This window comes from Pollachius pollachius, assembly GCF_949987615.1.
Source record: "Pollachius pollachius genome assembly, chromosome: 2".
Lineage (NCBI taxonomy): Eukaryota > Metazoa > Chordata > Actinopteri > Gadiformes > Gadidae > Pollachius > Pollachius pollachius.
Genome location: NC_136935.1, coordinates 26,520,241 through 26,664,419, shown reverse-complemented (window position 1 = coordinate 26,664,419; position 144,179 = coordinate 26,520,241). Strand labels below are relative to the sequence as shown.

Genomic DNA, 144,179 nt, shown 5'->3' with positions numbered 1-144,179 from the left:
GTTAATCGTGCGATAAAAAAATTAACGCTGTTAAAATTGGTTTGCGTCAACGCCGTTAATAACGCGTTAAACTGACAGCACTAATTAAATTACAACAATTAGAAAAATAAATAAAAATAGCAGAGTCTCCCAATGTGGCGGGGTGGATGGCGGGTAAAACAAAAGAAGAAAAAAGAGTGCCACCTATTGGCCACCACCCGACAACATTTACAGCACCTGGTATTCCCAGGCAGTATCTCATCCAAGTACTAACCAGGCTTTAACATGCTAAGCTTCCGAGATCAGACGAGATCGGGCGTGTCCATGGTGGTAAGACCGTATAATAGAGATCAATGGAGTCTCCCTTCCACTCACAGCCTGGAGACTCACCTCCTCTCACATGGAGACTCAACTCCTCTCACATGGAGACTCACCTCCTCTCACAGCCTGGAGACTCACCTCCTGTCACATGGAGACTCACCTCCTCTCACAAGGTCTCAGGACAGCCCTTAGGCCTTGTGAGAAAAAGGCAAGATTAACTGATCAGCCTATCAGGCATGCTCCCTCTGTCCCTCCTCCAATGCCTTACATTTCACCACATCCCACCACATCTGACCACATCTCACCCAAGAGAACCGGGCTCCTCTCCATATCCACCTGATACCGAGAGCTCCTCTGTGATGTCCTGAAGATAGGCCCTCTCATTTGCCTTTCCTCTCCCCTATCAACGTCTTTTATTTGTTACTATTTTTACTTATGTATTGATTTAATAATGTTGCCTATTGATTCTGATTTCCTTTTCTCTAGGAAACAATACTTAATTCATGTTTGCTTTGGAAAACAACTTAGACAACTAGAACGACTACACAAGAAAACCTGTCTCACAGTACACGCCCTCACCTACAAAGAGCACATGCACCTCTACAAATCAGCACTCAACAAAGCCCGTTCTGTCTTCTACTCTGGCATCATTCATTCTGGATCCTCCAACCAACACACTTTTTTTCCACCATAAATAAACTCCTCAAACCCCAGGATAACATCTCATCCTCATTCACCCCGGAGAAATGCAATAACTTCCTATCATTTTTCCACTCCAAGATAGAAGTCATTCACAACCAGCCTGCCACCTCCTCTGCCACAAGCCTTGACTCAGTACCTCCACTTCCTTCAACCCCTTACCACCGGCTTTCCATCTTCTCACCCATAACCACAGCAGACCTCTCCAAAATACTCTCCATCATGAAATATTCCACCTCCCCCCTGGATCCCATGCCTTCTGAACTCGTCAAAGTCTGTTTCACCTCTCTCGCCCCACTCATCACAGACACCATCAACTCTTTCCTAAACTCTGGCACCGTTCCCCCACCTCTTAAGCTTGCTGCCATCACCCCCCTACTTAAAAAACCCGGCCTTGACTCCGACAACCCAAATGACTTCAGACCCATCTCCAACCTCACATTCCTCTCAAAACTACTGGAAAGAGCCGTCGCAACACAACTCAAGCAATACCTCCTCTCCAATAACCTGTACAAAACATTCCAATCCGGCTTCCGAACCCACCACAGTACTGAAACAGCCCTACTTAAAGACACCAACGACCTCCTACTCTCTTCTGACTCTGGCTCCCTCACCATTCGGCTACCTCACCATTCTCCTCCTCCTCGACTTGGAACATTTGCGCTGTGGCACGCATACGGTTTGCATGTGTTACTTCAAAGACAAACAAAATCTAAAATACAAGAAACAGAAAAACCTACATTCAACCAGTGGGGTACCCTCACATGGCCCCTGACTCTCCTGCCTTCAACACCGTCAATCATTCCATCATCCTCAGCCGTCTGCAACCCATTGGCATCACTGACTCCGCCCTCACCTCCTACCTGTCTGAAAGATTCCATCAACAACCACAAATCCCACACCATCCCCGCCTCAGACGGAGTGCCCCAAGGCTCAGTGCTTGGCCCTATCCTCTTCATCCTCTACATGCTCCCACTAAGTCGCATCATCCACCGCCATGGTCTTCAATTTCACTGTTACGCCGACGATACCCAACTGCACCTCACCACCACAGCCATTACTCCTGCCATCCTATCCACTCTCACCAACTGTCTCACTGACATCAAAACCTGGATGGACCACAACTTCCTCAACGGCAATAAAACTGAAATTATCATCTTCGGCCCAAAAACCATCATCCCCACCTCCCAGAACTTCTCACTTTGCATCGATGGTCCCTCTGTCACTCCCTCCCCCCTGGTCAGAAACCTCGGCATCATCATGGACCCCACGCTCTCCTTCAAGTCACACATAAACACCATCAGAAAAACATCCTTCTTCCACCTCCGCAACATTGCACGCCTTTGACCCACTCTTTCATCCTCAGCTGCCGAAAGACTAATCCACGCCTTCATCACTTGAAGACTCGACTATTGCAACAGCATTCTGTATGGCCTCCCCTCCATTATTCTTCAAAAATTGCAATATTACAAAACTCTGCTGCCCGACTGCTTACTAACTCCCCCTCCAGAGAACACATTACTCCCATCCTCCGTCAACTTCATTGGCTTCCAATAAAACAACGCATCAATTTCAAGATCCTCCTCACCACCTACAAAGCGCTAAACAACTTTGCACCCTCGTACATAACAGATCTCCTCCATCGCAACTCCCCCACTCGCCGCCTACGCTCCGCTGATGCCAACCTTTTCACCTCCATCACCAAGACCAAGTATCACACCCCGGGGGACAGAGCCTTCGCCATTGCCGCCCCTACCCTCTGGAACTCCCTCCCTCTGGCCATCCGAAACTCTGATACACTCGTTCATTCAAAAGTCTACTTAAAACCTATCTCTTCAGGACCTACTACAACATTTGACAAATCATCCTCCGCCATCTTCCACTCTCTCCTGCTCCCTTAATGTGTTGCCTATTGTTGTGGTGTTGTTTATTTTTTCCCTTTTTGTGTGTCTGTACTGTCTGTATGTATTCCTTTCTTATTTGTAAAGCGTCTTTGAGCATTAAGAAAAGCGCTATATAAAACTGATCAATTATTAATTATTATTATTATTATTAAATATAAAGGGACTTGTCTTTAATGACAATGAATTCCATGAATATTTGGGAGACAGAGAGAGAGAAAGAGAGAGTGAGAGAAAGAGGGAGAGAGACAGGGAGAGAGAGAGAGCGAGAGAGAGAGAGAGAGAAAGAGAGAGTCAGAGAGAGCGAGCGAGCGAGAGTGACAGAGAGAGAGAAAGAGAAAGCGCATGATGGAAATGTTTAATGTTGGAATGGTAACCAAAGGCTCCTTATCATAGATCCATGTGAAGGCAGCAGCCTACCCACCGTCCCTCCCACTGTCCATGTGAGGGAGGGAGAGCTGGAAGCAGAGAGAGGGAGTTGGAACACGCTACAGCACGGCCATTAACCATTAATAGTTCAAAGGCGCTGCAATGACCGCAGCATAATCCCGCTTTTGAATGCTGATAATTAAAGCTTAAAGTATGTCAATATTCAGACATGCAAGGCGAGGTTGTGTTTTTTTATCTGTAAGTGGTTTGTGTAATCATTTTGACTTTATTTCCAGTTTTTCTCTCCAACTCTTAAACACACTAATTATTTCCCACATTATCATAAAGACAGTGAAGCTTTTCACCGAACACACATTTGCTTGGTTGCAAATATTGCAGTAATTCTCCATTTAAGATCAAACAGCAGAGCATGCACATTGTGACTTGAGGGGTATTCCATCAAAGTCGCTAACAAAAGCGGCGCTTAGTTGATTTAGCCCGGTTAGAATTAGCACCAATTTCCACTTGAGGCTAAAGCCCTTCCATCAATGCAGTTCGGCCGCGCCTTGCTCATTGTAGTTCAAACCAGGTTCAAGTCTGGATTACGCGCTCACGAGATATGTAAGCATCCCAGAACCGTGAATGTCGAATCATGGATCAAATGTCCAAAAAGGACCAAGCGGAATCTTTTTCAGCGGCGAACAGAAGCTGCTTGTGGAGGTCTATGAGGAGCACAAGCATATAATAACTCAAAAAGGGAACACGGTAACCATTAATAAATACAGGGAGGCTATCTGGAAAAAAAGATTGTCGATCTGTTGAATGCATAAGTACTATTAAGCTTAACATGTAATCTCGAGGTAACGTGTCAGACTTGCAACCGGTCGTCCGGTGTTCAATCCTCATGCAATTAGTAATTTAGGAAGGATTATTGGAGAAATCAAAGAACTTTCCATGCCATTTATTTTCCATTTCTTTGAACATTCAAAATTGACTGACCATAATATTTTTCTCAACAAAAGTGGTCTTGGCTGTCTGCCGAGAAACTCATCTGAATGGAATTTATGTGGCTGACAATCTGCCATGCAGAAGTGTCTTTGTCATTGTGACAAAGGCTTCACTATCAGTAACATTAATATTATCATAAACTTTACCATGGCTTTTCGCAAGTTATATTTGGGTTCTAGGGATATTGTAAGACATTTATTATATAAAAAGTCAATTGTTAGGCCTAATTTCTCTGATATAAAAGGTAATTACAAAAATAAGCCAAAGCCAAGAATTCAATGACGCACTCGGGTCACCCGTACTACAGGGCTAATGCTAGACCACTCACCCAACTGCTGGTTCCCCATTTTGATAGAAAACATATATTTGTCTAAAAATGTGTTGAGAAAATATCCTGGATAACTACAAAAGGCAATTCATTTAATTATTTTATTTGTATCATTTAATCTTAGACCCTTAGTGAAAATATAGGCTGTTTGTACTTCGTGAGGACTAGGCTTGGCGGAACCTTCTGGTGGTACACTTATATCCGACAGATGAAAAGCCAATCAAGTAAGCCTGACAGTCAGCCTGGTACTGACCAGGTTAGTTTGGTCAGATAAATTGCCATGGTTACTTAGCGGAGATTCCTTAAGTCACGTTAATGGAACGTGACTCTAGCTGAAAGAAGCGAGGCTAAGCGAAATAAGCCCGGCTTTGCCTTTAGCTTGGTTGATGGAATACACCTTTGAGAGCTCATTACCACTGACTGCGAGGTGACTGCGTGAGGCCGCGAGGTGACTGAGACTGCAAGGGGACTGACTGAGACCGTGAGGTGACTGAGACTGTGAGGGGACTGACTCAGACCGTGAGGGGACTTGGACCGTGAGGGGACTGAGACCGTGAGGGGACTGACTGAGACCGTGAGGGGACTTGGACCATGAGGGGAATGACACCTTTAGGGGACTGAGAGAGACCGTGAGGGGACTGAGATTGTGAGGGGAATGGGACCTTAAGGGGACTGAGACAACGAAACTTCTTAAAAGAGGAGCATCAATTTTCATAGACAATGGGAGCTCAGTAGGGGGTCCTGCTGTCAGGCCCTGCTTTCTTCTGACAGCCAACCACTGGCACATTGTTTACCTCACCTAGAACATGTCTTCATCTTCCAATTTGATTGTAAATGAGATCCTCAAACACGTGTTTATGCTCCAGATTATTATGAATTGTGATGTTAAATTACGAGTCGTTGTTAGTGATTAGCATAAGTATTGAGAAGAGGCAGAATACTTCACCACTGCTATCATTAAACATGTATTGACACACTCTCCAGTACCGCAAGAATAAACAACTAATTTATGTTATCTAACCCTAACATCAGTTAATTGGGAAAAACCTTTTTCTCATACACACAAACACTTCAGATACAGTTAATGCAGTGTGATGCAATGACTGGCCCTGTAACCGGTAAGCTCTCTCTCTCTCCTTCTGTCTCTCTCTCTCTCTCTCTCTATCTCTCTCTCTCTCTTTCTCTCTCTCTCTCTCTTGTCTGTTTATCTCTCTCTCCTCTCTCGCTCTTCTCTCTGTCTCTCTCCTCACTCTCTCTCCCCTCTCTCTCTATCTCTCCCTCTCTGTGTGTCTCTCTGTCTGTCTCTCTCTCCTTACTCTCTCTGTCTCCCTCTCTCTCCCGCTCCTCTCTCTCTCTCTCTCTCTCTCCTCTCTCTCTCTCTCTCTCTCTCTCTCTCTCTCTCTCAACTTCCTCATTAAGTGAGATAAAGCGTGGAGGAGGGAGGACGACCTTGAAGAGGAGGAAGCACGTTTCTGTTGTGTAGACCGCATGGTGTTTTCATCAACTGTTGCTGTCATGTCCAAACTCCAAACTGAAACTGAAATAAATTATTCTGTCTGTTTACACTGGGTAAAGAAGCGCCTTGTCTCCTACTTCCAATGTGCTTGATAACGTATTGATCTCCAAAGTATGGCTACGTCTAGCGCTGTGAGGGGGTGAATAGTGTTTATGTGGTGTATGAATGTGTCTTTATGAAGCCTTTAACATAAATGCAAACCAAACAATTCTTCCCGATTGATGGACCTGGATAGCAGGCTTCTGAGTACTTCTGAGCTGCTTGAATGCAGCATTGTCAACATGTTGGGCTGTGTTTACAGACTGCTCTGTCTGTCTGTTCTTCACGGCTGAGACAGGCTGGTTGGTCAGGGAGACCAACCCGCGCAAAGCTGGAGGAAAAGGAGAAGCTACGTCCATCCAGTAGCAAGGGGTGTGTCCTGTTATAGCAAGGGGTGTGGCCTGTAATAGCAAGGGGTGTGTCCTGTAATAGCTAGGGGTGTGTCCTGTAATAGCTAGGGGTGCCGTCTGTCATAGCTAGGAGTGTGTCCTGAAATGATAGGGGTGTGTCCCGTAATAGCTTGGTGTGTGGCCTGTAATAGATAGGGGTGTGGCCTGTAATAGATGGGGTTCTGGCCAGGATTAGCTATGGGTGTGGTCTGTAATATATAGGGGTGTGGTCTGTAATAGATAGGGGTGCAGCCTGTAATATATAGGGGTGTGGGCTGTAATAGATAGCGGTGTGGTCTGTCATAGCTAGGGGTGTGGCCTGCCATATCTAGGGGTGTGGCCTGTGATAGATAGGGGTGTGGCCTGTTACATCTAGGGGTGTGGCCTATAATAGCTAGGGATGTGGCTTGTAATACTTAGGGGTGTGGTCTGTGAGAGCTAGGGGTTTTAGCTATGTCTGTATCTCCCTCTCTCTTCTTTTCCCTCTTCCTACCTATCCCTCCCTCTCTCTCTCCCTTTTCCTCTTGCTCCCTATCCCTCTCTCTCTGTATACCAGGCATTAGTAGAAGATGTGTAGTAGCTCTTCTTCTTGATGACCCACTGAGGACCCAAAACCTTCTCACCTTGTTGATAACCATCATCAGAATATTCAGTGCTTGAAGCCCCAATGCAGGACGGTAGACTAGGTCCTGGGGGGTTCTACTGTAGCTTCGCCACCCCCCAGGTAACCACAGGGTTCTGGGCGGAGGGGAGGAGGGCGTGGGGCTGGTAAGGCGGTTGCACTGGTGAGTGAGACACTTTCAAAGCTACTCCCAGCCTCCACACCACTGGTGGTGCTTCATAGCTCATAGTTCATAGTTCATAGCTCATTGTTCATTTTTCAGCCTTCTGGGGCAGACCGCCTGTAGAAACCATAATTTGTATTTCTCCATTTGGTCTGAGACATTATTAGTTAAGTTATAATTCTTTGTTTTAAATGTATGGATTATTTATGAGAAATTATTTAAGTTATTACACACATGAGTCCATGTACTTAATACTATATTTTGTTATTTACCTATAGTTAGGGAAAGTTAGGTATTTTCTTTAGCCATTTCCTGAAATAATTTATTACCAATAGCTTTTTTTTACCATGTGTTCCTATAGGTGTCTAGTAACACCTCCCAATTTATCCATGGCCAAATCCTCTGGGAATCGCCTTGAGATCAAAGTTGGGGTGCCCAGAGGGCCTGGGTAAATAGTGAAAAAAAAAATCTTCCAAAGTGCCTTTTGAGATGGCTAACTAGGGTTTTTTAGGGGTGCTGAATCCATCCCAGTCATTAGTTTTGAGTAATAATGACTCCAAATCCATAACAAATCCGTAAAAAGTGGTTTTATTGAACAATTACAAATCAAAACTTGCGTCATCAGTTGACATTTTAACAAACCTCATCCAACTCCCGTGCATCTCCCTCACAACTATTATCATCTGGCTGGTTGATGTTCTGGTAAGAGTTACCATGAGCAGAAATACATTTGACTCTTTGCTTTTTACAGCAGCATCTGAGAGTGCCATAGTCACCTGCACAGTTGCAGCTGACTTACTTCAGAAGGTAGTCCGGTACAATGGGATCTGTTGTAGGGACTGGTGCATAACCTTGTTTTCCTTGTTTCCATCCATACTCAAGGACATCCAGTGATGGACTTTATAGCAGTAGCCAATCTCTGGTCTTGAGATATGCCCGCAGAGAGTGCTGTGCTGCAGCTCCTGTAGTTGGAGGCAGTTTCTCAGGCTTGACACGCCCAGCTGCGGCCCGCTTGCTGAAGATATCAAATCTTAAGTCTTCCAAATCTTCAGATGGATTTCCGCGGAATATGATCTTGAACAGTTCACAGCCAGCTTTGATGATGTCACTTTTCTTGGCTCTGATGTCACTGAACACATCCATGGCCCACTCTGATTTGTCAATCTTGAAGAGCTTGCTGAGCATAGTTGGTTTGCTAAACCCAGAAATTGCTGATATAGTATCACAGCCAGAAAAGCTATGTAGGAATATAAGGTATTTACGGTACCTCTCCAGGAGTGCATCTTGAATCTTTCCGACATCATAAGATGTATCTTTAGCTGTCAGGAGGAAGACTGGGTGGTTCGCCCTATGATGGACCAGCATAACCAGGACGTCTGTGTCCTCAGCCCTCACCTCCAGAGAGGACTCTATTGCCTCATTTAGTGCTGCAGACACAATGGAGGTGTCAGCATCATTAGAGCATAGTTGAACACTGATCCTACCTCTTTGGAAGGTCTCAGCAAGGAGCAGAATGAGCTGGGCCAAGAGTCTGGATGAATCTGAATTTCGCGATTGTTCATTCGCGTAAACGAGCAATCGCGCACAAAATACATTTCAAAGTGGACCGGCCCATCGGAAGACCTTCCGATCTTCCCGTTCCCCAGCCCAGAGCGAATTCAAATCGCTGGCAGAACGGGCTGGGGGTCGAACACCGTAATATATATAAACTATAACTGCATTTCAAATAAATCGCAAATATCCCGCTGCTTCGGGTTTTCCTTTGTAGGCGCGTTGAGAGGAGGAGCTGGCGAATCCGCTGTCAGTGCGTGTGCATGTATCAGTGATACGCGGGTTCATCCAATAATTGGTAGTGTACCCGTGCACCATTGGCATGTATGAGCGCTTGTCTCTGTATGCGTGTGCGTGTGTGAACGAGAATGACAGGGAGAAAGAGTGCTATGCAGAGAAATTAAATCGCGTAAAAATTAAAAGCAGAATAATGTTTTTGGCGCTCGGAGTTGATTCTGTGGCGCTGCACCACAAATTGGTCTATGTATGGGAAACACTGCTGTAGTAGGCTATGCCATGCGTTAAAATAATAATAACAATAATAATCTCGAGCAAAGTAGGCCTTCCAAAACAAAATCTCGGTTTACCGTAGGCCTAAATTATAACGTTGGTTAAATTATTTGGGAAAGAACAGCTGATACAGCAGTAATAGGTTGTATTTAAATCAATGCATCTGCATACACAGTACAGCAAACACATATTTTCTTGACACAGACATCGTGTACAAGCCCATAACTTTTAGGATTGATGAGTATTTGATAGAGAGAAATCATTTTAACGCGAGTGAAGTGTTAAAAAGAATGAATGAAATTATGTGTTCATCCATCTGTTTAAACACATTCAAACTAAACACATAACACAGAATTCAGTCCATGGCAATGTATATTAACGGGGGGACACATGCGTATTAGGAACACAAGTCGATAACGATAATGTATACAATACTGGTAAGAATCAATGTTTGTTAATATCATTTAATATCATTAAATAGACCCACAGTTGCGGCCACAGGACCACATATCATCTGTTTCTTAGGTTTTCTTTGCTGAAGTTTACATGACGACTTAGTATTTCTGAAGTTGTAGAAGGAAACGCTATTCTATGTGTGAATTAGGCCATGTTATTTGGCACCTAACTGAGCCACTTGAAGTATGAAATTCATGTGGTCATGCATCTGTCTCATCGAGATTGCAAACGTGCTGTCAAAATATCAATTTGTCAGGTTCAAATGCGCTTATGGCTCTTAAAGGGGATGGGAGATGGCACTCTCATTGGTTTATTGAATGTTACGCCCAAACCTCACCTACGGGTAATTAGTTTACCTCAAGGCAACCCTTTTTCGATTCACGTCGGGCGCAAGAGTCATTTATCCGCCGGTATGAAGACAGCATTGCCATAGAACCGCCCACAAAGCTACTTGCGTTTGGCGCTTCTCACTTGCGTTTCAGACCGTTAAAATAGGGCCCTATGTTTAACTATGAACAATTATCTCAATAAAGCCCAGCATAAAATTACACAATTTACAACACAATTAATGTTGATCAACAACACAGCGACTATTTACAATGGTTAATTTAGCTAAGGTAGGCTACTAGATTTGACATTAGCCTAATATCAGCTAACTTATGCTGGAGGCAAGCTAGCAACATTCATTTCAGGCTGTAACTAAGAGATAAAATGAATAAATAAATGAATGTATAGTCAACTAAACTTGTACTAAGTAACTTTGTTGTGGGCGTGTTGGAGCAGTGGCTAGTGTCTTCGACTGACATCCGGGAGACCAGGGTTCAAACTGCACTCTCTGAATAAAAGCGGCTGCAAAATACCAGTCACCTTTATATTTTCTCGTAACGAGCCTGCTTCTTCTCCACATGCAGAGAGGTAATTACTGTACGGTCTTTTAAAATAAGTTTTTCAGAGAGGGTTTATCTCGAATTGAATGTGCAGATTCAATTTTTCACCCAAAATCCATAGGTTAAATTTGACAGATCAATATTTCAGGGTTAAGGAGTCACTTTCACTCAAAACTAATGACTGGGATAGATTCAACACTCCAAAAAAACCCTAGTTAGCCATCTCAAAGGCACTTTTGATAGATTTTATTTTTTACTATTTTTACCCAGGCCCTCTGGGCACCCCAACTTTGATTGGCTCTCAAGGCGATTCCCAGAGGATTTGGCCTTGGATAAATTGTGAGGTGTTACTAGACACCTATAGGAACACATGGTAAGAAAGGACATTGGTAATAAATTATTTCAGCAAAAAAATACCTAACTTTCCCTAATTACTAGTACTCACCTGCATGTGTTTAACGTAATGACATAGCCACTCCCTCGCAACGTGCCTCTGTGGCGTGAATTTGTAGAGCTTAATTGGCCCATTGACGGAGACTGTAGCAGGTTAGATGGTGGAGAAGGAACAGTTTTCTGACCGCATACGCATATGCATACTCCAATACTTTCATATTGTTTGGTGAACCGTATCTGTAATCCTTTATTTTGAACCTCTGAAAAGTCAACCGGACTGTTAATAATAATTGCTCAACCAGAATTCTACTCTCCGTGCGTGTTTCTTCAGAATGTGTGTTGGGAGAACTCTGCATCTACCACATGGCCAAAAACCTTTGTAATAATGGCCACTTCACCGCCTCCGGTCACATGACAGTGGTCACATGGTTGTGGAAGGCCACTCCACTAACGCTGACCAAAGTCTGTAGTATCATCACCATCTCTCTCCATTGGAGCAGATGAACTCCAGAAGGAACCAGTAATAAACGGATCACACACCAGCTAATGAGAATTAACCATTTATTGAGTAAAGCAACACACAATAAATACAGCAGAGCTCTGCCCTGGGGCCTGAGGGTGCGGACGCTGATGCAAAAACGACCTCCCTGACAGTTCAGAGAAAGGCTTTGTGGGACTTTATTCACCGTGTTGAACAGGAACATTTCAATAATTGTAATAAATAAAAATACAAAACTATAGACACTCTTATAACAAAACAACATGGTGAAAACTGAACAAATTGAACGTGCATTCATTGCCTTCCTTGGGAGTTAGTATGAGTGTCAGTGTGTGAATGTGATTGATAGTGTGAGTCTGAGTGTGAGTGTGAATGTCAATGTGTCTGTGCATGATACATTATATATATGGATGTGTTATTTCTGCAAATTCATACATTTGGTGTTTTGAAGTAATGGAGAGAGTAAACCCACTGGCCTCTCAGTCTGCTCATCAGTTCTCCGACGTGCAGGGGAGACAGAGAGGCATCGTCATGCAGAACATATTATGGCTCTCATCAGACGGTCAGTTCATCAAGACCGGAGAAGCAATGCCAGGGCAGGAGGGGGGCGTGAGTTAACACACCCACACACACACACACACACACATACACACACACACACACACACACACATATACACTCAAACACACACATACACACTTAAACACACACACACACACACACACACACACACACACACACATACCTGTATATAAAAATTAAACAGATCTAAATCTTCCTAATCTAATACAGTCTCTGACTTGCCCATTATGTTATGCCTACTGTGTGCACAGGCACATGCAGATGCACACACACACACACAGTCTTGTATATATTATCTTGTTAGGACTCTCTGTAGGGCCATCCCTTTTGAGGACTATGCCTTCCAGAAAACAGAGAAATATAAATTATACCATTGCGTTCAGGAAAAAAATCAGTATAAATGTGTGCACTTGAAATTAAGTATACACTCAAGAAAAAATACAAAATGCTTTTTTGCCAGCTTCTTAGGACCACAGTGCCAACCCCAATACCCGCCCACAAGGCGGGACCAGTGTGTGTGTGAGCGTATGTAACACCTATGTTAATACCTGTAAGACCTAGTTAGTACCTACTTCTGTCAACCTGTTACTGTCCAGTTTGAAAGCTTAATTACTGATCAAGAATACCAGCAATGACTTAGGATGCCAGCTTGGCCTAGTGGAGATAGTTGGAGAGGATGGTGTCAAGACTGTCATCCATGCTGAATGAGCTGCACCCAATGGAAGACAATCGAAGCAGCTGCTTAAGAGACCAACTGCTTTACTGAATGTGTGGGAAGGAGCGGCAGGCCCTACCGTCCTGTTGCTGTTGACTGTATGATCAACACTAATCACACAATAGCTAGAACCACTTTAATGTCTGTACTGTACTGCAGGTTAGGTTACATGTATAATACCTGTGGGTACTGGGAAGCAGTGAATACCCAGTAATTATTGCATTTGCATGACCATATACATTACCAGTGTGCAGCAGTGGCAACCCTGCTGATGTGTGATGTGATGATGCTCATCATGTAAACAAGGGCCCTATTCATATTAATCTTGATGTCACTTCTGCTCCTGCAACAATGCAAACTTCTCAACTGTAAGAATGAAAGGATTACTGTTCACCAACTCAGCACCAATTAAATCTGTAATATTATTCCACATTTACCTCTGTCTTACTCTACTGATGTATTGTTAATTAGCACAACTCTTAAAAGCTTTATCTTTTGAAACAACTTTATTGGCATTTATTAGCAACAGCCAAACAACATACACAAACCCTATGAAATGTATGTATATTATGTATATACGCTCTCATAGACCTTTGATGAATAAGTCCCGCCTCCGAGGCTCCGGTTCCCTTGGTCAAATGTCCATGGGAAATAACATGGCGTTTTTGAATGATCGTAAATAACAAACTCTGTAGGTGGCGAAGAAGTAAAAGTCGCTCACGTTTTGAACTACACACTTTTTCCATCTAGTTTCGACTGGGTTTTTGGATTGTCGGTGCCGTTAAAGTAGTAAATGATTATTAATGCTACATTAACGCCACCCGGGCACGGACAATCCAAAATGAAACAAATACTTAATGCATAGCCTGAGCAGTGGTAAAACCTCAAGTCAGAAACAGAGCCAACAGTTTAAAAAAGGTTGCAGGTGGCCACTTTATATGGTGTACAGTCGGCTCAGATTTATTTACTTAATCTGGGCACATAACACAATAAAATGCTGACAGATTAAAGGGATGTAGCTGATCACAGAGCTCTTCTGGTTTACATTCCATGACTTCTACAACAAAGACATAAATAAATGTTCAGAAAAAATATTTTAGGATATGCTAAAGTCAAGCTTTGTCAGCAAACATTGGCAAAATAACCACCAACTATCAACATTATCTAATTAAATCCTAGAACTGAGCTGCATACCAACGGGTTAAGGGGTAATTCCGGTGTAAAATGGATTTGGGATATGTTTTGTATGATAACGAGTTGAAACGTTCGTTTTGGAGCACAAAAACCGCATATAGACGCTTTCTTCAGTTGGCTGTTTTTAGTCGATTCTATCAAAACGCTATAACCTTGGAACGATGGGGGCACTGGTTATGGTAAAAACTAAATCGCTATTTTAAACTACTTAAAAGGCTAAAAGTAGCCCGACACTTCTTTGGTAGTATAATAAGGGTCTTAACATATAAAACGAGGCATTGAGAACTTTGTAAGTGTACAGATTGTTTATCAAAAAGGACATTTTATACACACAATACCATCAGTAGATCACCCGTCGACGCCATTTTGTTTTTAAGACTCGATAAGTAGAATGGCGAACACAGAGTTTGCGTGTTGCTGACGGATGTCACAATCTCTTTTTTTTTTCAATCTCACAATCTTGGATGTCACAATCGCGTTTTACTTTCAGAATCTTTGCTCTGTGAATGTGAAGGATGTTTGGTTTGAAGAACAATATTTCAGGTCTCGACAGAAACATAATAACATGGTTGCTATGGACGCTGAAACCAGAAGCTTGCATGCTGTTTAAATTATGGCTATAAAACCATTGTCTTTGCTGATTATGCTATTTTATGTAACCGTGTAATGATGTTATTTTATTTAACAACTTTAAAAAAAAACTTTAAGCGGATCATTATCGGGAAAGTAGTAAGCCCCGACTGGGCGAACAGGGCAGGTCCATGCTTTGCCCTGAAGGAAAAAATAATGCACCAACGGTGCAGGAAGGCCTATGCAAGTGAACAGAGAGTTCCACAGCATTGAGAAGAGCCATGTAATACATACATATTTATGCTCATTTATTATATACAGAGACTACCAGACTTCATCGAAGCAACGAGAATGGTCTATTAAATTCAAGATGGGTGTGCGAGAATAGGGATATAGTGCCATACCGTCAATATGAATTTCATTCATAGAATTTCCGAGAGGATGGGCAATGGTCAGATACAGATTTGCCCAGACAGAGTTCCACACGCCCACACAAACCGCGCCGCCGCTCACGAAAAGAAAGCCACGTGCTTTGGGAAGAGTTGCAAAAACATAGGATTTTACGTTTTTTCTCTAAATTGGGAACTTATTTCAGTAACAGTGATAAAATGGTGTTGATTTTGACCGTGATGTCGGGCGTGTTACTAACGTTAAAATCGGGAAATCGTTACATTCACGTCAAAATCTTTTTTCCGGGTTTTGACCCTCATGTCTGGCATTTTAATTCTACTAATACTGACAAAAATAAAAGGAAATTGCTTAGCTGGGCTGTAGCATATGCATTTTCACACATTTGGTGGTGAGATCGTAATTTCTTCATTCTTCTTGTAAAGCGCTCCATGCGCCTAGCTGAAGAAGTTGAAGTTGAAGTTGCAGGTAGACGTAATACACATACTTCATTGAAATTAACTTTTCACCTCGCTCACGCGGAACTCTGATTTGCTTATTGGCGAAAGAGCCATTTATTTGGTGGCAGGCTGTTAGTAATACAATGATTGCTGAACGTTTTTTAACCCTTTAGAATCCCCCTATCAACCACTTATTTTCTCTATTTCAGAATATGACTTGTGTGAAAATCTCTCTCTCTCTCTCTCTCTGTCTTATTATATAAATATATATAATACAATTAAATATATAAATACAATTCATGTATTTGTAACACTGGACTGGGCCTGTGAGTCAGAGTTCAGCAGTGGAAAATACTGTGGTGCATCTCTGCCTTCAGCTCAGCCTTAAGTGATGGCCCATCAAGGGGAGGGCCCCTCCCCCCTGCACCTCGACTGCTGCTGCCTGACACAACAGCGGTACCTTAAAATAGCTGAATCAATTCTTAAGTCAATCAGAAGTATGTAAATATCTTCCTGGTGGCGTAAGAGGGCCAACATCTACGCTCAAGGCGATTGCAACGGTGCCACACATGAGCATATTCGAACATGTTTAATGGTAGTAATTAGCTGTCGAAATTGGAGGCCTTAATCAATAATGACCAGCTGTTGATTTGCTTCCCGATAGAAATTTGTGACAAATGACATGTTATTTAGCATTTACACGTTTAGTTGAGTCCAATGACACCAAGCATGACACTCTAGCAAAACGGCAACATGTATTTTACATGGTACACCTGTGGTCTAGGACATGATCTCGGTGTGGCATAAGGTCGAACTTGATCTCATTGGACTCAACTCAACGTGTAGATGCTAATTAACATGTAATTTGTCAAAAATCTCCATTGGGAAGCAAATCTATAGCTGGTCATTATTGATAAAGGCCTCCAAAATCGACAGCTAATTACTACCCCGAAACATATTCAAATATGGTCATTTGTGACACCGTTGCAATTGCCTCGAAACGTAGATGTCAAAGGACACCTTGTTTCCCCCTTTACGCCACCGGGAAGATATTTTCATAATTCTAAATGATTGATTCATATTTTAACGTTCTCGGAGTGAGACTGTGTTGTTTTAAGCCTTCATTAATTAAGCGGCTGCAGCAGAAGTGTCGAGACAAAAGATGATATCAAGACATTTCTAGAATATTCCCATTCACATTATCATTCTGAGCAATATTCTAAATCTTCTGCTTTTGATATAAAAGAGACCTCAGGTCTATAGCCTACTTGTCCTCGACTCAGTCACCTATTGCATCACTTCCTTTAGGGCTTCGGCCTCCTAATTGATCATTGTAGTATATTTGAATGCCCTCTTTCATATATGGGGGGGGGGGAGACCTGCGGGGAGACCTGCGGATGTAGAAATATTCTCGTTGTCTAGCATTGTTAGCATTGTAGCATCATAAGCAAGAGGTCTGTCTCCACATCCCTCGGCGACTTTAAGTGATAAAAAGTCAACACAGGAAAAAAAACAAAAAAAAACATCAACGGCATTCATGTTGAGTAAAAGATATAAAACCTCGGACACAAGAAGTTAACTGAGCTCTCTCGGATGCCGGGCCGAAACAACATTTGTTTAGTACATGGTATAAAGATAATTATGAGCCTTTGATTGATATCCAGACATTTTTTGCGGAGACACATTCCTGTTCCCCACTTGTATTGGAGTGAATGGAGATATCTACTTCTGGGCCCCTCGAGGGACCCATCCAAAGCCCGCTTAAACAGCTGCAATACCAGGCTTGGCCGCTGAGCACTGGTGGATTGCGGAAGTATGCACTGTTCCTGGGGGCTTGTTTGGAGCCATGTAAGGAGCAGAGGGGGCTGGCAACCACCATAGCAACCATGAAAGTGGTTGTGACGTGGACGCAGGCCCATTGAAAAGAAAAGTTCAAAAAACGTAGGCATGTAACATGTTTAAAGCCGTTATCGTATTTAATTAATTAAATATTAAAATATATATTAAATGTATAAATACACATTTATTTAGTTATAATATTATGAGTAGACCATAGCTTTTATTAATTATCGTTATAACAAGATCTGTATCTGACCATTGACCATCAACTCGGAAATTCTATGAATAAAATTCATATTGACGTATGGCACTATATCCCTATACTCCCATCTTGACATTAATAGACTTTTCTCGTTGCTTTGAGGAAGTCTGGTGGTATCCGTATATAATAAATAAATAAATGTATTTATTACACGGCTCTTCTCAATGCCGTGGAACGCTCCGTTCACTTGCATGGGCCTTCCCGACTTCCGGCGGTGAATTATCGGTGGTATATTTTCTTCGTCATAACTATCAAACCAAATACCCTTCACATTCACCGAGCGAAGATTATGAAAGTAAAATGCACATTTCTCGCTAAAATGTTAACATAAACACTTTTAATGGTGTAACTACACTAAAATATAGTTTCCACCCAGAATAAAAAGTATGTCCGCCATTTTCACAGAAAAATATCCTAAAAACTATCCATTAGGAAAGATGCTCAAAGCGTCTATTAGAGACTTAGTCGGGTTAATACAGGAGTGAATGGGCTGCTGGAGCACCCGCTCTGAACGTCAAACATTGCCGGAGATGGCATTACATTGTAGTGAATTGAACCCCCTCTCCGTCTGCAGACGACGCCGAAGGGTACCTTTCCCGTCAGCGACCGACGCTAAAGTGCCATTGCCAACAGTCGGAATTTGAAGTTCTCAGAGTGAGACTGTGTTGGTCATGTCTGGCCCAATGGTCTTCCTAGTGTGCAACTTTGTAAAACCCTTGGCCACAGCACTTAGATCAATTACTATTCTATCCTGTCAGGGCCGGATTATCCATAAGGGCACTTGGGCCCGTGCCCAGGGACACCAACCATTGACAACCAGTGGGGGAGCACCACATGAAACAAGCTTTAAAAAATTGTCATTTTTAATATTATTCATTTGAAATTGATGAAAGACCATACATTCCTCATTTATGAATATTAATTTCACAAAAATAATAATAATAATAGTAATAAATAAATAAAGTTGACCACTATCACTCCCCAATCTGTCAGAATTGAGTGCACACAAATGCGCAAACGCTCAACTTTATAAATAGGTGACCGCGATTATGACAAATGTTTAAGATAGCATCAAGGTTTGAACTCGGGATGTGCCTGACTTGACCTACCTGTCTAGGCTTTATCAGGGCAATGGGTCATTTTCACATAGCGTGGTATATTTCTAAACAGCATGACCAGGATGCTTTTTTGGCCAACAAAAATAATTCTTAATTGCCATTTTCAAAATGACATAGCCTACTGTACATACTACATACTAGCCGAGTGTTAGTATGTACTGTGCATCATACATTGCGTCAAGGGATGTAGCCAACTAGTGTGATATCTGAGAATCTGTTGACTTCAGAAACGGCATGCAACTATGACCATACCACCATTGACAGGCATCATACACCAATACCATGAAAACCCAACATAAACATTTGATGTTTATGAAATGGAATAGCCTACTGGACTGATTACTGACCGTAATCTATAGCCCTGCCTAATAGTATGACGTTGTAGCATCCAAATGACTTATCAACAAAACATATCCTAGAAGTAAAATGTAAAATGTAATTTTTGATCTTAAAAAGTCCAGATGTTTATTGGACTAATTTCATTGATAAAATAGGACAAGATGGAAAAAAAATCCTGAATTCTATAAATAGCTTAAATTTTTAAACTAAATTATATTATATATTTATATCAATAATCAATTATAATAATTATGTATTTCATCAAATAAAATATGTTTGGTGGCAAAATAGCATAAGTGATAGCTTTTCAGCCCCAAAAACAGCAATCTGCTTCTATTTATGTTATGAGCAACTGTAGTGGGAGTGGCATGGGATATTGGCGGGGAATGGGTGTGGTTTCACTATTCTGATACACACTGCAGTAACACCAAATGACCAGAGCGCTCCTCACTTCGAAATATGGTCCCCCCCTCACACACACATTTTTGCAAAAAAAACACATTTTGGGGACTTTTAACATTTCAATGCCATTTCACTCTAGGCTTATAAGCAGGTAATTACCAGGCTGTTACACTGCTTATCCTTCTTAGGACTATGGTTTAGGTCCTAACTTTGTCACTTGGTCCTAACACGTTGGCTAGTTTTACAAGCACAAGTCCTCACAAGGTGATAAAAACAAACACACACACACACACACACACACACACACACACACACACACACACACACACACACACAGACACTTATGAACATGACTGACAGATGGGTGGCATAACGGTTGTCCTCTGACAGGAGACTGAAACACAGGGATAACAAAGTGTTTCACATCGACATTCACGCTCACATTGCAGCAGAGGAGGAACAGAATTCCGCTGGGCCAAGGCAGAGACACACACACACACACACACACACACACACACACACACACACACACAAACACACACACACGTTTAAAGTCTACTTACATGGAATGTTGTATGTTTGTTGTGTGGGTAGGTGCAAAATAACACACACACACACACCAAGATAATGACACATAACACACACACACACACGTACACACACACACACACACACACACACACACACAGATAGACATAGACACGCACACTGTTAGATCCGTCGACTATACCGCCTCACGGGAGGTGGATTTAGTGAAACCTGCTGTCCAGTAACGTTTGTTAACAGGTTGGTGAGGAGACTCGCTCAGCGCTAACTATCATATTAACCAGAAACCTACCCCGCTTGCTTCGGCGCCCCACCCTTGAGCACAGGGCTGTGGCTGCCGATAACATCTGTGTGATAGTTCTCCCCTGGGATCCGTGCACTTGGAAGTTTTCTAGGATTGTTTAAGAGTTTAAGAATAACTAACTCTAGGGATATGTTTCTCAGAACCTGACTAAGTAACCTCTAAGATCCACGATGCTTATGCTGATTCTGTTAAATGATCACGAAGCGCTATTGTTATCTTCTTCAAAAAGATATTCACTAATTGATAGAAAAAGGATGGGTTGATTATAGTTTTATTTGCAGAATTAATATTTGGAACATTGCAATAAGCGGATAAAAACACTAAAAATTAGTACTTTGGTATTGGATTCTACCTCTATCAGATGGAATGGTGGTTCTAATCAACGGGGGAAAGAGAGAGAAAACTCAATCTTTTTTCACGGCCGAAAGCGGCTACTCATTTGGTCCCACAGCTGGTGGCCTTCATAGCTCAGGGCTATGGTAGGAATCCTATTTGGAGAGAAGTTCTTTTCTTCAGACTTTCTGGGTCCTCTTCTTGTCCTCATTCCACTATTTTCTGGGTCTATGTCTTGGTCTTGGTCTTGGTTCTGGTCCTGGTCCATGGGTCTTTGTGGTCCGTTTCTGGGTCTTTATCCATGAAGTCCGGCATCCGGATCTTTATCAATGAAGTCCGGCATCTGGGTCTTTATCCATGAAGTCCGGCGTCTGGGTCTTTATCCATGAGGTCCGGCAGACGTCCGCGATGGAGTCCCCACGCCGGGGGATTCTTCGTTTCTTCATTCGCCATGCCTTTTCATAGGGAATAATTTGACCTTAGCCAACTTCTATACAACCACTTATGACATCACATGAACCCAGCTGGTGTGTCCTCACATGAACCGTAAGTTGTCCTCAAGTTAACTCTAGCACTCTACATTTTATACATTGGTTCTTATACAAGTGCTTTATCAAGTAAATATAAAACCTCCTTTGTATACATGTCTTAAGGACACCGATGAATCAACCCTACTTGAAAACACACACACACGCCAACACACAGATAAACACACACACACATAAAGAAACACACACACTCACACAGACACACACACACAGATAGACACACACACACACACCAACACACGCAGATAAAGACACACACACACACCCACACATACACACACACACACACATACACACACACAGATGAACACAAGCACACACACACAGACACACACAAACACAGACACACACAGATAAAGACACACACACAGACACACATACTGTATGCACACACACACACACACACACACAGATAAAGACACACACACAGACACAAACGTACCGATGAAGACACAAACACACACAGATAAAGACACACGTGTGACGGTAGTCATTCGGTGAAGAACTGATGGACAACAAAATGCTTTTTATCTTCTTTATTTTTAAAGAAGGCCTGGAAACAGAAGACAACAGACAACAGAAATGTCTTCATAAAGCGTGGTGGTGTTGATCTTTACAGGCTCTCTGTCTCACGGCAACACCGCTCTACCTTATTGTATCAACATAATTATTTTTTACCTAAAGAACACAATTATTTCTGAAACATTACAAAACAAATACATACAGTAATCATATAAAATAATAAACAACAGCATTAATATAAACTGAAATACAAGATTGCTATTTATATATTACACTTTGGAGCATACCTGGAAACAGACAAAATGTATTCATAAAGCGTGGTGGTGTTGATATTTACAGGCTCTGCATGTATGAAAACAAAATTAAATGCATTTACCTTCCAATGCAGTAACATTACTGTGATAGCATAACAAACTTTTAAGCTAGTTAGCATGCAAATGGTCTGATGAAAATAATAATAATAGTAATAATAATAATAATAATAATAATAATAATAATAATAATAATAATAATAATAATAAACGTTTCATTAGTTAATACAATTATTCCAAAATCATCACAATGCATGCTAAAACAAATAATACACACACTGCATTAAAATATACCACCTAAATGATCTCTTTCTCCTTAAACAAAATACAATACAGGGAGAACTGTTACTATACACATTCCTCTGTCTCACGGCAACACCGCTCTAAAGAGGTATGGCAACACGCAACAGACAAAACACACCAGACCTGTAGCACACCACAACTCCACAAGAGGCTCTATTAGAAATAATACAATCTAAGGCTGCTTAACTCTGGCAAAACTCACACATAAACAAAACTATTTCTAACTCCGTTACAGACACACAAACACATCATAAACACACACACACAGATAAAAACACACACAGACACACATACTGTATACACACAGACACACACCGAGATAAAGACACACACAGACACAAACACACCGATAAAGACACACACACACACACGCACACACACACACACAGAGGCACACACATAGACAGATAAACACACATACACACACAAACACACACAGACACACAGACAGATAAACACACATACACACATATACATACACACAGACACACAGATGAAGACACACACAGTCTGGCCAACCTGCTCCTGATGCAACCTTGCTGCAAGAGCAGAGCGGCTGGCCGGTGGCCATTAGCATGTTGTGGATGAGCAGAAAGATGCTCGCGCTCAGACGAGATGAGCTCAGCAGGACGGCCGTGAAGCCCACACCGAGCAGAAAGATTGCGCTCAAGACAGTCAGACCAGGCGGACCGTGGGGCCACACTAGCAGCCAAGCGGTAAGAGGAGCGTGAAGCGGCTCAAACAGCTCCCCCACTCTGTACCATGTGAAGACCCCTTCATGCCCGGCTGGCCCCCCGGTACTCACCCCGGTAAACGGGGCTGGTTTGAGTCAAATTTATATCAACACGCAATATAATTTTAGGTGTAAATATTGTGTTCTTGTAGAATAAATAAGTGCCAAATGAATGCTGATGTAAAAGGCTCAATTGGCACCACGTTGATTGGAGTTTTAATTAAAATTTGCCTTTTAAAGCGCAAAACATAAAGCTAATGTTTTGCTTTCTCAACTAGATAAATGGATATCAGACATTGATTTCCTGTCTAACTTTAAGACTGTGCTGCAGAAACACATTAAACCAAACTAGTCACACAGGCAGACCAAAATAATAGATGAACCATTACAATGATAAGACCCTTAACCCGACGTTATGTCTTGTATGTCTCTGTCACTAGAAAGCTGTCATAAAAGGGCGATTGTTGAGATAATTGTTGTCTCATCTACTTTTATCTGCATTAACCCCGTGTGCATTCTGGTTTCATAGCATTCCTCCACAAGTCAGGGCAGTGTCTGTGACCCTGCATGTTAAAGCAGGGTCACAGGATTCAACCCACTTTGCTCCACTTAGGAAGACTTAGCGTTTACTGCAGATTGTCCCTATGCCTCGCTAATAACTTAAATATAATAAATAATGTATATTCTTTCTTTCTCCATTACATTTGCAGTGTGGTTGACCCATGCATTTCCCTAGAATGAAAAATACATTTAAGAAGAAATGGAGTCAGGCAGATTTTGCATATTGTTTGTTATTTATAATTAGGTCATAAAAGGAAGCAACACACGTTTAGGGGGCCCTCGTCCTACTCTATGCAGGTTCCACAAACTACTTTATGTACGCAGAACATAACCCCATGTTGGGAAACCGTTGTGGCTGTAGACTGGGACGACGCTATGCTTTAATAATTTTTTTCAACCAAGAACATTCTAGGAACGGTGGTGCAGAAGATAGAAATATTAAGACAGATAATGTGTCAACATGCCAGAAGAGATCAGGTCATTAGAGGAAAGATAAGTGGACATAATGAAAAGGTTACATCCGCAGATGGAGTGAGAAGCAGAGATATTTAACTATCTAGCGTGTTCCCTCATGTTCTTCTTCTCACGCTTTAATACTCTTTCCATTTTCTCTTATACATTTGTTTCCTGTTATATGACCATATATGGCTGTAATGATAGTAAATGAATGGTAATGAGCTCATAGGGCTCAGGCCTATGTCGAACAGCCTGTATTCAGGGGGAAATGGCATTCCAGTGTTTGTAGGACAAGCCTAAGCAGGCTTGCAGAATCCCAAATGTCATGCGTAGGATAGGATTTATTACTTTTCTACAAACTGCAGCGTTCGGCTGATGGCTGGCTGAATCAGCCTCACCTGGCCGTGTCTGATTGGTCTCTGGGACCGGGTGAGGCTGCACACCTGTTGCACATTGAGTTGTCAGTGTACAACAGGTTGAACCGGCCATCTCCACACACACTCGGGGAGATCTCCTGCATGGCAACATGGAGCACCAGGTCATGTATCATTATCTGCAGGCATGAAAACGGGTCAGGGGTGAAAAAGGTGAGAAGGATATTATCCCTCTAGGGGGGTCCTGGGTATCCTCCCCCGGAAGAAAATTTTGAATATTCCATATTTTTTATTGGCAAAAACACACAACACAAACATTAAACACTTTTCAATACTCTCAGAACCAGATCTCAATTTTTCTTCTTTGCCTGGACCACCAGTGTCTCCATGGCCCACTTTCGCTGTTTTGCCACATGTCTCAGCCTCGCCCTTTTCTCTTCTTCAGCAGTCTGTTTCTTGGCCTGCTGAGCACTGCCAGATGCTTGGGAGCCATACTTGCTCTATTGGTGCTGCTTTTCTTCCGAATTCATCTTCTGCTGGCGTTTGTATGTGGCTACTGCAGAGTTGATGTTCTTGCATAGTGTTCTGTCTACCTCCCCGAACTTCACATCCTCCATTCTGTAGAGCTGCATGGCTGTCTTCTTCCTGGACTGCAGGGTGTACTTGACCGTCTGGATTGCTTAAATGTTGGTACATTCATGTTGCCACTCCTTTGGTCAATAACATCATTCATCCAACGAAAAGAAGACTCAACCCTTGGTCTGTGAAAGATAAAGAGGCAACATTTAACCATCACACTCAGGGAGGGGTACTTATCTGGCTTGTCAAAGACATGACCCCACCACTCAACAATGCTCTCTCCCTCCTTGAAACTGGGGATGGTCGGGTCAACATTGAACCGAACAAGTTCTCTCTGGATGTCCTGGTCTGCTGGCAAGAGGTGCCGCAGAATACCACTCAGCCTGCCAAGAAATGGATGAGAATTTGAAATCAGTTTAAGGACATGAGGAAACAAAAATCCCAAAGTACCTGGTAATATGGCAAAATAAACTTTAAATGTTATTCTTACCTCTTCAACTGGATGGTTGCCTGTGAGTGGCCTCTCAGAAGAGGGTCCAGAGCAGACAGGGCTGTAAGAGTCGGACTGGCCAAGGGGAGCTTCTTCTGGAGGTACACTGCAGTGGTGATGTAGGCTTTCCTGATGTCTGCTAGGAATGGCACCAACAGCTGACACAAACCACCAAAAACTGACCATTATTTTAAGTCTCAAAAACAATTGAGAAAAAAGGTCATGCAGGTGGTGCAGGGTACTTAAAGCATGATTGAGATTCTGGCTCCTGAAAATGTCAGCCTCCTGTCCCACATAGACCTCCTTGGAGGGCAGCAGCATATGATCCTCCAGGACCATCTCCCTCAGAGCCCTGGGAGACAGCTATGTAAGGGAAGTAATTAATTGGAGTAATACCTTAAGTGCCTTTCACAAGACCCCAGATTGCTAAACAAAAAAGGAACACTCAACTGATAGCACAGACAACAGTAAAAATAGGGATAAAATCAATAATATATACTAAAGTAGGCAGAGTGGGTGTGAGGAGGAGCTAATTACCTGAGTAATGTGTTCGGCCTTCACGAAGCAAGCCATGAAGGCCAGGAACAGCTCAAGCTGCCGATCATGAAGTTTGTGAACCAATGTCTGGCTACTCTGTGTATGTAAAACAAATTCTTATGAAATTGAATGATTGCCAACATTGGATGTGCATGCACGTGCAGTCAAGTTGCAGTAATTCCAAGCACAACTAACACCCACCTGGACAACCATGAAATACTCCTTGAGAATAGCCAGCAAACCCATGTAGATGCTGAGCCGTAAGACTGTTGTCATTTCCTCATGCCACAGCTTCTGACATACCCTCTTTTTTCTCTCAAGGCCTTGTGGAGTCATGCCTGTGAAACACAATACATATTCGTCCTCATTAGTAACTTCAAAACAAGTATAAGTGCTAATTATTATAAGGGATTGGAACATCAAGTCTCTTTTACCACAGTACAGTACAGTAGAGCTAGCAGCCGTGGTCTAGACAAGAGCTGCATTTTGTTTACCTGGTCTGGACTCCACTGATGGTCAACCTGGAGATCACTGAACATCTTCTCCAAGTAGCCGTCAAAGGGCTCTGAGAACTTCTTTGCCGCATTGTGTATATGATGACAGGAGTCCCCATCAACATCGAGCAGGTTGGGACAGTATTGGTACATCCTGATCTCGAGGCCGGTCTTGCTGCCCCTCATCAAAGCACACGAGCCCATCAGCATACTCACAAGGTTATTCCACGGGATGTGTTTTTTCTCAAATAACTCACAGAGCAACTTCTCTAAAGAAGCAGCTTTCACCTTCACAAACTCCAAGGACCCCAAATGCTCCACTATCACCTTCCTCAAGTCTGCATGGTAATAGCAAACGAGCATGGAGAGGATCTTCAACAGAAAAAGGTTTATTAGCCATGCAACATTTTACAGGGCATACACTGAAGCAAAAACAGAAGGACTTTGATGGCAATAGCTTAATATGAGACCAACCTTTTAGTTGTTGTTAAAGGTACTCTCGTCTAAATTTAACGAAAAGGGAAATATCTTCAGGTTGGAAAAGGTCCTCTCAGAGTAGGTCCGCCCTACACAAAGTCGGAGAGATTTTGTCACATCACATGCATAATCTAATTGGTACAATATAAATCATACAACAGGTAATTCTGGCAACATAGCAGTATATATAGCAACATGGTAGTTTAAGGAGCATGTTTTATGTGTGCAGTTCACTAAAATGTAAATTAAAACACTGAAATAGTAGACAGCGACAGCTTCATTCCCTGCAAAGCTGGTTTATCCAAGGAAAGGGTCTGGGCAAGCTCAACAATTACAGGAGCCTTAGAAAACGAGATGGAATGCTCCACCAAGGTTCCAAGGACCATTGCCTAGAACACAAATTATGTAATTAATGTAAAGCTAGTGTATTCCATGTTTAGGTGATGATGCTGCCAGTGACGGGAGCTGATTGTGATACAATAAAAATAACAATCTCAAAGTGCTAGTGTACTCTGTATATGCTGCCTGTGCTGACTAACAGGTCTACACCACCTACCTCTGCATTTGCTATGCGGTTTATGACTGGTACGGGGATCTTTCCCTGGCACTGCTGCCTGATTGTTTCTGACCCCTGGTTGGTTTGACTCTGGCTTGCTGGATTCACCCTAGCTGATGCTGGAAGGAAGCTGCTGGCAACACTATGAGTGGAAGCTATCATCTCCACCTTCTGCTTGTGAACGTTCTTCTGGCAGTGAGCCTACAGAGCATGGCTGCCTTTGTTAGCATAATTGATCTCTTTGTGGCAGAGAATGCATCTGGGGAATCCCTGCCTGTTGATTTTGATGAATACATCTCCTAGATGAAAGGAGACCTCTTGCTCTTTTACTGAGACCTTGCCTTCCAGTTAAAGCCACGACCAGTTCCAGCTGCATTTCATTCCAGCTGTTTAATAATGGCAGAATCCTTCTCTCCTAACACACTCATTCTGCAAAAAATAATGTTTGTATCAGTGTTAGCACTAACTTCTAGTTTAGCCTTATAGAAAGAACGGTGGACCACTTGACCCTTCAGCCTTGTCAGTCCCCTCACCTAAAATCATCCACACGTCCTGGAAAAACGAGTTGTAGAGATTTTAGAAAGTAGTAAGTTTTCTGTTTTGTGATTTACCCTAAGCTATACAAGCTTACTTTAGTAACGATATCTAGCTAATGTTAGACTAACGGTAGCGTTAGCTAAACATTTTCCACCGGCGCTGCTCAATGAGTACTAAAGTGTGACGTCACGTTTCCATAGCAACTGCTTTTCGGTTCTACACACCAAATTAACAAGGCCACACAAACATTTTATAGAAAAGGAACGATTTCTTTGCGAATTGATTTGCTTTACCAATGATGTAAGAAATATTGAGAATAGATTGTCTTTGTTGTGTAAAGAATATAGCGGAGCTATATGTATGTTGTTGCACGGACCCGTTTAGGGGGGACACAGATAACTTGCGGTTCAAGAGTAAACACGTTGTTTGCAGCTCCGTCTCTGTCTACTTCATTAACCCTTGCCTAACGTAACATGGTGTCAGAAGTGGGATAGTAGAACGACAATAACACGGAATGCGATAAGAAAAGGAAAGGAAATACGGGGAAGAAAACAAAAAGAAACAAGATGCACGACCGACAGCAACAGTTAGCACCACAGCTAATCCCGTCCAATAAATTTGACTTCTCCAATACAAATGACTGGCCGAGATGGATGAAGCGGTTCGAACGCTACAGAATTGCATCAGGGCTGGACAAACAGTCAGAGGAATTCCAGGTGAACGCTTTTATGTATGCAGCTGGTGACGATGCAGAAGACATCCTCAGTGTTTTACCTCTGTCTGATACCGACAAGAAGTAGTACGAGTCAGTGATTGATGCGTTTGAAAAGCACTGCGTCAGCAAGAGGAACGTGATCTATGAAAGGGCATGCTTTAATCGCCGAAGTCAACAGCCGGGTGAGAGCGTGGAATCTTTTATCACAGCAGTGCACACGCTTGCAGAACATTGTCAGTTCGGGGCTCTGAGGGAAGAGCTGATAAGGGATCGAATAGTGGTCGGCATACTAGATGCTAAGCTATCGGAGAGTCTACAGCTAGACGCAGAACTGACATTAGCTAAGGCAATGACAAAAGTCAGACAAAGTGCAGCAGTAAAAAAGCAACAGCCTGTGCTGAGAGGGGCAGAGTCTTCAGCAGGGCATGTTGATGCGATACACAAAAAACACATCAAATGGCATAAAGGATTTCATGACACAGCGGATAGCCAGCCCACAGAATGTGGCAACAGTGGCTATGCCAAGAGACACCTCTGGAACGACTGCCCTGCCCGTAATGAGGAATGTAGGAAGTGCCATAAAAAAGGACATTTCGCTAAAAAATGCAGGTCAGCCAAGAGTGGGCATGACATTACACAGGGGCACACTAGTTCGGAAGACGAGGAGTTTGCGTTTTTGGGAGAAGTGCGCTCGGGTGAAGAGGAAGAATGGTTGGGAGTGCTGCAGCTGAACGGTGAGGAGACTGCATTCAAACTAGATACAGGAGCTGCAGTTACTGCAATTCCGAGCAGCACTTATTCCAGTAAAATACACGGAACACTCAGGCAGCCTAGTAAGGTGTTGAATGGACCAGGGCATCACCGACTGGACGTTAAAGGATGTTTTGAAGGGAACCTGACCAGTAAAGAGAAGGCAACTAAACAACAAGTGTATGTTGTTGATGAACTGACAAAGCCTCTTTTAGGTCTCCCAGCGATTATGGCTCTCAAGCTAGTGAAGCGTGTCCATACAGTGGAAGGGCAACAGGAGGATTTCAAAGCTCAGTTCCCCACTGTATTCTCGGGTCTGGGAAAATTAAAGGAGCCCTACACGATTGCATTGGAGCCGGATGCTGTCCCATACGCCATGTCTTCTCCACGGCGTGTGCCTCTCCCACTGCGTGATAAGGTGAGAACAGAGCTTGACCGTATGCAAAGCATGGGGGTGGTTTCCAAAGTGACACAACCTACACCATGGTGTGCTGGCCTTGTCGTCGTACCTAAGCCCAATGGAAAAATACAGCTGTGCGTGGACTTAACACACTTAAATAAGTGGGTTCTGAGAGAGAGACACATTCTCCCAGCCGTAGATCATACTCTGGGAATGCTCGCTGGGGCGAAAATCTTCTCAAAGCTGAATGCCACGTCGGACTTCTGGCAGATCCCATTGTCAGATGAAAGCAAGCTGCTGACGACTTTCATTACCCCGTTCGGGCGGTATGCGTTCAATAGGCTACCGTTTGGAATCAGCTCGGCGCCCGAACACTTTCAGCGTCGCATGTTTCAGATGCTGGAAGGATGCGCAGGTGCAGTGTGTCACGCAGATGACATACTTGTGTATGGCGAGAACGAGACCCAGCACAATGAGAGACTGTGTCAGGTCCTACGAAAACTCAAGGAAGAGGGACTGACACTAAATGGGGAAAAATGTCCGTTTGCAAAAGACAGCATGATGTTTCTGGGCCATTGTGTCACTGTGGACGGGGTGACACCTGACCCAGGGAACATTAAAGCAATACAAGAGATGCCTGCACCAACAGATATCGAAGGGGTGAAGAGAGTGTTGGGAATGGCCAATTACCTCAGTAAGTTTTTGCCCCATCTTGCATCCTACACACGCCCGATCAAAGACCTGCTATGTGGAAAGAACGAGTGGTGTTGGGAAGAGCCACAGAAGGAGGCCTTTCAAAGGCTCAAAGCAGAACTGAGTTCCACACAGGTGTTGGCTGCATACTCACCGACAGCTGAAACGTGCGTGTCGGCGGACGCCTCATCGTTTGGACTAGGGGGGGTCCTAACTCAACAGCAGCCAGATGGAACATGGAGACCTATTGTGTTCATCTCGAGAGGTATGTCTGATACCGAAAAACACTATGCACAAATAAAGAAAGAAGCTCTGGCAGCTACGTGGGCATGTAAGCGTCTGTCCTCCTATCTCATCGGACTGAAATTCAGATTAGAGACAGACCACAAGCCACTAGTGCCATTGCTAAGCACCAAGGCTCTCGACGAACTTCCCCCGAGAGTGCTGAGATTTAGACTGAGGCTGCTGAGGTTTACTTATGACATTGTACATGTGCCGGGTAAAAGCTTGATAACTGCTGACACATTGTCAAGGGCCCCTATAGAGCATACTTTCACACAGGAGGAAAGCGAGAACGAGGCTGCGGTAACCGTGTTCGTGGATGTGGTCACTCAAAGTCTTCCTGCCACAGAGCCCAGATTGAAAGAAAATATAGAGAGACAGAAAACTGACCCGGTCTGTGCGAAGCTGATCAGGTACTGTGAGATGGGGTGGCCAGAAAGACATATGGTCCCCCCAGAGCTGGCCCCCTTCTGGCCTGAAAAGGGTAACATCACACTGACTGGACAGCTACTTCTCAGAGGCCAAAGGATTGTGATCCCACGTGACATGAGACGGGAGATTCTTCATAATCTCCACTGTGGGCACCAAGGGATCGTAAAATGCAGAGCGAGGGCCCGCCAGTCAGTCTGGTGGCCAGGACTATCTGTCCAAATCAGTCAGATGGTGGAAAACTGCAGCACGTGCTCACAGCATAGGGCAGAACAGCGAGAACCGTTGCTGACCACACCTGTGCAAGATAGACCCTGGAAAAGAGTCGGCTCAGACTTGTTTTTCTGGGAAAATGAGACATATCTTCTTGTAGTGGACTATTTTTCACGGTACATAGAGGTAGCCCGTCTCAAGGTAGCTTCAGCTGTGACTGTTGTAGCTGCCCTCAAGGATGTTTTTGGTCGCCATGGAACACCAGAGACTGTCGTTTCTGACAATGGGCCGCAATACAGTTGTTCACTGTTCGAGTCCTTTGCCATGGAGTATGGGTTTACTCCTGTCACAAGTAGCCCCAGATACCCCCAGGCAAACGGAGAGGCAGAGCGGGCGGTGGCCACAGTTAAAGGATTGTGGAAAGGAGGAGGTGACAAAGCAAAAGCGCTACAGACATATCGGGCTACACCGTTGGAGAGTGGCTACTCCCCAGCACAACTTCTTATGGGAAGACAAATTCGCTCTGACATACCACAACATCCAGCAACACTCCGTCCTCGGTGGCCGAACATCAAGGGCTTCAGAAGGTCTGAAAAGCAGGCGAAGGAGGACCAACAACGCCGTTACAACTTGCGTCACAGAGTTCGCTCCCTGCCACAGCTGCAGCCAGGTCAGGACGTGTGGCTGACAAGAGAGAGGAAGCAGGGCACTGTCATTCAGAAGGCGGTAACACCTAGGTCCTACCTCATTCACACTGATGAAGGACAGCTCAGGCGTAATCGCACCCACTTGCGCCCAGTACAAAATACACAGCCCCAGACAACACCAGACACAGACAAAACACCTGATACAGGCCAAAATCCAGGTAACACAGACACACCCACTGACACTACTAGGGAATCAAAGAGCCACACACATACAGAGGCAAATAACACATATGTGACCTCTTCAGGTCGTGTCTCACGCCCGCCGGGGCGTCTGGATCTCTAAGGACTGTTGGTCTGTGGTATGAGCTGGTGAAGAGAAAAAACAGCGGAAAGTTGTGCACTTGTTAGATTTAAGTTCTCTGTTTATGTTTACAGCTCTATGCTTTATGTGATACCTGTAGGAGGGTTTAAGTTCTCTGTTTACGTTTACAGCTTTGTGCTTTATGTGATACCTTACAAGAGTGTTACTAAGGAATCTACAATATTAAGCTTTCGGTAATATATAGTTATATAGGTTGAGATAACTGTTCGAGTGTTAACAGTGAACCCTGTTTGTTATTGGAGGGACTTATTACTTAAGGGGGAGATGTTGTGTAAAGAATATAGCGGAGCTATGTATGGTGTTGCACGGACCCGTTTAGGGGGGACACAGATAACTTGCGGTTCAAGAGTATACACGTTGTTTGCAGCTCCGTCTCTGTCTACTTCATTAACCCTTGCCTAACGTAACAGTCTTCATATGAAAAGAAAACAAAACTAACGTTTACGAACTTTTCCTTTTAATACCCCAGGGGAATACATGAACGCCTCGACATGTTTCGATTGGTAGTGATTTTCACCTCTAGAAATTGATTTATTTTACTTTTGAAAGAAACAACACATGGAAGCAATGGAAAACGCCATCTCTCGTTAGGTTGTTTAGAACTGAAAATCCGGTTGCCAGGACAACTGACAAGCTGTAGCTAACGTTAGCTAAGCCTTTGTCAACAGAGCTCCTGGGTAACTTAGATATACCAGAAAATATTAAAATGATTGAAACGATCACTCACCAAATTCAGTCAGGTAAATCGCCGAGGCCAGGCGTGCTTTCAGCTTCTGATGGCGGTCTGGATAACGCTATGGTCAGCACGAGCGAAGCGAACTGCTTGTAAACCAACCCTTTTGGTACGCGCACCTGTTCTCAGTTCGCTGAATCTCTGGGGCTGGTTCAGAGGCCATAATCGGGCTGAAATCGGAACACTACACGATTTCAGCCCGATTTTGTCCCAAATTGTTCGTCGCAGACAGATTTGCGAGTCGTACACGATTTTGAAAAGTCGGCGACGAGACGAGGTCTTGTAATGTGACATGCTTGCGATCTGCAATGTTTTCGTCTGCGATGTTCGAAAAGCCCACGACGAATAGTTTGGCATGTCAGAATTTTTTGGGGAATCCATGACGTATCCATTGTTGACCTGAGGGAACCCCGCGAACAGCTGGAGCTCAGGCGCAGTGTTTACCAACGGACTTCACTGCACTACGCTTAGTAGGAGTAACTACTACAGAAATTAATGCGATCAAACCCAAGAACAATCTTTTCTTTTTCTTCCTTTTCGTCTCTGTGCAGAGGACCGCCAGCATAATGCCTAGTGCTAGGTACTCGGGATCCATTGTTGACGCTTTGTTGCCAGGCTACGTGTACTTTGTATCTTCATTTCACCTACTGTGAGGAGTTGCTGCATTGAGCACATATAAAAACTACTGGAACCTTTATGACAAAAATGTGAAAAGCATTTATGTCAGTTCTAAACCTTCGATTTTCTAAATATCTTGCAAACGTGAATCTTGTAGTGTGACCAGTCTTATGACAGTGTGACATTTTAAATCGTGGTGGAATATCTGAGAATCGTGTAGTCTGAAAGGTACGCACCGTTGGGTGACGAGTGGAAGACAGACTACGGAGACCCCTCGAGCATTCAAAGTACTCCGTCGGGATGTCGGATACGCAATGCAATTCGCCGCCCGATCGATCTTATATGTTGACAACAAATCATGTAAATAGTTTTGTAAATAAACTTCCAAAGCTTTACAAATCCTATTTGGTGTTTTATTGGCCCTTAATGTGCAAAGTAAACAACGTACAAAGTAAACAAGGTCCAAAGTCAACCGAGTAGCGTTTCCGGAAATGATTTTTTTAGAGGACCTATCACAGCCCTTACCGTCTCTGTTGCGTCGACTGATAGTTAAAAAATATTGGATGCGCACGTAAGCTACGGAGAGGTTCTCCGACAGGCTCTCCGTGTCTAAGTACAGCACTTTATGGAGGACTTTAAACTGGCCGGCCTCTGAACCTACCCCCCCCCCCCCCCCCCCCCCAAAATATTGTTTATCAAATCTACACGATTCACATAGGTCACCTATTTCGGTTTCAAAACGGCGAATTTCGCCGAAAGGTGAGTGATTTTCATGCCTGTTATCTATAAACCTTTACAATAAACTGGCTTCAACACCACCACCATGCGTCCTTGTCTGTAGGAGCCCTGAAAAGCCACCTAGGTGGCGTGTAGCACTAGCTTTGTTACATATTCATAAGAATATTTTTGTTAATCCCATGAAAATACAATGGTAGAATTGATAAAAAAAATATCAGTTTGACTGTTCCCTCGAATGAGGCCTTCATAGCTCCATAGGGAGGGTCTTCCTCCATTGAGACAATGTTGCACATCTAGAGAGGACGCAGTTTATCATTGGGTCATCATCACTCTCTTATAAGCTTTGACCTATAGGTTTCCACCCTAAAGACAACATCAATCACCTTTGGACACTTGGCTTCTCCCCGCTGTCGTAGACCATGACATCATCTGGGAAGTACCTAGAGACACCTTGAGGCCGGTTCTAAGGAGGTTCTGAAGGGTCACTGGGTTCCTAGCGGCACCTTGAGGTTGGTTCTAATCTCTTTCCTTAAATTAGGGCTGAGCTCTTTCCTTAAACAAGCGGTTGGATCATACCATTAAACTAGGGGTTGGGTCTTTCCTTAAACAAGAGGTAGGCTCTTTTCATTAAACATTGGTCCTTAGTTGATGCATGTCCATGAAGGTGTTTGAGCTTTCTCCAGACCGTTCTCTCATGGCTTCATCTAAACGTCACATTTAGCAGCTACAGCGATACCCATGGAAGGGGATCCCGCTGAGCCCACTGCAGCCCGCTCGGCTGCGCTCGGCTGAAACATCAGTCCCATCAGGAAACATGATCCGCTGGATTACATGTACTCAGGCCCACCCATCTATACTGAGTTTGAGAGTGGATCCATTACATGAAGGAGGAGGGGAGAGGAGAAGAACCGGTGAGGAGTCACAGCGTCCTGAGATCCCACTGCATTAACGCCAGGTTTCTGCACCTTTCAGCCTTACTTAAAATAGGATCTGTTTTTTTAAAAATGAAGCATTTCAAATGGTTCTTAAACCAACCACAGCCCTTGCTATTACAGGGCCCCATCCCTATCTATTACAGACCAAACCCCTATCTATTATAGACCATACCCAAAGCTATAACAGATTACACCCCTATCTTTTACAGACCACAGCCGTATCTATTACCGAACACACCCCTAGCTATAACTGATTACACCCCTATCAATTACAGGCCAAACCCTCAGCTATTACAGACCACACCCCTAGCTATTACAGGCTACACCCCTAGCTATTACAGATCACACCCCTAGCTATTACAGACCACACCCCTAGCTATTACAGGCTACACCCCTAGCTATTACAGATCACACCCCTAGCTATTACAGACCACACCCCTAGCTATTACAGGACACACCCCTAGCAATTACAGATCACACCCCTAGCTATTACAGACCACACCCCTTGCTATAACAGGACACACCCCTTGCTATTGGATGGCGTAGCTTCTCCTTTTCCTCCAGCCTTGCGCGGGTTGGTCTCCCTGACCAACCAGCCTGTCTCAGCAGTGAAGAACAGCAGACACAGCAGTCTGTAAACACAACCAAACATGGTATCTCTGCTGCATTCAAGCTGCTCAGTTGTACTCAGAAGCCCGCTATCCAGGTCCTTCAACCAGGAAGAATCGTTTGGTTTGCATTTATGTTAAGGGAATCATAAATAAACACTATTCACCCCCTTAGAGCGCTAGACGTAGCCGTACTTTGGAGATCAATACGTTATCAAGCACATTGGAAGTAGGAGACAAGGCGCTTCTTTACCCAGTGTAAACAGACAGAATAATTTATTTCAGTTTCAGTTTGGAGATTGGACATGACAGCAACAGTTGATGAAAACACCATGCAGTCTACACAACAGAAACGTGCTTCCTCCTCTTCAAGGTCCTCCTCCCCTCCACGCTTTCTTCTCTCACTTGATGAGGAAGCTGAGAGAAAGAGAGAGAGAGAGAGAGAGAGAGAGAGAGAGAGAGAGAGAGAGAGAGAGGAGCAGGAGAGAGAGGGAGACAGAGACAGAGAGAGTGAGGGTGAGAGAGACAGACAGACAGAGAGAGAGAGAGACAGAGACAGAGAGAAGGGAGAGAGAAAGGTGGGAGAGAGAAAGAGGAGGGAGAGAGAGAGATTATGGAGGGAGAGAAGCAGGATTTCCATGAGCAGATGCATTAATACAAGACTTAGTGAATACCAAATACAATTTTTTGTTTGTTTGTAAACGTGTGAGAACTCTTCTATGCTCCTGACCCCACCAATCAACCATGTCTGTGTGTGTATGTGTGTGTGTGTGTGTGTGTGTGTGTGTGTGTGTGTGTGTGTGTGTGTGTGTGTGTGTGTGTTGAGCTTCGTCTGAGCAGCAGTGTTTGCTTTGTCCCAGAGGTAAGCTTCTCGGACCCTCACCATAACGCTACGGTGTGATGCGTTCATACCCAACATCAATCATTATAAGGCTCATCACGGTGTTAGCTTGAAAACTTTCCCAGCGCTGCCACGAGCCATAACCATGGGGATACCAGGTCCCTCTCCTCCCTGGAACTCTGGGCCCAAAACTCCTTTTCTAAATCTCAGTGTTCAAAGTGGAGCTGAAACAGCGGGTGAAACGACTGTAACAGTTAAACTAAAACACATCGTCGTGTGGACGATTTCACTGCAGCACTTGTGTTTAACCGGTGAGCAGAGTCAATCAGTAATATGGAATCTAGCCAAAACCATAGCAGTTTACGCTGTGGGCCAAGACTATAACAGATCATTTATATTATTTAGTGTGCACTGATGGATGGTTTTTGGGGCGTATTGATTTGATATCGTGAACAGCGTGAACCATGTACAGCCTGTGCGAGCCCTGCGGTACAGTGGTGTTGCCATGGTTACCTGTAAGGGTATCCATGGTATTTGGACCTGAAGATGGAGAGGAGGAAGCTGAAGAAGAACACCACCAGGCCCAGCCCCACCAGGCAGATGACTGTAGGAACACACACGCACACACACGCACACACAGAAGCACACACCCACACCAACACACACAACCGCGCACACACACAAACATACACATACGCACGCACGCACAAAAACATAAGTTAGGAGTGGTGTCAAATGTTTATATATGCTATATACACTATACGCTACAACAGGCCTACTCAGATGCTGGCATGAAACATCTTATTTGAAATGAAATGAATGTTAGGAGAATAGATGACAGACAAATGGACAAATGGACAGACATCTATCCATCCGTCTGTCTGTCCATCCATCCATCCGTCTGTCTGTCCATCTAGTACATCCACCCATCCATCCGTCTGTCTGTCCCTCTAGTACATCCATCCATCCATCCATCCATCTATCTGTCCATCTAGTACATCCATTCTTCTTGCTATCACTGCATCCTTCCCTCACCAGCCCATCTGGTATATATGATCTATTGGTGGCATAATGTCAATTATGGAACTCATTGCACTCCTGACCATCCCTGGTAGAAGGGATCCCCTACTATGCGTTTCTTCTCAAGATTTCTTCCTTGCTGATTTAAGGGAGTTTTTTCTTGCCCTTGTGGGGGCTTGGGTAAAGGGGGGTGTCATAAATATTTGGCCTGTTAAGCCCTTTTAGACTGTAATGGTGATTAAGGGCTATACAAATAAAATTGAATTGAATTGTATATACAATATGATTCACACATGGATCTGGTCTGGATCTATTAATAATGCATGCTGTGTGTGCAGACGCCTGAACACACCTCTATACCTGTAATGGGCTTGTAATGTGTGCATTCCTGTGTGCGTACGTGCGTGTGTGTGTGGATTCCCCAGGAGTACAGTGTTCAATTAAAGTGTCGCAGAGGAATGATATTACTAATCAGGATTATGAAGAGAACTGTTCCACAGACAAAACAGGTGATGTCTTCAACTCCCCTGTGTGTGTCTGTATGCGTGTGTGTGTGTGTGATAGATAAACGTAGAAAGTCAAGGAACTTAAAGAAAATTGTACACAATTTTGTAGGGGTGACAAATGTATAATGAAATTATGTGCGCAACGAATGTGTGTGTGTGTGTGTGTATTTGTTGAGGAGGGGCAGTGTTTATGTATGTGTGTATGTGTGTTTGTGAGTGTGTGTGTGTGTGTGTGTTCAGGAGCAGTGTGTGTTCAGGAGCATTCTGTCTGTGTTGAATAGAACTGTTTGTGTATGTGTGCGGAGAAGAGGAAAGCCGACCTAACCGTCTCTAGGAGAGAGACGTCACATATCTCAACACTTTGCCCCTCTCTCCTGCTGCAGTCAGAGTACATCTGCATGATTGGCCTCTCCTAATGGGACGACAGACACAGCTGCACAGAGAGGACAAAGCAGAACGGAGAGGACAGAACAGAACGGAGAGGACAGGACAGGACGGAGAGGACAGGACAGAGAGGAAGGAGAGGAGAGAGAGGAGAGGAGAGAGGGGACAGAGCGGACAGAGAGGAGAGGACAGAGAGGAGGGAGAGGACGGAGAGGAGGAAGAGGAGGGAGAGGACAGAGATGAGAGAGAGGACAGAGAGGATAGGACAGAGAGGAGAGAGAGGACAGAGGGAGGACAGAGAGGATAGGACATAGAGGAGAGAGAGGAGAGAGATGAGAGAGAGGACAGAGAGGAGAGAGAGGACAGAGAGGATAGGACAGAGAGGAGAGAGAGGAGAGAGTGGAGAGAGAGGACAGAGAGGATAGGACAGAGAGGAGAGAGAGGAGAGAGGACAGAGAGGAGAGACCACATGACACAGTGGGGTACTGAGAGGGAGGTGAAGAGAGACGACAGGGTTTAGGTGCTGATGTTGAAGGTGGAGGTTGTGTGGTGGAGGTGTAGTGGAGATAATTATGGAGGTGGTGGTGTTATTGCTGGAGGTGTAGTGATAGTGGTGGAGGTGGTGTTAGTGGTGGAGGTGTAGTGATGGTGGTGGTGGTGGTGTTAGTGTTGGAGTTGGTGTAAGTAGTGCAGGTGCAGTGATGGTGGTGGAGCTGGTGAAGTGGTGGAGGTGGTGTTAACGATGGAAGTTGTTGAGATTCAGTAACGGAGGAGTAGTGGTGGTACTGGAGGTGTTGTGGTGGAGACCTTAGTAGTGGAGGTGTAGTGGTGGTGGTAGAGGTGTTATTGCCAGAGGTGGTGGTGTAGTGGTGGAGGTGGTGGTGGTGCTAGTGCTGGAGGCGTAGTGGTGGTGGTAGAGGTGGAGTGGTGGTGGTGGAGGTGTAGTGGTTTTGGTGGAGGCGTGGTGTTGGAGGTGTAGTGGTGGAGGTGGTGATGTAGTGGTTGTGGTGGAGGTGGTGGTGTTAGGGCTAGAGGTGTAGTGGTGGTGGTGGAGGTGTAGTGGTTGTGGTGGAGGTGTAGTGGTTGTGGTGGAGGTGTAGTGGTGGAGTTGTAGTCGTGGAGGTGGTGATGTAGTCGTGGAGGTGGAGTGTAGTGGTGGAGGTGGAGGTGTAGTCGTGGAGGTGGAGGTGTAGTGGTGGAGGTGGAGGTGTAGTCGTGGAGGTGGAGGTGTTAGAGCTAGAGGTGTAGTGGTTGTGGTGGAGGTGGAGGTGTTAGTGCTACAGGTGTAGTGGAAGTGGTGGAGGTGTAGTGGTGGAGTTGAAGGTGTAGTGGTTGTGGTGGTGGTGGTGTACTGATGACAGTGGTGATGGGGGGATAATTACATGCCTGAGTTTTTACTGATAATTACAGGTGTGTGCGTGTGTCAGGTAGTGTGTGTATGGAGTGGTGTGTGTGTGTGTATGTGTGTTTGTGTGGAGTGGTGTCTGTGTGTGTGTGTGAAGTGGTGTGTGTGTGTCTGTTTGTTTACGTGTGCGAAGGGCCTGTGTGCGTGTCATTATCTTTTAATTACGGCTTTGAGTTCTCAACATCTCTAAGAGACTGCGTGGGTGAAACAGAATACTTCCTTCTCGTCAGCGTGTGCCTTCACGTGTGCGTCCATTTCGCGGTAAGGATGTGTACGGGTGTGTGTGTGTGTGGAACCCTGCACGTGGGCCGTGTGTGTTCATCTATACACTGCCTTCAAGTGTTTGCCCTGCCTGAACTGTGCGCGTGTTGCAGAGTTTAAATGAAGACGCAGGGAGGAGCTGCTTCAGTTCACCACACACGTGAAGCAGGCTGGATTAAAACAGGCTCCTTGAGTTTAATCAACAGTTACGGACCTGATGAACAAGCCCTTATAGCCACGCTAAAGGGAGAGAGCGCTCTGCCTCGTAACGTCCTCCCGTCAACAGGAAATGGCCAGGGCTGATGACATGGTAATGATTAATGTGTCTCTCCATGCACACAACACACCCGACAGCCTCAGCAGGGTGCCGCTGAACACCTTGACTTGCGTTTCGTAGAACACAGCCTTCTTCAGTGAATGGTGCGAGCAGCGCTACCTGGAGAGGCCAGCGAGATGGTCGGCTGAACCTCCTGAAGCGTGACCAGTGAGTGTAGAATGGTAGTGTGTTTCTGTTTGCACAAGCCATAATAAAATGTGCCCCCTCCCCCCCAGCGTCTCAGGTATCTCCAGGAATCTTCTGTCAGAGCAGGAAGAGATCCACTGGCCTCACACAGCACTGCTCTCCTTCATGGTGGGAGCTATCCATGCGAGGGGCGAGGGGGGGAGGGTGATCAATTCATGGCATTTCCCACTGAATATGGGCCTTTGGCTGATTCTAGAACAGAATTTATTCTAATTCCACGGTGGGCTCTGTCTCTTGCCCCTGCACTGTTTGCGTCAGCTGTTTTGCGTTTATTTGAAAACTGAAGCCTAAGTCACCTTAGCAAGGAGTGATTGGTTAAATGCCTGCAGTGAACCATTTAAATGGTAATGTACGGTAACAGAGAGAGGGAGAGAGCGAGAGAGAGCGCTATATAGCTGGGGAAGGAGAGACATTTTTGTAGCTTTAATACATTTCCCATGCAGTCTGTGGCTAGTGTCAGCTCTATATCAGGTACACATTAAAGCAGAGAGAGAGAGAGAGAGCGAGAGAGAGAGAGAGAGACTTACTCCTTCTCTTGCCCACATCTCCTTTGGAGGTAGCCGCCTCGTTCAACAGCACCATCCCCATGGTGATGGCTGCATCTGGGATACAGTTGTCAAGGGAACAACACATGCTGGACTTGCAGGTTGTCTCGTGGAGTCCAGCTGCTACTCCAGGCGCGCGCGCACACACACACACACACACACACACACACACACACACACACACACACACACACACACACACACACACACACACACACATATGCACGCGCACACACACTGACACGCACACACTTACAAAAGGAAGAGGTAGCTAGTTCTATGGCCTAATGTAAAGCTCAATCAGGCCTTTATGACCGGAGCCAATGAGTGGGCGAGGAATGGATGTGATTCTACGCTGACTTGACCACGTGATCCGGTGGAGTTCCACTAGAACTGACCCCTGATAAGCAGCTTCACATGCTCCTGACCCCTCCTTCCCCTGACAGGTGGCTGGAAGGTTTGTGAATAACTAGTTGACCAGTAAAAGAAAAGAGGCCAAACATTCTCTTAAAGCGCGACAGGTTTGTAACGGTGGCTGGTCTCTTCACCGTTGATATTGGTCTACGCTTCGTTTATCGTGATACATTCATAATTTTTATTGTATACCTATACCTAAAACAAGATATCTAGAAGAAGTAATTAAAAAATAAAATCACAAAGACTTGACCTTAGTAAAGTTGTTCGCTGTTAGGGATTGAGGAACAATTAAATGAACGATTTGAATGTTAAAACTACACATCAATTAACGCTACTTTATGATCATTAAAACAAGGTACAAATATAAAAGGCCTCTCTGGCAGTGCCCAGCCACGACAGCGACGTACAGTGGTGTTTGCACATTGATGATTTTGCGTTTGTGTGTTTGTGTTCACCTGCATCAGTCAGTGTGTGTGTGTATCTTTGCTACAGGCCTCAATTTCACGTGTGTCAGTCTGTGTTGATGTTTGCGCATACAAATATACATAAGCAGGTGCTGTGTGTGTTTGTGTATGTGTGTGTGTGTGTGTGTGTGTGTGTGTGTGTGTGTGTGTGTGTGTGTGTGTGTTTATACACGTATGAGGAACATTTTACAATTCCAATGCTTTTGAAGCGAAGCAGAATGGGCCTGCTGGGATATTGTTATTGTATTAAATGTAAATCAAATCATACCCAGCACTTCAGACAGACATTTGCAAATGGTTTGAATTGAACAGGAAATTAGTTCTCAGTGAAAACTATCTGTTGGACAATAAACAATGGTTAAGTGATGTGGGTCAATTGACACATATTACATGCACAATCACACACACACTGACACACGCACACGCACACACAGAAGGATACTCAGCAACAGAATGATGTGGGACTCAGCCACAAACTGGGCCTGACTGCTGCCGTGGATGTAACTCTGGAAGAGAGAGAGAGAGAGATTTATTAAGAAAATGTTGGTCCACATTCAATCCAAACACGAAGGCTGACCGCAGCATTAGCATAGGACTGTTAATTGAAACTTTTCCAAAAAACAGGAAGGAACTCATCCTTACATTACGGCAGGAAGCATCAGGTAAACAGAGTGGCTCCTCAAAATACTATCTCCGTTCTGCAGAAGACACATACCAATTCGGTCTGTGTGCTTCCCTCAATGGGCTCCTGTGTGTGTTTGTGTGCCTGTCTGTGCATGTGTGTGTGTTGTGAGTCAGAGATAAGGCACATGTGTGGGCAGGCACGGTGGTTCGTGTTTCATTGAGTGGGCAGCAGGTCATCCTAACCGCAGAGCATAAGCCCTCACACACACACAAACTCAACACAACCAAGCAAGCGTGTTCAAATTCAACATACACTATCGCGTGAATATTCTGTCTCTATTTTATCTGTTTTTGTGAACTAGCATTGGAATCAAAATATTTGCAAATTGTTTTAATTGTATTCAATGGCAAGTTGAAGTATATTGCAAATCTATTGAATCATTGGAGGATCACGTGGAGGATGAAGGCCGGAGAGTGGAAGATAAAGTCCGGAGAGCGGACGATAAAGGCCGGAGAGTGGAGGATAAAGACAGGAGAGAGCTGAGGATAAAGGCCGGAGAGAGCTGAGGATAAAGGCTGGAGAGAGCTGAGGATGAAGACCGGAGAGCGGAAGATAAAGACCGGAGAGCGGGAGGATAAAGTCCGGAGAGAGCTGAGGATGAAGGCCGGAGAACAGAGGATAAAGGCCGGAGATGGTAGGTTAAAGGCCGGAGAGTGGAGGATAAAGGACGGAGAGCGGGAGGATAAAGACCAGAGAGGGAGTATAAAGGCCGGAGAATGCAGGATAAAGACCGGAGAGGGTGAATAAAGGCCGGAGAGCGGAGGATAGAGGCCGGAGAGGGAGGATAAAGGCCGGAGAGAGTGGAGGATAAAGGCTGGACAGCGGAGGATAAAGGCCGGAGAGCGGATGAAAAAGTCCAGAGAGCAGAGGATAAAGGCCGGAGAGCAGAGGATAAAGGCCGGAGAGCGGGAGGAGAAAGGCCCGAGATAGCTGAGGAGAAAGGCCGGAGAGAGCTGAGGATAAAGGCCGGAGAGAGCTGAGGATAAAGCCCGGAGAGCGGAGGATGAAGGCTCGAGAGTGGATTATAAAGGCTGGAGAGCAGAGGATAAAGGCCGGAGAGCAGGGGATAAAGGCCGGAGAGCGGCAGTATAAGGCCGGAGAGCGGGAGGAGAAAGGCCGGAGAGAGCTGAGGATAAAGGACGGAGAGAGCTGAGGATAAAGACGGAGAGAGCTGAGGATAAAGGCGGAGAGCGGAGGATAAAGGCTCAAGAGTGGATGATAAAGACCGGAGAGCAGAGGATAAAAGCCAAAGAGTGGGAGGAGAAAGGCCGGAGAGAGCTGAGGATAAAGGCCGGAGAGGGGGAGAATAAACGCCCAAGAGGGGAGGATAAAGGCCGGAGAGAGCTGAGGATGAAGGCCGGAGAGCAGAGGATAAAGGCCGGAGATGGTAGGTTAAAGGCCGGAGAGTTGAGGATAAAGGACGGAGAGCGGGAGGATAAAGCCCGGAGAGGGGGAATAAAGGCCGGAGAGCAGAAGATAAAGACCGGAGAGGGTAAATAAAGGCCGGAGAGCGGAGCATAAAGACCGTAGAGAGTCGAGGATGAAGGCTGGATAGCGGAGGATAAAGGATGGACAGCGGATGAAAAAGGCCGGAGAGCAGAGGATAAAGGCCGGAGAGCAGAGGATAAAGACCGGAGATCGGGCGTATAAAGGCCGGAGAGCGGGAGGAGAAATGCCGGAGAGAGCTGAGGATAAAGACAAGAGAGAGCTGAGGATAAAGGCCGGAGAGAGCTGAGGATAAAGGCCCGGAGAGCAGAGGATAAAGTCCGGAGAGCGGGAGCATTAAGGCCGGAGGGAGGATAAAGGTCGGAGAGCGGGAGGGTAAAGGCCGGAAAGCGGGAGGATAAAGCCCGAAGAAGGCTGAGGATAAAGGCCAGAGATGGTAGGTTACAGGCCGGAGAGTGGAGGATAAAGGCCGGAGAGCGGGATGATAAAGACTGGAGAGGGGGAATAAAGGCCAGAGAGCGGAGGATAAAGACCGGAGAGTGGATGATAAAGGCCGGAGAGAGCTGAGGATAAAGAACGGAGAGAGCTGAGGATAAAGGCTGGAGAGAGCTGAGGATAAAGACGGAGAGAGCTGAGGATAAAGACGGAGAGCGGAGGATAAAGGCTCGAGAGTGGATGATAAAGACCGGAGAGCAGAGGATAAAAGCCAAAGAGTGGGAGGAGAAAGGCCGGAGAGAGCTGAGGATAAAGGCCGGAGAGGGGGAGAATAAACGCCCAAGAGCGGGAGGATAAAGGCCGGAGAGAGCTGAGGATGAAGGCCGGAGAGCAGAGGATAAAGGCCGGAGATGGTAGGTTAAAGGCCGGAGAGTTGAGGATAAAGGACGGAGAGCGGGAGGATAAAGCCCGGAGAGGGGGAATAAAGGCCGGAGAGCAGAAGATAAAGACCGGAGAGGGTAAATAAAGGCCGGAGAGCGGAGCATAAAGACCGGAGAGAGTCGAGGATGAAGGCTGGATAGCGGAGGATAAAGGATGGACAGCGGATGAAAAAGGCCGGAGAGCAGAGGATAAAGGCCGGAGAGCAGAGGATAAAGACCGGAGATCGGGCGTATAAAGGCCGGAGAGCGGGAGGAGAAATGCTGGAGAGAGCTGAGGATAAAGACAAGAGAGAGCTGAGGATAAAGGCCGGAGAGAGCTGAGGATAAAGGCCCGGAGAGCGGAGGATAAAGTCCGGAGAGCGGGAGCATTAAGGCCGGAGGGAGGATAAAGGTTGGAGAGCGGGAGGGTAAAGGCCGGAAAGCGGGAGGATAAAGCCCGAAGAAGGCTGAGGATAAGGACCAGAGATGGTAGGTTACAGGCCGGAGAGTGGAGGATAAAGGCCGGAGAGCGGGATGATAAAGACTGGAGAGGGGGAATAAAGGCCAGAGAGCGGAGGATAAAGACCGGAGAGTGGATGATAAAGGCCGGAGAGAGCTGAGGATAAAGAACGGAGAGAGCTGAGGATAAAGGCTGGAGAGAGCTGAGGGTAAAGGCTGGAGAGAGCTGAGAATAAAGGCCGGAGAGAGCTGAGGATAAAGGCCGGAGAGCGGAGGATAAAGACCGGAGAGCGGGAGCATAAAGGCCGGAGAGCAGGAGCATAAAGGCTGGAGAGCGGGAGCATAAATGCCGGAGAGCTGGAGGATAAAGCCGGGGAGAGCTGAGGATAAAGCCCGGACAGCAGAGGATAAAGAACGGAGAGCGGGAGGGTAAAGGCCGGAGAGCGGGAGGGTAGAGGCCGAAGAAGGCTGAGGATAAAGGCCGGAGATGGTAGGTTAAAGGCCGGAGAATGGAGGATAAAGTCCGGAGAGTGGGAGGATAAAGACCAGAGAGGGGGAATAAAGGCCGGAGAGCAGAGGATATAGGCCAGAGAGGGTGAATAAAGGCCGGAGAGTTGAGGATAAAGGACGGAGAGCGGGAGGATAAAGACCGGAGAGGGGGAATAAAGGCCGGAGAGCAGAAGATAAAGACCGGAGAGGGTAAATAAAGGCCGGAGAGCGGAGCATAAAGACCGGAGAGAGTCGAGGATGAAGGCTGGATAGCGGAGGATAAAGGATGGACAGCGGATGAAAAAGGCCGGAGAGCAGAGGATAAAGGCCGGAGAGCAGAGGATAAAGGCCGGAGATCGGGCGTATAAAGGCCGGAGAGCGGGAGGAGAAATGCCGGAGAGAGCTGAGGATAAAGACAAGAGAGAGCTGAGGATAAAGGCCGGAGAGAGCTGAGGATAAAGGCCCGGAGAGCAGAGGATAAAGTCCGGAGAGCGGGAGCATTAAGGCCGGAGGAAGGATAAAGGTCGGACAGCGGGAGGGTAAAGGCCGGAAAGCGGGAGGATAAAGCCCGAAGAAGGCTGAGGATAAAGGCCAGAGATGGTAGGTTACAGGCCGGAGAGTGGAGGATAAAGGCCGGAGAGCGGGATGATAAAGACTGGAGAGGGGGAATAAAGGCCAGAGAGCGGAGGATAAAGACCGGAGAGTGGATGATAAAGGCCGGAGAGAGCTGAGGATAAAGAACGGAGAGAGCTGAGGATAAAGGCTGGAGAGAGCTGAGGATAAAGGCTGGAGAGAGCTGAGAATAAAGGCCGGAGAGCAGAGGATGTAGGCCGGAGAGGGTGAATAAAGGCCGGAGAGCGGGAGGAGAAAGGCCGGAGAGAGCTGAGGATAAAGGCCGGAGAGCGGAGGATAAAGACCGGAGAGCGGGAGCATAAAGGCCAGAGAGCAGGAGCATAAAGGCTGGAGAGCGGGAGCATAAAGGCCGGAGAGCTGGAGGATAAAGCCGGGGAGAGCTGAGGATAAAGCCCGGACAGCAGAGGATAAAGAACGGAGAGCGGGAGGGTAAAGGCCGGAGAGCGGGAGGGTAGAGGCCGAAGAAGGCTGAGGATAAAGGCCGGAGATGGTAGGTTAAAGGCCGGAGAATGGAGGATAAAGTCCGGAGAGCGGGAGGATAAAGACCGGAGAGGGGGAATAAAGGCCGGAGAGCAGAGGATATAGGCCAGAGAGGGTGAATAAAGGCCGGAGAGCGGAGAATAAAGACCGGAGTGAGAGGATAAAGACCGGAGAGAGCTGAGGATAAAGACCGGAGAGCAGAGGATAAAGGCCGGAGAGCGGGAGGGTAAAGGCCGGAGAGCGGGAGGATAAAGACCGAAGAAGGCTGAGGATAAAGGCCGGAGAGCAGAGGATAAAGGCCGGAGAGCGGGAGGGTAAAGGCCGGAGAGCGGGAAGATAAAGGCCGAAGAAGGCTGAGGATAAAGCGCGGAGATGGTAGGTTAAAGGCCGGAGAGAGTGGAGGATGAAGGCCGGAGAGCGGAGGATAAATATATCATATTTAAAGCAACCCGGTCTCCTTCCTAAGTTATTATGTTGCTCTTGAGCATGTGTTGTTGTCGTAGTGATGCAGACCCTCAGTCCTCAGACTACATGGAAACCCCTGGCATCTCTCCTGCTGGCTGTCTTTGCTATTCAGAGGTGGGCTAACGGCGATGTGAGGCGCCTGGCAGGAGGCTGTCTGGGCCTCTGACAGACACACACTGGCGGAGAGTCAATATTTAATTGCGATGCTGAAACTATGGATATGAATGCTGTCAGGCGGCGCTGTGTTCTTCCGCCTTTATAGGCAGGCAGCTTGTGCTTGAGGGTTCCGACGCGCATATTGATTTAGCCGTCTGCTGCAGGCTCCAACACGTCAGGACTGATGTGCACCAACATGTATTAATGCAGACAGAGGCGTGCATGCACAGGCACACGCACATGCACACGTAGACACACACCTTTAACATACAACAGTCCACTAGCATGAAGAATCCCTGGTTCCAGGGCTGACCACTTGAAATGAATCTGATTGACTTGAGAGGGACTCCGTTCATCAGTGCACTATGATGCACACATCTGGCATTCACCCATTAAGTGACTGAGTGTTCTGCTCCTCATGTGATTGTTGGTTTGGCACCCCGTCTGTTTTGTTTTGTTTTTTTGAATTATGTGATGGCGTTTTCCAGCCAGGAAGGAGAGTTCAGTAGTGCTAAAGTTTGTAAGTACACGTTATTTCAACATCCTAGTATATTGTGTTGCGATGATGTAGTTTAGGTACTGTGTGCTGTGGAGCAGCCCAGCCCGAGAAGCATGCAGTTTAGTTTTCTGTATTTACTCTAGGAATAGGAATATTTGAGTGTAATTATTACTATGTAGCTTGGTAATATTTCTATATCCTTAATCCATTTCTAATAGTTCTAAGTTTCTTATAGTTGTACAAAGTGTGCATTGAAGGATGAGCTGAAGGAGGACAGTAGAAAGAGAGAGAAAGAAGGGACCAACATTTGATGTTTTATGAATAATTATCTTTGCATTTCCACATCACTGTGTGTGGGTGATTGACAGGCGAAAAGAGATGCATTGATGGGTCACAAATGAGAGGAGCATCTGAAATCACATGGCCTGGTTCCTAGACCAGCGCCTGCTCAGGCAGAACTGACCTTCTACCAGTGCCCACCTGCGGAGAGACGACAGGGGCCACAGAAGGCCCCCACATGAGCTCTTGATACTACCTTAACAAGCACTTCATCCTTACAAAAATGCTCATGGAAACACATTGAAAGGCCTTTCTGTGTAGCAAACAACTCTAATTATATTAAGTTTTGCAACATTAATAACCAAAGGATTCTTCTTCGCATGTAAAGAGATGTAATTTGACTGGTTACATATGTTAAAACACCACAGATGTTTAATACTCAGTTCACAGTGCTGGATCCTCACTGGATGTCCAAAGTGTATGTGAATTTGTCGATAATTGCATGTGTGTGTGTTTGTGTGTGTGTATGTGTGGCTTGTGTGTGTGTGTAGCTTGTGTGTGTGTGACGCTTGTGTGTGTCTGTGTGTGGCTTGTGAGTGTGTGTGTGTGTATGTGTGTGTTTGTAGCTGGGTTTTGAGTAAGAGCATCTTACTTGTGTTAATAGAACACTGAAAATGGTTGTGTCTGTATGTATTTGTGTGCAGGTATCCGATGTGAACTGTGCTTCTCTATATACACAGTGTTCATTGTGTTTTCTAACGGCCCTTTGAAAGCAGCGTTCCTCTTTGACTGACACATTGACAACTTAGCTATGGCAGAGAGTCAGAGCCAAATGCGTTCACCGGAATTAGTTAAACTTCAATATAAAGCATTAAAGATGAATAGCATGAGATGCGTGTGATTCTACGGAAGCCCACCGCCCTGTTGGTCCCGCTGCCCACTCTGGATGCAGAAAGCAGCAAGTAGGTTGCCTAATATTCCAGTAGTATTTATTATTTTAAAGTCAGTTTTACTGTATTTTCAACTAAGCTGTTAGTGTGTGTGTGTGATGCGTGTGTTCGTTTTTGAATACATTGACATTAAAAGGTCTTGTTTACATTAGTTGAAATCCTATTGCTTCAAGCAGCCAATTTGTCAGACTTTCAAACGAATCAAGGCAGCTCCGAACATGTGCATATATTGGCCTGCCCGGCACATAAAGACTTGAGTACACACACGCACACGCGTACACACACACACACAAACACACACACACACCCACGTCTCTCCCTCCGCTGCTTGATGCAGTCTCTCGGAGGCCATCAGCGGCGGTGGGCCGTGCTAATAGCTAGCAGCCAGATAACCTTTACAAATAGCTCCACAGTGCTGCCGGCCCGGTCGCAGGGCGCGTGTCTGCCTCCTGTAAACACCGGCTCACATGGTTTGTGTGTTTGTTAAATTGTGCAGCAGCTTGTGTGTACATATGTGTATATGCGTGTATATTGCGTGTGTGCATGTTTGCGTTTGGGTATGCATGTGTGTGCATGTTTGCACGTGTGTGTGTGTGTGTGTGTGTTTATGATCATTTGTTTTGATTTTGTTTCAGTAAAAGGTCACAAGCCAATGAGACAGAAAGAGAGAGAACTTGAGAAAGTGAAAAAAAGGGAAAGAGACAGAAGGAGAGAAAGATAAGGGTACCCACTTCACAGGAAAAGGCAGTGTGTGTTTATGTGTGTCACCAGATGAATATTATTAATATTATGAATGACTGCATGAATCTATGCATGTTGATTATGGACTGTTTTGCATCCTCTAGAAGACTAAGAAGATAATGAGATGTTGAAGTAGGCAGTGCAAGGATGGATCCAGGTGGAGCTCTGGCCTTAGCCCTCTCAGAGTGGTTCAGGGATGACAATCACACACTCACACCCCATCTCTGAATGGATTCATCTTGGACGTTTTATCCAGCCGTTTGTATTCATGTTCCTGGTTTAATCATAACTCTGTAAGCATGCATCCAGTCATGTGAGCACGTCCCTCCAGGTCCTCTCTGACCTCTTCACCTTTACACATTCCTCCACCTCCACCCTACACAGAGAGCTGGTGGGGGCAGGGTGTGAGAGCAAATGACAGTGTGTGTGAACAAGCGTGATGGTGTGTGTTTGTTGGTGTGCGTGGAGCTGTACAGATGAATTATGGAATAAACACTGGCTTGTATGCAAACAAAATTGCAGTCATACATATTTCCACGTACATCCACATAGGGCGACAAATGGGGCAAAGACATTGATGTGTGTGTTTGCGTGGTGGCACTGGACATCGTTCACAATGGGCCTCAAAGGACCCTCATCAAGGTGTTTTTTATCACTTACTTGAACACAATGCAATTATTAAGCTGCATGTGTTACAGATTCATAAGGAGATTGACTGTCCAAATCCAAATTGGACCCATTTCTTCCATCCCTTATTGGTCCTGGCAATGTTGCAATTTTTTAAAGGATATTACTGCAATCCATTTTTGAGGGTGCAGTTTTTTAAATGGGTGTTCTTTAATGGAAATATACAGTTGAGGAATTAACAATTACTTTTTGACTCCGTCTCTAGTTTTTGCGTGTGAGGGAGCAGAATATTCGCTACAGTTTGTGTCTGCTTGGCCGCACCATGAGGCAGCTGACAAATCCTCAGATAGAGTGAACCTGGCCTCATGGCTCGCTATGAATTTGGAGGAATTACACTGCCAGGGCTTTGTGTGTGTGAGAGAGAGAGAGAGAGAGAGATAGAGAGAGAGAGAGAGAGAGAGAGAGAGAGAGAGAGAGAAAGAAAAAATACATAATCTGCATGGTCTCTGAATGATTAATGTACACAATGTCGCCGGGACTTGGGCTCTCAGGGTCCTGGTCTGTAAGCTGGGCTACAGGGGCTGGGGGGGGTCTTGTCTCTCCACTCTGTGTTGGGTGGAGGAAGAATAGAGAATGGGAGAAACACGGAAAGCGAGAGAACTTTCTAAGTAAAGAACATCATCGTGTGTTTTCTTCTAGAAAAACAAATTGTGTCTTTTGTATCGTTTGCCAATCTTTCTGTCATATATATAGCCGTGGAAGCAGACACACAATTCAAAAATAAATAGATTCATTTGAATATCAGCATCCTTGCTTCTGCAACACTTGTATTGTCAGGACCACTAACTTAATCTTAGTGGAATCAAATCGAAAATAGTCCATCAGTTTCTGAAGCCAGGCGGACACATGAGGAGCTGGCGAGGTGTGTATACTAGGGCTGGCCTGAATGCCATTTTTCAGGCTTCAAATACTCGTTGGTTTTTCCGAGCGAGTATTCGAATACTCGTTCCAGAGAAACACACCATCAAAAACAACATTAATAATCCCTATATACTCCCTGGAACCGATTTTGACAGTATCTGCATATTTTGTTGAAGATTTAATAGCTTTTGAACGTTAATTAGTAGGCCTAAGTAAGTTGGAGTTCCTCACTTTTTCCCTGTGGAAGCGAACAACTGTTGTTCCGTTCCAAATCAGCTGTACTCTCTGTCATCCTAGCCCTTACGGGAGCTTTTCAATTCATCCTGGAACGTGCATCTTTTCAGGGAATTTGTACAATAAATCCATAACAAATACCGAATATTGATTGTCTTATGTGTCCATATTATATCGATTATATTGACTGGGTATTCCCAAAACGCTCACGTTCTGCAACAAGCCAGTCACAGTTGATGGGCGCAGCGCTGTACAGCGAACGTAAACAAACAGCTAAGCTAAGGTTAGCATTTCGCTAAGCATTACTTTTCCTCCCGAGATCCCGCTAATGTTGTGTTATAAAGTAAAGGGAAACAAGATATCTATTCTTCCTCCACCTCTCTCGCTTCTCTGCTTGGTGTCGCTTATAGTTTGCCTCCCTCGCTCTGTTAACGTCACGTAGCATACAGCTGGTGTCTCACCGGTTGCGGTTTGAAAGGTCAGCGGCCAACTAGGTCAAAGTTCAGAGACCGCCAGAAGGTGGTTCTGCCATTCACAAACTGAAGATTTTTGGGGCATTTTGAACCAGCTCGTTCAATGTCTATGTTGAAGTAAGTGCGCTCACTGCGCTGCGCTCGGAGGTGAGGTGATGGATGCGCTGTGACACTTAGTGACGTAATATCCTCCTAAATGAGCAATATACTACTACTACTACAATATTACTAACTTGTATATCCCAAATATTATATTATTTGCTGACATTGTATTGCAGTTCTAGCTTCTTGCAAAAAAAATTTGTTGAGGAAATAAAATACGAAAAAGAAAAAAACGAAGCTCAGAATACTGATTTAAGCTTCGAATACTAATTTTCCGAACGACCATTCAAATATTCGAATAATTCGTTCCAGCCCTAGTGTATACATACCTTTGGTACTCATTCCTCTCATTGTTTCGCTTGTTGTGTGTTTGCATTCTCAACACACAAGAACTAACGGATTCAAAAGCTCACGGAATGCTGGGAGCCAATGCCACATGCTGTTGTGGTGGCAGGTGAATCTTCGGTTGTTCTGTGTATTGCCAAAGTTGAATGTTCTGTTTGTATGTTATTTTAAGAATGCTTTATGTGCACTTGAACATATTGTTTGTTTGCATGTAGAAAGAAAGTGGGTGAGATATAAAGTGCAGACATAGATTAGTATTTGTGTGTGTATGCGTGTGTGTGGAAGGAGATAGTGTGTGTGTGTCCATAGGGGATGGCTGGACTGCACGAAGCAGCCAGTGTTGCTGACCTTTTCCCCATGGCCATGATAAGAGAGGGCGTTAAAGCAGAGGAAGAAAAACACAAGCATTATTCATCACTGTTTATGTGTGTGTGTGTGTGTGTGTGTGTGTGTGTGTGTGTGTGTGTGTGTGTGTGTGTGTGTGTGTGTGTGTGTGTGTGCTATTTCCTGAAAGTAGATTATATATAGACCTGGCCACTCCTGCAGCACTCAAAGAGTGATTTCAGCCTCTTTTAAATTCAACGCTGTTCTACATGAGGACGCTGGTCATAAAAGTATCTCCTCACCCCACCTCCAGTCACAACGCCACCACTGACACACACACTACTGACACACACACCACTGACACACACACCACTGACACACACAAAACTGACACACAAACTACTGACAGACACACACACACACCTTACTGAAAAAACACTACTGACACACACACTACTGACATACACAATAATTACACACACACTACTAACATACAGACACTACTGATACACACACTACTGACATGCACACACACACACACACACACACAAACCCACTACTGACATACACACTACTGACGTACCCAGTACTGACATACACAATACTGACACACACACACTACTGACATAGACACTACCAATATACAAACTACTGACACACACTACTGACATGCCCAGTATTGACACACACACATTACAGACATGCAGTGGTAATCTCCCTAGCCTCTGGCTAAGGCGTTTGTGTTAGAAGGACAGGTTTAGAGAATTGTGTTAACATACAGACAAAGGCTGACCAGCTGACTGTATTCTCTATCTCTTTCTCTCTCTCCCTCCCTTGTTATTTCTGGATGGCGTCCCAGCCGCCTAGACAAATATACTCTCCCTACCACACGCACTCTTATACTCCAGCTGTCACTCTGACACACACACACACACACACACACACACACACACACACACACACACACACACACACACAGCCCTGCCAGGGACCACGTGACAGCTGGCCCGCAGTGTATCAGCAGAGGTCTGTAGACCAAGTCCATATCCCCTATCAGACTCACACATGCACTAACATGCACACGCACACAGATGTACAGCCTCCTGCTCCCCTTTCAGAGCCCTAGGAGCAGCCAAGGGGAGAGAAGGAGCAGATGTACCACTTGTCCGTTCTGGGGGTTCTTGTGGGCGTAGGGAGGTCCTCTGATATGGTTCCACATCTGTCCTGACGTCATGGCGAACACCACACACTGTGAAGGACACAGGGTCTTAGTTCTCTCTGCTATTCCATGGGCCAGCAGTGTGTGTGTGAAGCAAAACACATGCCTTGTTGTGCAGTGACCTTGTTCCAGTCAGGTTGTGTGTGTGTGCTGTTGCGTGTGCCTGTGGTTGTGTGTGTGTGTCTGAGATTATGCTGGTGTGTGTGCTTGTCTGTGCGTGGTTGATAGAGTGTGTGTGTGTGCATGTGTGCATGTCTGTCTCTGTGCCTGTGAGCATGTGTGTGTGTCTATGTGTGTGTGTGTGTGTACATGTGTCTGTGCATGCCTCTGTGTGCATGTGTGTATGTGTCTGTGTGCGTGTGCGTGCAACCCACCAGGGCAGCCATGGCCCAGCCGGTCTTGTTGTAGATGAACTCCAGGTTGTTGCGGCGTAGGTACAGCAGCCCCCCCACCAGGGACACCAGCAGAGCCAGAGCTATGGTGCCGGAGTAGTTAGGAGGACGGAACACACGGATCTGAAGGAGAGAGGGAGGAAGAGGGGGACGGGAAAAGAGCGGGAGAGAGGGAGGTAGTGAGAGAGAGAATGAGAAAGAGAAAGATAGGGAGAGAAGGAGAGAGGGAGAGAGAGAGAAAGAGAAAGAGCGGGAGAGAGGGAGGTAGTGAGAGAGAGAATGAGAAAGAGAAAGATAGGGAGAGAAGGAGAGAGGGAGAGAGAGAGAAAGGGAAAGAGCGGGAGAGAGGGAGGGAGTGAGAGAGAGAGAGAGAGAGAGCGAGCGAGCGAGCGAGCGAGAGAGAGAGAGAGAGAGAGAGAGAGAGAGAGAGAGAGAGAAGGAGAGAGAGAGAGGGGGGGGGGGAGTGGGAGAGAGATAGTGAGACAGAGAGTTAGCCGGAAACAAACTAATTCCTCACACAGGTTTGTAGAAAACACAATTGTAATCTGTTCAACAGAGAATAGAGGACGGGCCAGGAGGTTGAGTGTAGAGGTCGAGTGAGACACTAGGAAAGTACAGAGAGAGAGAAAAAGGACAGAGAGAGTCTTTTACAAGAAGGAGGGGCATATTTGACACAAAAGACAAGTCTATCTGAAAGGGTCTCCCTGAATAAAACAAACCCTAAAGACTTTAATCCATTACTGTTCCGAGGAAGGCTACCAGCTTAGTGTTTTTTGTGTAAGTTCTTTTCAGGAAGAATAAGTAGCCCATCCAGGCTCCTTTGTGTCCGGCCCACAGAGCAGGGGCCGCAGACACAACTCCAGCACACTGCTGTGAGGAGGCTTTCAGCCCAAGCTGCATGAAAAAAAACACTTTCAGTTTGGCCCACGGAAAGTACAGAGGAACTTTCCGACACTTTTCTAATGAAACAACGAGGCCATTTGAATTCCTTCTGCATATGAATCAATGTTGAGCATTTTGCTCTCTAGAGGTTTAACAACCTTTGTTTACATTATTATGCTATGTACAGAGAGTGTCAACTCAACACTTGTTTTAGTTCAACATACATAATGGGAGTAAAAAGCCAGCTTGGATACCATGACAACCCAGTGACGCTCTGACTCTGCATTGCTGGAGAGCAGCGTGTGCCCGAGGGACCCCCATCCTGCAGGAGGGGGTCTGCTGACACGGTGTTCAGCCACCTGGCCGAGCGGCAGGAGGGGGCCTGCTGACACGATGTTTAGCCCCCTGGCCGAGTTTCTGAGTGCTTACAGGGCTCCTCAGTGTCACTGATCCACCCTCAAGACACAAATAAGGGCTAAAAAGCAAATAGATGGTTTGAAGATAACCAACACAAATGGAGATCGGCCATGCATCAGCTGGGAGGGAGGGGCGAGAGAGAGAGAGAGAAAGAGAGAGAGAGAGAGAGAGAGAGAGAGAGAGAGAGAGAGAGAGAGAGAGAGAGAGAGAGAGAGAGAGAGACATCTAGTACAATTTGGCCCAAATTAATGCGATCCATCCCATGTAGCCTAATGCTGCATAAAAGGCCCAACAAAGTGATGGATGTGGCGGAGATTAGCGGCCGTTAGTCCTACTCCTGCTCCATCATCCATCCTCATTGCCATTTCTGGAATGCCCAAGCCCAGTGCTACGTAGCACCACATGAAGACGAATCCCCCCAAGCTGAGCCATTCCAGCCACTTTAGGCACTCTCCTCAGTCTTAAGGTTCCCCCATTACATCCATTAAATTATCTTCCCCAATCTACTCCTTTCTTTAATCGTTTATCTGTCTTCTATTCCCTGTGCTCTCCTCTGTTTTGATCTGATGTAAGCGACACGCGGCCGAGGTGGCCGGTAGCTGGTACTTAGCCTAAGTGCAGTCTGGATCTCCCTACAGTAGGGCCCCTGCATGTAAAGCAGGCTGCACGAGGAAGGCCTCTGGTTTGCCGACGTATCAATAAAAGATCCTAGGGTGCTGCTGTCTACTGTGAGGGAGTGAGACCTGCTTGTGTTATCCTTGATGAATTGCCTTGCGTCTCTAATAAGTAGACAAAAAGAAGCCAGAGTGCAAACTCTGGAGCAGGGCTGTCGAGCCAGCGGCCCATGGAGACGCTGTCTGTCAACAGCGTTCAGCGACTTTAAATCATCAATGCACAATGAAGGGATTAAAACCATAGTTAGAATTCATTCATTGTGCGTTTTGTGTATAAAGTTATACCATAAATTCATGGATAATCATAGGTATTTAGAAAAACCTTCAATAATGTTTTGTATGCAGACGCTGTGAGATCTGCTGTGTTAATTGACTGATCAAATAACAAGCTTTTGGTATCGGTTTTTCAGGAACAGCTAATGAGCATGGGACATTTGGGTTGCTTTCCCCTGTGTAAATAAATGGTTAAAGAGCAACATTGATGAATGAACCTGTGAAGGCAGACATGAATAAAGACTTTCACAGTGTTGTTTGGTGGCACTGAAGGTGAGACCGGCCTGGTCTTAGTTCAGGTGCTGTTCTCTCTGTAGACCGGCCTGGTCTTAGTTCAGGTCCTGTTCTCTCTGTAGACCGGCCTGGTCTTAGTTCAGGTGCTGTTCTCTCTGTAGACTGGCCTGGTCTTAGTTCAGGTCCTGTTCTCTCTGTAGACCGGCCTGGTCTTAGTTCAGGTCCTGTTCTCTCTGTAGACCGGCCTGGTCTTAGTTCAGGTCCTGTTCTCTCTGTAGATCAGCCTGGTCCTGTTCTCTCTGTAGACCGGCCTGGTCTTAGTTCAGGTCCTGTTCTCTCTGTAGACCAGCCTAGTCTTAGTTCAGGTCCTGTTCTCTCTGTAGACCGGCCTGGTCTTAGTTCAGGTCCTGTTCTCTCTGTAGACCGGCCTGGTCTTAGTTCAGGTACTTTTCTCTCTGTAGATCGGCCTGGTCTTAGTTCAGGCCCTGTTCTCTCTGTAGACCGGCCTGGATTAAGTTCAGGTCCTGTTCTCTCTGTAGACTGGCCTTGTTGTAATTCAGGTCCTGTTCTCTCTGCAGACCTGCCTCCTCCCTTTAAAAAGAAAGTAACTGAAAGGACCAATCAGAGCCAGGGGGCGGGAGATTCCTTTCATAACGGACAAGAATGCAGCAGTCCGCAGGATCTCAACACAAAGGCAGCGCTCAAGGAGAGTGTAGCCATCAACAGGCCAATCAACCCGGTTTGATCAAAGATTGAATGACTAAGGATGTTGGAAGTTGAACAAAAACTGCATTTCTATCAGAGGAGGATATCTTTTTGCTTTATTTCCAACCAGATTCAGGGTGAGCAAAGTCAATTGCTGCTCTGCAAGGCCAGACTGATGTTTGTTGGCGAAACCCAAAGCTGAACATGGTGGTCTCATGGGGCCACCAAAGTGGTAGAGCGGTACAGCGGTTCGGGCGAGAAGTCCAGGTGGATATCGGGAAGGGCTGCTATAACAATCTGGAACACCATATTGATCCCTTAACCTCTGCAACATTAGCAGTTATTATCTGTGAATGCCTGTGCACACCAACACAATATACACAGGATACAGAAACACATCTCTGCTCTGCACTCAAAGGTCATGTGTCTGTACTTTGTGGGTATGAACAACGATGTGTGTTGGCAGTACACGCGTTGGTGTGATGGTTGCGGTGGCACTAGGGCAGCAGGCCAGCAGGGCAGCAGGGCTGAGTCACGAGCGCTACAGTGGGAGGCATTGGGTTCTGTGTGCAGTAGGGTTCCGTGTGCAGTGGGGGGCTGTGTGTAGCGGGGTTGTGTGTGCAGTGGGGTTCTGTGTGCAGTGGGGTTCTTTGTGCAGTGGGGTTCCGTGTGCAGTGGGGTTCCGTGTGCAGTGGGGTTCCGTGTGCAGTGGGGGTCCGTGTGCAGTGGGGGTCTGTGTGCAGTGGGGGTCTGTCTGCAGTGGGGACTGTGTGCATCAGCTACCTGCACGTCTGTGCGGTCGGCGATCCACTTGGCCAGCTGCTCCGAAGCAAAACCGATCCTCTGGAGATCGAAGGTGTCTGCGCGCTTGGGCTTCCCTTTGGCCGGGAAGTGCATGAAGGTGGGAGCGCTGTTCATGTTGAGCTTGTGGGGGGGAGAGAGGGAGAGGGGGAGAGAGAGTTATTAATTATTAAAAATGATTATTTAAAATGCATTCAGAGATCCTGAAGCCATTGAAGGCATAGAATACCAAACAAAAGCAAAGTGATGTACTTCATGTCATGGTATAGCTCTATATAACCAACTGAAATCCCTCGGTGGCCACATCATGGCCAGCTGCTAATGCAGTTTGAAGATGGAGAGATGGAGAGAAGAGGATGCAGAGCGGGGAATAGAGACACACTGGGATCAGAGATCAGGAGAAGGGAGAAGTAGGAATAGATGGAGAGAATGAGGAAGAAACAGTGTTCGTTTCACAGTAGTTAACATGAGGCCGCCTTCATATCAGTGTGGATAATCCATTCTGCTCTCTCTCCTTGGTGGTACATAAAGGTGGAAGCAGCATTGGTTTCTACTGGGCAAGGGGGGCTCAGTCCTGCGGGCCGGACGCTATGTGGATGGGGTGAGCAGGGGGGGATGTTGGTCCGTCGTTAAGACAGATCTAAAGCTTTTTCCTGGCCTCCACACACGGTCAGTAATGCTGTACATGGGCCTGCATAGTGTGTAATGATGTGGGTGTGGTTTCAGTGTGTAATTGTGTGTTAGTATTTCATTTAAGTGGGAATGAGGGGAGGAGTTGAGAGGCAAGGATACGAGCAAGGAGAGGAGAGAGGAGGAGACAAGATATGAGCGGAAAGAGGAGAGGGAATGGAGAGGAGATCCGTTTGGTCCGCGCTGGATGTATGCTTTAACAGTTATAGCTGAGGAGAAGCCTGCGGTTATGCTAATTATCTTAATTACAAGAAAGCAGCCACTGGCTCTACTGTGAGGTCAAAGGAGGAGAAGAGACCTCTGTTCTTACTCAGAGATGGGAGAGATAGAGAGATAGGGGGAGAGAGAGACACACAGAGCAACACAATAAAGAGATGGAACCAGAACGGGGCTAAGCCTTAGTTAGAGATGGAAGTTATTACACGCATAAAGCACATCCAGTGAATATCAAGGAGATGATAATGGAAGAATGGGAAAATACCTTATGAAACCAAAGAGGGGGGGTATGGAGGATAAGGAACCCAATAAATCGAGGAAACAGGATGAGCAGATGAGAGAGTGACAGCAGCAAGCGGAGGGAGAGGGAGAGAGAGAGAGAGAGAGAGAGAGAGAGAGAGAGAGAGAGAAGAAGGGAGGGAGAGAGAGACGAGGGGATGGAGAGAGAAAGAGGAAGAGAAAAAGAAAGAGAAAGAGAGAGAGACAGTGAGAGAGAGAGAGAGAGAGAGAGAGAGAGAGAGAGAGACAAGGGGAGGGAGAGAGAGAGACGAGGGGAGGGAGAGAGAGGGAGAGAGAGTGAAAGAGAGAGAGAGAGAGAGAGAGAGAAGGGGATGGAGAGAGAGAAGGACTAGAGGAAAAGGAGCGAGAGAGGGAGGAGGGGATGGTTCGGTTGCACGCCCGCTGTCTCCCAACACCAAAGCCTCATTAGGTTGTGATTCCACGCTCTGTCACCGCAAGACAATTCTGTTGTGATTGTCTGCCCCTAGGGGCTTGCGTTGCCATGGTGACCGCTGATTATGTATACCATGGTGTAGGAGTTTCACAAGTATTTGTATGTGTCAGACTGCGTGCATATGCCCCTGTTTTTATTCGTATGCACAGGCAGATTATACCTTGTGTATTTGTATGGTGGGTGTGTACGTGTGTCGGCTTGTAAATAGGAAAAAAACAACAAATGAAATCAATGTAAAAATACAAAAAAAACAATAAAATGAACAAAGAGGATGCAGGAATAATCTCAACAACATCTTACCACAGAAAAAACCCTCCACTTTTCAAACCATTTCCACCCTTAAAGTTCTTTGGGCATGTGGGAGCTATGGACGCTCTAACAATACGAGTGGAAATGAGCCCACTGTTTTGCTGGAATTCAAACGCTATGAGTTTTTTTTTGGCAGAGAGTTCTAGGAAGGGGGGGGTGGGGGGGTGTTATCCCCAAGGTTACAACCCACGCTGACTTTATGGTACTTTTCTAGTTCCGTCGTTGTGTAGGAGCGTTATAATTAGCGAGGCTGTATATGAAATGTGTCACACACCGTGGTGGTATACTAAGTGTCCGAGAAGCTTAACCCTCTCTTAGACATGGGATCCAAAATACAGTACCATTTCAGTACCATAATTACAGCAGTATGCACGCAGGCACATTTCAGTACTGTAAATACACAGTATGCGTGCAGGCACATTTCAGTACCGTATACGGAGGCTTTGATGAATGCATTTAGCGACATGTTTCAGTCATGGGGATCTAAAGAGAAAAAAATAAAGAGTCTATTGGTGCTTGCCAGTTACACCTATCCAGATTATAGATAAAAGATATGGAAGATTCCCATTCCCTTTCCATTCTATGATTGGCGGTGATCGGCAATCAGCAGATCATGGTTTAGGTCATGGTTTCTCAACGGGGGCGGTACCGCCCCCTGGGGGGCGTTCGCACAAACCAGGAGGGCGCTGGGAACGTGAGAGTTTTTTTTTTTTTTTTCTTCATCGTTTTCAAATATTTTTGGTGCAAAAATAGGTTACCTGAAATAAATATAGATCTTTTTTTTTTTCTTGTCTTGCTTCGCCCTGAAGGGGCTTATTTTCGTGCACAAGCCCAGACTCACGTTCCCTCCGCTATCACCATGATCTCTATGGTAATGCTGATAAACATTATCCAAGTTCGCTGGTTAACAGATCCAACCAACACCAACACAACACAATCAAACATGGCGGATAGCAAGAAAAAGTGCCGACAGTACAATGGTAATTACATAAATTATGGATTTATAACTTCACCCACAAACAGTAGTTTACCCATGTGCCTGCTCTGCGATCACGTTTTCTCAAATGAGGCCATGAAACCCTTGCAGTTACAGGAACATTTATTTAAAAAACATCCTGACAAGGCATCCAAAGATCCGGCGTATTTCAAGTCTCTGAGGGATCAGCATTCAAGGCATCCCACAGTCAACACCCTGTTCGCCCGGAACGTCAATCAAAGTGGAAGGGGGTTGTTGGCGTCTTATAATATAGCTTTATTAATTGCTAAGTCTGGCCTACTGTTCACTGTAGGTGAGTCTCTGGTAATTCCGGCAATAAAAGAGGCTATCTCCACAGTCATGGAGCGGGACGCTGCGCCAGTCATCAAGGCCATCCCGCTTAGCAATGATACTGCAGCCCGACGCATACGGGAGATGTCGCTCGACACTGAGCAGCAGCTGTGTGCCACCTTACGTGGGTGTCCCTTCAGCATCCAGCTTGATGAGACAACAACTGTCGACAACAATGCCCTCCTAATGGGCTACGTTAGGTATTTGTCTGGGGGGGATCTCAAGGAGGACTTCTTGTTTGGGAAGTATCTCACCACCGACACACGAGGGCAGACCATCTTCACCGCCCTGACTGAGTTCCTGCAGGAGAAGGCCATCCCAGTGACGAAAATCATCGCCTGTGCCACGGACGGAGCGCCGGCTATGGTCGGCAGATACCGTGGATTTGCGCAATCCTGAAGAAAGAGTGTGTACTGCACCGTCACAACTTGGTGGCAAAAAACATCTCTGACTCACTCCATCGGTGCCTTGATGTAGGAGTCAAATCCATAAATAAAATAAAAGCCCATGCTCTTAATGACCGGCTTTTCAGTCAGCTTCAGCACCTGCTTTTTCATACGGAGGTGCGCTGGCTCTCCAAGGGGAACTGCTTGGCCAGGCTGTGTGAGCTGTTCGACTCGGTCCTCGAATTCCTGAAGAAGGCCAATGCGACTTTGAAAGACCAACTATGGTCCTGCCACCACGATTCTATCTTTCGGACTTCTTTGGGAAGATGAACGAGGTGTTGCTGAAGCTCCAGGGGGATGGTGTGACTCTCATTCATTCGAGGGCCACCATACAAAGTCTTCTCGCAAAGCTGGAGCTGTTTGGAAGAAATTTGAGCAGGCGTCAGTTTAGCAACTTTCCACAGTTGACCAAGGTAGGCTAATAATTAATTATTAGACTACCATTGTCATCATTCTTTTCACAAAATAACCTAGGCTACACACCAATAAAATAAGTTACTGTACTTACATTCAGGTGTTGGATTAACTGACTGATGGCCATCTGCTGGTTTACACAGACCACTTGAAGGCAGTCAAGGCAGATATGGAGGTCCGTTTCAGAGATCTGGACCAGTTAGCCGTCCCCGTTTGCGTGATGGAGCCGCTCCAGCACGATGCCGCCAGCAGTTAGGAGGCTATCCAAGAGACATCCTATCTTGTGGAGCAGGGCTTCAGCCAAGCTCTTCACATGCAGTCAAAGTACCGCAACCGCCTAGACCTGGTTAGCTCTGGCGTTCTCCGGTTGAAATTGGCCTCACAATGTCCAAAAGTCAAGACGCTGGCAGCGGGCCACCAAGCACAGGGCTCACTAATTTTGTTTTAATAGCCCGTTTTCGTCATTCCTCTTGCTGTTGTTCAGTTCCAGCTGCTCCGTACTCTCCACAAAAAGACCATTGCATTAAGAATACCTAATTAGGACTCACGCGCGCGATCTGTTTCATGATTGGTTCGTGATAGTTAACTGTTCCCTTGATTATTCAGGTGACGTGCATATGCTGTTCACGTGATGTGCACATGATTTTTGTTGACACGTCTTGTAGCCTACATTTAATGTTCCTTTTGGTTGTAATGTAATTTTGAAAAATTACATTACAACCAATGCTGATGTGGTCGTGTTTTTTTTCTTATCCAACCAGCCTCCTATCTGCTTAATAAAACAGCCTCGTAGGGAATATATATTTTTTTTATGGGGGGGGGGGGCGCCAGAGGATCAGGGTAAGGTCAGGGGGGCGTTTGCTCAAAAAATGTTGAGAACCACTATTTTAGGTGATCGGTAATCGGTGATCGGGCCCAAAAATGGGGGATCCTTCACCCAGAGGAACGCCTTCCAGCCATCAGTGGACAGCAGAGGTAGAGCTCCATACTCTCTGAGACCCTCAATGATCAGACAACAGGCTCAAAGTGGAAAAATACAAAATGTATTCCCTTAACCCTCTCTCAGACACTGGCCAGGCGTTAACCTCGCAGTCATGAACTTCACAATCCGTTGTCCAAGAGATCCACATTCCTGGTCCAACATGTGACTATGAAGGGTTGAGGTGGTCCTATGTACGTGTGTCAGGTGCGTGGGCTTGAGGCTGTATCTCTAACCAGACGGACAGAGGGGATACCTGCTGGAACACGTCGGCTCCTTCGTCGTAGTCCACCACAGTGAAGAAGAGCTTGTTGGAGAACGCAGAGGAGTAACGCCAGGAGTTAGCCAGCACCTGGTACTCCTCATTGGCCTGCCTAGAGAGAGAGAGAGAGAGAGAGAGAGAGAGAGAGAGAGAGAGAGAGAGAGAGAGAGAGAGAGAGAGAGAGAGAGATTGAGAGAGAGAGACATAGGACCCTATCTTGCACCCAGCGCAATTGACTTTCTACACCAACGCATGTATCGTTGCTAGTTTGCACCCGGCGTAAAGCTGAATTTTCCCCACAGCAAACTCGTGCCACCACACTAAAGCAGAGTGATGTTCCGGCGCAAATGATACATGATGCTATTTTACTGATCAGAAAAGCAATTGTGCCACTGACCGGCAAATACCTGGTTGAAGTGCACTAGCAGATTGGTGTTGCTATTTTGACGTCCCATGGCAGGTCGGAACTGCAACATAAGCTTACACACCAGTAGGCTATACACAGCACAAACATGCAAACGAAAATTTAAATATTCTGATGATGATGTGGATTGTGGAAAAAGATTTTTTCCATAGGGGCTGCGTGAATGAACACTGTAGAAGGCTATGCCATGCGTTAAAATAATAATAATAACAATAATAAACTCGAGCACAGTAGGCTATATCCCAGCCTTCCAAATCAAAATCTCGTTTTAGGGTAAAATATAACGTTGGTTAAATTATTTGGGAATGAACAGCTGATACAGCGGTAAGAAGTTGTACTTTTAAATCAATGCATCTGCAAACACCATACAGCAAACACATATTTTTTCGACATAGACATCATGTACAAGCCCATAACTTTTAGGATTGACGAGTATTTGATCGTGAGAAAACATAGTTTTACCGTGTTTAAAAGAATGAATGAATGCATATTGATTCCTCGCACAGGTTTATCCTTCTCTCTTCACTAGAGATGAATATATAGCTAGATTTATATGTAGAGATAGAGACTCATTGTGCTGAAAGGCATGCTCGGACGTTCCAGGAAACAGCCTACACTGTGCATGTAGGTGGGATTTTCAGTTTTTTTGTAAATGTTCTTAGCAGCCAACAAACCCATGTTTTCCTTTGATCCTAAATCAAATGGCATGTCAAGATTCATGAGAAATGTTTCTCATCTCTGCACATACTTCAAAACATGGTGTCACAAACGCAGACACCTGTGACATCTGGTTATTGTGTTATCATTGTGCATTGTCAGTCAGGCATCAAAGAGCAGCGAGACGGAATGCAAATCAGAAATAACAATCCAGATAAATAAATATTCCCTCTCCGTGTTTCACAGCATGCTGCTGGCAGCAGGGAGCATCTCACACCACACTGACAAGGGTGTGTCCTGCAGACGGGGGGAGGGAGACAGAGAAAACCACCACAGACCACCACCACCAACACCACCACAGACCACCACCACAGACGACCACCACCGACCACCACAACAGATCACCACCACAGACCACACCAAAGACCACCACCACCACCACCACCACCACAGACAACCACCACCACCACCACTATAGACCACCACCAACACCACAGACCACCACCACCACCACAGACCACCACAGACACCACCACCACAGACAACCACCACCACTATAGACCACCACCACCAACACCACAGACCACCACCACCACAGAACACCACCACAGACCACCACCACCACCACCTCATACCTCATTTGAGCGTAGTTTGTGACAGCCATCCATCAGCTTTAGTGAATAAATGCTCTGTGAGAATATCTGTTTCTACCCCTGTACAGTTTACAGTTTAGATCTTTAATATCTGACCCACAAGGTCAACTCCGCCCTGGATTAGTTCAGAGAATCCATCTTGCCTGTCAATCACAGGTTCATGGAATTCAACACTTCTCAAAGCTGAGAAACGTAGCGAGGGGAGTTGAAATTATTCTCTGCTCTCTGGAATCCAACCGGTTTAATATCTCATTATAACAATTATAACAATATTTATATATAATATTATAAGATCAAGTAATAAATTATACATTATTACCTTACACCACTTAGATATTTAAAGATCCCATTATAAATGATGCCTTACTTTGGAGACAGGCCACATAATGAGGATAGGGGAGAGAGACAGTGGGATGAGATATAGAGACCGGTAGAGAGACGTATAACAGAAGATTAGAGTGTATTTCTGAACGATGATGACGACGGGAAACAGTGAAATTAACATTATTGCTCTCCTCTCCTTGTTTTACGGGCATGTGTGTTTCTCCTCTTAACTGCCCTTTAACTCACCCAGCCTGCCTGCCCTTCATCTCAACCATGAAAGAAGGAAGCAATCATCACAGCCTGCCGCCTGATAGATAATACTATGTCTGGAACAGTCCCCATCTCTCCCTCCCTCCCCATCTCATACTCTGTCCCTCCGTCTCCCTCAGTCTCTCCCTCTCCCTTCCTCCCTCCCAGACTCTGTTCCTCCTAAATCCCTCTGTCTCCTTTTCTCTCCCAGTCTCAACCTCTCTCATTTCAACGTTTTCAATTTGAATGTGATCAATGCTCCTTGGCTCACAGGCTCTCTGTCTGAACCTCCCTTCAGTCGCTCTCTCTCTCTCTGTATCTCACACTGCGTCCTTCAGGAAGTGTCTGGGGTCGGCCCCCCTCTAGTGTTTGCTCTACTTGTGGAGGTGAGACCCTGCGGTGGTACACCTTGTTTCCGCGGCGCTGGCCCCTTGGAGGGGTCTCAGTGGGGTGTCTGTCAGGGGTGTGGGGGCCTTGGGTGAGTTTTTTTACGCCGGGGCCAGGGGGCTCTGCAGAGAGATTAACACCCCATTAATGGCTCTCCAACCATTGGAGAAGCTCGGGGTTCAAGCCGTCCACTCTGAAGGGCTATTCTGATGCTTTGAAGAGGGAATTTCGGCCACCTTAGAATTATTATCCATCTACGATTTGTACACTTTTCATCTGTTACACAAAGTAGCAAATTCTTCTTATCCTTGAACTGCATTCTGCTTTGGCATTTTCTATTCATCTACAGTAGACTCAGACCAGTGTTGTTCCTTTACAGGTGTGAGAATGAAGATGCTCTGGACTAGCTCTTTAGCCACTTTATGCCTTTCAAAGATTGTGCATAATATTGAGTATGTTCCCAGTAGCTGCCTCATCCAATATATTTCTCATGGCAGTTTCGAAAATCACATCATTTTAATCTTTATCTGCACATGTGTTGTATCTTAGTTTTTACCAACAGATTTGAGTGGAATTCAGATTGACAACAACAACAAACAACAAATGATGGTCTGTATGACTAATTGCATATCGATTGTAAGTGGGCAGGTGCGTGTGTGTGTGTGTGTGTGTGTGTGTGTGATGTGTGTATTATTCTGTCCTACATGCATTGTTTTATCAGATTTATTGATGGAAATGCCTTTCCCAAAGATTAGTAAGGTATTGTCAATCAGTCTAAAGTAATGGAGTTACCAAGACAACCATCCTACATAGACCTTTTAACCATCTCAGTGTCTCTGGCCACGCACAGTTACAGCAAACTAGAACCTTTTCTAATTATTAACAGAACACCTGTGAAACCATGAGAACTGCAGGGGAGACAACTTGTTTACTAAAGCCTTCCATGTCCCTCTTTTGGGAGCAGGATCGTAAGGATGCGAGCGGTGTACGCCCACATACAGAGGTGGTTGTACACTAACCCTCAACCAATATAAAGCATGCGCGTGTCATATGCTAACAACTCTGAAGCCCCCAATATTCTTAGCTATCCAGGATTCCTAGCCCTTGAAATCCTCCTGTTAACCAGGAGGATTCCTATCCCTTGAAATCCTCCTGTTAAACAGGATTCCCAGCCTTATCCAGAGCAATGTAAGCTGGTCCGGTGCGCTGGCTGCATTTCCCTCCTTCTTGGAGATGTTCAAACCATTGATGTGGTGCACGGCCATATGTGTGGGTGCATAATAACCAGAGATATCTTGTAAACACCCCCATCTGAACAGGCGGAAAGAAATGGTGTCAAATCCAGATACACAAGATGTGTGAACAGAGCCAAGCGTCTGTTAAATATGGTTTATAGGATTCACATTATAGACACACATTATAGTCTTTACAAAAAACAATGTGTTGTTTTAAACTGTAAAAATATCTGAAATGATGCCTGCGTGTGTGTGTTTGTGTGTGTGTTTATTATTATTATATGCTGTTCTCTACTCATCCTCTGCCAGTGGTGGAGTGTAATGGCTGTAAAAGCAGATGGTCACCGTTAACGTGTTAACTTGAGTTATTCTGCACCACGGGGTGTTAAAACAGCCCATCAAAATGCATCCATAAACTCCTGTGCAACTGAGGGAGTGTGTGTGTTTCACGTATGCGTGTGTGTGTCCGGGTGTATTTATCTTTTTGTGTTTCCGTGTTTGTGTGTATTTAACTGTGTCCTTGTGTGTATAAATGTTTGTCGGCCTTCCAGTGTGCTTGGGTGTGTGCGTGTGTCTGTGCCTGTATGTAGTTAAAGAATGCGTGGTAAGATAAAAGGGATCTCTATTCAACCTCACACAGAGGCACTATTGACACAGTACGCTTTAAAGTTCCCAAGAAGCAGTATAAAACTATATACCGAATTTAAAGAGGAAGACATTTTTATGGAGCTACGGATGTGCCAACTGAAATCACGTTCCGAACACCAGACATAAACATGTAGGGCCCTATCTTGCATCCGGCGCAATTGACTTAATCACTGGCGGATGTGTCGTTGCTAGTTTGCAAATGGCGCAGAGCGTTCTTTTCCCTCCTGCGCCATGCGTCGGTAAATTAGGAAATGATCTTGCGTCCCAAGGGGCGGTTCGGCGAAAGGAGGAGGCGTGTTCTGGTGCAAACGTTCCCTGGTGCTATTTTGCAGTTTCAGAAACCACTTGCGCCACAAACCAGGAAATACCTGGTTTAAAGTCAGTGGCGCTTTGTTCAGATGCTATTTTAAGGGTGCATGCATTATGTTGCTTGTGCACCATTATGCAAAAGAACAGCTGATAGAACTTATATACAGGTAATAAGTTGTACTTTTAAATCAATGCATCTGCAAAAAATGTACAGCAAACACATATTTTCTTGACACAGACACCGTGTACATGCCCATAACTTTTAGGATTGATGAGTATCTGATCGTGAGAAAACATTGTTTTGCCGCGAGTGAGTGTTAAAAAGAATGAATGAATGCGGGCGCGTGTGTGTGCGTCCATCTTTTTAAACATACGCAAACTAAACACGTAACGCATAATACAGTCCATGGCAATGTATATTAACGGAGGGACACATGCATATTAGGAACACAAGTCGATAACGATAATGCATACAATACTGATAAGAAACAATGTTTGTTAATGTATTGCGTATATCATTAAATAGAACCACAGTTATCGCATATCATATGTGTGTTAAGTTTTCTTTGCCGAAATGTTTTTGAGGACTCAGTATTTCTGAAGTTGTGGAAGAAAAAACTATTCCATTTGTGAATCAGGCCATATTATTTGGCCATAAACTGAGCTAGTTGAAGTTTGAAATTCATGTGTTCATGCATCTGTTTCATTGGAGACTGCAAACGCGCTGTCAAAATATCAACTCGTCAGATTCAAATGCGCTCATGGCTCTTAAAGGGGATGGGAGATGGCACTCTCAATGGTGTATTGAACGTTACGCCCAAACCACACCTACGGGTTGGTAATTAGGCTACTTCAGACCAACCCTTTTTAGATTTGCGCCCGGCACAAGAGTCATTTATGTGCCGGTAAAATAACAACATCGCCATAGAACCGCCCACAAAGCTACTTGCGCTTGGCGCTTCTCACTTGCGTTTCAGACCGTTGAAATAGGACCCAGAGAGAGAGAGAGAGGTAGGGACGAGAGAGAGAGAGGTAGGGACGAAAGAGAGTCAGGGAGCGAGAGAGTGATAGAGTGTGGAGAGAGAGATAGGGACGGAGAGAGTCAGTGAAAGAGAGGGAGTGATAGGGCGAGAGAGAGTCAGGGAATGAGAGAGGTTGAGACAGAGCGAGAGAGATAGAGAGAGAAAGATTAAGTGACGGAGCGGGTAGGAGCGAGGTGATTAGTTGCCTAGCTCATTGCATGATCTCTTAAAGGGGTCCTATTATGCTTTTCTGTTTTTTCCTTCTCCTATTGCGCTTTACATATGTTTTGGGGTATATAAATGGTTGGCAAAGTTACAATATCATAAAATTCCCACAAGGGAGAGTAAATGACTACCGCAAATCACTGTTACCGAGCTACCTAGAAACGGCTCGTTGGGATTCTCTCCGCGGCTTCCTTTTACTTCCGGTACATGGTGACGTAAGCATGTACTTTTGCTGGGAGTCAAGGGGAGAGTGTCATCAATCACCTTTTGCTGCGTTCCTGGACACGCTGGGGTCGGGGGTAATGGATCGCAAAACAGAGTTTGAGTCGAGAAGTAGATGGACAGAGAGACATAATACTATTTATATATTATATATATATATATATATATAATAATGGCTAGAAGGTGTTTTCTTGGTTGTGAAGGGACCTCTCCCTTGTATGGTTTACCAAAGGCAGAGCCTTCACGTAGCCGTTGGCTAGATTTAATTTTTAACCCTATTCCCTCGACTTTACCGAGCCTTTTTCTGTGTCGCCTCCACTTCACGGATGGCTGCTTCAGCAAACTGCGTTTTTAGCACTGGATTTGCAAAGCTGCTAGCTCTGAGGGAAGATGCTGTTCCAACACTGTGTGGCCCAATGCGTGAAGATGTCTCTCAACATGTAAGTAAACCTATAGTGATAATAACAAAAGTGGCTGTGTTGTGTGTAATGTTAGATGGGTTAATTAACCCTACCATTTCCTACCATAAACTAATTCATTCTGTAGCTAGCTGCACAAACTTTTTGCAGAATCTCAAACTACAATTCTCAACTGTCTGTAAAATGAGATTTAGCCTTAGCCTTATGTGAGGTGTTACTATTAGGTGGGTTAAATGGTCACAGTTCCTGTTTCAGATGTTGTAAGTTTGTACTGTGTAAAATCATTTTCGTCGTTATTTATGTGTGATAATTTTAGCAGGACTGCAGTGCCCATTATCGCCCCTTCCAACACGTCGGATGCTACACTGACACACCTCAGATTATATTGACGGAAACCCAAACAAACTCGCCGGTGGGAATGCATTCTGTGGGAATACAAAGTGCATGGTTGAAGTCCACATCAGTCTGCACACAGTTGTCCATGGGATCGCTAAAGGCACACGTAAGAAGCAAAGGTATGTAGCCACTAAGAGTTTTTAGTGTCTTAGTATGCAATCCATACGAAACTTTGTGAGCATCTTTTTCCTGTGTATTGGGATGTCGTATTTTTTTTTCTTGGTTTACCTAGAATCTGCAGTCCAGTAATCTATTTGATTCTCCCTTGCTGATGTTGCTAGAATATGGGCAATACATACATTCATTTATCACATAATTACTTTCTACTAACAATTCGATAAAAGCATCTGCTAAATAACTTCATAACCAAATAGGATATGGTTTATATTTGCAAATGGCTTCTTGTAGGTGTGATGGGTAACCAAGGTTTACTCTGCAGTGTTACTCCAGTACCAAGGAAAAAACAACAGCTAAATTATTATTTCTAGTTTCTAATACGATTTGTTTCTGTTATTTGTAGCCATGCAGACACAGGTGTCTCCTGTCAGTGCATACTTCGGAACAACCTCTCATTTGCCACACTCACTGCTGACTTCAACACCAACAAAGGGCCCAGGCTGGCGACCTAGCAAGAGACCACGGCTTGAGTTGGAGGAAGAGGAGGAGCGTGACTCCTCAAGTCATTCCACGGTCTGATACTGTGTTTTGCTCCAAAGAATGTGTTTTTTCCCTTCATGGGAATGTTGTGCAGGTAATCATTTACACTATCTCGTAATTGTGAAAGCCATTGATTGGAATGATTGTCAGGCACACTCTGTGTTGTTTAATGGCTGTGCTTTTTTTTTTTCTATAGGTTGTATCTAGCATCAATGCACCACAATGAAAATGCATCGGGGGAGCAAGGGGGCTTCTGCAGGGCAGGCTGTTTATAAAGTTGTCTATACGAAGGCGAAGAGGGGGGAAGGTGTTGTGAAGCCCGTGAAAACAGATCCAACATTCAGTAAGTTTGTAAAAGATAATCTTTAAACACACAGGCACATCAGTTTACAGATTGTTATGGCTACATTCATTAGTATGTTAATGCTGTATCTTCCAGACTATGTACATGACCTCATAAGGCTGCTCATGGAGGTATTTGTGGACCCAACATCATTTGAAGAGGAAATGAAGACTATCCCCATCCCTCCAGACCTTTCAGCAGAGTACACACACACTCCAAAGGCTGAGCTGGTTGCCCGTCACGTCTCCTGCTTCAATCAAGAGGTGATCTGAAGCCTACGTAGTCACCAGATGGGAACTGCTGCCATATCCGCTGCACCACACATGACGGGATGACGACCCGACAACTATGTCCTAAATATCCCCAACACCAGCTTACAAAGCTGCGATAGGCAAGATGCCTGAAAAGCCTAAGGGACAAGGAGCAGAACTTTCTGTTAAACTGTTTTCAACAATAACTTCTTATAGGCTGGGCCTATACTGGGCCTTACTGTGCACCCCCCACCTCCCAACAAAACCAACTATTTTTCAACAGTCTGACCATGCTGAACATAAAAAAATAGTTTGCCTCGTTGGGATGTGGGGGTATACGGTAAGGCCCTGTAGCGCACAGCCTAATAGTTTTATTCTGTTTTTCTTTTAATGGTAAATTGATTAAAATCACATAATAATATTAATAATATAATATTGCTTTGGTTTTGTTTAGTAGGAGCTTACAGCCAAAATTACTTACTCTTCATCTGTTGTGTGCCTCAAAGGTCCATAATCATACTTGTAAATATTGTCGATATTTTGTAGACTGTATGTGTTTAGACACACGGGCTCTAGGCCTGCATGTTGTGTCATGCAGGTTATTAATTCTGGCCCTTGGCTCATTCGTCTTAGTACCTAATAAATGCAATAAGACAAAATAACTAATGTGTAAAGTGACCTTGACATCACTACAACATGACTGCATAGGAGAACACAGATTCAGGAAGCAACATCTGTTTTCCAGTCATACTTTTATTGAGCATTTTTTTAAATCACTGATTAGTTCTACATAACAATGATTGTTATACAGTAAATACATGGCTGAGACAACAGTGAACAGGTGAGATTTCTCGTAACTGGTATTGCTGAAGCAACATCTATTCGAGTAGGATTGTTATTTACAAAAAATGGTATCACTAATGACTTCACATAACAAACATGGTACAGTTGGCTGGTACTACAGCAAACAGGTGAGAATGGTGAGATTACTCGTTTTCCATTAAAAGTGGACTGGTATTACTGTTGCTATATGGTAGAGATGATATAAACATGCAATATAGTTTACTAGAAGTTAATTATAAGGTTTTGTGGTGATAGTGGTAGGCTACTCATCTTCTGAGGATGTTATATATATATATACATATCCTCCGAAGATGATAGATATATGACATGACATCGTTCTCAACAAACGGTGTAGCTTAGCCTAAAGCTTATCAGTTTTACCTTTGGGATTTCTCTACAGCAGACGTTCTCCACTTTGTTGGGCATAGTGGCACAATTCCCACAGGTGCACCTAGGTAGTAGAGGTTTTATAAGTTATAACGGTGTATTTTGATGTACAAAAGTAGTCAACAATATGCCATGTCGGAACATAAAAAGCTTGTTACGGACGCTTGAATAGTACTACTCGTACTATTCAAGCGTCCGTAACAAGTCTACTAGCCGCAAGCTAAGTCAGAAAAGCTTTGCTAAATACATGATAAATCGCGTGTGTGTATAATAGCATAAACAAAAACTTACCACTGTGAAATGTCCTGGTCCATTCTACAACTAAAATCGTGCTCATCATTAGCGTCTTAAGCTCCATTATCGCTTTCGGGGTCCGACTCAGGCTCAAATTGGTAAGGTAGCACTGAAGCCATAGTAGACAGAGTGACAGAGACTCTTCAGAGTGCCTGAAGAGACGTCAGCACCCTGTCAACACCAAGATTCTAAATGCCTCAAAATTCTAAGCAACAGGGTGTTTCACATAGGGGTTGTAATACTAATAATAGTAGGAGAAAAAATAATGTGCTAGACAACCCTTTATTGTTGTAAATCAATTCTATGAGGTCAAACAAATTAAATAATAAACAGTAAAAAAGGGCATAATAGGGCCCCTTTAACACCAGCTCCCAACTCAGCATTTAACACCCCCCCATCGTTTGGGGTCCTCCTCGCTCTCTCAATCTTCCCAACCGGGTCGGGTCTGTCTCCCACTCCCGATCAGTTTGTCTACCTGTCTCTCTGCCACCCTCTCCATCTCTCCCCCTCTCTCCTCCGCTACAAGTGTTGACATTATAAAGTAATGTGCAAGCTGCATCTGATTCAAACAAGCAGTCCATTTCGGGGGGGGGGGGGGGTCTGGAAAGGCTCTTAAGATAGATAGATAGGTAGTGAGATGAATTTGTCAAAGGAGGTAGGAGTGTTTGTGTGTGTTTTTTTAAATGGCGAGAAGGAGCCATTTATTATAACACGGCTCTTCTCAATGCCGTGGAATGCTACGCTCACTTGCATGGGCCCTTCGGTTGCTAAGCGACGTCAACGTCTTTGGCTAACTATTTCTCTACTGATCAACACTACGAATGGTAACAAATAAATTGTAAAAAGACACCTTGTGAAGTTATTTTTTTGTTTGGCAAGTAGCCGCTCATTATCGAAAATAAGCCCCTTCAGGTCGAAGCAAGACACCTCCGTTTCGCGTTGGTGTCCGGTTCACCCTGTCTGCGCTTATTTTCCCGATAATGACCGGCGTTCTATTATCCCTCAATTAACATCAATATTACTCAGTATGCGGAAGGGAAAATAGCTTTATTTGTAATTACAATATTATGCTGCTGTATTTTCAGAGACCCCCACAGATATTTGAGTTTGCTGCTTTCATGGTAGCCAGACCTCTCTCTATGGGAGCTCAGCTCCCACTGGCTCCACCTAACTCAAACCCTGAGTCCATGGTTCTAATGTATGAAGGTATTATTGTAGCAAAAGTCTTTTGCATGTGTACTCTAAAGTGACAAATGTGTAACAGTAAATTTGAAATCATAAATATTTTTTCTACCATTGTAAACACAAAATAGGAACTACAAGTTCACAAGTCCTTTGTTACAGGTGCACAGATCCTATCCTGTGCTAACAAATTCAAAGAGTCATGCACTTGACACTTTTGCTACAATCATTGCAGCGCAGTTGGTGCAAAACACATTTGCACACCCGTGTTTCATAATCTGAGAACATGCACAAACTCTGTGCATTCATAAACCCAAATGTGAACAAATGCATCAGAAGTTGCACATCTGTGTTTCCTCACAAATAAAATTATATAGATCGCTATGTTCATTGAGCATTTTAATGAGCGAGTACAAGTCCATTGATGCAACTGCTCGAATCTGCTGCTACGAGTCTTAGCTGTTGTTTTTCTTGCAGATACTTTTGCAACACGTCTAGGTGGTACAAGTGTAGCCAAGTGATTTGTATCCGTAGACACAGAGCTTCAGTGGGCGGGACAAAATTGCAGCATAAACCAATGAAAGTCGCCGGCAGGGGGTGCATTTTTCAAACTACACTGGGACCCATCCAAGCATATACTCTTCCTTTTTGGAGTCTTGACAGAAGAGAAGAGGGCATCCTACATGACAGAGGTGGGTATCTTACTATGCCATTCATTTAACATATACCATTCATTTAACATATGTTACGTTAAATTAAATTACTTAGTTCAACTGAATTCCCCCCAAATTATTAAAAAAATGTTTGGATCCCATATTAAACATTCGTTCATTCGTTAATTCGTTCAACTCGTTGATGACCTAAATTTAGAAAAACAAGTTCAGCCTTGGATGAACGTGGTGAAATCGAAGCGTGCATGCACTGGATGCATGCATTGGATGCGTTCGCGCTTCCAAACTATTTTCGAATAATTTGGGGGGAATCCAGTTTAACTAAGTAATTTTATTGACATAATGTAAGATACCCACCTCTGTTGTGTAGTATGCCCTCTTCTGTTCTGTCAAGACTACAGAAAAGAAGAGTATATGCTTGGATGGTTCCCAGTGTAGTTTGAAAAATGCACCCCCTGCCGGCGACTTTCATTAGTTTATGCTGCAATTTTGTCACGCCCACGGACGTGTTGCAAAAGTATCTGCAAGAAAAACAACATGGTGCATGACTCTTCAAAGTTGTGGTGTATAAATCCTATACTGTGCATCACAATTTCAAAGAGTCATGCACTTGACACTTAAACAAAGTGCTGTAACAAAGGACTTGTGAACTCGTAGCCCCTATTTTGTGTTTACAATGGTAGAAAAAATATTTACAACTTCAAATTGACTGTTACACATTTGTGACTTTAGTGTACACATGCAAAATAAATATTTACAACTTCAAATTTACTGTTACACCTTTGTGACTTTAGTCAGGGTTTATACAGAAATTCTTAAGTTGAATTTACTCCCTTTTAATACAATTTTTAATACCTTCACCATATTTTTTAATACCAGCACGACTTCAAGAGAGAGACCATAGGAGTTGGATTAATCAAGATGTCCCAACGGGACTTGGTCCATAGTTTTTAATCAATATGTCACAAAGTTGACATAGAAAGAGAGTTTCAGAGAGAGAGAGTTTTTGTGTCCAGTGTTGAAGTTATAATAACCTTGTTAATATTGTTATTACAGTGTTGGTTTTACATGAAATAGTACCGCGTAGTAACGCGTTACAGACAACACTAGCCGCGTTTACATGGACACTTCTGCTCCGATCAGATTTGTAATCAGAATAGATCTATTCCTATCATGCAATCCGAATGTACTGTATATAGCCCTATGGCATTTACAAAAGTGGTAAGCTTACGTTCGTATGTCTCTCACGCACAGCCGTTATGTTGGTCTGGACTTATATGATATATGTAAGGGATAATGTTATAGTACAGAATGCCGGTCATCTTCGGGTAAATAAGCCCAGACAGGGCGGACCGGGCCGCGATGCGAAGCGGAGGTGTCTTACTTCGCCCTGAAGGGTATTATTTTCGATAATGACCGGCGACGTTCTATACATTATTACACGTCTCCTTGCCAAAACAGCAGAGAAATAGTCCGCCAAAGACGTTGACGTCGCTTAGAAACCGGACGCGCTGGGGTTGATAAGTTACCGGACTACTTACGGAGTGAGAAGAAAGACGTGAATCAGGCAAAAAATCCACTTTGACAGTGGTCAAGTTCGGTATGCATAAAAGTACCGACTGACCAATTGTGAAATACAGCAGCTGCTGATGCCATCTATCCAAGTTAAAAAGTAGCCGCACCGACCCCAAACCAATCGGAATAAGTGTATACAAGTCGATTATAGCGGACTACACCACCTCTTCTATTCCGCATGGAATTATATTCCGATCAGAGAATTGTATTCCGATTGAGCCGTATATATGATCATTTTTTATTCAGATTTAGCTGTTCTTCCACTTCTAATCGGATCAGAAGTGTCCATGTAAACGCGGCTGTCTACTGGTCACACGGTAACGTCAAAATCCATACCGTAGCGCAAATTCACATCAGTGTACTTTCTATAGAGGGATTATCAGTCTACGTCACTCCCCGCTCTACGAGCATGTCATATGCAGAAAGAGACGAGAGCGACAAGAGCCGCAATCATGTCTTGTTGTGCGGTTGGTTACACAAACCGTTTTAATAAGTCTGATTATCCCATTTATTCTACTTCTTGCTTGCCAACATAATAAAACAATTCAAATACTTTATTAATCATGCTTTTCCTTATTCGTATTGCATGCTTATTAAATGTATACTCTGTTTGAGTTAATCTCCCTCAAAAAGTAGTCCCCTTTAATTACTATCGATCAAACATGTTTTTGACACCTCGAAGGGCATTATCCCAGTTATACCATAGTCACTTGCCAAAGAAAAGGAATTAAGATCATTTATATTTTCATTCGTTTTACAATCCAAATGTAAAGTTTTTCACATTAATAGGACGGACCTTAGCTACAACTTGGCAATGGGAGGTATTTTAGTCAGCTGAGCTATGAGACAGAGAGCTAACGTTATCGATTGTACATATTTATAATTCGAAATTCGTCCCAGCCTTTATACCACAGATACTATAGGGTCTATAGCATATAACCACGTTTTCTGATTACAGTTTAATGTTACAGTAAGCTGACAACATCGCTAATTAACACCGCAACTGCAAATTAACCACATGGAGATAACCATGGCAACCGGTCAAACAAATGTTCTTTTTACGATCATTCTTTAAAGATCGATTCCTCCAGCCAGAGGTCCGAAAATATGCATTTCCCAATTATTGTCTTTCAAATGACTTTGATCTAACAGAAGCAAACTCGCGAAGTGGGTATAACTAAGCCAGCCGGGTACATCCAGTTTGTTTCAGTGCACGCACCACGTGACATCATTGTTATCACTCAGGTCCTACTCGCAACATAAAAATAAATCCACACAAGTTTTAGTAATTTTAGGAGATAGGCCTGCACGTAAATTACACCAATTGAAAAACTCATAGGCCTTGTTGGAAATGTAATAACTCGTCAGATGACGTTTATTACTTTTTAATACTTTTTAATGGCCTTAATTTGGGCTAATTTCATTTACTAGCTTTTAATACCTTTAACAACCCCGCGGAAACCCAGTGTACGCATGCTAAGGAGTTTTGCTACAATAATACCTTCATATTAATGCTGCTCTAAAACAGTTACTACTAGAGACCTGTCCATGGTTCTAATGCTGCTCTAAAACAGTTACTGCTAGAGACCTGTCCATGGTTCTAAAGCTGCTTTCACACCGCCGCGTGGCAACTCGCCACCTCCATTCATTTCAATGAGGGAAGGGCGGCAGAGGGGAGGCGGTTACAAAAGCGGCTGTAAACCAGGAAGCGGTTGCCACCCACGTGAACGCGCACAGATTTTGCCCTACCGCTCAGCTTTCCCTGTGTTGAATCTTCCGGCGGCAGCCGCCCGGTGGCAGCACCAGCAGCAGCAACAGCAGCAGCAGCAGCAGCAGCCGCTTTTGAAAACGGCTGGCCCTTCACACCGCCGCGTTGAACCCTCTGGCAGCAAGGTGGTTATAAGGGCGGTTGCCGCGAGGCGGTGTGCAAGCACCTTAATGCTGCTAGCTCTAAAACAGATACTACTAGAGACCTGTCCATGGTTCTAATGCTGCTCTAAAACAGTTAATACTAGGGACCTGTCCATGGTTCTGGTATGCTGCTCTAAAACAGTTATTACTAGAGACCTGTCCATGGTTCTAGAATGCTATAAAACAGTTACTACTAGAGACCTGTCCATAGTTCTAATGCTGTTCTAAAACAGTTACTACTAGAGACCTGTCCATGGTTCTGGAATGCTCTCAAACAGTTACTACTAGAGACCTGTCCATGGTTCTGGAATGCTCTCAAACAGTTACTACTAGAGACCTGTCCATGGATGTGGAATGCTTTCAAACAGTTGCTACTAGAGACCTGTCCATGGTTCTAATGCTGATTTAAAACAGTTACTACTAGAGACCTGTCCATGGTTCTAATGCTGCTAGCTCTAAAACAGTTACTACCCAGGGGTTGACACTAAGGTTTCAAAAGCACTTGCCCATAAGGCAAGTACAGGTCATGTTCGACTTGCCCGAATGTCATGATCACTTGCCCAAATTAAAATCAGAATCGTGAACGGGCCTCTTTTTGCCAGGCCCCTGAGAGCAGAGTATATCTCCAGAACTACAAGGGCTATAATATGTAATCTTGGTGTCAATAGAAAGATTGTTGTGCAAGTGAAATATTCAATGTGGATACTACTTGGTTAGAGTAAAAAAAAGCTAGAACACATCATAAGTGGAAGATTACATTTCCACCTGAAATAATTATCAGTTGGTCATTATCAGTTGGTAGCACTGTCGTACTATGTGGCACAAATAGGTAGATATCTTACAATTTTGAAACTTGACACCTCTATTTAAAGTTCAGGGCAAATATAATCGAATGACACCAAGCCAAGCACTCGCAAATACACATATGGCCACTAGATTGCGCTGAAGAAGATGTGTTCTGATTGAATTCAATTCAATCAGAACACATTCAATTTACCTTTTTCCTCAGAAACCTTCTCCTAGTCATTGATTGTAAACACCATGTTTAGTTGCAGTTTAGTACGCTATTGCTGTTCATGTGCACAGTTATGAAACCCGAAACCGTGTTCATGCATATGACTTTACATGAATCTTTTGACTTTCCTTGGTAATTTGCCTCAATCCAAAGTACTTCTAAACTGCACTCCTCCGTCACTACTCTGTTTTCCTTTTCTACCTAAACCGGTCACGGAGGTGTTGCACTTGAGATGCAAGCTGTGTTGGTTAACCTTAAGCTTACACATCAAATAGGTCATTGAGACTAGTGCCGAATCACTGCCAGAGACCGCACTGCGAGCAAGTGACTATGGCGGGGCTATGTTGGCACTGTAGCGATGTGTGTCTTTTAACTCGCTGTCCGAGAGAAGAAAAGGTAGCACGCTGACGAATATATCTATTTTGTGTGATTTGGCAGAAAATATGTTGTTCTGCAGGTTTTAGAAACACTTGAATAAATAGCCTTATGTTAATAAAATTATTTTTAGTTGCCCCGGGCAAGCGGGCAACCGTTAGTGTCAACCCCTACTAGAGACCTGTCCATGGTTCTGGAATGGTCTAAAACAGTTACTACTAGAGGCCTGTCTATGGTTGTAATAGTGCTCTAAAACAGTTATTACTAGAGGCCTTTCCATGGTTCTGGAATGGTCTAAAACAGTTACTACTAGAGACCTGTCCATGGTTCTAATGCTGCTCTAAAACAGTTACTATTGAAGACCTTTCCATGGTTCTGGAATGGTCTAAAACTGTTACTACTAGAGACATGTCCATGGTTCTGAAAGGGTCTAAAACAATTACTACTAGAGACCTTTCCATGGTTCTGGAATGGTCAAAAACAGTTACTACTAGAGACCTGTCCATGGTTCTGGAATAGTCTAAAACAGTTACTACTAGAGACCTGTCCATGGATCTGGAATGCTGCCATGCCACGCTACAAAATCGCTCTCTAAGGAACTGTCTGTGGGGCTTAGACACAGCAAGATCTACAAAACTTGTTGGGGAAATGTCCATGGTTCAGAAACGGTGGGACATCTTAGTCCCAAAGCAATTTCTCTCAGTTGTTTCAGTGCAGTGGTTGAACACAGCATTGTTCTTATTGTTGTTGTCGCTGCTGTTACAAGTATTTCCATAATTTCTGGGAGGGTTCACAAGATGATGAATTTATGCAGATTAATTTGCATGTTTTTGCACGTCTTGGAGGCTTTTATCAACTGCGCACCCTGGGAGATTTGGACCCAACGCTTGGCTGGCAAACGGATTGGATGTGAAGGAAAACAAACAGATTTGACAGCTGATGGAGCCGAATTAATGTTTGCCTTCCTACTTACTGGAATGTAATGAGATAAAATAATTACTATAACGTCGATCACCAGAATAATGATACCAAGAAAAACGATCCTTATGCACAAAAACATCTCCAACGGTGAGATGCCCTCCGTCTGAAGCCAGGGAAGGAACGCTGGGGCAAGGTGTGGACCAGCGAGAGGTAGCGGCAGGGAACGCTGGGAACCAGGAGTCAGAACGCAAACCTGGACCGGCGAGGGGCAGAGGGAGGGAACGCTGGGACCAGGTGTCGGAATGCCTGAACCAGTTAGGGGCAGAGGAAGGGAACGCTGGGACCAGGTGTCGGAATGCCTGGACCAGCGAGGGCCAGAGGGAGGGAACGCTGGGACCAAGTGTCGGAACGCCTGGACCAGTGAGGGGCAGAGGGAGGGAATGCTGGGACCAGGTGTCGAAACGCCTGGACCAGTGAGGGGCAGAGGGAGGGAATGCTGGGACCAGGTGTCGGAACGCCGTGACCAGCGAGGGGCAGAGAGAGGGAACACTGGGACCAGGTGTCAGAACGCCTGGACCAGCGAGGGGCAGAGAGAGGGGACGCTGGAACAAGGTGTCGAAGCACCGTGACCAGCGAGAGGCAGCCAGAGGCAGAGGATACCAGGCATTAAAACACCAGCCTCATGTTTTCAATAACAGCAGGCAAGTGGCTTTGGAGTGCGGCTCCGACTAATTAACCAATACTCATAACCGACCGGGGCTGCAAAATGTTACCCTGACCCGGTGCCTGCTGCTAGGTGTCTCTGCAGCTCACTTCAGCTACTAAGTTGATATAATTTGATGGTTGGTGTGTCTTGCCCTTGTAAATACACGTGATAATAATGCATCATCATGTCTCATATCATGATCCCTATGTCCTGTGATCATTGTTCAGGCTCCTCTCAGCCTCTATTTATAATACAATGAGAATAACTTTACAATACGATCACTAATAGGATCACTCAGTCTGAAGCTGCAAACGTACACTAGCATGAGTTCAGAGATATATCAGCATGACTCCTACCGGCATTGGGATAATTTCAATATTTATATATATATTCAAAAAATTCACAACACATCTGGCAGGGTTCCTCTCTGTTTCTATGACACTTGGCGGTTTGGGAACCAGAAAGTCGTTATTTGTGGTGCTTCATGTCATGAAAAACGGCAGTATGTAGATGTTGCTATCCCAGCGTTTGCGGGTTATGAGTGAAACAGCTGTTGAAGCGTTGAATGGCTGTTGTTGGTTGCTTACTCAGCCACAGAGCGCTCCACACTTCTAATAGAGTAAACGCTCCATAATCCAATTGGAAGTCATTGCTGAGTGTCGTTTTTTTATTTTCAGCCCAAAGCACACATTCAGACCCACCCATTTAAAACAGTTACACCAAATTTCACCCTGCCTAGTGCCCTACCATAACAAGGATTATATACAGTCAGCACAAAACAACTATGGAGAGGGATTTCAGAAACCACATATACGCCTTTGAATGATTTCCTTAATGAATCAAAATACGATTGTTTCACAAGGAACATAAACCAGGTATGGTTACACCATTCCATTTCCTTCTTGTGTGTATGTGTGTGTATGTGTATGTGTGTGTCTGGGTGTGTTTGGGTATGCATGTGTGTTTGCATATGTGTGTGTCCGTGTGTGTGTTAATTTGTGTGTCTGTGTGTGTGTACGCGTGGGTTCGTGTGTGGATATGTGCGTGTGAGTGTTGATTTGTGAGTGTGTGTGTGTGCCAGTTAATTGTGAGTGTGTTAATTTGTGAGTGAATGAGTGAGTGAGTGGGTGAATAAGTGAGTTAATTTGTGTGTGTGTGTATGTGTGTGTTGATTTGTACGTGTGTCTATTCATCTGTGAGTGTGTGTGTTCATTTTTACGTGTGTGTGTAATAAGTATATGTGTATGTGAGTGTGTGTGTGGATTTTTGTGTGTGTCTGTTGATTTGGGTGCGTTGTGTTTTGTGTGTACCTGCAGACGGAGCACTGCCTTTGCGGCTGTAGGGCGGTGAACATCACGATGACCGAGTAGTTTCTGGGTGGTGCCTTGACGAAGCGCCGGAACTTGTCTCCGTTCATGCGGACCACAGAGCGCCTGGAGGACCACTCCATCAGCTGCTCCACCTTCTCCGACAGCAGGTTCTGAGGGAACACAGCAGAGGATGAGATCAGTTATCAGAAGGTATTTACATCGCTGTGGTCGGTTTGGTATCTGAGAGAAACACATGAGAAGAAGACAAGAAAACATTGTGATAAGTCATCTGTCAACATCAGTCAGTAGTAGCTTTGAGAAATTAAAAGTAAACTGATGCTGCTAGTGTGTTCATGCTTTACATGAACACACTAGTCAAGGTCAAGGGATGCAGGAGCACACAGCTATGCAGGGGCGTGTCGTTGATGATTACATCCACTCAGGCTTCAGGTCAGAAAAACACAGCGTATAAGGTAAAGAACACCTACACACAAAGCCTGGTGATCTCAAAATATAGGTTACGTAGGAAGGTGTGTGTGTGTTTGTAGGTGTGTCTGTGTGTGTGCATTTATGAGGAAACATTCTTTACTCGCATGATTGTGGTGTGGGACACATGCATGCATTTGCGTGTCCATCAAATAAATACAATTTTCTTCTTATTTCTACTACCTCCTAATGTATTCTCCATTTCACTCCTCTATAGTTAATATATTATCTTCTCTTCGCTTTTCCTCTTCCTTCGTCCCTTCTTCAACACACACACACACACACACACACACACACACACACACACACACACACACACACACACACACACACACACACACACACACACACACACACACACACACACACACATACATACATTGCTCTACCGGATCCCTGTAGGGGGTTGTATTATTCTTTTCATAAAGATATTGATATCAACACAGGGGAATGCCCCAGTGTGACCTCTGACGCAGAATCTGTCTCTGCGTCTCCCAGACATTCCCTCCCCCCTGTTTTCCCTTGGAAAGCCATATAACGGACAAAATAATCCACCCACCCCCCGCCCGACGGATGGGCTTCTTCAGCCATCAGGACACATTCACTTTACAGATCTTTAAAGCACTTCGGAAACATTGATTGCCCCTGTTGCTCTGCCCCACTGCGGTTTGCAACTTAAAAGATAAAATGTTTACTACTGCCTGGAACCGCCTGCTGTTAACAAACACAGACCGTTTTAAGACCAGACTAAGACCAGACTGAGACCAGTGTAATATGGGAATAAATCTGTCTCATCTGATTTTGAATATAAAAAGCCATTGAATTTTAAGCACTGAATATTTATGCATTTAAATAACGGATCTGAATTTTTTGCCGCCGAATTTAACTCTTTCAATTTTCAACAAATAATTTTCACCGTTATTTTTCAATGTTCACAAATTCCAAATTTAAAATTCAACTTTAAAAAATTCAATATGCAAAATTCAGATGCTAAATTTAATGTATGAAACTAAAGATAAAAATGTTTTCCAAGTCCCAAATTTCAACATGCCAAATTCAGCTGCAAAATTCAATATGTGAAATTCAGTGTTAACATCCGGGGACCCAAGGAAGAGATTTCGATCCTAGATGCTAGATTGCGGTCAAGCAAGGAGAGCGAGACGGAATAAGAGCATCACTCATTGGATACCCGTCCGACTCTGATGCGGGAATTTTAGCCATGTCCAGCGGCAACGGCTATTACACTGAATTCCACTGTTGCACAATTAATTCAACATGCACGAGTTTGAAATGTAGACAGGCATGAAGTCGTTCACGTGCGGAAAAATGCACGGAACAAATGTGACATCTGTACCATCATCGATCACTCGGAAGGGGTGCATTCGTTTTGTGACACCGGGCAATAGCATGTTGAGTGGCTGAGGCAAATGCCTGATATTCCATGATATGGCATAACGAGAGCGCAACGAGCGTGCAGAGCCGACAGTATTGCACACTGAGTGGCATTATACATGATACGAGAGCGGCTCTGTGCTCTCGTTGCACAGTGGACAGCGGGCTTCAGATCGCCCCAGAATCACACCAAACCTAGGAAAGGGACCTCGGGCTGAGCGATTTGGCCTACAAAACCCTGATTATTGATTTTAATCATTTTTTTTTCTATGAATGATTAATATATAAATATTTTTTAAGTTTGGATTTTATTTGAACAATAAAAATGATTAATAAAAGCAAAATACATAAAAAACATCTCCCACTCTGCTGCGTGTCTCAGTTTAAGATGCTGGGATTAATATATTTTGCTGCTGCTTTTGGTTGCAACAGACTTTGGCAACCAATATTTTTGTCCTAAACCATGAATTCAAATTACGATTAAAAATTAAATTAATCGCCCAGCTTGCCGCAAATTTGTGGCCCAATAAATGGGGCACTTAATCCACTACAATTACCCTTAAGCTGCATGCAAATCCACCCAAGTCTATCACACAAACTTCACATACAGGTTCATCGTTTATTTGATAACTGATGTAAAAAACAACAACTGTGCATTATAATAAAAAAACATAAATAAAACATAATATCCCTCCCCCCCTCACCTTGTTATTAAATGTGCTTAATAAATAAATTTGATTTGATTTGATTAGCATTTTACAGACCCATACAATGGATAGGGCGTTTAGTACGGTCTAACACCGTTGCTTCTTTCCCCATAAGATACAGTCAGTGTTTAATTACGTTGATTTACCTTTGAGCATTACCTATTAATGGCTACAGTGTAAAATGCTGTTTAGAATTAACGTTTGTATCAAGAAAGAAAGACCCATCATCACAGCTGTTGCTGTTTGACATGGCTAAAACCTGTGTTGCACAAGCCATCCCGGATCAGAGTCGGGTATCCAACGAGTGACGCTCTAATTGCTGCTCACTCTCCTTGCTTGACCGTGATCTAGCATCTAGGATTGATTGTTCTTACATGGTTCGGTGGATGTTAACACTGAATTTCATACAATGAATTTTGCAGTTGAATTTGGGGATGCGGAAAATATATAAGTTGAATTTTATACATTTAATTTTGCATCTGGATTTTGCATGTTGAATTTTTTAACATTGAATATTAGGTTTTGAATTTGAAAAAAATTGAAAAATAAAGGTGAAAACTATTTGTTGAAAATTTAAAGAGTTAAATTTAGAGGCAAACAATTCAGACACGTTATTTCAAAGCATAAATATTCAATGCTTAAAATTCAATTGCTTTTTATTTGCCAAATCCGATGAGACAGATATACTTCCATAGACTAACACCAGACTAAACAAGACTAGAACCAGACTAACACCAGAATGACACCAGACTAAGACCAGGCTGAGACCAGACTAACATCATACTGAGTCCAGACTGAGACCAGACTAAGACAAAGCGGTGCTGTGCAAGACCCCTGGAGAGGCTGAAACGTTTCTCCAGGAATTGCAATGAATACCTGAATGACAGACTGCTTCTGTCTTGCTTAAGGTAGTCTACTATTTAAAAAAACATAACCAACAAATATTTTTGATGATGTTCATTAGCCTGTAGTAGCGCAATTGAAATTTATTTTGCTGATTATGAAGGGTCAGATAATTTGGGAATGTTATATGATTTCTTCTCAGACCAGAATATTGAGACACTTTTTTTTATCATATTCTTTTAAGCCTATAGCCTAGGGCTGGCCTAAAATTAATCCTGTAGCTGATAAATATAAGCCTACTTGTCTCTTTAATTTGTCTAGGCCTGTCACCCATGAATGAAATGTACTGAGAGTAGACTATTTATCAACTTTGATAAACACTGATAAACATTACTCTGTTCTTTATTTTGTTTATGCAGCTTCATATTGAGGACTAACCTACTGTTACCAATGAGTGTAATGTATTTAGCCTAGGCTTATCAACTTTTCTTTTCTCATTTTGCTATAGCCTATATACTGTCTCATAATGAGGTCTATACACAGGAATATTATTTTTTTATCATAATTATTTTTTTTTTTTTAAAATAATAATTTTTATTTATTTATTTTTTAATAATGTTTGTTTTTTTTTGGCCACCTGCCCGCGAGCTACCAGTAGCTCGCGATCGATGTGTTGGAGACCCCTGGTCTAAACTTTACTCAACTCATTACTGATCCTACTCCTAAGTCCAAGTCTCTTTTGGACAGGATCTTGGTTACCCACCCAAATAGAATCTCTAAATCTGGTGTATTACCTGATTGTTTTAGTGATTACTCAATTGTTTTTTGTGTTTGGAAAAAAAGACTATCCCGTTTGCCACCTAAAGTTATTAGGATAAGGCAGTGCAAAAAAACTGAAAACAGAGGCTTTTATCCAAGATTTAATAAGCATTAACTGGTCAAGATTTCAAATGATATCTTATGTTGTAACTTCTTTCAATCTGAGGTTCTTGAGGTGATTTGATACATTTATTCAAACAAAAAGATAAGGCCTAGGTCAGATACCATATGACAAAGAACGCCGCTGATTGGTCTGAATATAAGAAATGAAGAAATGCCTGTATAACCAAAACAAGGAATTCTAAATCAAATTACTGAAATTACTTATCTCTGACCCTTTCTCAATGGCCAATGCTCTGAACCAGCACTTTTCCTCAATTTGTTGTTTACAGACATCCAAGCTTTTATATTCTAGCACAACAAATACTGTGAACAATAATCTATTCTCATTCTTAACATTTCATCCCTCTGATGTTCAACAGGCTATCTCAGAAATAAAGTCTTCTAATGGTGCTGACCGTGATGGTCTGGATATTAAGTTTATTAAACTCCCTTCTCACGTCCTAGCATTCCTACTCTGTGACTCATTTAATGTATCACTTTCTACCTGCGTTACTCCATTAAAGTGGAAATTTGCAAAAGTAATTCCATTACGCAAAGGTGGTGACTTGCTCGATGTCAACGATTACAGGTCAATTTCCATAATCAATAATGTAGCAAAGATATTTAAAGAGCTTATTTTTAAGCAACTGTCTAAATATATTACTGATCTCTCCCTCTTGACTCCGAATCAATCTGGATTCTGATCTGATCACTCTACAACATCATATCATTTACCAATTGGTGCTGCACGATTTGGTGAAAAAGTCATATTGCAATTATTGTGGACAATATTGCGATTTGCGATATAATAAACAAATGGTGTCATGAGTCTACTTGCTTGGTTATCAAGGAAAATGCACACAGATTACTGATAATTTTAAAATGTTTCTTTCTCAACTCAAAAATAAAAATTAAACTAGCATAAAAATTATAAAAACTAAAAAATGTGCACAGTACTGTTCTCAAAATAACAATATTTTACTAAATAAAATAAATAATGAAAAATATATATTTCAAAATAAAGGTATTTCTGCTGTGCAAACTTGTTAGGTTTTCTCAATAGTACAACTAAATAAAATATATAGAATAAATAAGAAAATATATATATGTATTTTTTAAATTAAATCGCAGCCTTTTGCGGTGATACAATCGCAAAGGCTGATATTGCGATTGGATTAATCGTGCAGCACTATTACCAATGATATATTTTTTTGCACAACATAACAACAGGTCTACTGGTGCAATTTTTATTGACCTCACTAAGGTGTTTGACATAGTCAACCATTATGTTCTTCTTGACAAACTTTATGTTATTGTTCTTTCCAAATTAGATGTTCTTTGGTTTAACTCATATCTTCGTTACAGTCGTCAAAGTGTGTCTGTCAATTCTGCTCTCTCCCAGCCCAGAATAATTGAAACGGGTGTCCCGCAGGGTTCTTCCTTGGGGCCTCTTTTATTTTCCATCTTTACAAATGATCTCCCACAAATTTGCTCAGACTTTCAGATTCATCTATATGCAGATGATACAGTTATTTATACATCTAAAAACGACATACCTGAAATTCAGTCCACACTCAGTAATCACTTGTAATGCACTATTAAAATGCTTTAATAAAGTGTACTTGAATTTCACTTCATTAGAAGTGTATTTAAGTATACTTCCATAAAGTTCACTTTAATGCAAGTTCATTTTAAGCTGTATTTCCGTGTACTTAGAAAAAGTATACTAAGTTGCAAATACTTAAAGTCATAATTTAGTGTACTTTAGTGTGCTTTATTGAAGTGTACTTAATTTTCACTTCATTAGAATTGGATTCAAGTATACTTAGATAAAGTTGATTTTAAGCTGTATTCCAGTGAGAAAGTATACAAAATTGCAAATACTTCTAGTGGTAAGTTACTGTAATAATTTAATTTAGCTAAAAGTGTATTGTAGAACACTTGAATAGTACTTTATTGAAAATTTTAAGTTGTTATTTAGTTCATCTATGCGTTCAGATCGCTATGAATTATGGGGAAAACATTTTCCCGACGTCAGAAAGGTCTCGTCTCATGACGTCATAACTTCTCATGACGCTCTGATGCCTCTGATGACTTCCTTTTGGCGACTGGGGCCATATTTTGATAACTAAGAGTTGCCCAGTTGGTGACGTATTGTTAACTAGTGACTTGCATCAACATGGCGGAACATGAACGTTTTACTCAATATAAAAGAATCAACCATCATATCGCATACTTTACTATTGATTGACGTCATAACCGTCTGTTGGCATCGACTTTGATCAGTTTTAAACGTTGTGCACTGGTAAACCAGCTCTAGATAAGGGCAACACAGGTGAAAAAATATCATACTACAACTACACTTTTGAAAGGATGTACTAAGTACACTTATAGCATGTAACTGAATTTTGTACTAATTTCGTCGCATTCAAGTATACCACAATGTACTAAGGTATACCTTAAGTACTACTATAGATGTACTTCAGTATACTTTAAGTGTAAATAGTATGCTAAAATGGCATAACTTTTGACAACCTTTAAGTGTACTTAAGTAAACCAGTGAAAAGTATGATTTCTAGCATTCGAAACACACTTGCAGTACAATTGCATTATACCACCAGTGTGTTTGAAATATAATTAAGAAGGTATTACAGTTCAATTGATAGTAGTATGTAAGTCAATTTTGAACACACTATTATCATACCTCTGTCATATTTCAAATTAAATTCAAATACACTTTCTGACTATATTTAGTACTTTTAAAGTGTTCCATTTTGTTAATAAAAATGTATTCAAATGTATTTAAAGTACATTTATATCACAATTTCAGCATCAAAGGCATGTACTTTTAGTATAACGTTTTCATACTATAATGTAGAGTGGAAGTGTATATGAAGTAATTTATCACTGGTTATACTACAGAATAGAAATGTATTTTTATGTATGTCAGGTTCAGAACAACTATTTAACATTATGGTACAGGTTCTGTAGGGCTGGGTATTGGTACTAAGGTATCGACCAAAAAAACCCAGTATCAAGTAGCATCAAAATTTCTCCGTTCAAACAATACCTGCATTCTATACTTCTTTAATGACTTTCAATTCTTTTTGATGATTTTGTGCGCAGTCAATCACCGCAACGTTCTTCGATTTAATGCGGCGTGATTGGCCCATTACTGCAGCAGCTACAACCCATATAGTCTGTGGTTAGGTTGAGCCGCGTTGCGTGTCTGACGGAGTAAGCTGTTCAGTGGGCCAAGACGCAACGCCACCAAGGCGTTCAAAAGTATGACTACACTACACGCATGTAGTGTCTGAAGAAATGCAGGAGGATTATAATGCTTCCGTTTATAATCCCATGTAATTCGAGCTACATGAATCAAGCACCTCATTGAGCATGGAGGTACCGAAAAGGTAGACGCTGTACCGTGTTCGCAAGGCCAAGATGGACCAGTGTCTCCTCAAGAGGACGAATCGTCCATTACTTCAGGTAAGATAAACGGTTACAAGCCTCACTAGTCTACTTTAGTGTGTTAACCTTTTTATTTAAACAGGGTTAGGTGTGTGCTAGGTTTCACAATCTAACTTTACCTCATTAGCAGCCCTGCAGTAGTGGCCCCAGATATAACTGACCACTGAGTGCATTGGTTAGGGTTAGGGTTATACTGACGGTAGCTTTAGCTTCAGTAGCAACTCTGACCATGCTGACAATTGGTTACTGATGGTTAGTTTAGCCTCAGTAGCAGCTCTAACCATGTTGAGGGCATTGGTTACTGACCGGTATCTTCAGCTTCAGTAGCAGCTCACCGTGTTTGGTTAATGCTTTTGCTATGCTTTTGGAAAGCTTGCTATAATACTTATTAGAATATGCTACACGCAAACCTCCTAAGATGGCGCAATTTGATTTGTTCCCTATCAAACTCTGGATATTGTTTTCAGAGAGTGGCGGTTGTCTCGTCACGCTAATAAAACAAACCGCTGATTAAAACAAATAATCCCGGCAAAAAGTGTTATCTTGTTTATTTTTGGAGTGTGAATAATCGTTAAACATTCGTTACGTACCGATCCCTTAAATAGACTAACGTAAGCACCAAGCATTAAGATGATCTTAGTGCTTCAGTACCTAGCTCTGGATTAATCTTAATCATGACAGTAGATCAGTGGCGATGAATACGTTTACAGATAACCTGGTGAACAAATATTACACTTTAACTATACTTTTGAAAGGATAGGGTTAGGGGTTAAGTACACTTTTAGTATGTTATTGTATTTTGTACTAATTTCGTCAAATTCAAGTATGCCAAAATTTACTAAAGTACACCTTAAGAACTACTATAGAAGTACTTCAGTATATAGTATCCAAGTGTAAATAGTATGCTAAAATGGCACAACCAGTGAAAACTATTATTCTTAGCATTTGAAATCATCGCAGTACAATTGCATAATATCGCCAGTGTGTTTGAAATATATATAAAAAGGGATTAGTGTATTTCGAATGCTAGAAATCATACTTTTCACTGGTGTACTTCAGTACACTTAAAGGGTGTCAAAAGTTGTGCCATTTTAGCATACTATTTACAATTGGAGTATACTGAAGTATATCTATAGTACTACTTTAGGTATACCTTAGTATATTTTGGTATACTTGATGCAACAAAATTAGTACAGAATACAGTTACATAGCAACAGTGTTCTTAGTACATCCTTTCAAAAGTGTAGTTGAAGTATAATATTTTTTCACCTGGGTCATCCTATAGCCTAAGATATACGGACCATCTTTTCTTTTTGTTCCACGAATAGCCAAAGAAATCGTGAACAGAGCCTTATAATGTAAAGCCCCTTCTACTTGGAATGGCTTACCTAGGTCTCTTAGAGCCATTTCCTCTTTTCACCAGTTTAAGCGGTCTCTCCTTAATCATGTGCATAGAAGCTGCAATTATTTTCCTCCTGCTTGATTATTATTTGTATTTTTTTTGTTTCTTTCCTTTTCTGTATCTATGTGTACATGAATGACCCTAACTATTTTCTAATAACTAATGGTTGGTATGGGGAGGATATGGGTGGTTTTGGTGTGAGGGAGCGCTTTTGTCTGACTGTATGTTTGTAATGTATGTGAGGTCCCCTCAAAAACAAGATGGTTCATCTCAAGGAGTTTCCTCTGAATAAAATTGAAATAATCCCAAAGGGCGTTTTACCTGATGATTGTGTGTGTGTGTGTGTGTGTGTGTGTGTGTGTGTGTGTGTGTGTGTGTGTGTGTGTGTGTGTGTGTGTGTGTGTGTGTGTGTGTGAAAAATTCTTGCCATTCCTGTGGGCTCAGAAACATCAAATACATGACTCCTGTTGCTAACTATATGGAGGTTGAACGTGTTTGATTTGGGTGCTCCCTACCTTATTTCAGTGTTGTATGTTATAAGTTATATCTCCACTTGACATTGACACTGACACTGACATTTCATCCAGTCCTTTAGCAGCTCCTCGCCCAGGACTTCCAGGCTCAGAGCTACAGTGCTCTCCTGTCCGACTATCCGCCCATCCAAAGGCTAGCACCCCCAACCTGCCACCTCACCTCAAACACGTTAGGCGTTCCTTTTTTTTCTTTTTTTGTGCATTTTTATGCTTTATTTTTTTATTTATTTTTTAAAGTGAGATAGACAGGAAGGCATGGGAGATATAGAGCGGAAGACATGCAGCAAAGCACCACAGGCAGGAATCAAACCCTGGTCGCTGCGATCAGGACTAAGCCTTAATTTTACACACACTCTACCCGGTAAAACCACCTGGTGATAATCAGTCAATATGAACTTCATGTGAGGAACAAGTGGCGGTGTGCGTAGGACTGACGGAGGCTTCTGAATCACCATCCTCACATTGGACTGATATTAATGCCCTTCTCTGCTGGGCATCCCTCTCCAACAATTGTAACGCCCTCTCCAACATGTGTGACGCTCTCTCCAACACGTGTTATGCTCTCTCTAACGCGTGTAGCACTCTCTCCAACACGTGTTATGCTCTCTCTAATGCGTGTAGCACTCTCTCCAACACGCGTAGCGCTCTCTCCAACACGTGTTATGCTCTCTCTAACGCGTGTAGCACTCTCTCCAACACGCGTAGCGCTCTCTCCAACACGCGCTCCCTCCAACACGTGTAACACTCTCTCCAACACGTGTAACGCTCTCTCCAACATGTGTGACGCTCTCTCCAACATGTGTGACGCTCTCTCCAACATGTGTGACGCTCTCTCCAACACGTGTAACGCTCTCTCCAACACGTGTGACGCTCTCTCCAACATGTGTGACGCCCTCTCCAACATGTGTGACGCTCTCTCCAACATGTGTGACGCTCTCTCCAACATGTGTGACACTCTCTCCCTAGGGGGCATCTCAAGCCCATGCTTGGTCACTCCTCCCGCATCTCTCGCTCCGTTGCTTTCTCTAGCATCTCCCACACCTTATTCTCTCTTCAGCTCTCACCCTTTTGTTTTTCGCCTCTCCCCTCCATCCGTTCATTCCTCATTCGACATTTCTCTCTCCCCCATCCCTCTTTATCTGCATTTCTTCAGCAACAGAGGATGAATCAAAGCTTAATTATTTAGTATATTAACTTTTAACCAGCGCAGCGTACATAAAGAATGCAGCGTGCGCACACACACACATCAGGAGACTAACGAAATGACACATCTGACAATTAAATCCAAATTTTGAGGACCCGGATCGATTGAGAATTTTTTTTGCCATACAAACTAATTTGGTTCTAATTAATTTGCATTTATTTAGGCATGTTCACAGGGTAGGCTTAGACCCTGGTGGATCGATACTGAGAACTAGTAGCATTCCACCTCACATTAACCATCGAATCCCACCTCCACACACCCACGACTGGCGCCTTGCTCAAGGACAGGGGTATGAGGGCCACAGCCACAATGTAGCTGAGGGATGACCTGTGCAACCTCATGACACACACACACACACATACACACACACACACACACACACACACACACACACACACACACACACACAGTAACAACAAGTAAACCCAGACCAGGCCTCTGACTGTTAAAACTATTTATTTCCTCCTCCAGTAAGCACAGATGGAAGGAGGGAGGGAGGGAGGGAGAGAGAGAGGGAGGTGTGAAGAGAGAAAGCGCAATACTAGTGGTCTATCAATATGTTTTGCTCACCCACCTCTCTGCTTCTCCATCTATATAATAATCCTGTTGCTCCCACTAGCTAGTTTTGGAACACACACACACACAACACACACACACACACAATTGATAAATGAAACATGGCAAAACAAGAACAGCTCAGTAAAAGTATTTTCTTCTAACAAAAACCATGGTAAAGTGCTACAAGCAGTGTAAAAAAAAGATTAAATCGAAGAGCGAGAGAGTGATAGAGAGATAGAGAGAGAGTGATAGAGAGAGAGTGATGGAGAGAGCTAGAGAGGGAGTGATGGAGAGAGATAGAGAGAGAGTGATGGAGAGAGCGTGATAGAGATAGCAGCAGAGAGGAGCCTGATTGGTTAAAGGTCCACGCCTGATGAATCTAGGATTTGATACTGTGGATTAACAATGATTTTAACCTTATGACTTTAACAGTGAGTTGTGAGGCATTGAACTTGAGCATGGTCAAATTTATTTTTAGGAATTATGTTGTCATGTTGTGGTTGTGTGTTTTAGCCTTGAAATAAGATACAGTTATGAAGTGAAGATTAATAAATTACACACATAACAGTGCAGTCAACTGTAATACCAAAATCCATAAAGCCTGAAGTAAAGAAAAGGATCAGGTATAAGGATGAGAAGCCGAGGCAGGAGAGAAGGCTGGCAGCAGCCCAGCAGGGGGTGCCTCCCAGCTCCGGACCGCCGTCCAAGGCCCTCATACAAAGTGGCTATCCCCCTTGTTCTGGGACAGCCTCCAACTGAATAATAGAGAACACATTATTCTGCTTTGGGTACTGTGTCTGTTAAAACACAGCAAGCGGGCCCTAATGAGCAATGCTAATTGCACTCCGATAAGTCTTATTTGTACCGGGGTGGGTGTTTTTGTGTGCAGGTGAGCATGTGGACACTAAAGTCTTGTGCAACGCCAGAGCTCCCACCACAGGTCTGAGAGCCTGAGTAGGAGGCAGGAGGCCTTTACTCGCCAGGAGAAGAGGCTTCATTCAGCATAACTTGAATTGTTTTCTCACTCTCTGCACAACTCAAGGTCCTCGGATAGATGAATTCAAGGGAAAGTTAGTTTGCTCCAGGAGGACATGTGGGTAATCTGAGGTCTAAAACCCCACCTGAGGTCTAAAACCCCACCTTTACGGTGTCACCCTCCTCCAACCTTTTCTCTCGTTTAATGCTGGCTGTTAAAGAGTCAAGGTGTGGCTTACTACTGCTGCTCATAGCCTTTTTAACAGCATCACAACTTGGCCATGGATTGGAAATAGACATAACCACACACCAATCTTTGCAACTTTCCCAGAGATAAAAAGGTTTTGCACATCATTACACATCACAATCCCAGTTGTGTCTAGCGTCCGGCAGGCAGCAGGAAGACATTCAGCTCTGTTCAGTTCTCGCAGATAAGCTCCTTCCAGACCCGACTGCTCCTTACATCCGTTTGGATGAGCCAATCGCTTCTTCTCCCCCAATGTGGTTATCGTCTGCATTTCTGCACGTTCCATCACCGCTGGCGATGGGTGTAAAGTGGTTCTGGTGGCGTCGTTTACAAATCATCACAGCAATCCTCGCCGAGGACAACAAAGAGCTAATGTTGTACCCAACAAATTACTCCAATCCTTTTAAGTGTGAGAATAAGGAGTGACAGATATAACAGTGAATGAGGGGAGAGAGAGAGAGAGAGAGAGAGAGAGAGAGAGAGAGAGAGAGAGAGAGAACATTAGTTTGTTGGGTGTTATTTGTCATAGAAACCAGTGATGTCTCCAGCTTTAGGGACAGACCATGGAGCAGGTCTGCTTGTAGACCTAATGTGTCATTATTTCTGGTGTTGTGAGATACAGCCCGGGCCCCGTAATCATCATGTATTAAATTTTTCTCTCACGTCTTTCTCTCTGGTAATATATTTGCTATCTGTCTCTTTCTCATTAAATTAGATTTCTTTCTCCCTCCCGTCTATCTCTTCTGACCTCCCCCTCCGTCCATCTTTCTAAATACATGATCTCTCTCCATCGCTCCATCCTACTTGTGTTCTTCCTCATATCCTCCTCCATCTCCCTCACACTGCATTCTATATCACTTGGGAGGGATTCCTGGGAATGGACTAACCATGGATAGCAGATGAGCTGGGTAAAACACACACTAACACACACACAAAACATATGCAAAATGACACGCAAGACAAGATGAAATTCTTCAGGAAAAAACGTGTCCCTGGAAATGATTGTAGCTCTCACAGTGCAGATGGCCCTCATGAGCCTTGGGGGCAAGGATGAGGATCAGTCATGTTTAAAGAACACACAGTGGGCTGGTTAAACAACAGGAAGGAGACAGGAAAGAGGAGAAACAGAGGCATGTCCTTCAACAACATGGCCAGGAAGAAGGGCTCATCTCACCACACCACTGAAGGCCACTGCAGTCATGGGTGAGGCGGGCTGGCAATGTGTTCTGGCCCCTCAAAGGGAAAAGCTCAACTGCCCTAGGTCTAGTGTGTGAACAGGAATGGATCAGTGTGCTTGTGTATTTGTGCTTGTGTGTGGGTTAATTCTGCCAACCCTTTATTTGGATGATTGTATCCTTCAGCATTTGCCTTATTGCCATATTAAAACTCAATTGAAACCAAATCAATATCAGCATTAAGTAGTTAGTTCAGTGCACAGCTGCTCTGGGTGTAGTTTGTAGCGGCGCACTGGTGCCCTTTAGGAAGGAATTTGTTTATTCTATTGACAAAATCATCCAGGGCGCTCCAATGGGATAAGGCAGGGGTTGGCAACTGGCGGCCCGCGGGCCATAACTGGCCCGCAAGACAAAATATCTGGCCCGCCAGATTATTCTGAAGTTATTATTTTATTGAATATGAATATCAAATATCTATATCTGTTAGCTTAGAGGTAATACAGTAAGCCGGATACAGTGAACTTTTTTTTCTTTCACATTATCAAATGGCAGGAGAATACCATTGAGAACGAGAAAGAAGCTCAAGAGAGCCATCAGAGAATACAACCGGAGGAATCCACTGCTGCCCGCCTCGAACTGCCCGAGTCAAACTCATGACAGCACAGGGCTTGGCTCTGAGCATCTGTCCCCCCTCGTGCAGATGTCAAAGTGCAGACAGTGGAGGCCAGAGCTGGGCATGCAGGGAAGGGTTCAAGGCTGGATAGCTTAGCCATGTTTTGCTAGCGATTTTCATTGGAGGTTCAAGTTCTGCAGCACTAAGAATTCCTCTATTCAAATTTGGGTTTATATCAGGCGACGGCAAACACGTGCACCAAATCTGTATGCACACACAACCACACAAACCAAAGCAGTTGGATAGAAACTCATTAAAGGCCCAGCCTCTGCCACGGTCTGGGAGATCTGCCGCTCCCCAAAACTAGGTTCACACCGCCAGCAACATGCCTGTCTGGGTTCGCCAACCAGCTCCCCGACTGTCTCTGGAACCCAGAGATTCTGCAAGCTGACGGCCATGATATCTGTCAAAAAACTTCAGGAAGTACAAAGTACCACAATCAGCAAACACATTGCCTTCTCATTTATTGTTTTTTGTTGATTTTCCTTGATCTCTTATAATAACTTGAGTTATTAGCTTGAGTTATTATAAGGTAAATTAATTATAATGATTGACTGCCAAACAGGGCTATGTGTATCAGGACAAAGGGACTTCAATGAAGGCAGCATGTGGTGAATCCCCAATGTTTTTATTAAAGCATGAAAACAACTTTGTACTAACCCAGGGTTCCAAAACAACCTTCAAGATCCGCCTGCATACATTATTAAAGATGATATGGTGTGCATGGACACATTATGCAGCCCATAACAGCATGATCAGATAAGCACTGCTTTAGCATTGGTTTGGTCCTGATCATTGCCTGACTCTGCCCTTGCTCACCAGCTGTCCCCCATGAAGGAGCTCTGATGTAGTCCACAGCAGTGGCAGCTGTGTGTGAACACGGTACCGGCTCTGCCTCGCCCCGTTCCCCATGGGGAAGTGACAAATGTGGGGACATTTCTCATCCCTTACATTTCATTTCATTAACATTTTGCAATATACTGGCCTATTTTTTGACAACCACATTCAATTCCTCATGGCATATGGCATATTTGACATTAGCCTACTACTTCTATAAGCCTCAGAAATGATGCCCAATTAGTCTGTCCAAAACAGTCTTTCGGTAGAATGATCCATCCGTCCGGACTTGTGGCATACTGATTTGAGAAAACGTAATTACCTTCCAGTGCTCCAGATAACATAGAATTAAATAGATTTACCTTATCAGTACTACAATACTATTCAACATATCTTTAACAGAGCATACCAGGTTAATAATGTATACAAATAGGGGACAGTTAAGTGATGGAATTCTATAAAAAAGTACAGAGATACTTTTTTAATTGCATTGCGGCTGTTCTCTGAAACAGGCCAGCCTGTTTCTTCCATGTAGACTAAACAGGCAAGCCCAAAATTACATCCAACAATAAAACACATCGACTTTGAAAAAAGCAGTAGGCTGGAAGTTCTTCCAATATTACCAACGTAATATAGAAGGATCAAACCATAATACACTGATGTGCTTAGAAATACTTCATATCAAAGATGAGGCCCTCTGAATGCTGGCCAACATAGACCTTGTTTCCCTCTCTGTCTAAGGGGGCGTTAAAGGAAAGCACACTAAACTAGCTGGCCCCTGAGAAGGATTAACCTAAAATATTGGTTACCCAGAGTCTTTAGAAACTTTGGATATAACTTCCCTGCACTACGGTTGTTTTTATCCTTGGGTGCCTCTTTCTAAAAGATGAAATGAAGAGTTATAACGACCTGCCTTCAAAAATAAACTTTGGAGGATATTAAACGATAAAGACTATTAGGATATTATTTGTAGGTGTCTGGTGAATCCCAGAGATACGTCAGTCCAGAATGGGACTGCTGTGTATTCCAACTCATTGAGGGCAAATTCATCAAGATGCAGAGGAGCGCTCTGCTTCAGTCTCCCCCAGAAGGTTTCTTCATTCCCTACCTCTCCACCTTTGTTTTGTTCACACTTTCTCTTCCTCGCTTTGTAGAAATAGTACAGTTAAATACCTTCATCAACAAAATGCTTTGAGCAAAATTACACCCCAAAATTGTCTGGATTATCAGACTCCACATTTTTCAGGGTCAAAATAATTCAAAGTGTGCGCTTGTCATTAGAATACCAATTTAAGAGAACAAGTAGGGCTGTGCGTCCCATTAACCCGACCCCTGGCATAGCCATCGGCACATCCCTCAGATTAAAAATAACCAAATTAATAAATGCATAAATAAATACAAAGATACAGAGGTGCCCTAGCCAGAGGACGCTAACAGTTGCAGCATGCGGGTGCTTAAAACAAGGTTTCTGTACTGATTAAAGGCTATCACTAGCATGTGACCTCCCCAGAAGCACACCTCACACAAAGAGGAAGATGAGTTGGTTTTCTTTTGGGGGGCGGGGGAGATTTTAGTAACAGTAGTAAACTTAGGGAGAATGGTAATACGAGAATAGTTAGAAGAGAGAGGAAACAGAGAGGGTGGAGCGCCTATATAGTACTGACGTTTTAGAGGAGGTCGAGACTATGGAAGTGTGTCGGTACAAAGGAAGGAAACAGGAGGAATGGACGAGCGTGGACGGGGGGAGAAGGACACAGGCTAAGGGACAGGTAGAAAGTCTGCAGTCATTGGCTACACATGTTAATCATGTTCACTTGTGCTATATATATAGCAGCTAAACTATAGGTGTGAAGACCAATTTTGCAGTAGGGGTGTAATGATACACGTATTTGTACCGAACCATCTGGTTGGTTACAGAGGTGGACCGCGGTGCGTAAATGTGGCGAATGTAAAGGCTTGTTTTGCGATGCGGAATTTAAAACCTGAAGTCGGACTTTCCCCCGGACCGTTTAGCCAAACAACTCAGACTCCGTAATCTGATTCCGTAACTACGGAGACCCCTCGAGCATTCGCAGTTCTCCGTCGGGATGTCGGATACACAATGCAATTCACCGCCCGATCGATCTTATATGTTGACTAAAAACCATGTAAGTAGTGTTGTAAGTAAACTTTCAAAGCTTTTCAAATCTTATTTGGTGTTTAATTGGTCCTTAATGTGCAAAGTAAACAATGTACAACGTAAATAAGGTGCAAAGTCAAACCGGAGAAGTGATTCCGGAAATGATTTTTGAAGAGCAATCACAGCCCTTGCCGTCTCTGTTGCGTCGACAGGTAGTTAAAAAATATTGGATCCGCACTTAAGCTACGGAGAGGGTCTCCGACAGGCTCTCCGGCTACAGAGAGGGCTCCCTGTGTCTATGTACAACACTTTAAAATGCACACGCATTTGAAAAGGCACCATCCAGGTGTTACCATCACCGTTGCTGTGAAAACGAACTGTGCCAACCCAGCTCACGACTCACAATTTCAACAACCCCTGTCTGGGAATTCAGAACGGGCAAATGCCATAACCAAGTCTATTGGTGTTTTCACTGCTGAAGTCTACGGCCATTCTCCGTTGTTGATAAACAAGCAGTTTTTTTAATTTTTTCCTTAACTATGAACTGTACCGTTCTGTACCGTACCATGACTTCAAAACCAAGGTAAATACCAAACCGTGACTTTTGTGTACCGTTACACCCCTACTTTGCAGTGTGATGGATCATTTTATTTTCTGGTGAAATTGCTTCAATGTTAATTAGGGCTGGATATCCATCGGACAAATAGCATCATCACAGACCGGGCGTAGCTCCCCCATGCCCTGAACAGAATGATGAGGCTACGTCAGCGGCTGATGCTACGCCAGCGGCTGATGCTACGCCAGCGGCTGATGCTACGTCAGCGCGTGAAGCTATGTCTGCGCGTGATGCTACGTCAGCCCCGAGGCCAAGAGTCCAGCAGAGTTGAGACTACATCAGCCCCGAGGCCAAGAGTCCAGCAGAGTAGAGGCTACGTCAGCCCTGAGGCCAAGAGTCCAGCAGAGTGGAGGCTAACTCAGCCCAGAGGCCCAGAGTCCAGCAGAGTGGAGGCTACATCAGCAGTGGCCCAGCAGAGTGGGGTGGCTACATCAGCGCGTGGTGCACGCAGCGCCCCACACACAAACTGGGGAAAGTCCTATATAGAAATCCCAGTACTCAGAGCACCGTTCAGACCATTCTGTTGGCAAAATTAGTCCAAAATGTCCAGCCAAAATGTTGCCACTCACAACATCACAAGATTGTGTGGAGCAGCACAACACTGCTCAGAAGAAAATGACCGGGGGCTAAACAGAGTGAGGGACAATTGTTGTCAAATACAAAGAAATACCTAAGAATGGTCATACAACTATAGTTATTTGAAAATGGTTTGGCTCCGAAGTCTGAAGCACAGATTAGCATAAGGTGCAAAATACGTTGGCGACCAGGAAACACCAGAAACCTCTTCCACCATCAGAAAGGTTCCACCCCACAGAGCACTCCTAAAGCTTGAGGTTACACTATCACGCTTATACCATGGTCACTTGCCAAAGAAAATAAATTAAGATCATTCATTTATATTTTCATGCGTTTTACAATCCAAATATAAAGATTTTCACATGCCATAATTTAGTTTCCCTGGTAACGTAAGGCTCTTATGCAACGGAAACGTTGTTCACTCCTCCAGTAAATAGGACGGACCTTAGCTACGGCTTGGCAACGGGAGGTATTCTAGTCCGCTGAGCTATAAGCCAGAGAGCTAACGTTATGGATTGTACATATTTATAATTCGAAATTTGTCCCAGCCTTTATACCACAGATACTCTAGGGTCTATAGCATATAACTTTGTTGTCTGATTACAGTTTAATTAATTTTTCACAATTTACCAACCCTCGTTTTGAAGAATAATCACCGCGCCATTCATTTCAATGAGAATCGCGATGGTCTATACTTTCAACATTAAGTGTACATATTTATAATTTGAAATTTGCCCCAGCCTTTATACCACATATACACTCGGGTCTATAGCATATAACTGCGTTGTCTGATTACAGTTTAATTCATTTTCCAAAATTTAGCAGCTCTCGTTTTGAAGAATAATCACTGCACCATTCGTTTCAATGGGAATCGCGATGGTCTATACCAGAGATGTGGACTCAAGTCACATGACTTGGACTCGAGTCAGATTCGAGTCATGATTTTGATGACTTCAGACTCGACTTGACAAAATTACGCATGACTTGCGACTCAACTTAGACTTCACTGCTATTGACTTGAGACCTGACTCGGATTTGCTTCTTTGACTTGTAATGACTCGACATGTCTTGAGTCAAAAACATTTATTGTTTTAGATATCCAACATATTTCCCGCCTGGAGGGCTAGACACCAAAGACGCATTCACTTCTGTGAAGATGAAAAAAAAAAACAGTGAGCGAAGACAAATCTACACTTGTATCTTCAATAATATTAAAAATGAAATTTCGATATCATTTATACTTTATTCAGAATAACAGTTTTAGTTTCACATTGGCTGCATTTTAAGTTGGTCCCATTGAAGCCGTCTGGCCAGGCTCTGACACTTAAGACATCGTAACTAAATCATTTTTCCGTTTACCTTCATTCAAAAAAATGTGACAAATCTACACACTTGTATCTTCAATAATATCTAAACGGAATTTCGATATAATTCATGCTTTCTTCAGAATCACAGTTTAAGTTTCATATCGGTTTCGTTTCAGTTGGTCTCATTGATTTACGTTGACGCTGGGGGTGAGGACGTTCAGCAGTGTTGCCAGATTGGGCGTTTTTTTGCCATAGATATATATAGAAAACTAGATGTCTTGTTCGCGCTCCTGGCCAATTAAGTCGAACATCCGCACTGGCGGCCATCTTGCCACAGTCAGCTGCTCACCCACAACATTGTGTTGGTAGTGGTACATGTACTTTTTAAATAACCATAACTTGCTAAATTTTCAACCGATTTTCGGTTGAAAACGGTTTGGTTTGTTATGAATGTCAGAGATGTAGTTATGAAACTGCATACTTATGAATAATTATGTTAGGTTCTATCTCTACTGGTGTTGCTTAAGCCAATGGCCTTTTGAGGCAGTGCTGTTTCTGAATATTAGTGTTAAGGGCCAATAATGCTTACTATCATACATTAGTCACCATGTCTTTGGACACATTTGTATGCAGTCACATGTTAATATGGTCTATAGCATATAACTGCGTTTTCCTATTACAGTTTAATGCATTTTCCCAATTTACCAGCTCTCGTTTTGAAGGCTGAAATACAAGCGGCGTATTGATCTACTATTTGATGACGCTGTGCTCAGTCAGTAGCAAGTAGAACCGACAAGTCAGCGGGCAACCTGCCGGGTTATTGCCCTCCTCCCAGCCAATCAGAATCAAGCATTCTTAAATGAAGTAGAATAAACATGTTTATTATGTTATTATTAACACTCATAGATAGTCTTATTAACACCAATTAATGGTAATAAGCCTATAATAAGTGTCTTATTACCTATTAACAAAGGCTTATTGCAAGGACCATAATATAAAGCGTTACCAGTTGTCCTAATGAGAATGTTGTAAAAATGTAAATTAGTATTGTTATTATCAGTTATATTTCGTGATAATTGTACCAGTGGGTCCTAGCCCAGGTGTCAGAGAGCAGCCCCAGGTAACAGGGCCTCTGGGTACCACCGGGTCCTAGCCCACCAATTTTGATTCTGTTATGCCTACAAACAAAAGCAACACATATTGATTTGCGTTGATTATTGCAATTCAATAAAGTTTCTGGACTCATGCTAACTACGTTTTATCTGATTTGCTTCAAATGTGTTCTGAATCCTTGGTGATCATTCTGATTCAATTCAATTCAAAGCGAAATTTAAAACAAAATGATATCTGCTGGTTTTACATCTGCAAACTATTATAAAACACTGGATTTGACCTGATAAATGGCTGAAACATAATACATCTTAAAAACTGCACCACTTGACAAGGCTCAACCAGCAACTGTGGAAGCCTGCAAATCGTTTGTCAAATACCATTCTTGGTCAAGGGACAAGATCTTGCAGAACACTATGTATTGTATGATCCATGTCTCTGTTGAGTACAGCTTGCAGAACACTATGTATTGTATTATCACTCTCTCTCTTGGGTAAATCTTGCAGAACACTATGTATTGTATGATCACCGTTTCTCCTATTTGTTGGCATTTTCATTTTCTATTTACCATTGCTGTAACCGACAACTTTGTTCAATGTTTCCAGATTCTTTGTTCATTTGGGAGTGGTTTTTCTCTGGAAATCGACATGTTGGTTCCTTACAGACTTGATATATATTTGAACATATTTGTGTTTCAACAAATTTGGCTTGAGTAAGCTTGCAAAAGTCATCATTGTTTATTATCATTTCTGTCCTAGCATAATGAGCCATAAGCCTGAGGGCACAATCATAAATTCATCATAATTATATCCACTTATTTCAAGATCCTGTTTGACTACAGGATCCCAACTCCCCATTGACACCCCCAAACCACTCAATATACATCTCACAACCTTATAAAAAATATTATAGCTCTGATTTTTATTTATCATGGTTCTGAAAAAACAGTCACAGTGAGCTGGGTTTTGATAGCATCAAGCAGATCAAATCTCAGCCCCCCCTTCAGGCCCCCCTCCAAAGCCCCTAAACACACAACTAGCCCATTAGCTCCTGCAACTGCTGTCTTGTAGAGACTGGTCTGACTACTGAGAGATGGGCAGAGCATGTGTAGCCGGGCTGGCAGGTAGTAGAAGACAGTTAGGCCTACCAATTAATTTGGGCGGAATGATATGATTGGATAGGCTCACAGATTTGACTTTGTTTTTACAAGAGCATTTGAGTTAGAGATTTGTGTCTGGATGTACAGAGAATTTAATCAAATATGACAAACCTTGTAAAATCCTATCCAGCTTAAACACTGTCTTCCTCTACCCTTGGTAAGTGAGTTTGCTCGTCTTCTGAACTTGCCCATGGAGCAGGGCTTATTGTTGAGGGCCACAGTGAAGTGGCACGACATACATTTAAGGTTGCATCCCAACAATGAAACATAATTATCCTCCGGAAGCCAACTGGTAAACAGTCTGCCAGCCGGGCTCCGACCACCTCGCGCTCTCTGTAATTGTAGCTTTTCAGATTTGTTTGAAAAGAAAAACAGAAAAGAAAGCGGGTTATCAAGCCTTGAATATCAGAAAGCTCATATGCTGTGTCAGCACTTATTTGATTATTTATTCAAAGATTAAAACATTTTTTACTTTCATTTTCATGTATCTTCATGCATAGAAAGCCTATTAATTGAAAAATATGAATATCCAAATGAACACTGAAACTGTTGATGTTGGAGGGATGAATATACACTGACACAACATGCTATACTTCAATAAATGGCTCTTTAGAGACTTTCCAAGAGCTGGACAGAATGGGATAGAAAAGACCCATCCCACCACTTCAGCTTTAGTCAAGTTTGCTCAAAGAATTTGTACATCCCGTTTCCAACAGCACATTTGCTCATGCGGAGAAAGATCATGTAACAGTCATGGTGACCTTCACCACAACACTTGGTTACAGAAGCACTGAACCTCCCATAAGCCTTGACTCCAACCTATACAGAAAATGTTGCATATATTTGTGGCATTGACATAAATCAATTTTCTGCCCTTTGAAAACTTTTATATTGACTGTTTTGTAAGTAAATGCTTGTATTATGCTTAATATCTAAAACCAACGGCTCGTTATGTTGATTCACATGGACATCTGAATTAATCAAATGTAATCTACCAGAGGATTTCATTCAATGTATTCATGAATAGATTTGATTGCCACCATTCTTCAATGAATAGTGCTGCTTTCCAATCCTTTGTTACGCTCCCTTGTCATCTCAAAGAGGTAAACAAAAGATGCCCAGTGTGGTTTGCACAAGGACAGCCATGGATTCATCCTCATCTAGTTTTTAACCATTAATTTAGGAACCAACTGTACTGTACTCGTACCATCATGTGTTAGTAGAAGCACACGTCCATGTTGTAGATTCAGTATGAAAGCGCCCTGGGTAAACTGGGGGAATGAACAGCTGTGTCTCATTACTAATCAAAGATCCAAATAAACCCCATTCCCCCCCTTCCCCTCACCCTATGAGGAGCCGTCGACCAATCGTTCTGCAATGATCCACTACTCCGTGTAAGGGACATGCAGTGTGTGTTGGTGTGTGTATGACATGATTGATATTTATGATATATAATGAATATATTTGTAAATGCAAGGCTGGGAAAATGCGAGCTCTTACACATTTATTGTGATTTACAGAATATCTTTTTGACTCAAGATCTACATCATGAACGTCAATTGTCAATAAAAAAAATATATTCTCTTTCTGGGTGTACTACAACTCTCTCTCGCTGGGTGTACTATACCTCTCTCCGAGTGTAATACACCTGTCTCTCTCTGGCTGTACTTTACCTCTCTCTGGGTGAACTATACCTCTCTCTCTGGGTTAACTATACCTCTCTCTCTGGGTGTAATATACCTCTCTCCGAGTGTACTATACCTCTTTCTCTGGGTGTACTATAACTCTCTCTCTCTGGGTGTGCTATGCCTCTCTCTCTCTGGGTGCACAATACCTCTCTCTCTGGATGTGCTATACCTCTCTCTCTCTGGGTGGACTATACCTCTCTCTCTCTGGGTGGACTATAACTCTCTCTCTCTCTGGGTGTACTATACCTCTCTCTGGGTGTACGATACCGCTCTCTCTCTGGGTGTACTAGACCCGCTCTCTCTCTGGGTGTACTATACCTCTCTCTAGGTGTACTATAACCCTCTCGCTGGGTGTACTATAACCCTCTCGCTGGGTGTACTACACCCCTCTTGCTGGGTGTACTATCCTCTCTCTGGGTGTACTATATCGTTCTCCATCCCTGACAGTACCCGGTGTGATGATGTGGTGTGTGTCTGATGAACTGGTAAACATTGTATTAACAGCCTGTCCTGCAGCCTGGGTAGGAAACAGTATGAATCAAATCTTACAGGGGGTTTGGTGCGCTCGACACCCAGAAGAATAAAGGTATAAAACCCATTCTACATGGGAACCCGCTGATAACAGCCTCTCTCCTAAAGAACTGAGCTGCCAGGAGTGCTCGCTACAGACTGAGCTTAATTAGCAGTGCAGCTAGATAGGCCTCGTTGCAATCAGAGGTAACCAAGAAGCATCAGAAACCCAACATGAGCAACAGCCTCATATCTAGTACAAAGGTCTAAATGTACAATACGTAACATGGACACCGTGTGCTAAAAATTAGTACTGCAGGCCGCCCCCCTCCCCTGAGTCCAAGCTCACGTTGGTTGCCAGGCTGAGGACACTGAGGGAACATGACTGGGATAAGGTGAATGCAGAATTAAATTTGAGACAAGCACCATTATTTTGACGTAACAACCAACAACGAGGCCTACACTGTAACTTGATCAGCTAACGACATGTTTGCAATTAATTTGCCAACTCATGTCGGTCTTCAAATCAATGTAGGCTAGAGACTTTCTCCATCTTCAAATTCAGCTCCAATGTTTCCAGGCTTCTCAGGTTGGGTAGAATCAGTACAATCTTAGTGGATCTACTTTGTGGGCTTCTTGCCTTCATGGCTGCAGCACATATTTCATATCTGGACAAAAGGGAATCATAACACTCTGGCAAACAGACAAACAAACCAGCCGACCGGAATGGAAAGTATTTAGAGTCAGAATGTTTCCCTAAACTCTGAAGAATTATGATGGTCATTCTAGGATTTTGTTTAGTACATGTTACAAATTGTTCCCTTAATTTCTAATTGAATCATTTCGGTGCTTTCCGAGGTTGAGCTTATTGGTTTGGTTATTTTTGAACTATTACTGTGATCAAAATAGGACGACTGATGAATAATTTAATGTACGGTCATTTAAAAGTGTGATCAAAAAGGGAATACTGTACAAGCATCCCTCTTAAAGTAGATCAACTAATATACTAAATACACTAAACATAAACAAAACTAAAAAATTAAACAAACTAATTCAAAATACTATTATGAAGTATGTATATACATTGTATCTTTCTGATGCATCAGTCATTAGGACTGGACTAAGCTAAAGCAGAAACTTTCTAATGGGCATCGTATTAATGTCCTTCACAGTTGGAAGAGCAGCTGTGCCTTCCATCATTGTCAACTGAAGAAAATTACACGCCATTTTCCAAAAGGTTAAATGGTGAAAAAAACTAGGTGTCTGGAAGAGAATGGAGAGGGAGAAAAGAAAGGCAAAGAGAAGAGGAACAACCAGAGTTATCATTGTACCGTTACAGAGACTGAGGGAGACTGACAAGACCGAGGGAGAGACAGATAAACAGAACTTGAAACGAAACAAACAAATACAAAAGAGAGTGAAAAAGCTTGGCCAGACTCATACAGTCGTACAATGAGGAATGGAGTTAATCACAAGAGAGCCAGACAGGGAGTGTGTGTGTGTGTGTGTGTGTCCACTTGCGCCCTATATAACACACTATTATAGCTGTTTTGTAGTCGTGTATAAAATGTGTATAAAATGGTTCCCTATGTAGTTCACAGCGTAATACCCATAATGCAACATAAATGAGGGTCCAACTAATGCAGGTATTTCCAAAGCGTACCTATTGCTGCAGAGAAATCTCATTGTCATTCCTCCAATAAGGACGGTCCCCCACATACATGTTCGTAGTGTAAATGAGCACCATGAAACAACTGTTTCCGCTTCTTTATGCCACAAAACGTCTCCCTGATGGATTTCCAGCACATTATCATTGTTCAAATGGCCCCATATCTATCCCGTAACTACTGTACTCTATAGCGTTCACTATATAGGGAACAGGTTATGAAGGAGCAAGGGAGCCACAACCAAAGTACAGAGCCAATGTAGCCATAGACGCCCAGCTGGAGGGAGAATAGGCATTTTTACACGGCCATGGCGGTATGGTCGCGGCTTCGCACAGCATGCAATTTCACTGTCTTACCTGCGTAAAACCGAGGGGGTATAATCCCCATTCGTCAAGGAGCCGGCTTTCTCGGTTCTTTGGAGTAGGCAGACCTCTTTATAATTTGCATTCTCTGCATGTTTTTATTATTTTATTATTTAAGCCACTCGCATGCAAGAATAAGTATGCATCTGAGTTTGGGCTACAAACGCAAAAAAGCCAACATATTCTTTATTATGCTGACCACTTGTTTTTTATCCCGACAAAAGCCTTTTAAGGAAAGCTCCTCTGCTCCTTTCGCCTAGATCGCACCATCTTTCCCCGTCTTCGTTAAATGCGACTGCACCACCTCCTCTCCCATGATGGTCAGCACCTTGTGGATTTCACCGTCTCACCAGTTAAAACTACTCATGTTGATATCGCTGCATTGTCTCTGTCGTAGAGACAACGCAGCAACACCTCTACCCAAGTCCCACCCCTGGAACCGTGATGCCGTCTAATTCTCTTTACATGAAAATGAAACCGCCAATATGTGTAGGGTCCGAGAGGGTAAATTGGGGTTCAAAATCAAGCCGGTAAATTACCTTGGTCAGTGTTAATGCGTGGACCATGCCTGGAAAAAGGAAGGCATAAGACGGGAATATTTGGCAGTGTAAAAATGTTTAATGAGTCCTCCTCTCACGGGTTTAGACAGTTTTTACTCACGCGAGTAACGCAACGCAAAAATGCACTCTGCCTTGAACACGGCTTAAGGGGTGGACATATTTGAAAGTAAAACAGTCTTATTATTATTCAGATTGATTTAAACAGGAGGAAGTGACACAGCTAAATGAAAGCTTACAGCAACATACTGCGAAGGTCCCAACAACAGCTAAGCTCATTTTTGGGCTGAGGTTCAGAGGTAGGCAGTGTTTCCTCTGTGGTTTGGAGGTATCATAATAACTAATAGAAAATAATACTACTCCAAACAATTGCTATAATATACATCAGCAACATCGAATTGCAGTTGCGCAAGTAATCCAGCGGAGGCGCTGTGACTCTGCTGGATACGTAGAGGAACCAATGGGTAGGGGAGCCACTGGGTAAGGTTGGCTACTGGGTAGAGTTATCAGGTCCTATTGAGCTTGTGTGTGTGTGTGTGTGTGTGTGTGTGTGTGTGTGTGTGTGTGTGTGTGTGTGTGTGTGTGTGTGTGTGTTTTTCCTATTTTTTATGATGCTCTCTTATTAGGGGTCCGAGCAGCGAAGGGGCTTGGTCCCCTATAGTTTCTTTAATGTTTTTTATTCCCTCAAATTCTGTAAAAGTCATACTGCAGCCTATACAGAAAACTCTTAAAATGTTCAGGTATGGTTACCAATAACCCCCACTACCCATAAACCCAAAGGTGGCACTATTGTAAAAAATCATGAAATACACCGGATTGACCTGGACTTTCATAATATTAATCTCTAGAATCAGATGTATCTATAAAACCCACTTTTCTCACAATTTCATATTAAAGCCAAACATGATCAAAAGATTCACAGGCTACAAAATTAATCAAAAATTCACCAAAATCACCACATAAAATCTTTAGACCAAGCCTCACAAAAATCATCAAATATAATTTGTTTTATTTAGTTCCATTTGAGAAATATTGACCAATAAAGTTGGAGCAGTTAGCCCATTTTTCGTATATGACCATTTTGTTATTGTATAAAAAAACACTACTATTATTAGCTGGATACCAATACCCCCCACTACCCATGAACCCAAATTGTGGTACTGCAACCAAAGGTGGCGCTATTTAAAAAACGTATGAACTTGCCTTATTTCTCCTTACCAGATTGACCTGGACTCAAAATTCTTTCATCATATTAATCTCTAAAATCAGATGCATCTTTTTCACCCTGGTCTTCTGCTCCAAAAATTTTTACTTTTCCCACAATTTCATAGAGAAGCCAAACGTCCACAGTCTCCTATTTTGCCTATATGACCATCTTGTTATTGTATAACTAACATACGGCTATCATTTGGTGGCTTACAATTAACATTGTTAATTTTCAGATCTATACTTCTAAGAAAGCCCTTAATTCTCTTGTGAAATGTGTGCTTGGAGTTTTCTTGATGTTGTGTGCTTATCAATAGACATTTTCACCATGTGAATGAGGCTTCAAGCAGTCCAGGAATGTCAGTGGTTCAATGGGATAATGCCTTGTACTGGTGATTCTAAGGATGAGTGTTCAAATCCTGATTAGAGCATTATGAACAAGCTGAACATGACATTCTGTCATTGCAACTCATTTAAGAAACACAACATTGAACAGCACCTGGAAATCATCAGGCAATCAACATTCCGGCTCATTAGTTTCCAAGAATCTGACTGCCAAGACACAGTATGGCATTAAGGGGAACTTCGTTAACCATTTTTCCTTCATAATGAACTCTATCATGTTAATATTTCTTCCGTTAGTGTTCTTGACAACAAATGTTTAATTTCCCCAGAATTTCAAAGATTTTCAGGTATTTGCTTTTAAGAAAGCCCTTAATTCATTTGAGAAATGTTTGCTTGGAGTTTTCTGGATGTTGTGTGCTTATCAATAGAATTTTCACCATGTGAATGAGGCTACATTTCAGGTTTGTCAGTGGCACAATGGGATAATGCCTTGTACTGGTGATCCTTAGTTTGAATCCCGGTTAGACAATTATGAACAAGCTGAACATGACATTCGGCCACATTTCCAGTCACCTGAAACCTGAGGCGCAGAATTGCACTAAGGGGAACATCTTTCCTTCATAATTATGTCATATTTATATATCTTCCATTTGTGTGTTCTTGACTTTTCATTTTGCTCGGACCCCGTTAATCACCACTTGCGGTTATATTTAAACTTTTTTTTTCTGCTTCACTGACTGAGAGCTTACCACACACACACACACACACACACACACACACAAACTACAATAGCTGTTATTGGGAGTGCTTGTGAGTGTGTTTGTTCCTGTCTTCTGCCTGATAAGAAGTCTGACACGGTTAACCTTTCACTGAAAAAGCAGCGCAACTGTCATGGTTCCCACACACACATTAATTCTTTATATTAATCCACCAATCACATTACAAGAGACAGGATTCAAATATTTCAGAGATGAGATAGGTCTTTGTTCAAGGGTACAAAAAACATCTGCGCCACACTGCCAGACTGCCTATCACTGCTGATATGGAGCAGGCCCCAGTTTCCCAAAAGCATCGTTAGCCTAAGTGGATCGTGAAGTGCGTCGTACGAGCATCGTACAGTTTTCACACCGTTTCCCGAAAGCATCGTTGGTAACGAACTTCGTGAAAACGCTGGTAGCTAACGAGGACTCCAGGGGTACTCGTAGGATGCTAAGAGCATCGTTAGCCTACTATAGCCTCAGTGGCGTCACCAGCGGACATTCCGTGTATTGGATGCGTTTTATTAAAACACATCCAATACCACGGAATGCCCAGCTTGAGCAATTTTGTAACAAAAACAGTGGTTACCGCTGATATATTACTCATAGACTACTGTTAGATTTAAACAGCAAAGATAGAGACATGTTAGAAGTCAACAACATAATATAAGCAATTTAAAATTCCAAAAATACATGCACAGCTGAAATGTACCGATCAAACGCCACGACACAAGGTATATAATAAAATCAAATGATTCCAGTGCTCCTGTGTGGGAGGTCGCTTTCAAGCTGCACTTGCTGTCTCACTCTGATTTTAATTCAACCATCGTGGTTAAAATGTCCTCATATTGATCAATGACAGAAGACATAGGCTACTAGACATGCATCATGCTGAGACCAGCGGGTGTCGGAGAATTTCGGCAGGCGTTTTTTGTTGTGATTGTTTGCATTAAGCACTGTAGGCGCTTCGTGAGGCTGTGATGAAGTTCACTATTTATTGGACCCTGTCTAGACAGTAACGAACATCCCTGACCATACTTAATCGCGTTTGTAGTCTACACTCAGATGTGAACTTATTATTGCATGCGGGTGTCTTCATTCATAAAAAAATTAAAACATTCCGGAGTATGCAATAATACAAATTATTCTAAAGAGGTCAGAGACTCCGTGCGCAGCCCCGCCTTCCCCATTGAACCAAGAAAGCCCGCGCCGTGACGAACGGGGGATTTCACCCCCTTGGTTTTACACAGGAAACTTGAGATAAGAAGGTGAACACACCTTAGCTTGTGTAGCTTGCATTGGTAGCCTAGGTCCCTTAGCATTTCCAGAATGGGCTGGTATTTAACGATTTTATCGTTGAAAGCAATTTCCATGTACAGATTAAACACACAGCCTATCTCAAGTAAGAACACTTCCCTTCTGTCTCTGTTTAAAAACACAACATCAGGGGTATTTGGGATGTTACAAAACACATCAATAGAGCTGTTAAACCATTCCGGCATGATGCGTGAATGTTTGTACGTGGTCACATTTTCTAGAAATACTTCTTTAACATTGCGGGAAATCAGATCGACAAGTCGGTCATGGCGTGCAATATACAGTCCTTTGTACATAGTACAGCCATTCACAATATGGGCAACTGATTCAAGTTGATGGCCAGAGTGGATTATACAGTGTGGATGGTGGTATGCAGGGTACCATAATGCCAGATTGTATTTGGTAGGTAGCACCTGCAGTCTACCTTTGGCAGTGAAACAGAGGATGTCCTCCCCAACAGCAGCATTTCTGTACATGGAGTGGGAAGCAGAGTGGTCGGCAAAGTCTAGGCATGCTAGCTTTTCCTGCATTCTAAGTCCAGTCCAGTGTTGTTTGGTCTCTGTTTTATGTTAAGAAGAAATCTCCTTGCTGTTGTGTTCTGTAGTATGTGTTGTGCCTTGTTGTGGTATACAGTAGCCTCTGCGGTTACAGATGGGTCGGTGACAACTGCATCAGATGCCTGTGGTGCTGTATGTGAGTTGTGTTGTGTCCATTCCAGTTTGACTGTCATTATGTTGCACAGATCATTTGGGTTTGTCCAGTCCGACGGAACTCCAAAGCCTGCAGCTTGTGTGTCCAGTTTCCCGCTGCTTTTCCTCCCAAAGCGTAGGAAGCTGTCCTGGCCTGCTTTGGCCAACTGTCATGGTTCAGTCACACACACACACACACACACACACACACACACACACACACACACACACACCTGATATAGTCTGTCAGCGAAGGGAGGGACAGCAGGAGGGGGTGAATGGAAGGTGCAGGTAAAACAACGGCGGGAGGATATGGAGTGACAGGCGAGGACAGGAGAGGAGATGAGTGTTATCGCTGCCACTCCTGGAGGAGGGCCTGTGCAGAGGTAATGGCTGTCTGTGTGACTAGAACCATAACAAGGTCAGTGGGTGCATAAACACAAAGGCATGACGTTGCAATACTTTTGTTCTTCTAGATATATTTCAATGTGAAAGAATACAGGAATCTAGGGCTACAATTAACGATTATTTTAGTAATCGATTAATCGGTCGATTATTTTTTAGATTAATCGATGAATAAGATTAAAAAAAAAGAAATATTTGTAATTGCCGCATCTGTATTCCAAAACTGAACATTACATTCTGCACAAAAAAAACTGAACATAAATTCACAGTGCAGACTGAAGTGTAAAAACAGGTTATACCTCCAACATCCCCGAGCTATTAAAAGTCATATTAAATGATTAAATGAAAAAAATATTAAAACACTGGAATAACACAAAAAAAACATACAAGGTATGATATACATTTTTATATGTTTATAGATACAAAAATGAAAAGGCTCCTTTCTTTTATAAAGTGCACAAAATGAGTTTTTCAGTGAAGTGCCTGATCTGTTAATCAATAAAAAATAAATAAATCAATAAATAAATGATAAAAAATAAAGAAAAATGCAAATTTTCAATCTGTCCACACTGTATTTGTTTCGACATTAACATTGACATTAACGGGGTCTTGCTTGGTGCTCTGACACACCCACACAAACTCACTGTTCACTTAACCGTTTTAGTCAGGAACTTTGCATTTCAATGCAAAAATGTAAGCATGTCTACATGCTCCTGGCTAAGGCTGGCTCTCTTCTTGGAAGCTACGTTCTGAGAACAGCCGCTCTGATTGTGTCGAGATGCCAGGGATGCATAAGTAGGACTTGGCTAGCCTGGCCAATATTGGATATTTGTCCTTGTTATTCTTCCACCACTGCAAAGGGTTTTCTTCCTTAGCAAGTTTCTTTTCTCCAAAGTATCTGAGTACTTCTTCCCCTACTTTGGTGTTGACATCATCATCTCGGCTTGATCCATCCCCTTCTTCACTGCTCGAACCAAGGAGTGAATCAAGTAGAGTGGCAGGAGGTGTTGATGCAGAAGCTGTATCAGTGGAAGTGACGGGCTGCTGCACATTCATCTCCATCTCTCCAAGCGCCAGTCTTTGCACTTTGGTTTGAACACGAAGGATTTCTTCAGGGGAAAGAAACTTCAGTTTCCTAAACCTTGGGTCAAGTGCTGACGCAAGAATCACTGTGTTTGCTGCTGTGTCTGAAAAGGAAGTTTCCCTTTTCCATCACTCCTGGAGCTGCTTGGTAGCAGTGAGTTGAAAAGCCTGCAACGGGCCCGACTCGTAGGCAGCCCTCTCAGTGGACTTCAGCCCCTTCACAAGTGGAGGTATTGCAGATATTGTTGTGTATTTCTCTGCACTAATGAACAGAGTGGCACATTCAAAAGGCTTGAGGGCTTTTAAAAGTTCTTCTAGCAGGATCCACTGTTCTGGTTTCAAATCAAGGTACCTTTTTCCTTTCTGTGTGACAGAGATGTCAGACAGTGTTGCTGTTACAGGCCATCTTTGCTCATCAGTCGACTGACCATATAAAAGGTGCTGTTCCACCTTGTGCTTACATCTTGAACAAAGGGTGCTCAGGTGTGGCCATCTGTTGTGGTTTTGCTCGTAGCTTAGCGCTGGCTAGCCCACTTTTTTTAAAATGATCCATGAGACATCTTGCAGCCCCAACAGCCTTTTCAATGCTTGGATGCTTTAACGCAGCATTGATCACAAGTTGCAAGGTATGACCAGTGCAACGCCCATTCTTGAGGACCACCCATTCTTCTCCTCCAGAATGCGTGCCGCAGCCACAACATTGGCACTGTCACACCAAAATTGTACCGGGGGCGAAAATTGTACCGCTTACGTAATCCGTGTTCAAAATTCCAAACCTGCCTGGCAACGGACGATCGCGTCGAACGTTGCCTGGCAACGGACAATCGCGTCGAACGATGACGTAGGAAGGTTCATGAACATTTGCCAACATTCGTGCTCATTCATTGAGCATCACAAGACAAAATAACATTAAACAGATAACACTTATTTTACAAATGACATTTATTAGCGTTGCTAACTTTATATGTGTCTTGTATTTAATTGTTTAATCGCATTTAGCTAGTAAACTGAGTGTATTAACACAAGCTAGCTAGACTATGATACACTTTAAACACTCAGTTTACTAGCTAAATTCAACACAATACAAATATAAATTAAAAACAATTGTTATCTGTATTATGTTATTCGGTCTTTGGCAACATGAGCGCAAGTGTTTTTTGAAACCTGCCTGGCAACGGACAATCGCGTTGAACGATGACGTAATGTTTCGAACGCGGATTAAGTAGGCGGTACAATTTTTGCCCCTGGTATAATTTTGGTGTGACAGCACCATTATCATGGACTATGGCAATGATGTTGCTAGGAGGGATTTCAAACCTGACTACAACTTCTTCCAACCATTCTGCGATGTTGGATCCAGTATGTTTGTACTGCAGTGGCATGGTAGTAAGGCAGATTGACTTCATGTCCCAATCGTCTTTGATGTAGTGACAAGTAACACTGAGGTAGGCCTCAATGGCTACACATGTCCAAATATCAGCGGTGAGAGCAAGTTTGCTGTTGTTGCCGTTGTTTAAAGCAGTCTTCACTTCATTGAATGTCTGTTCACATTTTCTTTCCATAAGCTTAGTGAAAGGGGTCCTTGAGGGAAGAGTGTAACCAGGATTCAAGGTGTGAGTCATCGTCCTGAAGCCGTCATCTTCGAGCTTTGCAGAGGCCTCGTGTCAGTGACTAGCATGTTAAGGACGCTATCTGTCAAGACAGATGCTTGCTGTGGTGTACATGATGTTCTTCCAATCAGGAAGCCACCCATAGTTGGTTGTTTTTTTCTGCAGTGACAAAGTTAATATTAGTATGAAAAACAGCACTATTTACATAAACTTAATATGCCTCATTGTTTTAGTTATTAATTACTGTTATGTTAAGGCCAGTAAGTAACCCAAAGATCAATTACAGACAATACACAATATTTATTACTTATTTACACTCATGCAGGTTTAAGTAAAAAATAACTTATTAACACTCATTTATGTAGATATAATATGTTGATGTTGACCCTGTCTGACTACAAACTGTCCTACTCACTTGCACAGTGCAGTGTTTTTTTTAAATCTCATCTGGCTTACTACAGAAAATGTACACTTGAAGCTTAATCATTTAATTATTAGCCTACATCATTGTAGTATCTAAGTAAGATTGTTTTTAATAAATTACAGCTTAAGCTGTAAGTGCTTTAAAAAAAAAAAAAAGTAACACATACACACAGATAGACAGACAGACACACACACGGATCGACTGACCGACCAACACACACACACAGATGAACCAGCTAACACTTACGTTAGTTTAATAAACGTTTCACGCTTGTAAAGCTGGATAACGAATACATTAACACACCAAACAAGAGAGAGGAGAGACGTATGTTGAATGTTCTTACTTGAAAACTGAATAAATGTGAGATTTTGTATTGACTTACCCTGCTGTCGAGCCCCCTTCCTCGTCACAGATGACTCCGACATGTTTTCTTTTCAAATGCTGTATCATTACCGTGGTGCTTCCGTGCAACGTCATTTCGCTTTTGCAAAGATTGCAACAAATGCACTTTATAGCTTTATGCATTGTGAAGTGCTCCCACACTTTTTTCGGTCGAAGATTTCGGTCGAACCGTTTTCCCTGCCTCCGCCATGTTTCATGTCCAGAAATAAAAGCAGTGGTCACTCACACTGTAGCGCTCGTAGGGTCGCTGTGGGCACGCATGAAGCATGGACCTGCTGGCGTCAGTAAACAGTTCCGCGCCTACGAGTGATGTATTAATCGCGCGACTCAACGAATCGATGACTAAATTCGTTGGCAATGCTTTTAGTCATCGATTATTATCGATTTTATCTACTCGTTGTTGCAGCCCTACAGTAATCCCATGAGGGGTGATTAATGGGACTACTTCTCAGGTAACAGATTCTGACAACTCAATTGTACTTTCAATAAAGGGGTGGAACATATATTTTCAGGAAAACTTAAGGCTATACAACATAATGTATAACATTACAAAATGTGTGGTTGTTATGAAAAACAGTTAATAAAACATATGCTATGAAACATTACAGACTTAATGTCCAGCGTAGTTGATGTTGCTCCGCCCAGTCTATTACTAAGACTTATACGGGATCCTAGGTAGGCCTATCTGCTTTTTGATATTGTTGTGTTCAAACATTCAGACTGTAGAGCAACCTTCAGTGCTGCTGCCCTGTTCCTTGCCCACTTGATATGTTATGCATAGACAAGGGTTTTGAAAGCATGAAAAGATTAATGATTTACATAAACTAAGTATGAATGTAATAATAGCATGTTACTAATGAAATAACTTTGCATGACTCGCAGTGCACGGACAAAGAGATCATTCATACAGGGGAGGGGGGGACATTGATCACAGGGCCCTGGGATGAGACTATAGCCCTGGGATGATGAGTATAGCCCTTTGATGAGCCTACAGCCCTCTGATGAGACAATAGCCCTGTGATGAAACTATAGCCCTGTGATGATGAGCGTATAGCTCTCTGATGAGACTATAGCCCTGTGATGAGACTATAGCCCTTTGATGAGACTATAGCCCTGTGATGATGAGAGTATAGCCCTCTGATGAGACTATAGCCCTGTGATGAGACTATAGCCCTGTGATGATGATAGTATAGCCCTCTGATGAGACTATAGCCCTGTGAGGATGATAGTATAGCCCTCTGATGAGACTATAGCCTTCTGATGAGACTATAGCCCTGTGATGAGACTATAGCCCTGTGATGATGAGACTATAGCCCTGGGATAAGACTATTACCCTGTGATGATACTATAGCCCTGGGATGAGACTATTGTTGCTTTCAGAAAATGCAGTTGATAATAGGAAGGGTCGTACAATGCAACTTCTGCAAAGTCTGAGAGTCAGAGTGCTGTAAGATAGAAAGCAGTGCTGCTTTCAAAGCTTCATTTGTATGGTTGACATTCACATTTCAAATCCACATTTGAATGCTGTGCAGTAAGGACTGTGCATCTGAGGCTGGAGGGAACCGATTGCTCACTAGAGTACCAACTCCAGTCAATTTAGAAGAATGACAAACAGATATCGACAATGCTGCTGAGTATTGAGTATTGAGTATTGAAGTCTTCGAGGCAAACAAAAGGAGTGAAATTCAGGATACCCTGAATGACAAAACCAATACGGCTGTAGTAAACCAAAGAGGCTCCCGGTGGAAATACCAGATGAGCCACGGAGAGCCGGGTCGGGCAACGTCACAATATGAGGGGTCAAAATGGATGGCACTGCGATGCGTGACAATACTTGTTCACACTCAAGCCTATGGAGAAGGCCTGTAAACACAACACAACATCCTGAAGCAGGCCTGAAAGGCGTATGCAACACAAGGCATCAGCATTATTTATAATACAATATAGCATATTACTCACACATAGACTACAACAATCTGCATACAGCCCTCGAGCCCCGAATACTTAATTTTTCAAATTATTATTCCTTTACTGATGAATCCATCATCTCTCGGTGTTGTTGGGTGGTGCAGTACATCTATGTAGGGAACCTGGCTGTGGTTGGGTGGTGCAGTACGTCTACGTAGGGGACCTGGCTGTTGTTTGGTGGTGTTGTTGGGTGGTGCAGTACGTCTACGTAGGGGACCTGGCTATTGTTGGGTGGTGTTGTTGGGTGGTGCAGTACGTCAACGTAGGGGACCGTGCTGTTGTTTGGTGGTGCAGTACGTCTACTTAGGGGACCTGGCTGTTGTTGGGTGGTGCAGTACGTCTACATATGGACACCTGGCTGTTGTTGAGATATGTGATTGTCTTTTTGTTTTGACATATTTGGTTAAAGTAAATTCGCAAGAGTAATTTGTATTGTTTATTGGCCTTTCTGACATAACATAATGCTGCTAAAAGCAGGGTGTGATTATTATTTCATCATTATTTTACGCCTTTATTGGATTATTGGATGTATTTATGTTTACAAAACTGTCATTTTCATTAAAAAAGTTGATTTAGTTCAAAAAGTCATGTTTACTTTGATAAAAAAAGTAAAGATTCATTCAAAACATCAAATACATATACATGACCTTGACCTAGTATTGGGGATCCAAGGTAATAAAGAAATGATGTAGTGTATCAACTTACCGCCATGCTTGTTGTTTGAAAGGCAGATTCATATAATTCACAAGAGGAACACAGAATTAATAGTCCAGAATTCAGCCAATATGGTGGACATCAGTAACACTAGAAAACGAGTGACCATTGTCACTCAGGGCATTACATAAAAAGGGAGACATGGAGGTGAGAAATTCAGTTTGAGGGAAGGGGGAGGAGAAGAGGTGGGGACAGAAGAAGAGTGAACACTTCCTATTCTCCTGCGATACATTTGTTACCACGAATGTCAAAGAAGGACAGAGGGGGGAGAGGGAGGAGAAAGGGGGGATGAGGGAGGAGAGAGAGAAGAGAAATTACTTAACAACACAAGCCATCTGTCACTTGGGAGGAGAGAAAAACGGCCCTGACAACGATACATCAATAATTCAGATGACTGGGGCTAATTGGGAGGGACGTAGAGGAAACAATCAGCCCAGGGAGCCTCCCAGATGGTGGTCTGTACTCTGCTCTGGAAGGCTGTTTCTCAAGGCTCCAAAAATAAAACTCTGTTTTAACCCAGCCCATTTTCAAATCAAGCCTATTGCTTTCAATTGAAACCGTCTTGTCCCCCAGCCGTATCTGGTACCTGATCAGACATTGTAATTGTTCAGTGTGCCGCGACAGCCAGAGAACTGCTCTGGCCCACAGCATGTAGATAAGCAAGTCAGCGGGGGAATCCAGCTCTACATGCTAGATTCTATTCATTGCATAAAGTAATGGAAGTATTTGTGTGCAAATGAGTCTGTTGGAGGATTTTTCCAGGCATTTTAAAACAAGGAAGCAGGGAACTAAAGACTTCTCAGAATTGACAGCTGCTAAGAACATGCACTGAAACCAAAGAAACCTGGTTTGAAAATGTCCTGAATTGTTGTGAATCTAAATGACCCCAGATCGGACTTACAAGACGTTCACATGCAGTGGAGGTCTGGACTGTTCTGAAAACCTCCTTGTTCAGCTATTGGGTCCTGTCCTGAAGGTCAGGCAGGAGGCTTTCCACTCCGGCCTGAGAAGACCTGTAGAATATCCTGAAGATGATCAGATCAAGGGTAATCAGGAGCTGGTATGAGGAGTTTGCGTTCCAATCATTGTGCATAACAACCGCACCTCTGTGGTCTCATAGATCCAAAGTTTGGGGACCAGGGTATGCTTGCCTTTTACTGCGAAGACCATCGGCGTCAACATGTCCTATGTTGGAGGCCTGAGGTCCATCGGAGGTGCTACTCCCTACCCCACCACATCTCAGTTAAACAAGTTCCCCTCCACATGACTTTACCAGGACACAAGAAGAACGGTCTCCACCTGATTCAGAAGCCCAGACAGGGTTAACTGGGGTTCCATTTCCACAGTATCTGTATCTGTATCTGAAGACACTTTCATTAATTCAGACAAAGTTCAGTGACAGTGTTGCTGCTTTTGGGTCGTCATGTCATATAGTCCATGTATAAAGGGTGCCATGTTCATCATATCCTTTTGATGGTACATTGTATTGTTTATTGTATTTAGTCTTCGCCCTTATCATTTTCATTCCATTCGTTTTGTATCAGTAATGGATTTATTGTCTTATCGTTTATATGTGAACCCCGGGAAGAGAAGCCGACTGCAGCATTTTCAGTTACTGTGATTATTAAAAAATAACAAATAATAATTTCTAACTATCTATTTACTCCATCTAGGCAGTTTGACCACAACCCAGATTGTGGGTTGTAAAGTTATAACGAATGTATTGAACTTTGTTCAAATTATCAGGTAGGATGCCGTATGCAACAAGAAACATATTTTCCTACTCAACTGCGAATGTCTATATAGTTGATTCCACGTTTTCTGAAAATATACCTAATGAATAGCATACTGTTGACCACAGCATAAGCATAATGATGATTATAGATGCATATACACACGCAGTCACACACGGCCGCACTCCCGCACAGATGCACGCACGCACACAGGCACACAGAACCTGTAGCCGATGCCCTTGTGATTACACTTAGACAACCAAATGTAGTTCTTTGTTGCATGCTCAATGCGACGGCTCATGTACATATTTCTCCATTTGTTTTACTCTGACGAAAACATGTAATTGGCACAGAGCTACTAGGGTAAGAGGTTGAAAAGGCGGAATGCTCATTCAAAGTAGTTTCTCCAGTAGTCGCTTAGCAACCAGCAGCTTTCAGACCAGCAGTTTCTCCAAAACAAGCATTTGTGGCCGTGCCTGAAAGTAAGAGTTTCCAAGCCAAGCACCAAGGGACTTTGCATGCCTAATTACAATCCATATCCATTCAAGTCAACCTATTTATTGCTGTCATTCATTTTTCCCTGCAAAAAGTTTCACCTTAGGGCAGTGATGTAACGTTTTGACGTAAGCCTGGGACCGATGACCAAGCACCCCAGGGGAGCCCCACTAAAGCAGTCCCCACAACAAGAAATGGGTGTGGTTGGGTGGCAGGGGGGCCAAGGGGAGCCCCACTAAAGCACCGCAGGGGCCACAACGGGCTCTCATCAAGGGGAGCCCCACTAAAGCACCGCAGGGGCCACAACGGGCTCTCATCAAGGGGAGCCCCACTAAAGCACCGCAGGGGCCACAACGGGCTCTCATCAAGGGGAGCCCCACTAAAGCACCGCAGGGGCCACAACGGGCTCTCATCAAGGGGAGCCCCACTAAAGCACCGCAGGGCCACAACGGGCTCTCATCAAGGGGAGCCCCACTAAAGCACCGCAGGGGCCACAACGGGCTCTCATCAAGGGGAGCCCCACTAAAGCACCGCAGGGGCCACAACGGGCTCTCATCAAGGAGAGCCCCACTAAAGCACCGCAGGGGCCACAACGGGCTCTCATCAAGGGGAGCCCCACTAAAGCACCGCAGGGGCCACAACGGGCTCTCATCAAGGGGAGCCCCACTAAAGCACCGCAGGGGCCACAACGGGCTCTCATCAAGGGGAGCCCCACTAAAGCACCGCAGGGGCCACAACGGGCTCTCATCAAGGAGAGCCCCACTAAAGCACCGCAGGGGCCACAACGGGCTCTCATCAAGGGGAGCCCCACTAAAGCACCGCAGGGGCCACAACGGGCTCTCATCAAGGGGAGCCCCACTAAAGCACCGCAGGGGCCACAACGGGCTCTCATCAAGGGGAGCCCCACTAAAGCACCGCAGGGGACACAACGGGCTCTCATCAAGGGGAGCCCCACTAAAGCACCGCAGGGGCCATAATGGCTATGCTAATTAATTAATTAATTATTATGAGTATCACATACACATGTTTATCCAAAATTAGCTATTTGTAATTGTACGAGTTACTGTTTTTATGAAACGGCAGGAATAGTCCTTTAAATTCTAAAAGTAAATTAAATTCTAAGAGAAAAGGTTGTCTGCTCACAGTAAGACTAAACCGGGCGCAGGGGCAGGCCTCACACACAGTGCCTACACAGTGTTCACCACACCAGGCCTAGGTGGAACAGCCAGCGAGGGGAGCTTGGCTAAGCCCTGCGGTCTGCTTGTTTACGATGCTACGGTCATTGTTGCAAACGCAGGCATGCGGAAAAGCAAGCCAGGCTTACTTTGATCCACTGCTTGGACGCTCCCCGGACAGTAGTTGCAATCCTTTCCACTTATGACACTTCTTGGCCATTTCTGAGTTCTTCCTGCTCTCTCTAAAGTAATCTCATTCTCTCTCTCCTTCTCTATTCATTGCTCATTGTCTCTCTTCCCTCTCTTTCAGTGTCATCTTCCGTGTCTTTTCCCATCATTTGATCCCCTTTCTTATCCTACTTGTCTTTATCAGTGCTTCTCTCTGTTCCGGCCCTTGATCCCAGAGGTGGGAGGAGGGCTTCCAGCGGGTCTCCGAGGTGCTGCAGTCAGCCAGACTCACGGCCTGGAGGGAAACTCCAGACCAGCTGACATGGAGCAGGTAGAGAGGTATATATATTCCTTCTCCCTGTCCCTGATTATTCGTCGCGCTCGCTGCGAGCTGACAGGAGGAGGACTGTGGTGGTGAGGGTGGTGGAGCTTGGTGTGGTGGTGGGAAAAAGGTGCCTTAAATTACTTTTTGGTTTCATTCGTTCCACCCCTCTATAGCATTATCTTCCCTTCTGTTATCCACAACTCGCCCTGTCAGCAGTGTCTCTTTCTCTTCTATCCATCAACCAAACATTTCTCCCTGCAGCTCCAGGAAATAAAACAATAAAAAAAAGGTAAACAGCTTAATCACATCATTAAAACATATATTTACAGTGGGGCAAAAAAGTATTTAGTCAGCCACCAATCGTGCAAGTTCTCCCACTTAAAAAGACGAGAGAGGCCTGTAATTTTCATCATAGGTAAACCTCAGCTATGAGAGACAAAATGAAAAAAACAAATTCCAGAAAATCACATTGTCTGATTTTTTAAGAATTTATTTGCAAATTATGGTGGAAAATAAGTGTTTGGTCACCTACAAACCAGCAAGATTTCTGGCTGTCACAGACCTGTAACTTCTTCTTTAAGAGGCTCCTCTGTCCTCCACTCGTTTCCTGTATTAATGGCACCAGTTTGAACTCCTTATCAGTATAAAAGACACCTGTCCACAACCTCAAATAGTCACACTCCAAACTCCACTATGGCCAAGACCAAAGAGCTGTCAAAGGACACCAGAAACACAATTGTAGACCTGCACCAGGCTGGGAAGTCTGAATCTGCAATAGGTAAGCAGCTTGGTGTGAAGAAATCAACTGTGGGAGCAATTATTAGGAAATGGAATACATACAAGACCACTGATAATCTCCCTCGATCTGGGGCTCCACGCAAGATCTCACCCTGTGGGGTCAAAATGATCACAAGAACGGAAGACACAAGAACAAAAATCCCAGAACCACACGGGGGGACCTAGTGAATGACCTCCAGAGAGCTGGGACCAAAGTAACAAAGGCTACCATCACTAACACACTACGCCGCCAGGGACTCAAATCCTGCAGTGCCAGACGTGTCCCCCTGCTAAAGCCAGTGCATGTCCGGGCCCGTTTGAAGTTTGCTAGAGAGCATTTGGATGATCCAGAACAGGATTGGGAGAATGTCATATGGTCAGATGAAACCAAAATATAACTTTTTGGTAAAAACTCAACTCGTCGTGTTTGGAGGAGAAAGAATGCTGAGTTGCATCCAAAGAACACCATACCTACAGTGAAGCATGGGGGTGGAAACATCATGCTTTGGGTATGTTTATCTGCCAAGGGACCAGGACGTCTGATCCGTGTGACGGAAAGAATGAATGGGGCCATGTATCGTGAGATTTTGAGTGAAAACCTCCTTCCATCAGCAAGGGCACTGAAGATGAAACGTGGCTGGGTCTTTCAGCATGACAATGACCCCAAACACACCGCCCGGGCAACGAAGGAGTGGCTTCGTAAGAAGCATTTCAAGGTCCTGGAGTGGCCTAGCCAGTCTCCAGATCTCAACCCCATAGAAAATCTTTGGAGGGAGTTGAAAGTCTGTGTTGCCCAGCGAAGGCCCAAAAACATCACTGCTCTAGAGGAGATCTGCATGGAGGAATGGGCCAAAATACCAGCAGCAGTGTGTGAAAACCATGTAAAGACTTAAAGAAAACGTTTGACCTCTGTCATTGCCAACAAAGGGCATGTAACAAAGTATTGAGATGACCTTTTGTTATTGACCAAATACTTATTTTCCACCATAATTTGCAAATAAATTCTTTAAAAATCAGACAATGTGATTTTCTAGATTTTTTTTTTCATTTTGTCTCTCATAGCTGAGGTATACCTATGATGAAAATTACAGGCCTCTCTCATATTTTTAAGTGGGAGAACTTGCACAAATGGTGGCTGACTAAATACTTTTTTGCCCCACTGTATAAAATAGCTGGGGGCAGAATGGAAGAGAAGGACAGAACCGACTGACCACCGGAAGGACAGACAGGCTGGGATTCAGCCAACAAACATGAGATACAGGTGTGGTTAACTGGACTGATAATACTCTTCCAATCAGTCCGGTTCACACTGGCATCTCATCACAATTGTGTGGGCTGGAGGGCCCACACATACTACACTCCTTAGTGACCCTGGGGTTTTAGTGGTGGTCATGTTAGCCATATGTTATTTCACAGTATCACTGAATTGCAAACACTAGACTGCCAGACCAACAGCCAGACAGCCAGACAGACAGCCAGACAGACAGATAAACAGACAGTCAGGCAGACAGGCAGGCAAGCAGACAGACAAACAGACTTGAATACAAAATGCTGCTTCACCATTTTGTCCATTTCAAGCTAAATAAGAACTCCATCCTCATAGCTCAGCCATGGCCCCGGGCCTCTGACAGGGAGAGCCTATTCCTCACATTATAACCACCTTATGTCTCAGTCATGGCCTCTGTATGTGACTGTGTGTGCATGTGCATCTTTGTATCTCTCTCTCTCTATTTCAGGTGCTGCTTGCTAACCAATATGCCTGCTCAGGCATTACAACCGAGAGCCATCCATCCACATAAACTGGCTTGGGATACATCATGATGGAAGAATCTCCCAAGGGCCAATTGTGACCCCAAATGTAATCCTTAAATCAAAGTTACAGTCTCAATGGGCTGTACAGGTCATATACTTATGACACTCCCCTAACCCTAAAGGCAAGAAAAAAACTCCCTTAATTAACAAATAAGAAGTCTTGAGCATGAACATAGGAAACCCTCTTCCCAGGGATGGTCAGGAGGGCAATTGGTTCCATAATTGGCACACATAGTAATAGATTAGTATTACAAGCAAACATTGTACAGACAAATTCAGTCTATGGTGGGCGGGTGCTGCAATGAGCAGGTAGGTATCTGTCAGGGGTGTCCAGACATCCAGTCACACTGAGACTGCTCCGGCTTACAATTAAGGTGGACCAATAAACTGTCATCAGAAACCTTTGCGGACCAGCTCGTAGGCAAACGGTAAACAATATATTAATGTATACATTTGCTGCACAAGAGGGCCAGCAAGAGGGCCAGCAGCAGGGCTGGCAAGAGTACCAGCAAGAGGGCCAGCACCTCTTTTCTACACAACTATTTACGCAGGAAGGCCAGTGGGAGACAATAGAAAGAGAAGTCAGCAGAGCTGCTAATGCTCCCACTCAGTTTATTCAGCACAAGAAACATAAACGGAAAACATTATATTGGAAAACCTATGATGGAATGCACCAAGCAACACTATTTACTAATAATACTATGGTTACTGCAAAATTGAAAAATTTATTCATTTATAATTCTTGTGTTTTCAGTCTATTTCAATAATAAAATCCCACATCCCAAATGCCCTCATCAGGATTGAAACCCTGACCAGGGCAGCATGAATATTTGGGGAGACACGCTGAACTTGCAGACCCAACACACAGCCATTGAACCCAGCGTCTGAATCCAAGCTATTCCTCAGACGTACACATCAGTGCACTTGCGCCTTTCTGCATTCAGTTGATGCTTTCTGTGTCCAGAGTTAAGAAACTACACACGGTTCAATGATTCCTACCCTTTGCAGTCTTAATATTAAACATTTGTTGACATTACTTTGTGAGGATGTCACAAACCATGCAAATTGTACAATTGTACACAGTTCAAAGCTGAAACCTGTGTAAGAGCACAAGGAGCGGGGATATGAATCCTCAGCTGCTACATGTAAACGGACTGGGACAATGTGGGCATGTGGTGCCCTTCATGCAAACAGATGTGTTTCTGAATCTAGTTTCAATCGTCATTAGTAAACTATGTGGAATCTAAATATTTTTTTGTGCATAAAGGGTCGCAGCCTTGAAGGGTCTCCCAGAGTTGGTGTTCATAAAGCCTTGTGGTATTGGCCATTAGGGGTGTAACGATACACATATTAGTACCAAACCGTCACGGTACAGGCACTTCTGGGTGATTACAGAGGTGGACCGCGGTTCGTAAATTTGGCGTACAGAGTTAATATGGCGAATGCAAAGGCTTGTTTTGAGATGCGGAATTTAAAACCTGAAGTCGGAGTTCCCCCCGGACCGTTAACCAAAGTATACTTCTCTGACTCCGTAATCCGACTCTGTAACTACGTAGACCCCTCAAGCATTCGCCGTTCTCCGTCGGGATGTCGGATAAGCAATGCAATTCGCCGCCCGATCAATCTTATATGTTGACTACAAACCATGTAGGCAGTGTTGTAAATAAACTTCCAAAGCTTTTCAAATCTTATTTGGTTTTTTATTGCTTCTTAATGTTCCAAGTTAACAATGTACAAAGTAAATAAGTTAAACCGGGGAAGTGATTCCGGAAGTGATGGAGGACCAATCACAGCCTTTGCTGTCTCCGTTGCGTCGATGGATAGTTAAATAATATTGGATGCGCACGTAAGCTACGGAGAGAGGCTACGGAGAGGGCTCTCCGTGTCAACGTAAAGCACTTTAACATGTGCACGCATTTGAAAAGGCACCATCCAGGTGTTACTATCACAGTTGCTGTGAAAAAAAAAAAAATCTGTGCAAACCCAGCTCATGACACTATTTCAACAACCCCTGTCTTGGAATTCAGAAATGCAAATGCTATAACCAAGTTTATTGGTGTTATCATTGCTGCTGATCTACGGCCTTCTCCGTTGTTGACAAACAAGCCGTTTTTAAAAAAATTCCACTTAACTATGAATCGTACCGTCCTGTACCGAACCGTGACTTCAAAACTGAGGTATGTCCGAACCGTGACTTTTGTGTACCGTTACACCACTATTGGCCATGGACTAAGTAGGCATGGCACACTACATGTAAGATGGATGAGTCTTTTACCGCAGAGCCCTTATGGAAGCTCAGATCAATTCCAATTATTGAGGAAAAGGCTGAATATTGGTGAACACTAAAATACTGATAGGGTTTTGCACTGAGAGGTTGTCCTGATAGCCATGCTACGTAAGTGATACTAGAGGCCATGTGAGTTTAGTCTTTGAGCTGCTGAATCACCTCTAAGGCTGTATGGATTTTAAATCAGCCATTAAATAGGAGATAGAAAGGTCAGAATGTGCTGGCATGTGGCTACTAAATGGACTTGAGATGCTAGTGATTGTCTTCTGATGATATTGAGATACCAGAAATGCAGAAGACCACATTTAAAGGTCCCATGGCATGCTACTTTATGGATGCTTATGTGGAATGCAATAAATGAGGAGACAAGAGACGGAGATGCGTCGAGTCAGCTTTACTTTCCACTTATAAAATCACCTGAGCCGCGAGTGAGGTCAAACGGATACCCACAACGTTAAACCGGAACTGCTATCCCATAACACCTTTCCCTTAAAGGTACAATCCCTTGGTAAATGTCTCTTAGTCTTACTTGTGGGTCACCACACAGGCCCCCTCAGAATTCACCCAAAATAACAGGGCCAGACCGAACAGGTACCCCAAAGAGAACATAGGACACCCACTAGTGCAAAACAGAACAGACCAGCTCATAACAGTCCCTAGAAAAGTCAACGTGTAGGGGGGCGGACCAGGCGGCCATAACGGCTGCGCTTAACAGGAGAAGGGCAAAGGGCAGGGGGAGGTGTCGAGGCTGCCGCAGTGGGGCGCCCCCGCCGGGGCTGGGCCAGCTGGAGCAGTTCACCAATATCCACATGAGCAGGCTTGAGACGGTCTATAGCCACCCCCTCAGGCCTGCCCCCCATATCCACAACAAAGTTCTTAGACCCTGCCACCAGGACACGGAAGGGCCCATCGTAGGGGGGCCGCAGTGGGGCACGGTGGCCATCGTGGCGGATGAAAACATACTCGGCTGAGGGAAATCCCTGGGAACGTAGGACTGGGGGAGGCCATGGTGAGACGTCGGAATGGGAACGAAAGCGTCAGCAATGTCCCGGGACACAGCACGATGGTAGGCAACAGACCACGGGGCTGTGGCATCTGGAAGAAACTCCCCCGGGACACGCAGGGGCTTGCCGTACACCAGCTTGGCCGATGAAGCTTGAAGATCTTCCTTGGGAGCGAAGGCCCAGCATAACCCATGGGATGCGGTCAGCCCAGTCGCTGCCCGTAAGGCTGGCCCTGAGCGCGGCCTTCATGTCACGATGAAACCGCTCGCAAAGTCCGTTGGTCTGTGGTTTATAGGCTGTGGTACGGAGGACCTTCACCCCAAGGACCCCGGCGACCGCAGTCCAAAGCTCTGATGTGAAATGCGGACCCTGGTCCGAGGAGAGGTCGGACGGTGTGCCGAAACGGGCCACCCAAGCCATAATAAACGCCTGGGCCACTTCAGCTGATGAAGTGGAGGACAGGGGAACCACTTCTGGCCACCTGGTGGTCCTGTCCACCATGGTGAGGAGGTAGGTGTAACCACGGGAGGGGGAAAGTGGGCCCACCAGGTCCACATTCACATGATCAAAACGTCTCTATGGCACTTTGAAGGGTGCCAAGGGGGCTGTGGTATGACGAGTCACCTTTGCCAGCTGGCACGCCACACAGACGGCAGCCCAGGCCCTGATGTCCTTCCGCAGGCCCGGCCAGACGAACTTGGCCCCCACCAGCTTGGTAGAGGCCTTCACCCCCGGGTGGGAAAGGCCATGGATAGTGCGAAAGACCTTACGCCTCCAGCCAGCAGGTACCATGGGGCGCGGTTGGCCAGTATGACCAGTATGACGGTATGACCGCCAACCGCGCATCTCTTGTCTAGACCTCTTTAGAATAATTTGCATACTCCCGAATGTTTTTATTTTTTTATGAATGAAGACACCCGCATGCAAGAATGAGTTCACGTCTGAGTGTAGGCTACAAGCGCGATTAACTATTTGCAAATGTAAAAACGCCAACATATTCTTTATTTTGCTGGCCACCACAAAAGCCTTGCAAGGACAGTTCCTCTGCATCTCTCTTGTAGATCGCACCATCTTTCAATGTCTTTGTTTAATGCGACTGTATCACCTTCTCTTACATAATCAGCAGCTCGCAGATTTCACTTTCTCTCCAGTTAGAACTGCTAATGCGCAATAGAACCGCCCACGAAGCTACTTGCGCTTGGTGTTTCTCACTTGCGATTCAGACCGTTAAAATAGGGCCCTTTATGTTGAAAGTATAGACCGTCACGATTCCTATTGAAACGAATGGCGCGCTGATTATTCTTCAAACGAGAGCAGGTAAATTGTGAAAAATGAATTAAACTGTAATCAGACGTGGTTATATGCTATAGACCTTAGAGTATCTGTGGTATAAAGGCTGGGACGAATTTCCAATTATAAATATGTAAATTTTATGTTGAAAGTATAGACCGTCGCGATTCTCATTGAAAGGAATGGCGCGGTGATTTCTTTTTTTTTTTTTTACGGTTTTGGTTTACAGATTTTTCCTAAACGGTTATGATTTACTAACCGGTTACACGTGTACAGGTGTACCCGTGCACAGCCCTAGTTTTAACCCCTGAGGTGTATGAAATCATATATTTACATAAAAATACTATTATGCATTAATTGCAGCCTTTCACGATATGTTAATTGCAAATGCAAACATCACAATACCAATTAATAAGCAATTAATTGGGCAGCCCTAGCTTCGTATTACAACCCCAGGGTAGAATGTTGCTTCTCCATTAGAAAAAACAGCAAGTAGGTCTGAACACGAAACCATCCTCAAATCAGCCACTAGAAGGATTCTGAATGATTCAGCGTTGGAATGTGTGATTGTGGTGAGAGTATTATTGGTCAGATAGATGGATAGTAGATGCCAGCGGTGTATTCTTCCAATCATATTTTGAACAGTCATGAAAGAACCATTTGACTTTCAAGCAGCCAACAGCAGACAACCAGCCAATACTCCACATGCTGCATAATATTCAGGCTATACAATGTCCCCCGGCCCCCTTGTTACCTTTACAGACTTTAATGAGTGATTCATTAAAACCTCAATAAAGGTGTGGTGGTGCGAATGTTTGAGGATGTGATAAGACGAGGAAGAGTTTAGTGGCAGGTGTTGTCAATTAACTATCCTTCGTCTCACCTTTAAAATACAGAGATAGCTGAGCCCAGGAGAAGAAAGGACAAGAACGGAAAATGGATTGGGGTTTCCTGCATGTAAATTGCCATTAGAGACTATGCACTCCATGCTCGTTGGAATCCTGCGTCCTTCACATGTCTCCAACGATTGCTAGCCTCGTTCTCAGCCTCTCTTTCTTCCTACTCTTCAGAGAGTCTGGGCCCTATTATAACGGTCTGAAACGCAAGTGAGAAGTGCCAGGCGCAAGTAGCTTTGTGAGCGGTTCTATGGTGAAGTCGCTAGTTTACCGGCGCTAAAATGACTCTTGCGCCCGGCGCAATTTAAAAAGGGTAGGTCTAAAGTAGCCTAATTACCTGTAGGTGTGGTTTGGGCGTAACGTGCAATAAACCAATGAGAGTGCCAGCTCCCATCCCCTTTAAGAGCCATGAGCGCATTTGAATCTGACGAGTTGATATTTTGCCAGCGTGTCTGCAGTCTCCGATGAGACAGATGCACATGAATTTCAAACTTCAAATGGCCCAGTTAATGGCCAAATAATATGGTCGAATTCACACATGGACTTCAGAAATACTGAGTTCTCAAACAAATTTCGGCAAAGAAAACTTAACATACATATGATATGCGGTAACTGTGGTTCTATTTAATGATATACGCAATACATTATAAACATTGTTTCTTATCAGTATTGTATGCATTATCGTTATCGACTGTATTATGCGTTACGTGTTTAGTTTGCGTGTGTTTAAACAGATGGACGCACACAGGCGCGCCCGCATTTATTACTTCTTTTACACTTACACACACAAGCGCCCGCATTCATTCATTCTTTTTAACACTCACTCGCGGTAAAACAATGTTTTCTCACGATCAAATACTCATCAATCCTAAAAGTTATGGGCATGTGCATGATGTCTGTGTCAAGAAAATATGTGTTTGCTGTAGATGCATTGATTTAAAAGTACAACTTATTACCGCTGTATCAGTTGTTCTTTCCCAAATAATTTACCAAGAATGTGTGGCTAGGTAGATGAGAGAAGCAACGTGTATGCGTGAGGTGCACAAGCAACATTATGCATGCGCCCTTAAAATAGCATCTGAACTACGCGCCACTGACTTAAAACCAGGTATTTCCTCGTTTGTGGCGCAAGTGGTTTCTGAAACTGCAAAATAGCACCAGGGAACGTTTGCGCCAGAACACGCCTCCTCCTTTCCCCCCTTTGGGCGCAAGATCATTCCCTAATTTACCGACGAGAGGCACAGGAGGGAAAAGAACGCTGCGCGTCAGTTGCAAACTAGCAACGACACATGCGCCAGTGATTAAGTCAAATGCGCCGGATGCAAGATAGGGCCCTCTGTCTTTCTTCTGTCATGTGTGCTTGCATGTTTCTTCTGTGATGCTGTGCTGTAGTTTGTTGGCCATGACCACGTTGGTGGTCTGTTGGGTCTATTCTGCTATAGGCATTTTTACACTGCCAAGCCGGTTCGGTCACAGCTTGGCACGCCCGGCAATTTCACCGTCTTGCCTGTGTAAAACTGAGGGGGTAAAATCCCCCGTCGTCATGGAGACGGCTTTCTTGTTTCAATGGAGAAGGTGGGGCTACGCATGGAGAGTAGATCGCTTTAGAATAATTTGCATACTACAAATGTTTTTATTTTTTTATGATTCAAGAGACTTGCATATAAGATTGCGTATACATCTGAGTGTAGGCTACAAACACGATTAACTATTTACAAGTGCAAAAACTCCAACATATTCAAAATTTTGCTGCCCACTTGTTTTTATCCTGACAAAAGCCTCGTAAGGAAAGTTCCTCTGCATTTTTCTCGTAGATCACACCATCTTTCCCCGTCTTCGTTTAAAGCGTCTGCATCACCTTCTCTCACATGATCAGCAGCTCGCGGATTTCACTGTCTCTCAAGTTAGAACTACTCACGTTGATATTGCTGCGTTGTCTCTTTTGTAGAGACACCGCAGCAACACCTCTACCAAAGTCCCGCCCCTGGAACCACGGAGCCATCTAATCACATTCACATCAAAATGAAACCGCCAAAATGTGCAGGGTCCGAGAGGGTAAATTGGAGTGCGAACTCAGGTATTTATATACCCTCAGTCAGTGTAAACGCACGGAGTGCACAGTGTATAGTGCATAATGTATAGTATAGTGCATAGTGTATATTATAGGGTATTGTATAGTGCACAGTGCATAGTGTATAGTATAGTGCATAGTGTATTGCGAATAGTGCATAGTATAGTGTATAATTCATAGTAGGGCTGAACGATTAATCAAATTCAAATCGCGAGGTAATAGAACGCAAGAAAAAATAATATATATATATTTTTTTTTCTTTGGATTTGTTCCCATTACTGACTGGAGATCAGTACGATTTTTTCATTTTTCTTTTACAATTCCACAGTTAAATAAAGATGTTATAATATCAATTAATCTCAACACATCGGCCTGGCCTAAAGGAAAGAGCAGTTTATATATGTTGACTGCTTCCAGTGTTGCGTTGGTCATACTAAAGAATGACTTAATGTTTTTTTTGTGAATGATATAGAACATAAGGAACTTATGCAAAAGCATAGTTGATTATTTCTCCAACCCCTAGTGCATAGTGTATAGTATAGTGTATTGTATAGTGCATATTGTACAGTACAGTGCATAGTGAATAGTATAGTGTATAGTGTATTGTGTATAGTGCATAGTATAGTGCATATTAGGGGTGTGAATCTTTGGCTTCAGTGATTTGATTCGATTAACGATTTAGTAGTTGGCGATTCGATTGAAGGACTTTTTTTTTTTAACGATTCGATTCTGTAAACCACGATTCGAGTCTATATCTATGAAATAAACATGCAATAATGTGAGTGAGACTATCTGTATTCTTCTGAAAGGTGAAAAAAAAAACAGACAACAGAATTACTTATTAAACATATTTATTCTATAAAAAAAGTAGTCCTGCATAATATTTTATGCTGAATACAAAAATGTAATTAAGCATTGCTCAGTTATTTTGAACATTTTTCAATAGGCTACATGCTGGCAGGGGAGAGAGTGGGTGGGTGAGTGAGTTAAGAGTCAGTGAGTGAGTGAGAGTGAGTGAGTGACTGAGTGAGTGAGTGAGTGAGTGAGTGAGTGAGTGAGTGAGTGAGTGAGTGAGTAGATTCTACACATGTACTTCTACTACTAAAGTAGGCCTACATAATATTTTATGCTGAATGCAAAAATGTAATTAAACAAATGAATTGCTCAGCCCTGTAACAGAGCTATTTTGAACATTTGTACTAGTAGCCTACTTATCAATAGGCTACAGTCTGTACTTCTACTTCAGATTTTTCTTCAGGAATATTAACTGGTCAACATGTTCAGGTTTAAGAGTGCTCCTCTGAGAAGACACTATGTCACCTGCGGTGCTAAACACCCTTTCGGAGGGGACACTTGTGCCTGGGATACAAAGGTATCTTTTAGCTAGCTTAGCTAAGAATGGCAGTTCCCCCTCGTGAGACTTCCACCAGTCCATGACACTCCCTGTCGGTGCGAGTGGAGCATCTGCTCGGTATCTGACAACCTCTTCCCTAGTCCTATCAGCAGTGGACCTGCTCTCCTGCACCTGAATAAATGTGTCTCCAAAAAGCATGTCCAATGCCTTTGATTTTTTGGGACACGGCTCATCTGAAAAACAAAACAAACAAAAAAACAAACATCATAAAAATTAAAACGTATGGTAACTTTATACGTTTGGCAAATATATGATGGAAACCAGAATTATTTGTTCAATTATACTGTAACAGTTTTTTCTTAGTTGCTGCTTAACATGGTAGATCACAGTGTTTGAGAAAAAAGAAAAGACAAGCCAGGCCTAGTTTAGCCAGACCAGATCTGAGCCACAGTTGCAATATCATATACTGACTTAAAGCTGTACTAATAGCACACCAGTCTCTCCCTCAGGGTCAGGCAATTGTGAGCATCCCTCTTCCACATCTCCTGGTATCTAAATCAATATATAAGATAAGATTGGTTGAATATTGGTTAAAATGTTTAAGCTCTAACAAAATTGAACAAACTGTCAGAAAAGTATGTCTGGTAACATACATTTTACACTCAACTTTTTACACAACAACTCTAACAAGTCTGTTTTCAGCTTGTGCTGTGGCAAGGCGAGTAATCTTTGCTTCTCTCGCATGGAGTTGGTAGCCAAAGGACTTCGATGAAAAAATGAGACCACTTTCCTCACTCTCCCTAACAATCGATCAGCACTGTTCACTCGCATTGCCTTCTGCGATGCCAAATTTAAAGTGTGTGCAAAGCAGGGAATATGGGGACTGAACTCAGAAGCTCTTCCAGCCGAAATCATGTCGCGGGCATTGTCTATAACTAGAGCCGGACTCTTGTCCGTGATGTTCCATTCCTGGCAGGCGTCAAGAAGTAAGCCTCCAATGTTTATTCCGGTGTGCAATTCGTTCAGCACTCTGGTCTGGAGAACTATGTTTTGCATGGCCCATTCTTTGTTAATGAGATGTGCGGTTATGGTGACATACCCCTCTGTAGAGCAGCTCGTCCATCCGTCGGTGGTGATAGCCACCCGGTCTGCTTCAAAGACTGACTGCTTCACCTCATTCTTGACGTCTTCGTACATCTTCGGAATGCATGTGTCAATGAAGAACTGGCGGCCAGGTATCTTGTACCTTGGCTCGAGTGTTTCTACCATTTCCCTAAATCCAGCATTTTCTACTACGCTGTAAGGACGTAAATCCGTGCAAATAAATTTTGCAATCGACGCGGTGATGGCTTTAGCCCGTGGCGTATTTACTCCGAGCATATGCTCAAAAAAGTTAGCAGCAACATTACCGCTAGCAGAAGGGTTAGCCGAACTAGCTGCAGCTACTGAAGCAGACGCTTCTGTGATACCGTGTCGCCGTAAAAGATGGCTGGCTAGATTCGTAGTGTTCCCGTGGTATTTAATTGCACTTTTACAAATTCGACACACTGCAGACGTTTTGTCAATTTCACCATTTTTCTTTGCGAAGCCAAAATGCTTCCACACCTTTGATTTCAAGTTTGCTGGTGCATTAACAATCTCGCTGCCGCTCTCTGCCATGTTTGAAATGCACCAGCAGAGGGCGAGGGGGAAAAAAAACTCTTGGCTGTACTTCCTTGCAGGCTGCCTAGCTGATGGCAGAGTTACGGATTACCAAACTGCATTTCACAAAGAAAATGTGCAAACTAAGTCTTAAAACATTAATCATAATTAAGAATCGCGATTCATACGATTAAAAACATTGATATCGATTATTGGTGAAGCCAAAGCAATTCATTCTATTTATTTATTTTAGCAGATCGATTTAGTTGAATTGGTAGGACTGACAATCGATTCATCGATGCATCCATTAATCGTTACACTACTAGTGCATGTTGTATAGTGTATAGTATAGTTTATTGTATAGTGCATAGAGTACAGTATAGTGCATAGTGAATATTATAGTGCATAGTGTATTGTGTATAGTGCATAGTGTATAGTTAAGTGCATAATGCATCGTGCATAGTTTATAGTGCACAGTATAGTATAGGGATGGGTCCGAATATTCGATTATTCCATTATTCGTTCCCGAATAATGGAATAAACGAATCGTTCCCGAGGGTCAAAATCGATTTAATATTTGGACCGTTAACATTTTCTCCCCATTCAAATAGAAAGTTTTTCACAAGCCATAACTTTGTTTTCCTGGTAACGCCTGAGTTCTAATACCTGGAACAATCATAACCTTCCCGTAAGGTTCTTATGCAACGGAAACGTTGTTCACTCCTCCAGTAAATAAGACGGACCTTAGCTACAACTTGGCAACCGCTCAGCTCAGCTATGAGCCAGAGAGCTAGCATTATGCATTGTACATATTCATAATTTAAAATTTGTCCCAGCCTTTATATAACAGATACTCTAGGGTCTATAGCATATAACCACGTTGTCTGATTACAGTTTAATTCATTTTTCACAATTTACCAGCTCTCCTTTTGAAGACCGAATCGCGGCGCCGTTTCAATGGGATTTGAGACGGTCTATACTTTCAACATAAAGTGTACATATTCATAATTTGAAATTCTTCCCAGCCTTTATACCACAGATACTATAGGGTCTATAGCAGCGTTTTCTGATTACAGTTTAATGCATTTTTCACAACAGACAATTTGACTGGAACTACTTAGCAGGTAGTTGTTTTTTTGCGTTTAAGATATTAAGTGATTCCTTGCCGATGACCCATGGCTGCCTTTGTGAATGTCGGCACACATCGAATAATCGATTATTCGTTCATACCACCCACTGATTATTCGACCATGAAAATTTCGAGTTATTCACATCCCTAGTATAGTATAGTGCAGGGATGGGAAAATGGCGGCCCGCATTCTAACTCAGTCAGGCCCGCCGATAATTTAAAATGATTATTATTTATATATTTTTACCGCAACTGAATCAGTCAGTCATTGTAATTATACTGTGCCCCGATAGAGGACGCTTCTTATGCAAACAATAGAGCCAAGGAGAACCATGGCCATGAGCAGTGCAAAAATGTAAAGAAAATGTAAAAAAAAAACACTTGATCAAGAAAATCTTACCTTTCAATCAAGATGGTAAGCAGAGTATCTGTTCACAGAATTCAAAGGCAAACCGATGTGTCTAGTTTGCTTAGAAACCATATCAGGTCATGAAAGTCCAACTTAAGTCGCCACTACAACTGCACTGATTATGATGATAGTTGTTGCACTTAATGTTGAGCCACTGTTTTTCATTTTTGTGCCCTCATTGAATGAAGATGTATGTGAGCCCATTGCACTGAAAAAAATACTAATCAGTCATGTGGTTGTTCTTTCTTTTAAAACAAACTTGTTGTTTTTGTCGTTTAACAAGAGTAGACATGTGAAAAATGCATTTGAAAATGGAAAATATGAAATTAATGTATGTTGGTTCAATAAACATACAACATCTGAACAAGAGCTACTGAATTTGCCTTGACTTTGCATGAATCACACAAGCGACCTATTGTGGTATCAAAAGAGTGAGTAGTTTGCATCCCTGATATTGCACAGTGTATAGTGCATAGTGTATGGTTCATAGTGATTAGTGTATAATATATAGTATATTGTGCATAGTGTATAGTATATAGTGCTTAGTGCATAGTGTATGATGCAGAGTGTGTAGTGTACTATGCATAATGCATAGTGCTGTGCATAGTGCTTACTGCTTAGTGAATAGTGTATAGTACATAGTGTAGTGAATAAGCTAACAGAGAAAGTACTAGAAAACAGAGCGCGCGACCATCACTCTGATGTCCGCGTGCACAGGTGAAACATAATGACTGATGATGCGGCGACACACAACACACCCAGCACCCATTAAACAGAGAACACATCTGAAGCGTCCATTGACCCTCATCGTGTCTTCCACTCTCTCTTTATATAATCTGTTGTAATACAATAACACGATGGTATTGCTGCAGGAATCAACGACGACGACATGAAAGATGCTGATCTGCATCCGGAAGCGTCCTCTACACCGTGCAGACCGCTCACACCTCTACCTCCTCTTTCTATCTACAGACACCTCCTCTATCCTTTACAGACACACGGAGAGGAGCGGGGCCGTACCTCCTTTTTCTTCTGTCCTCCTCCTGGCAGCACGCACAGCAGCAGGACGAGGAGCACCGACATCACCGGCAGCTTAGCGGCGCTTTTCCTCAGAACGATCGCCATGATGAACGAGAGTCCGGATGCTGCAGACGCGTCTCTGACCAGGGATTGGTTACCGAGTTCACCAATCTGAGCAGAGGAACTACATTCACGGTTATGGATGTTGTAGTTTTTGAATTGCTCTTGCACAATGAACAATAACGATCGGATACATACAACACCGTACTATTAATAGGTTTTGTCCAAAGGATAACCACCATTTATTTGATCAAATAAACCAGAATTTAATAGTTATTAATACGGTATAAATTAATATGAATAAGAGCATTTTCGCTAAGTATAATTTGGCATTAAACAATAACAAATACAAGTTTTTTTTGAATAATTTAATTATTTATAATTAAATAATGATTACTGAGTAATATGTTACTTTATTAAATAATTCATCTAATAAATCGAAGGGAATTAACTCAATATAAACTTGGCACAAATCCTCTTCCTGATTGCTCCACGGGTGGTTTTAGAGGGACCATGGAAACCACCTCTTCTCATCCGTGCCTAATTGTGTTTGTGTTTTGGAGAGAGAGATCGAGAGAGAGAGAGGGATGTTGGAGAAAATTTAGTGCAAAGTCATAGTATTTTTGAGACAATAGAAATATAATGTGTTTGTCCGAGGTTAAATGCTTCCTCATAGATAAAAAACATGTTTGCCTTGACAAAAATGATTAATTTTGCAACGGAAAATGTATACATAGCATAGAGCCAGCACATCTGGGAGAAAGAGAGACAGGGCTAAAGGTGATGTAGGTACGATTTAAAGATATAGATGAAGAGCAGTGGAGGATTCTCCAGTGAGGAGAGAGAAAAGGATCCTCCTTAACATTGTTGTGAATAAAAAATGTAGATTGCCCAGACTACTGTAATGAATTAATTCCCTTAAATATGACAACTTAATGCCTTTGTATATGTAATGTTCATTTCCCTGGGTAAAGGGACATTAGCACCCCCTATTGCCTGTTGTAATAACTGCTTGAGGACGTACCTCCCTCAGCCTCCACTGACTCCCATTAATTTCCCAAGCTGTGTTGGCGGCCGGTGAATAACATGGGGTTCAATGAGAGAGGAGGGAATTCCTCCTCTGAGTTGGTGTGACTAAGGGGTCTGAATCCCGCATAAATGTATTCACGAATAGGCTGGAGCCCTGGCTGCGCTATGAACCAATAAGAAGGAGCCCTGGCTGCACTATGAACCAATAAGCAGGAGCCGTGGCTGTGGAGCAGCCCGGAGGGAGGGGTTATCCCCTCAAGTCTAGGCTACGAGAACCAACGAACCCGGCACCCAGTCTTATGCCTCACTTCCAGCGCTACTCTTTATGGCACTACTCCGTGGGTTACCAAGAGGTCTGAAAGGGTGTTGAAAACGTGGAGCTACACATGCCGTAATTCTGAAATCACTTAAATAATATCCATTTTGGTATGACCATATGATATCTTTGCAACACAAACAGCGAGGAGGATTGACTTCATCTATAAATTAACTTTCCTCAATCTTAAATCGTTTAATAGCATGACCAACTTTCTAAAACATCCATTAACATCCACATTTGCCTCAAACAATGTTAGACTTACAGCCTATGTAAATAGTTGTAGTTGAAATAATGTTCTTGTTGTTCTATTAATTGTTTGCTACTCTGACCGCTCTGTTTGATATTGTGGAAAGGATGTTAGTGAATGAATCAGAGCATGATGCATTTTAACTGGCATCACTTTTGGTCTTGTGTCTTCATTTTTCTTAAAACAACTGTAGCTGAAAATAAAAATAGCCAAATTACAACCAATAGCTTCAGTCATTGAGGGCAAAAATAGGCCCAATGATAGGCCCCAGTGGTGTAGTCTACGTGATACGCAGGTATACGCCGTATACCTACCCACACGCACCCTGGTGCGTGTGGTATACCTACCCTGGTGGAACGCACCAGGATTTGCGTATACCCACTTAAGAATGTGGACGGATACGTGTCAATCGTCTTGTGACAGAACATTCACTTCAGTGTTTATTTTTCGCAAATACCGGTTGGTATTTACTTTTAGCAGGGGAAGTTATCTCCTACATTCACCTTT

At 43.6% G+C, this 144,179-nt stretch overlaps 1 protein-coding gene across 1 annotated transcript; it reads right to left on the bottom strand.

Annotated features, from left to right (window-relative positions):
* Positions 1–36,573: 36,573 nt before the first annotated feature.
* LOC307091868 (dolichyl-diphosphooligosaccharide--protein glycosyltransferase subunit TUSC3) lies at positions 36,574–142,133 on the bottom strand. The gene is made up of 10 exons (XM_079758704.1): positions 142,018–142,133; positions 84,416–84,585; positions 64,799–64,916; positions 59,411–59,551; positions 55,425–55,565; positions 54,991–55,080; positions 43,112–43,175; positions 41,771–41,845; positions 37,658–37,748; positions 36,574–36,720 (listed from the first exon to the last, which is right to left on the bottom strand). Exons 1-10 carry the CDS (start codon positions 142,120–142,122, stop codon positions 36,705–36,707), a joined length of 1,011 nt encoding a protein of 336 aa, XP_079614830.1. The 5' UTR covers positions 142,123–142,133; the 3' UTR covers positions 36,574–36,704.
* Positions 142,134–144,179: the final 2,046 nt, after the last annotated feature.

Coding starts and splice junctions, on each gene's coding strand:
- LOC307091868 (XM_079758704.1), bottom strand. CDS start 142,122: ATGGCGATCGTTCTGAGGAAAAGCGCCGCTAAGCTGCCGGTGATGTCG. Junction 43,176..54,990: donor ACCCCCAGAACGGACAAGTG/GTACATCTGCTC, acceptor TCTCTCTTCCAG/AGTTACATCCACGGCAGCAG. Junction 37,749..41,770: donor AGATGTGGGCAAGAGAAGGA/GTAAGTCTCTCT, acceptor GTGTTCCTACAG/TCATCTGCCTGGTGGGGCTG.